The sequence below is a fragment of the Tetrao urogallus genome (assembly GCF_951394365.1).
Source record: "Tetrao urogallus genome assembly, chromosome: 8".
Classification (NCBI taxonomy): Eukaryota; Metazoa; Chordata; class Aves; order Galliformes; family Phasianidae; genus Tetrao; species Tetrao urogallus.
This window is the reverse complement of record NC_136821.1, coordinates 17250104-17362396: the sequence shown is the minus strand read 5'-3', so window position 1 is coordinate 17362396 and position 112293 is coordinate 17250104. Positions and strand designations below refer to the sequence as shown.

General features: G+C 36.5%; 1 protein-coding gene across 8 annotated transcripts; it reads right to left on the bottom strand.

The window, feature by feature from the left end:
• Positions 1 to 16097: 16097 nt before the first annotated feature.
• LOC306949436 (sodium channel protein type 2 subunit alpha) lies at positions 16098 to 69871 on the bottom strand (the record flags this gene model as incomplete). Of its 8 annotated transcripts, none has more annotated exons than XM_079539310.1 (26): positions 16098 to 17293; positions 17384 to 17654; positions 18697 to 18821; positions 19886 to 20027; positions 21164 to 21217; positions 22602 to 22883; positions 28925 to 29047; positions 31172 to 31345; positions 32345 to 32499; positions 32847 to 32967; positions 42763 to 43242; positions 44860 to 45216; positions 46784 to 46957; positions 47871 to 48109; positions 48680 to 48812; positions 49725 to 50105; positions 53175 to 53462; positions 55570 to 55776; positions 56553 to 56694; positions 57240 to 57303; positions 59647 to 59919; positions 60985 to 61076; positions 61588 to 61716; positions 63307 to 63387; positions 65959 to 66107; positions 69597 to 69863. In XM_079539310.1, the coding sequence occupies 26 exons, from the start codon at positions 69861 to 69863 to the stop codon at positions 16098 to 16100; spliced, it is 6099 nt and encodes a 2032-aa protein (XP_079395436.1). The 8 variants fall into 8 exon arrangements, with proteins under 8 accessions (XP_079395436.1, XP_079395438.1, XP_079395440.1 ...); XM_079539312.1 differs by having other exon boundaries at positions 49758 to 50105; XM_079539314.1 differs by having other exon boundaries at positions 49809 to 50105.
• Between the last annotated feature and the right edge of the window lie 42422 nt (positions 69872 to 112293).

The following is a 112293-nucleotide window of genomic DNA, read 5'->3' as shown; positions in this document are numbered from 1 at the left end:
GCTCTGTCCTTCCTTAGGAATTTTGTTTTTTGCAGTCAGATCATTAAAAATGAACATACATACATAATAACATCCCTCCTTCCCCCCTTCCTTCCCTCCCCCCCCCCCCCCCCCCCAAAAAAAAAAAAAAAAAAAAAAATCCAAACCAAATCAAAACACACCACTCCAGGAAAAATGCATCTGCTGCTATGAACTGATAGTAGCAGGGTTAGGAGAGGCTCCTGAAAACAGTGTGTGTGTGCTGCCACTCTGGGAGATGCAGTCAAGTAATTTGAACAGCAGTGCTGAAAGATCTGTCAGCAGAACGGCAAAGGGCATCACGTCTAGAGGAAGCTAAGAAAGCCCAGCACAGAGCATTCCTTTGGTGTCGCAGATGATGCAGTCAAGGACAGACAACCACTGTCAGTGCCTGGATGAAAAATATGCTGTGAAACTGAAGTCCAAAATGACCAACAGTAAAAAATGCCTACAGTAAAAAATGGCTCACATGGCTGTGAACCAGGAGTTGTACCAATGGCCTACATGGTTTAGAACAGAAAAAGGTCCAACCTCTCAAAAGATAGAGGACAAAAAAATAAAAACAAACAACAACCTTGTAAAAAGGTCTGCTCTCTTTTTCAACTCCCTTGTGCAATAAACACTAGATTTGAGAAGGGGGAAAAGAGAGACAGTCATTACCATCCAGTTGACGTACATCTGAGAAGCTGTGGGGGTGGAAAGGAAGGTGCATCTGGTATTTCCTCTTTCTTATAGACAGGGATCAGCTGTTGCTGAATCCACATTATTACTACAGAAAGCCATATTCAGCTTATCCAGGATGCTTCACAAACCAACCAATTTCCTTCCTACCAGGCAAAACATTTTCTGCTGACACCTCTGAATTAGAATTTCTGGATTCCAAGTTCTGACTTCTTTAAATCCAGAACAGATTGCCAACTCCCCTTTCTTTTTGCAAAATAATCATTCTAGAAAAGTAGCTATTACAATGAGCAAAGAGCGCCTCTGTAGCTCCCAGGAACATCTGAAATCTAAGCAGACACTTGCAGGCAAACCCTTGAAAAAAGATGGGCTAAGCACTGCAAGGCAGTAACACAACTATCAGAATTTCACAGCCACTGTTGATTCCCTGCAGCAACTCAGAACCCACCATCAATAAGGAATGTCCCAGTATGGTCCCAAGAAGAGTGAACACCAACATAAGAAAAACAAGAAAGTGAAGTGTGCACTACATCTGACTCATCAGTGTGCACTCAGTGCTTGCTGCCTGGAAAAATTCTGCTTGGTCAAAAGAACTGGAACCCAATTATGTTCTGCTATAGAATGCAGGCCACATTGCTCACATTTCCCTAAATTGAAACTGCATCCACTGCAAGGAAATTGCTCGTGATTTATGACTGACAGCAAATGGAGAATTGAGGTTTCTTTCTCAAAATTGGTGGACAGATGCCATCATCTACTAGCTTTAGAAATCACCAAGGCAAGTAGGATTCAGCAATCCAAGTTTTAAATAGTGAGAGGCTACCACGTAGAACATGTGCGAACCTCTGAACAAACTAGAACTCTGAAATCAGAAATATCACCATATGAAAACGCAGCAGACATACAAGTTACATTGGCTTAAATGCCCTACTGTCTGCACTTACCAAAGCCTGAAGGGATGACTGCTCAGGCTGGAGAAGCAACCAGATAATTACTGGCGATGCACAGCAAAAACACATTGCCCTGTAGTTCAAGAATCTGCACAGCTTCAAGAAATAACAGGATTATTTTACATTCAGGCAATTTTTCTTTTTAATAGAACCTAGAAGACCATGCCATCCCCAGAGCAGCTCTGCCTAACAGCATTTGTTCCAGTTTAAAAGAGTAAGAAACCAAGCCTGTTTTAGATGAGGATGCTAAAGAGTGGCCACACGGGTCAGCGGATCTGACACTTGACAACATATTACTTAAGGTGGAATTTTAAAAGGGCTGTAAAAACTATTCTAAGATGGTGAGAACAAAAAAAAAAAAAAAAAAAAAAGAAGGAATACACTGCTTGCTGGTCAGTGCAGCTGAAACGTGATGTAGTCCTTTCCTCCATTTTAAGAGAAACAGTACCGCAGACTCTGTTACAAAAAGCAAACTCAAAACAAATTCTCCTTTGCTCTTAAAAAATAAAGCCTGTGTAAGAAGTCCAGAAAGCTCCATGAAAATAGTGCCAAGCGAGAACAAATCTCATGGCAAAATTGACAAATACATCTAAGGCAGACTAGGTTTCACCTTACAGAAACACAAGCTGCATTAACTTCAACTTCTCAGACTCCCACCCACTTACCAATATCTATCCTTCCATCAACCTAGCAGTGCAGTCATCTGCCTTCAGAGAAATCCAAAGTGGTACAGAAAAACAACATAACAGAGAAAAAAGGTAAGTAAAGAACTTTTGCACAAGAGCATGCATGGATTCCCACTAATTCATCTGCAACTATCTTATAAAGCAGCTTTCTAGCACAGAAATTATTTCCAGTCCCAACCATTCATATACCAACAACTAAGACAGGTAAATTCTCCCCAGATTCAGAAATCTACTCCTCAGAACAAGTAACAGCAAACAAGCCAACCCTGAAACATTAACTTTTAAAAGCAAGTTTATTTTAAACCATAATCTAGACTTCATGGCTGAAAGATAAAATTAAGCACTCCTCAACAAGTTTATCATTTTGTTTGTTTTAAACTAATCTACATTTTACTCTAGAAAAAAAAAGAAAAACTAACACTTTTCAGATATAGCAGCTCTGCTGATAAGCATGGCACTAGCAGAGCATGGAAGACAAAAGCTGAGGTACTATCCTTTTTGGAAGGAGCACAGACAGACTGATAATAAGGTCACCAACAGCTAGGTCAGAGAGGGATACCACTGTTTTATCTTTTTTTTTTGGCTGTGACAGATGCACTGTGACATCTGACTTAGTCACCACTACTGCGTATCTGAAAGATTACCTTATTTTATGGTTTACTCTGATTTCTTCTTCTATTTATATATCTCTACTAGTGCACCAACTTGACGAAACCTTTAAGCTCATTCTGAGTCAAGCCAGTTGTGACCTTGCTGGCAATTATGCAAATACATGCTCAAAAAAAAAAAAAAAGATGGAAATGCTTGCATGTGCCTCCAGCTGCCAGGAAATGTTCCATCTTTTATTAATAATTACTTCAATACATTCCAAAGACCACCTGTACTTGTAAAATGTAAGATCCTTCACCTCCTCTTAGGACCACAGATCAGGTATTTTATAGACAAAAGTACAATATCAGTGTAATATCTCTATTTCTGTCACAGGATCAAATACCCTATCCACACCAAAGTTTATCCAGCAAGGAAAATTGCACCTCCGATAGATTTGCAAAAGAGTTCTAGAAGAGGACGAAGGAGGATTCTAGTCTGTTTCCAAAATGTTATATCAGCCCTGCAAACAACAAAGCCTGCTCAGCTATCCCTTCGTGCAGCTGAATGACTCAATAACTAGGTTTGAGTGCTATGCCCCTTTTTGTCTGGTTTCACCTAGGAGAAACTGCCTTCTCCAAATTATTTCGTATTATGGCACACTTCTGGAAAATGCAGGTATAGACCTGAGCATTTTCAGACTGAGGAAAGAACAGTAACCAAGTCTCGCTTCCTTAGGAAGGGTTCTCCATTACAATAAATGCATCTTCTTTGTAAAAGAGAAAACCCCATCACACTAAAAGTCTACCCACAGAAAGATGGATCAGAGCTGTGGATTCTCATTGTACCTGCTGCCCATACACAAGAAATTCAGTCATATTACTTCGCTAGTATGCCCATTTTAGCCATGTAGAAGACACAACGTAATACAGGATGAGTGAGCTTTAAATATTACTTTAAAGGTTAGAGCAGTACAGAACCATCAAACTGGTTTCCTGAGCTGCAAGTGCCTTATCAGCCACCTCCAGGGCAGCACCTGCCCTTCCAGAAAGGCTTTCCTCAACCACAAACTTCACAGGAAACATACCAAGAAAACATCACAGCTGGCAATGAAAAGCAGGACAGCAGAAAGCAAGCATCGGTTATTCTAACCAAATTACTCAAGATGCATCAAACAAGGGACAATAAAACATCACTAAGCACGCACACCTATTTTCAGACTGATAAACTTCTGAAAAGGCCCAGAAGAATCCCAAAGCTGTCATCAGAAACTAAAAAATCAGTAATTCTCATGCACAAATTCTTAAGCCTTAACTAGGAATAATTATTAAGACAGCGACAGAATCTGCTCTATTCTGCATCCTTGTGAATTGGCAATAATTCTGGTGAAGTTAATGAGCAATTGATGGTGGAGAATGGGCTTTTGTTCAGCGTTCGGAGACACAAAGTAGAAGAATCATATGCAGTGACAAGTCACTCGGAGTCTCCCATACTTAGAGCTCAGATGCATTTATATTCAGTATGTCTGTATAAGGGAGAAGCATATGTTAGACAAATGTCTATTTTAATCTCCACAAACTTACCAGTGTGCCTGTTACGGGCCTCCTTGTACAAGCCAAACCAGAGTTTGTCTCAAAAATCAGGCTAGGAAGATAGCTGGCCCAGCAGAAAGGGATGTAGCACACAACTCTCATTATACAAGATAACCAGAGGGCAGCTGCCATGGGAAAAATATGCCTTTGTGTCCCACAATCAGATAGAAAGTATCTGAGAGTTAAGTGCCATGCTGTCACTGAGTCAACATAGATGACACCAACGATACTTCTCATTTACAGCTACAACAAGAGGGAAAATGCTGAAGGTCAGCCCAGGAACGCTCACATCGTGCTCCTGTTACACACTGATACAGCAGCAACAGAGTGTTAAGCACTAATGAAAAATGTGTTTATAAGCAAACAAACTGCAATTTGTCAGTAACTTCCCCAGGTACCAGAGAACAGTGCTAAAGAAGGCCTCCCCTCTAAACAGATTACATAGAAGAGGGCAATGGATTAAAATTTAATAGAATTTGAGTATGAACCAGAAGATACTGCAAAGTCATTTCAAATTTCTGCCAAATGAATATCAGTGATATTTCAACCTACTAATACATAGTTCTAACTGAATGCTTCCACATACAAGATGAAAACAAAACATTTTACAGCAAGGTAAAGTTTTAGATGAACACTTGTTACTCATGCAGCTTAAAAAATAAAAATAGAAAATCTCTAATCGTGCGTCACTACAACAAGGCTAAGAACAAGGTTAAATATTCTGAACTGTAATCTGTTTAAAAATCAATCTAATACCGAGGTGCAAGTAATGCAATCATTAAAAGATACTTTAATAAACACAGTATTTCACTCTAGTCATAGAGTATGGCAAGAGAGTAAGTTCATTTTCTTACATAAAACCAAGCAATTTTAGCTATGTTTGTGGCATTTTTCTTCCACTTTCATCAACATTTGCAGACTTGATCTTCTACAGCCCTTTAGGGAAAGAGAGTTTTGAAAATAAGTGAATGTGTTCAAGCTGCAGATCACACATGCATCCTTGTGAAAATGGTGATTTTCCCATACCTTCTCAGGGACTTTAGTCAGAAGCAGAAGCTGAAATGGTATTGAGTTGAGTGTTTCATCAGTAATATTCCAGATACTGGCAAGAAAGCTAGATGGATCAGTCAACACATACGCTACTGAAAGCCTTTAAATTACCTTTATTTAGCACAAAGTATGATTTTGTTTTAAATAAGCATTTTTATCGGACTGCTTCTAAAAGAGGATTTAATTAATTCCTTTTGACGTGTAGCTGTTGCTAAAATGTAAGCCACGCTACATTCTAAGGGCACAAGTAGTAATTCCCTTCAGAAGCACTCTTCACAAGGGAAGTGCCATCAGCAAGCTTCTCAGCGAAGCCATCAGCTCGGTGCGATCATGCAGTGACACCTAGCGAGTACTTGCAGTTAGGGAAAGCTGCTCCTCCTTGTCTAATTGCCCGAGCAGGACAAATGTCACCAATATATTTATGCCGACAAGATGCTTCACGTACTATGTTTTCCTTCTAATTAGAGACCTTAAGATGTGTGGTATTTATTGTACAAGAGCATGAAAGCGCACATACAGTACAGAAAAATGTTTCCATCCCCATAAAGCGGACACTACCTCATTGCTTCCCGCCCACCAGGACAGCCTGGTGAGGAGTACACAGCACAGTAACAAAGCCAAGGCACACGCTCTCACTGATGGCACACGTCTGGAAATCTCCTTCACTGCTCAGGGCTCCGCGGTGACTCCCCACAGCAAATGGTTTTGTTTCCATTACGCAGCAGATGGTGACAGAGATGATCTGAAAAGCCCGTAAATGTGAACAGCAGAGATGGCAGCTGGAGGATTTATAGCCAAGAACGACCCAGGGTGTCACTGCCCTGCCTCCAGTGTGCCTCAGGAGAGGCAGCTGCTGGCTGCATGGCCTCCGCACCCAGGGCTCCACAGTCACCGGCCACACAGCCTCAACATGTACAGCGGAAAAGATCTGAGACCACAACTCACAGCTCCTCTTATTTGTTAACTGCATTGAAGGGATGCTCTCTCCCAGACTTCAAGCATTTCTCAAGCCTAATGCCCAAGCAATCACCTTCTCTTGCAAAAGTCCACAAATTGTGAAGGACTCCAATGCCTGGTATGACAAGCAAAACCAGGCAGACAGATCTCACAATAAGCCTTCACATTCACACAAATGAGCTGAGGTGGGGAGCAGTGGCAGAGATGGTATGCAATGCACTGCCAGATGCTACCTGTCACCACGCACAGCTGCACACTCACTGCCATAATTTGTACATTTCAGATCTGTCTGAAACCCCAGATGTGAAGATTCCCATACACCAAGCAAAGAATCCTGAACGATACACTTCTGCAGGCTAGGAACTGTTGTTCAACATCAGTGCTCTGCTGATTTAAAAGTTTTTCTTTGTGAGAAAGATAGCACAGAGAGCCAAGCTACATGCCTCTACCTCATTTAATCTACCTCCTAGAAGGGAAAAAGAAGAAAAACTCAGCACTTTTGGGGCAGCTCAAGCTTCACTTGTAAAACCTGGGATCATCTCACGCTTCAATGCACCCGTGTAGCACCAGCAAGAGGCTTTCTACAGATGGATGTTTGGGTGAAGTTATTGCCCAAACACTGGGTTGCTGTTCTCCTTACAACAAAACAAAAACCACACACAGCTGGACAAGCAGCTTTGGCTGCAAAGTTCAAAGCAGCACAGCTCCATTGCCATGGTTCCATAAAAACCCTGCATGCCTGGTGATGGAGGCAAGGAGAGACTGTGGACTCCCAGCACAGACCATGTAAAAAACAGCTGGTCTCTGGGAACACGCTTTGCTGCTAATGCATTCTGAGACTGCCTTTCAGACTCACAAAGACCTGTAGTATTCAGAGGATTTTACAACACAATTACCTAGTTTGGACACGCACTAGTTTGCACACTCTGCTTCCTTCAATAACCACATCATTCCTATTTTCTTCTTCATCACTTACCAAAAGGGGAGGGGAAAGGATCACAAGAGATGTATGGGGAGCCCAGTAAGTTAGAAATGGATCCTTTTTTGGAACAGGTTCTCAAAAAAAGAAGTGGGAAACAACCCCAATTGTGAGGGAAGATGTAACTGTGAGCAAGTCACCAAAGAATTTATCAGACACCTTGACAGACTCTATCACTGTGAAACCCTGGGAGTGTGGAGTGTAAGACAGAGAGCAAATGGTATCTGTTTGTGTCTAGGGGTAAAAAGGAGGTTCTGTTTGTAGGCACTGTTAATCTTATCACACTTAAGAAACCTTTCATCCTTTACCACTGTTGTTTGGGAGAAGCTAGGCCCAATTAACCAAATAGAGGGACAGGAAATCTTAGTAAGTGAACAGTATATAAGATGTATGTTGAACACAATAAATTAGAACTATTCTGAGAACTATTCTGAGGCTACAAGAAACTGTGAGAGCTCTCTAACTTGACTGAGTGTCAACACCCGACATCCCATGTAACCAGGAGCAGCTGTGGACGCTCCAACTTCCATCACTGCACCGGCACTGCTGGGAGGGCAGCTCCACATGAGATGGGCTCAGTAGGTCCAACGCTCTGATCGCAACCCCGGGCCCCACCCCACCTTCATCAGTTCTTCCGGGCAAAATCATTAACACTTTCATTTGAATAGGCCAGTAGTCAGCACGCACATGAAAAAACACATTACTGCAACTGTTACAAGTTTCTGTGCATGGGTTAGAATGTTGATATTCTTGTGTTAAAATGTGTAAGCCCATTTTAACATGTGTTGGAAATTATGTCCAGCACGTCAAAGCAAAATGTGCAGCAGCCAATGCAAATCCTGAGCAACTCTACTCACAGTGTTTTACATGTATACATGTAAATGTTTACATTGTTTACAGCTGAGGCCCTTTCTGCCCACCTGGAAGCAGCAGGTTTCTCACATAATTACAGTGAGCCTTAACCAATTTTCTACCATACTATGTCAAAAATTAAAGCTAGCCCAGCCAAAGAAAAATTTGCTTTTCCATGTCTTACAAACAAGATGCAGATTATTAAAAGGGGGACGAGGCCAGGACACGAGGGAGATTGCCCAGCTCCTCTCACATATCAAAATAGCATCTGCAATAAAGGGAATGTACAGCTCCTCAAACCGTATACAGTGTTCTGTTTTGCAGATCAAAAATCCCTGTTGCCATGGGAACTGCAGAACGAGTCCATCACGGCACAGCCAGGCAGGAAAAGGAACCTCTGCCAGGCTACCACCGCCCCTGGGCTTCTCTGCACAAGCGCTCACATGTGCTCATCCTGAAAGCAAAAGGCTCCCTCAAATCTCATTCGCAAACCTCCTCCCACAGATACCTGGCAAATCTTCAGGATAAATAAGTGACATATATCTGTCGTTTATACGGAGTAAGGCAAGCAAAGAAGAGTTTAAAACAGAGGTATTACAAGCAATACAGGAACATCAACTTGTGTATGCCTCCCAGATACACTTGGTACAAAACATGCACCAACAGCTTATACTGTGCCCATAGATGCACGTGCCAATAAACAGATCTTAAATAAAAGACTAAAGTGCTTGAGACATATAGCAAAAAAGAGCACTGCATAAGACAGATTATGTAAAACAAGACTTAAAATGCAATTGTTTAAAGCAGCATTTGAGGATTAGTTATACACACAGCCTGCCCTCTGTGCCTCTGTTCTCACCCAGTAACAAAAGAGGAGCCACCCCTTTGGGACAGCTGCTAGCACTGCAGACCGAGGTTAGGGACCAGCACCAGGCCGCAACACACCGCACCACACGATCCCCAGCTGAGCACAAGCTGCTCCCACAGGTGTGAGTAACAAGCAGCAAAACAAATGCCAATCAAAAGATCCCCGCAACAGCACAGAATCACCACACAACTAAACACACCTGTTGCAGCACTCCACTGCCTTCAGAGTCCACTCCACTAGTCCTTCAGAGAAGCTAGACTTATTTTTCTGTTAAATACGTACAATGGCATCAAATGTCTGAAGAATGCAGAAATCAGTTCGTTAATCTTCCCAAACACCGCTTGCTTATCAGACAGCGCGCGCCCCTGCCCGAAGCGGTGACTGCGGCTCGCTCTCCGCACCACCCACCCCACGTGCGGCTCAGGGCAGCTGCCGCAGCTCGACTGCGCCGCTCCTCCGTGCCGAGGCCGCCCCGCGCCGCTGCCGGGAGCCGCTCCGGCAAAGCGCCCGACAACAGCTGGGCGGGTCGGAGTAAAAGAAACAGCGACGGCCAGTTTGCAAAAACTACAAATATATTTAAGCTGTGCTGGAGGTCAAGCGATTTACAGCAACGGAGTGATGGAGTTTTGTGTGCAACGCTTCAAAGGGTGACGTTTTATAAACGTAATGGTGTGTTCATTTAATCATTTTTCAGAATTAGCAAAAATAGAAGCGTCTCTGCCCCAGGTGTGACAGTGAGCAATAGGGCTGCTCAGTAAGAGAGCACCTCACGTAATGCCACAAATCATACCACAAACTGTAAAAACAGAACCAAACCAAAGCAGGAAAATATTTACTCTTTCATATCATCTTACCTGCACCTATCAGTCCTTCACATGAAGCTCATTTCTCAGATTCACACAAGCACCAGCAGACGTTAGACCAGCAGACACCAGGGCCACCAGCTGTCCTTCTCTCAGGCCCGTTATCCCAAATTTAGTCACTACTGACCACCTGTAAAGACTCCCCTACTTACATTTCACTATTAAAAAAGGAGGAAAGAGGCCAGGGCAAAGCATAGCCCCGCTCTGTCCCTCTCCATCCAGAGCGCACACACACACACGGTGACTGCAGGTCCGCATGTCCTTGCAGGACGGAGGCTGCTGCTGTGCCATCAGTGCCACCCGTACCAACTCATGCTGTGCCCTCTCTACAAGGCATCTTGGTTTTCAATTGCAGCAATTAACAGTAGCGGATGTGTTACAACAACACATCTACGATCTCTCACAGTTGTTGCTTATTTCTGAAATTGCTATGCAACGAGAAAGGCAAGAAATAATTTAGCAGAGCCCCGGGCAGATCGTGCTCACGTGCCTCACGCCCGGGAGGTGCGCCGTGGCTGGGAGCCCCAAACCCACTGCACACAGACCGCCCCCTCCAGCCAGGGAAGCTCCGCTCTTAGCAGAAAGCCGTGTTCTTTTCAGGTCAAAAGAGTACACACGTTCAACCAGCTGAATTTGAGACACCCATAAATAAGGGTTTGCGTAGTTACAAAGATAAATAGAAGCCACCTCTGCAGGCTCTGATTTTCTTGCTTCGCAGTGTACTCCCTATTCTAAACAAGTAGGGGTCAACGTGTTTGGTGACTTATCCTCAACTAGCAAAGCGTGCTGCCGGGCCGACCCGAACCACGATTGGTACCAAACGAAGACACGGCCACAAACAAAGGAGCAGCGGAGCAGCCGCGCGGCCATCGGTCAGCACGGCAGGGCCGCGCAGCGCCATGGAGCTGCGGCTCACGGGGTGCGCTGGACGCGAACACCTTCATTCCCGTGCATTTATTTCCTCCCCGGAGTAGCAGCAATAACACCCATCAGCTTTACAGCTAGTTTTCCTCGTACGCCCTGATTTAAAATCCCACTCTCCCGTCGGCACACCGAGAAAAAAAGAGGCTCGCCGCTCTCACCTGGCGGCCATTTGCGGCGGCCGGCTGCAGACGCCTCTGCCCGATGCCCCGCACTGCCGAAGGGACGCGCACGCAGAGTCCCCGCACCGCGGCTGGCGCAGCTCCGCGCCGCGAGGCAGCGAACGCGGCGCCCGGCGCCCCGCGCCCCGCGGCCACCCACGCGCCCTCCCCGAGCAGCCGAGGCCTCCAAAGGCGCTCCGGTGAAGAGCTCCGCGCGGCTCCGCGCGTAGAGCTACAGCTACAGCCGCCCCCGAGCGCTCCGAGCACCGAACGGCGGCCACCCCCAGAGCCGCTCGGGAGCTCCTGGCGGAGCGCGACTCGCCCCGCTTTCACACCAGGAAGCGTTCGCCGCATCTCTGGCCGTCGCCTCCTGCGTGAACGCGCGACACATCCGCAGGTCCTCACCGAATCCACCAGCCTCGCGCCGCTGTTACGTCCCACGCAGCCACGCCGAACGGCTCCCGCAGGCCGCCGCCTGCGCCAGGCGGCCGTTGGGCTCGAGCCGCCGCTCTGAGGCCGCCCGCGGGCGCGTGCGGCGCCCGCCTCCTCCGCCCGAGCTCGCGGCCGCCTTCCGCCGCGCGCCGCTCACCTGGCCCTACGGCCGCTGGCTTCTGCTACCTGCCCGCCGCGTGCCGCTCTGAGCGCCGCGCTCCGTGCGCGATGGGGCGGCGCGACTGCAGCGCGGGGAGCGGCCGCGGGACGGCGCCGTGGTGCGGGGCGGGTGGCGACGGAGCCCTGCCGCGACCCCGGGAGGAGCGCGCGAGGTGCCTCGGTGCGATGGCGGTGTGGCTGCAGCGAGGGTGCGGGTGCACAGGCAAGGCGGGGGTCCTCGAGCGAAAGCGAGCCTACTTGTATTTTTATTGGTCCTAGGCTTCTACTAAAGAGCCCAGGTTGTTTCTAAATGCGGTAACTCATAGGACACGTGCCTTTTTTGTCATACCTCTCCTGCCACAAAACAAACCAGCCAGAACTTTAAGGTGTTGCCCATATTTCCCAGCTTTTAACGTGCTTAAGGCAGCACTTCACAGTTACAGCAAAGCACATTTCTTTTCAGGAACAGCACTCGAGTGCAATCACTACCTCAAAATTTGGCTCTTCGGCTTTTGCTATTGCAAAAAAACACTTTTTTCAGAACCACAGAGGACTTCGCAAGGATGTACACTAACACTCATTTTAATGCACTCAGAGAATGGTCATACCTTGCAGTCAGAATAAAGCCTCAACGACAGTATCTGGTTCCTCCACTGTACAGAAAACAGCTCTGTTTCTGTGCAGGCTCCACGGGTAGTCTGGTTATAAAGACCTTGATCCAAGGCACATATTCTTAAAACAAGAGCAATTGCAAATAAATGACCAAGCACTTAGGAATTGTCAGGTAACTGTTATTTTTTTCCTTATAAATGTGTCACTAGTGTTTTAATGCCAAATTTGAACTTTTCTTTGGATTGTAAGAATTGACATCTTGGGACTGGCTGCAAACAACTGCAATTAGTTTCCAAAACCAGTTCAAACTCCGAAAGCTTTTTCTGGTGAGTAACTTTATGAGACCTTGAGCAATTTAATTATCCCATGCCTTGCTTCTCCATTAAAGAAAAAAAGCAATCAAATACCTTATTGTTAGTTATCCCACAGTTGCGCTCTTAGTGATAAAAAGAACAAAGTATGTGCGACACCGCCAGCTGGAGAGGACCTGCCTAATCATTTGGAAAATTATTTTCCAAAACTGTTAGTAACAAAAAAAAAGTTATAATGGCAAATGGAAATTAAGAAAATTTAAGTCTCATATGAACTTCACATTTCTGTTTATGTCTAAGTAACAGCAGTAGGTGGATGGGAAAGTACTATTTCTTCTGATATCCTATCACTTGAACTTATAAAAAAGTCCCTCAGATAGGAAAAGTTTAAACAAGCTAGCATTATTTTCGTATACACAAAGCAGTTAAAAGCCATTTATTCCTCTTCTCATCTTGATGGATCCAATCTCTTGATGGATTCCATAAAGCTGAGACACAATGAGGAAATCTGCATGACAAGACTGATGCCATCAATGCACTTTTTTTTCCTCAATTCCATTGCCACCCCATCTGTTTAATACCTGCCTCCTACATCCCCATACCAGTGCTCCCACAAGCACGTGCTCAACACCCAGTATGTACGCCAGCTCCTTGGCAGCACCATGTATAAATTCACCATAGAAACATAACATTATAGTATTTTTATTCATTCTAATTCCATTCAGCACCCTAAGATTTAAAAAAAAGGTTATGAATTTTGTCCTTCACCAGAAGTTCAAGCGAAGCTTCTGCTGGCTTCCACCCTAACCTGCCTTGAAGTGAAAGAACAAACTATAACTATTTACAAAACAAGATCTTCCTTATAATGCAAAGATACTTACTGACTTCAAATGTAAAATATCACTGAAATACATGGAATATCACTGAAATGATACATACTGTTCTGTAGTGTTGGTCGCTGGTTCCTTTAACATCTGTTTTCCTAGTTCTCTCAGAACACCTGACATAAAAAAGGGTTTAACATATCAGGCACATAATGTCATCCTATCCTAGAACAGATTTGAAAGGATTAATAAGCCAGTGAGTCAAAGCGCAAATCATATTAGAGATCTTTCTGAAAGCATACAGCTTCAACCTTTTACTTTCCACAGCGTTGTTATTAAAATAGTTTTAATCAGTATTTCTGACTTCTAACTTTTACATATTCATATCTTATTGTCACAGCACCTCTTGATAGCCATAGTTGGTAGTGATGAAAACAAAGACAGAACAATTGAGTACAATAAAAAATGAAATCTTTATTCTTTTGGCTCAACTGTAATGTGGTTTACTGGTCTTTATGGTATAGCATTTTCCTGCATGCAGTTCACTGACACACAAGTCAATAATTTTTTGTAAAAGGAGGAGTCAACATCGAATTTTTGCTTGTGTAAGAAACACAAAATGTCCTGATGTGATCAGTTATACAAGTTTGCTATTCAATTCCTGTGGAAAAAAGAAACATATTGTGGATCCCATATTATATTTAGAACAGTTCTAGTGCAGCATGAATCAACAAGAATAAGAATAGTCTATGTAAACAAACACTGGTAAAGATTTCATGAATAAAAAGACTACCTTGAAACTTCTGATGCAGGCAGTGCTAGAATTTTAAACAAACCTTCCCCACCACATTTCAATTACAAGTTATACCTATTTGGAAGCAAGTGCATTTTGGACTCAGTTTGAAACTTCACATTAAAATATGTGCAAAAATACAGTACTAATAAAAAAGCAGAAACCTAAAGCTACCCCATCCTCTCCTTTGTTTCTTATTTTGTGAAGTTCTTCAATTAAAAAGTGCTATGGATAGAAAGTAACAAAAGTGACGGTGACATCAACCTGAAGATAATTATAATTTCTTATTATATATACAAAACACTGAAAAAAAAAATAAAATGATATTTTTACAATATTTATATTTTCTTAGAAAATTCTATCCATGTATTTCATCAGATTCAGCAGTTTGCAACAAATCCTGTACAGTCCGACTATACACCGTACAGTACTCACTTAACATTTTAGAATGCAAAGCAAGAAGCTCTTGAGTAGCTGCAAACTATTGCTTGATGTCATGAAGGAATGATGTCTGACTGAACAATTTGTTTCACTTAACCACTGAGATATGGCTTCCCATATTCAACTTTTAACAGTGGAAGGAATAAAATTACAGCAGCAAAGGCAAGATAAACATGCATCAGTGATAGCTTCCAAACTATCTATTATGGTATAGAATATTTCATCTTAGTTCTTGAAAGCTTGCAAACTACACTTATTGTGGTACATATTTGATGCAATAAATATTGTGCATGGGTCATTATTTGTTTGCTCAAACATGCACCACAGGATAAAATAACTATTTACATAGACGGTACTTTTTTAATCAATACATACAATGTCAACCTTGCTGAGAGCAGAAGATGGCTAAACGATACTGCAGGGTGAGGCAGAACAACTTCATAATCCTTAAGTTTTGTGGGGTTTGGTAAATCCAATTTCCCAAGTTCAGGTAAAATGTTTTTTTACAGAAGAATACTTAAAAATGGACTCCAAGTCTCTCACTAAATTTTGTATGCAGAGTTCATTCAACTACACTTAAGTGACTTATGAAAAAATAAAACATCTGTTCTATTCTTGTAGACTATGGGAATTTACAGGCACATTAAGATCTGTCTGGATGAGATACTGGATGTATACTGTTTTTAAGCACCTCAAAATATAGAGCCATCCTGAAACATGGAAGTAGTCAGACTCTGCTGCTTTGTGCGACGTCATGTTTTTCCATGCATGAACTACAAGTGCAGCATGCCTTCATGCAGATCACTTCTGTCTGTACATATAGAGAATCCGAGAGTAGAACACCTGGTTCTCGTACCCCCTTCCCCAACATAAAACCCATTTACAAAAATAGTCACATATAATAGTAAACAACCTGTGAATTAAAAAATGATAAGTTCACCAACACTGATTTTTGTAAAAATATGGCAGATGTGGCTGTTGAAATGCAAACAGTGGATACAATTTTTGTACTGAGTGTTTTACGTTAAACACAGAGATTCCTAGGTCCGCACCTTTTTTAAAACCAGTCCCTACAGTCTGATTGGCCATTTTATCTTCTCTTCAGCAGTGTCAGCTGGTAATAAAAACAACAACCTCCTGTCAAGATGTTACCCTGTTTTACAGAGTTGCAGTTTGATGACGAGGGGTCACTGTCTTGTTATAGGCACTGACCTTCTTTATATATATATATATGTAATTATATATATATTTATATATGTAAAAACTGTCAGTTTGGCATGTACCTCCTACAGGAGTCCTGTGGACACAAATACATATTTTCTTAGGCTGTAAACAGTTTATCGCAAACAGAATTATGTGTTACTTTTTACTTTCCCTGCTGTCTTTACCTTTATCTTCTTTTTCTGATTTGTCTTTTTCATATTTATCCTTGTCTGGCTTTGTTACACTATCATAGGATGGTGGGGAGGTTGTGGATGGGGTCATATCTGTTTTCTCTGGAGTGGAGTTCTCATTTAATTTATCCATAATCATATCTTCTTTCATGGGCAGATCATCCTCATCTTTACCTTTATCCTGATTAAATATACATGAAACTTTTTTGACTTTCTGCCTTAAAAGGTGACGCCTGAAAGCACGTTGAATAACAACAGCAGATACCTCCTCCTGTTTCCGTTTTAATGTGGTTGTGATTGGTTCATAGGAGACTTTGGAAGGATTGGCTGCCATAAATCGGTCTTCCATCTGTATTCTGAGGGCATCCATCTCCCCACTTTCCCCTAACACACGCTTTGTGAAAGCAAACAAGATGTCGAGGCAGTGAATTCTGTCACCGCTTACCATGGGCAGATCCATTGCAATCAGCTGGACCTTGTTTGGTTTTGCTATGAGAAGAGGAGGATCTAACGAAGCTGCAAAATCTGATAGTTTACTGAACTCTATGAATTGTGTTGCATCTGGATCAAACTTCTCCCAGACTTCATAGAACATCTCAAAGTCATCCTCGCTCAAGGGCTCAGCACTTTCTTCAGTTGCAACACTGAAGTTCTCCAGAATGACAGCAATGTACATGTTCACCACCACCAGAAAGGATATGATGATGTAGCTGACAAAGAAGAAAATCCCAACCGAAGGGTTGCCACAGTCGCCTTTAACAGAGCTCCCCGGATGATCTTTATGAGGGTCACAGTCCGGCTCCCCACTGTTAAGAATTGGGGCTAACAAGCCATCCCAGCCAGCAGATGTGGTAATTTGAAATAGGCAGATCATGCTGTTGCCAAATGTTTCAAAGTTGAACATGTCATCAATTCCAACTTCCCTCTTAACGTAGGCAAAGTTGGACATGCCAAATATGGCATAGATAAACATGACCAAGAAGAGCAGCAGGCCAATGTTGAACAAAGCGGGAAGAGACATCATCAGAGCAAAAAGCAGAGTGCGGATTCCCTTTGCGCCTTTAATGAGACGCAGGATGCGACCTATTCTGGCAAGTCGGATGACTCGGAACAAAGTAGGGGACACAAAATATTTCTCAATCATCTCAGCTAAAAACATTCCTGTTGAAAAACAAGTCATATTAGTCAATGATACTATTATATTTCAGTTTCCCCAGAATTAGCCATTTCATGAAAATGAGTTGTTCTTACCTACTATGGAAAGAATGACAACTACAAAATCAAAAATATTCCAGCCAATGGTGAAGTAGTAATGGCGAAGTGAAATCAATTTCAAGACAAATTCTCCAGTGAAAAGTACAATAAACACAAGGTTAATCCAATATAAAATGTTTTCCATGTCTTCACTCTGGTCATCTGTTTCTACCATCATTGTGACCATGTTAAGGCAGATAAGTATCATGATACTGATATCAAATGCTTGTTTTGTTACAAAGTCAAAGACCATGCCTTGGAATTTGTTCTGGGAAGGAAAAAAAAAAAAAAACAAAGTTGCGTTACATTATGCATGGGGTAAAATTTCTTTCTTTTTTTTCCAAATTGCTACAAATTAATTAAATCTAGCATGTAAGGGGATTTCATGTCTTCCATAAAGTCTTCCATTTGTATGAATTTTCCAGTTTGCACATGTAAACACAAACCAATCAGAAATGCAAATACTATGTCTATAAGCATTAACAGTTAGATTTCAAAATACTCATGGTAGTTTTTAAAGTTGCAAAGGTCAATTTTCTATCTCAAACAAGTTCACTGTAAGATTTTGTGTCACAATATTAAATGAAGTCTTAACCTGGCAAAAGTTGGGGAAAAAAAAAAAAAGAAGTGTAAAGAGGCTGAGAGTTAACAGCACTTCATTTGTCCTAAATCTTAAGGAAACACAGAAAAATTTAAGCCCAAGTTCAGTGTTCTTCATGTTACCAAAATAACCTTTACTACACCTTGCATTTTCAGCTATAGAGAATTTACTGATGGCTGAGTGGGCATCTCAGCTGGTTCCACAGTCCAAAGTAGAACTGCAGAGCTGGAAATACTGCACCATCTAAACTTTGCTCTGAAGTGCCACGGGAGAGCTGGAGGAAAAAAAAATTGTATGGATTGTGCAGCAGGAATGAATGTGAGAGGTAAAAGGATGTTCTTTTTCAGGCAATAATATTGTAACTTGCTTCCAGTCTTCCTTGATGACTGAAAAGGCCTATGCCCTAAAACTTTCACATATTTTGACAAATATATTGTCAGAGTTCATTGTTTTAGTCTTTTTCTTTGTTTTGAAAAAATGTCACATATAATGTCACTGCCATCTGTAAAGAGAAAATGAAGGGGAAAAAAGGAAAGGTTAAGAGTGCTTCATTTTGAGGCTACAAAAGATAAATATTCTGTATTTCAGATGAATAAGGCTTTTTTTATATCTTTTTGTTTGTTTGTTTCAGGTTACAACTTAATTCAGTCTAAGACATACCCAAAATAGTTTTTAAATAAATGTAAAAAGAGAAGGTTTTTATTCTTACTGCTGGTCGTGGTATAGGCTTCTGTGGTTTCTTTGAACCCAACTTTTTCATTGCATTGTAGTATTTCTTCTGTTCTTCTGTCATAAAAATATCTTGACCTCCAAAGTAAAGCGAAGAGACAAAAACTGGTTAAAATCACATATTTATATTGATTACTTATAAACAGGAATACATATTAATAATAATCACTCTCATTCTAATCTGTGGGAAAATTAGAATAGACATCTAAGTTCCCGTTTATCTTGATTATTAGTATATGAGTAACAAAAAAATTGCTTTATAAATGTCACTTTCAAAGTTTAGGATATTTTTTGAAAGATTCTTGAACTTTAAATGATAGATTTCTTGTTTTCATTTGGGTGATACAGGTAATAAGAACCTTCAGGAAGGAGAAGTGCTTTTTCTTTGTTCTGCTGAAGTTCTTATGGAGACAAAAATGAACAAAACATTCCAATCCTGTGCTCTTGTTTTTCCTTTTGAGTAAATTTTGGCAAAATATTAGAATTGACTTCTATGATACCAAAGGAAGATGAGAAGTTAGTCATGCGATTAAATCTCACAACTTTTATTTTCTAACCACAAATGCAGGACTTGGAGCAGAAGATCCTGGAACTATTACATGGATAGAGAAGGAAAAAAAAGCCAATTTCTCTCCATCTCAACAAATTTCAATATATAACTCCAGCAGCATTTCCACCAGTTCATTGTCCTTCCAGATAATTTAATTCAGTTTTGTTGCTGAAACACTGCCTTTTGAGGCAGTGTTGACAAAATAAGATGACTAAAGGGGGGACAAATAAATTTATTAAAATACTTACTATTACAGCTCAGAAATCTAGGCTGCTGAGCTCAGAGATTTGACAATAACACAACTAAGAGGTTTTATAGCTGCATTTAAGTATTTCAGTGATTATTTTTTTTAATAATCTTGTTAAAGATTCCAATCTGAAATCCACATCTTTACATTAGCATTGAATATTTCACTAACCATGGAAAGACTTCTGGTGTCACCTGTCTGTCAAACAACATTTATCAAGACAAACTGTACTGCTTTATATCAACTTTATGTATTTAATATGCAGAGTGGGTTAACTTATCTTAAAATGAAGCCTGAAAAGAAAATAAAGTTATTGTTTGTGGACCAAAAGGATCAACTGTTAGCTTTCTTTTCTGAGTAACGATGAAATACTTATCTTTTTTTTCTGTTGGTTGAAATTGTCTATGATGACACCAATGAAAAGGTTCAAGGTAAAGAACGATCCAAAGATTATAAAGATGACAAAGTAAAGATACATGTATAGGTTATCTTCGTACTTAGGCTGATCCAAAACCTGCAGAAAGGCATAGACACTAAGCCTTAGTTTAAATGTGGACACAGAGCTGAAAGCTGCTGAGTATTTATAAAGTAATATTCTTGACAAAAGACTTTGCTATTGAACTTGATACTTCATTTTCCAAAACTCTTACTCACTACATTATGTAGAGTAAATATTGAAGTCACAATTTTTTCTAAACTAAGATTACCATCCATCTGAATCTGTACACAACCAGAAACATCAACTTTTAAAGCTGTGAAGATCTTAGTGTATCTTGTGAGAAGCCACCAGTGTAGGCTTGTAGAGCTTCACTACTACAGGCACTAAGTAAGCTTCCCTGGATTTTAGTATTTGTTACATATTAATTTTGTACAACTTCTTTTCTTACTGTTTTACATCTCACTGCAATCTACCCTAAATTTAACCTGAGTTTTAACTCAAAAACCTGACCAATGCAGGTTACAGCACATGTTCTTTGCAGTGGCCTCGGTAGGCTAAAGAAAGGCATCCAAACAATGTTTAGAGTGAGCATGTTTTTTTGGTACAGCTGTGCACATTTATTATATTACAACAGATCTCCTGCTGTGAGTGTAGCTTACAAAAAACTTGGAGTTTCACCACTATAGTTTATTTAGTTGTTTACTTAGAATTAGAGCACAATTTGCACCAAGGAAGGGGAAGACAAAACAGTATGAAAATTCGCAGGCCAAGTTAAGAATAGAAACTGTGTCCTGAAGAAAAATCAGGCTGTTTGCAGAAGATAGTGAAAATCTCACCTTTAAAAAAAGCTTAGTGGTACAAACCATCATCTCTAAGCTGTGTATCTATGCCTGTTTCCAAATGTAATTAAAACCTCAATACACACAATGAGAGGAGGAAAAGGCATTTCATGGCAACAGTTCAGTCTGCTGCGGAATTAAGGAATTTTGGTCCAACTGCACCGCAGAGAATTTGGACCTTTTAGGACTGCCCCTCTGTTTTTTTCGTCTCTTGTATTTCTCCTATGGCTTCAATTTTCTCTAACTATAAAACTGCAATAACTCCTTGTTCTCTCACTTTTACTGTTATTTCTAAAAGATGGTGTTAAAGTTATGTTCTTAAGTCTTACAGCTCATACAGTCAAACTGATGGAATTGAGGGAGTATACTTACATTACGAGAATCCACAGCAGCATACATGATATCCATCCATCCTTTAAATGTAGCCTATAAACAGAACACTGGTGTTTACCTCACGCTTTTTCTGGGAAACGGCTTGTCAGAAACATTTAAGAGCTAAAGACTAACCATGTTTAAAAATTTAATCCAAAACACCAGCTCAGTATAATATTAATAGGCAATAAAACATTGTACGTTTTATTCATATATGGGAATCACAAGCAAATTGTAATGTTTGACTATAAAGGACACAACCTATATTAAATTAAGAACTTTCATATATAACGAGTAACACACGATACAAATTATTTTCTGTGTATGAGCAAAGTAGGTATACTCAATATAGATTCAACACATCCTGGGTAAATTTAATTGCTTGTTTTTCTTATGTTAGTCACTACAGCTTCTACATTGGTATTATTTATGTAGTGTCACAGACTTATCCACACATAAGAGTTATCCCCAGTTCTTGGCTCTAATGGATGACTCTTATAAACTGTTGAGGTGATATACCACAGAATTTTTGAGCAAGAATTCAAATTTATTTGACTTTATAGCTCACAGAAATGAATACCTCTCTGGATCAGGAATAACTATTTATCCTGTGTACATGACAACAAATTTGTCATGATTAATTAACACTAATTAGAAATAATACAGCCAGGAAGAAATAGCTTGTATTTATGATGAAGGACCTCCCTAAAATGCTTTGCATTGTATAAGCATGGGTGATCCCAAATCTAAAGAACATATTTAAATGCTAATAATCAGAAAGATAAGAGAAATATATTTAATTTGGAACATATGAATTCACAGGATTCTTAAAATTGCTGACAAAGTATCTTGGGAAGCATGTTTTCTACAGTAGTTTTAAGTTAGAACCTTGTAAAATATAGTGAGAATTTTAATTATATGTAAATACAATTTTAGAGAGACTTTACAAACAGGAATATATCATTAAAAGTTAATGATCTTTATCTCTGCTGTGAGAATTCCGAAAGCACCAAACTTTCACATATGCCCCTGCAAGTTCATCTCTTTTAAAACCAAGCTCAACGTCCAACAAGTAGAAGCATACTATATACGTAATCAAACAGAAAAGCAAGGCTGATCTCTAATCGGAAGAACCGAGATGCAAGGCTGATATATATTTGAAGAAAGGTTAAAAAAAAAACAACTCTATATATGTTAAAAATCCATTTCTGCTTACAGTTTTCCACACAGACGCATGTATATGCACACATATATATGTATATATTTTTAAAACACATACTCCACAATTTACTTAAGGATTTTTATAGGCATAATGCCAAACAAAGAAGCAAGGAAAAGTATTTCTGCCTGAAAGAAGTGAATAGAAATAACTTTTTCTGTTAGAAGTAAACCACAGAGATATAAAAAGAGAAACAGACATTCAGGAGTGGTGACTTACCACTTGAAGTAAAGAAAGGTAACCAAGGCCTACATTATCAAAGTTAACTTTCACATTCTTCCATCTGGCAGTTTCATTGTTTTTAATGAGCTCCTCACATTGGCTGTAATTGTTGATTTGGCTGATATCAAATCTCTCATCAGTTGTAGTGTTAACACAGTAGTAAAATTTTCCAGCAAATAGATTTACGCCCATGATACTGAAGATCAGCCAGAATATAAGGCAAACAAGAAGCACATTCATAATGGATGGAATTGCTCCCAAGAGGGCATTTACAACCACCTGGTGTACAAATGAAACCAGATACAGTGTAAGAACACAAACACTACTATCTTCATTAGACTGACTTAAATGTACCTCTTTGTTTCAATTCAGTATTAATCTGTATTATACTTTTGGATTATAATACTATACAAATTTTGAAGAAAGATAAAGTATCAGCATAATTAGAAGGAAAACCATACAAACAGAAGCAAATGGAAGCTTTAAGTAATGGGAAAAAAAAGAAGAAAATATAAAATGAACTTTAAAAACAAAGAGCATTAATCAATAATTTTAAAAATATGTACTTAATATATGTCTACAAAATTGTATCTGTAATATTTCTAATGACTGATTGCATCAAGCACAAAAAAATTTTTCTCTATTACATTTTTATTGGATAAACAATCCTAATCAATGTTTTTATTGGATAAACAGTCCTAATCAATGTTATTGAGCACATTTTTACTTGCAAGTAATTTTAAGACTTCTTTTAAATAAAACTGGGAGATGTATCCATGTTCATTTGGATGGCTATATATAAAAGCAGAAAAACAGCCATGTTCAAACAGCAGGCTATCTGAACACAAAAATGCTGGTAGTGAAAGCAGCAGATAGGACTTAAAGCAGACTTAATTTATTTAATGCTGAAATTGATGAACTCCTAAATCAGGTAGCTTTGGTCTTAAGTTTTTTTGTAATAACTATGGAACAACTCTGCCCACTTTTCCAAAAAAAAAAACTGAATCAGTTCCATAGAATCTAACACAGATTTTGTTTTTAAAAAATGCAGGATATCAGGTATTACATAGATGTGATTATAGATGACTGACTCAGGTTATATGACATAGGTACTACAACAGATCTGATAGTACATTAGTCTGTTTCTAATTGTAAAAAATGCTGGCCTTATGTTTATGTTTCATGGGTTTCACAGAATTCATTACTTGCAAAATTAGTCATCTAAGCAAATCAACTTTCATTCATATCTATTTTATATGACTGAAAATAAAACCTTCAAATGTTACAGTAGGTGAAGATCTACCATCCTGTACAACATATAGTAGACATGGCCTGAAGAAAAGAAGAAATACCTCTTTGACTTTCAGAGCTCCTTTTATGTCAAAATAATACCTCTTTGAGGTAATCCACACTTTGGACAACATTATAAATTTTCTATGACATCAATTAAACTCACGTTATGTTAAATTTAGATGCTGGAACAAATTAGGATTAACATAAGCTATTCTCTGATTCCATTAAGGCACAGAACATTGGATGAACTCTCCCATGCTTCTTGAACATTTGATTATTTTTTTTTTGCCACAAACTTTAAATCACGTATTGCAATAAATATTTATCTCTAACAGGGACATTTTAATAATAAATAATTAATAATTCAAAATAATCTGTTAAACATAATAAAATATGCTTAGCAATATTTATTATAAATCAATAAGCAACAACAATACAGCATTTTATCACTCATGAGCAGGGAAGAGATCAATGATTAATCTATTCTCACTATTTCAGCAGTGCTCTCTTATGCTGACTTGTATCCACAGATTTGCCAATGATGTGCCCTTGCAGGGCTGTGAGAAGCAGGCCAACATAAAGAAACTATTACCTTAATAATAATGTTGAATTAATTTGAATTGGAGATCTAGGAAGTTATTGATTAAAACGGGAAGTCTAACTGGAATAATGAACGGCTACAGATTTTTTTTCCAATTCTGTAACATTTTCCAAAAATCTGTTAGCTAAGAAAATATTATTTTTATTTAAGGTTATCTCAATTATTCCTAAAAAATACAATTAAAAATATAATTAGAATCTTTAGCTGTAGAAGTATTGTTTAGTAAAAATAAATATTGAAATATAAAGAGATAGATAATGAAGATATTTGTTTTCTAGTTTTCAGTCTCATTACACCTGAGAATGCTGTTCCTCGTTCTACTATAGCTGCAGGTCAAGTCATGTTATTCTTTCTATTACTGCTAAATTTCACAAGCGACATACTTTCTCTGGTATTGTCAGAGTCCTGAAGCTATAGCAGAATCAGGTTAAAATATGTACCATTTGAAGACACTCAAAGTATAATTTTGAGTATTATGAGAAAAGCTTCTAGATACCTCCAGGCTCGCATTGAAAGTAGGGGCACAAGAAAGGAGGACAAGTGAAAAGAAAAAAAAAGAAATAATTAAAAAGAGATTTAAGAGCATCCTTTGCTTATTTAAATAATAATAATAAAAAAAAAAGTAGTATGGGCCTAGCACTATATAGCAGTGAGTGACAGCACTCAGGACAGAACACAGACAGATCATGTCTCACTGTAATTCTCAACTCCCACAGTCCAGTTTCCTGAAGCTTCACATGCAAATTAAAACTTATTTCCATTATCAAGAGTGATGGGAAGATGCAGTGGAAACATCACATGCTTACCATTAATTAGAAATAGAGGAAGATTTTCTATTAATTATTAATTTGGGTAGGCACAACAAACCATGATCCTAGAGAATACTACAGTGGATTAAAACTTTTAGATGTGTAGAAAAGAATTTCTTGTATCTATATAAGAACTACAGTCATAGAATAAAATCATAGAATGGCCTAGGTTGGAAGAACCTCAAAGATCATCTACTTCTAAGCCCTCTGCCGCAGGCAGGGTTCCCAATAACTAAATCAAGCACCAGATCATGTTGTTCAGGGCCATATCCAACCTGGCCTTGAACTCCTCCAGGGATGGAACATCCACAGCTTATTCTAGCATCTCACCACCATATGAGTGAAAAATTTCCCCCTGATATCTAATCTAAATTTTTCGTCTCTTAATATAGAACTGTTCCCTCTTGTCCTGTCACTTTCTGTATAAAAAGAAGTTGATTTCCTTCCTGCTTACAAGCTCCCTGTAAGTATTTTGAAAGCCAGTATCTGGTCTACCCTGGGCCTTTTCTCAAAGTTCAACTGTCTCAGCCTGCCTTTGTAGGAGAGGTGCTTTAGTCCTCAGATCATCTCTGTACCCGTTCCAGAAGCTCCACATCTTGTGCTCAGTGGAAGTAATTTTAAGTGCCCATGAAAATATGTACACCATACTATAGCGTTATATTTTCAGTTCAAAGAAATTAATATATTATGAAGAGATATCTTGAATTTCCAGGTATCAGATCTTAAAATCATTTTGTAATTAATTCCTTTGCCAACTTGAGCTACTTAGCTTTAAAACCTTAAGACTGAGGATTTTTTAAATAATCCAAAATTCTTTATATCCATAAAAATGTTATTCCAATAGTTAATTGCTTAAATAAAAACATGTCTATTTTTATTCTAAAGTTAACTTCATGCACTACTTATTATTATATCTATTCCTAAAGTCATAGATCTCCTTCTTATTCAGATGATTTACTAAGAGACACAGTCAGCAGATCCAGATCAAATCAGTAGGCAAAGCATCAACATGAAATTTACGAGATGGAAAATAACTCCCAAATCTTTACAAAATGCACTACTTTTTTTTTTCTTTCCACACTAAATTTCCACTTCATGAATTTGCTACACAAAGTTGTGTTCTCAATTTTTTTGCTAATCGTTCTGATTAAAACGCAACAATTAATGTGTTTTTTAGAAAGATATTTTACACAGGCCCTTTCTCTGATAAAACATCCCAAATGTTGACATTTTTCTCAGCATAGTTCTGAAGGATTTTTTTTTTTAACTGAAAATCCTGAATCGTGCCTATTTTAACCTAAACACAGAAGATAAAGAACTATGAAAACTTTACTTTCTTTGCAATTTTCAAAACAAATATTTTTTTTTCAGTTCAGAAGAGAGAATACAGCGGCTGTTCTGAAAGTAATGCCTCTTATTTTATTATGCTGTCCCACAACATCAGGGGCAGATGTTGGGTTTATGGCAGCATAGGCTGAACCTTCCCACTAATATTCCAATACATGTAGTTGCCGTATGACAGATGGCAGCAGAGGGGCAGTTTGACAGAATGATGTGAAGTGTCATGTGGAAGTGTGGATGAAGCAAACGGGTGTCACTGTATTCCTGTGTAAGGAAAACACTGCAGCCACTGACATTCATTAATGCTTCTTGAATGTTTGTGGAGACCAAACAGCAGATGTTAGACAAGCCATGTTCCAGATGGCCATGCAGATTTCTACAAGTGCGGCATGCAGGCTCTTGTTCATCAATGGCAAAAATGCATAGCCAATCTTAGTGACTACGCTGATAAACAGTGTTTGTAGCTGAGAATATGCTCTATCAAATAGAGTTATTGCACTATTTGTATCTCTTGTAGTTTACATGGAAATAAATAGGAGGTATTACTTTCAGAGCGACCTACGCACAGGTAGCTACTTAGAACACAGGCATTCTAACTTGTTCAAAAATGCTATAGGAAAAAAAAAAACATATTACGCTGAGGAAATCTATGAGAATTCATATTCTGATGCAGGGCTCTCTCAAAATGGTAGTATTGTGCAGACTAAATTTCAGGAAAAAAAAAGAAAAATTAAACTTAATTACTAAGCAGGGTAGAAATCTACATTTACTAAGAATAAGGCAAAATACTTTTTAAAGCATGGCAAAAATTTTGTGTGAAAAGTTTTTTTATGTAATTTTAACAGGCCTTTCCTGTAACTTATCACTGTGGAATTTTTAAGAACAGATGTGGTAGAGTACCAAAGCAAATGTAGAGTGGCTAGACAGCCCACCAAGAAAGCATCTGTGAGATTCAGAAATTTGTTGGAGGCAAGTGCATGGTATTTTCCATTTGAATATCAAAACCTATTTCCTTTTTAGTTGGAAGTCTTTTGATTTCCATCACATTTTCTCTAGAAAATCAAGAAGCTGTAGTTGACTTAAAAATTTACTAATAAGCTTTTAACCCAAGGTTTCAAAGATCAGTGATCACAGCAGGTAGATCACACAAGGACCCTTCTTAATTCATCAATAAGTTTTCAACTCAGGTACATTTGCTGATTAGACTTATAGCTATGTGTTCCAGTTAGACATATAGACCCTGAATGAATATGTCAGGCATCTTGTGGCTGGAACTGAAATGCCTTTTATCTCCAGATGTTGACTACTGCCTATAAGAGAAACCTTTCTAGAGTTTTCATGTCATAGCAGAATATGTAAGGTCTTTGTCCAGACCTTTGTTCCAGTATACTGAAGAAATGATTTGAACTAATCACTAATCTGACTTCGCACTAAAATAGACTGAGAGCCAATTAGGGCAAATCAGGGTCTCAGCTTTGGTAACTGTTACAGCAATAACTACTGTAGATAGTAACTTCTCAAACTTATCCAGCTCTGCCAGCAAAAATGTCTTCCCATATGTTTTCAGCCTTCTTAGTGCTCTGCAGATTACAATCAACATTTTAAAGTCAATACAGAAAGCAGTAAGCAATCAGTTTAAGTCAGAAATCATAAAAGAAAACATCAGCTCCATCTTCAGTGTGCTACAAATGCTGTTTCAAGTAGAATGCAATAGTCATCTACTCTGAAGGAGTGAAGGCATTTTATCACTGCCAATTTTCTTACATATGGATTCATAACAAAGCTTTTAATTTGTAACAGAAATTGCCAATTAATATTTTCATAATAGTATGTTAAAAAATTTTTGATGGACTATGGATATGACATTCTATACTTGTAGGAAAACACATGTATGCATATATATGTATATGTGCTCATACTTTTATGAGGAAACGTTGATTTTTTAAACTATTTCAGCTGTAAGAGGATTTAATCACATAGGATAAATTCAGTCATGTAGTAAAATTCCAGAGATCCATGCAGTTGATAAACCCTTGGGCCTTCAGGAAAACATGAAATTTGCTGAAAGGCCAGCAAACTTAAATAAATGTTACAATGTGTGCAATAACACATGAATTCATATAAGCAGATGAAGTCTTTTGCTTATATGTTAGTGATAAATGTAAAATATATAAGATGATGGTGCAGCATTTTTGCATGGATTTGTCACTGATTATTCTGCATGCATTGCTTCTGTGTATGCATGCATTATTTCAAATTCTTTCATTTTTTCTTACCCTCATCCCTTCAAATCGCGACAAGGCTCTCAGAGGTCTCAAAGCTCTTAGTGTCCTAAGGGATTTAATCGCACCAAGTTCTGAGTAGCCCAAGGCATTAGCTGTTAAGCTAACCAAAGAGACCTACACAAAAACAGAAAGGCAATAGTGCTCATTCATCTTGTATATCCTTTGATACATATGGTGGGATGACATGTGCCCTGAACTTCAAAGAAGATTCAAGGGTAGACCTCTTTCTCTAGGAATCCTTCTGTAATGCAGAAAGTTTTTAAGTCAGACAAAACAGAATAAAAGTATATCCTAGGTACCTGTTGATGAAATCATCTTTGTAGAATGGTATACAAATGTCTTCTAAATTCACATAAACCAGCCAATATTTGGTGGTATTTAATGAAAAATGAAGTCGCATGCAAAAAGAAAATTTGCAGAAGTTGGGTGAATTGGAATGCTCAATTTAGGACAAGACTTTCCATGTTATCTTCAGAACTTGAGAATGTAAAAGCTCTCAAAAACTACATTCAGACCTGGCCTTTGGTCAAATGTAAATTTCTAGCGTCCAGAAAATCTTATACAACAGCCGTAGCTACCAGTGCTGCTCAGATTTAGCAAGACTAATCAAAACTGATAACCAACTGTTTGTTAGATAATGGTAGGGAACTTCACTGTTAGCCATATCCACACTTCATTACATTCCCTGTGAATCCTTTAACAACTTCATCAATTTTGACTTGTGTAACGCTGGTCTGGTCTGCAGACAGATGATTAAATAAAACAGAATAGCTGTAAAATAAATAATACAATTACCTTTCATCAGTAATCCTTAAAAATGTATTTATAGTAGACCATTTGGAAGGAATGGTCCCAGTAAAGAAAATTTTTAACATCTACTGCAATTTAATGCCTCTTTTGGCCTTCCTGTTCTCTCATTTCTGTCATTTCCACATTAACCTCTTTGCTTAGTTATTTCACTCCTCCAACGTAACACTTGAAAAAAATACTCTGGAAATTGTTGTGGTTTTGGTTTTGTTCTTTTTTTTTTTTTTTTTTTTTCCATGCAAACAATTGCTATAGAGAAAGATTCCCATGAAAATCTCAGAAAGATATTCATAAAGTTCACTGCAGTAACTAAACCAGAGATTATCAAATAAGAATTGAATAATTTTGACAAATACAGTGAACATAGAGAGACAATGTAAAGTACGAAGCCTCTGTAGAACACTACTGATTGATGATTTACATAATCTTATGCCATTAAATATTTCACAGGGGTTTACTCAACCACAGCATTCTAACATGGCACCTAGACATATTTTAGCATAGGATCTCTAGGGATGATATGGATATAAAATTAGAATGTTTGCCAAGCTCTGTGTAATAAACACTTCTTGGTCTATCATACTTTAATACTAGGGAGGTATGCAGTGGTTTCTACAGAATTCTGCTGCTGATCAGAACAAGTGAACAAGAGAGTCAAGACACGCTCTTACCTTGCATTCTATGGGAATTTCACATGCAGAACTGAGTGATGCCCTTTTAGCACAGACAGATGTAGTCAGGATATTGAGGATGGAAGGGAAATGGATGTCTGCTACATGGCTAAAGATCTGTAGTCTTCCATTTTTTGCTACCCAGTAATATGCATACACTGTTTGGCAGTTAAGACTTGAAATTACAATACTCTGTGCACTAGGTCCTTCAGAAAATGTGATCTGCTTGGTGGTGCAGCATTTTGAAAATCTCTGGAGTACCCATTTCAAGGGAGCTCAGCTATAGCTCTCTAAGTGACTGTTTAAGGTTGCATGTGTGATACAGTTAAAAGCACAAAAGTACTGAGTAGTACTGAGAGTTCCTAGCAGTATTTTTCTTTCATCACACTAAGAGATAGGATACACACTAAAGCAGTAGAAAGTTAGAAACTTTCAAATCAATTGCTTTCAAATACTCAAATTCCACATAGAGTTAAAACTCATGAAGATCAGCAACATCCATTCCACACAGCAAAATTACCAAAAAAGCATACTTTCAATAAAGCTCAATAACTTCATAAAACTACAGAATATCAGAAAAAAAATATCTAGAATAAGAAGTACATCTGTATAATTTTTCTTTTCCAAACAGAATTATAAAGCAAATCACAACAGCAATTTTAAAACAGAACTTCCTTTGGCTCGAGCAGTATGTTTATCTAAACACATAATCCTCTGATTTTTAGAGCTTGTGGTACATGATATGGAAAAGAATACATACATCAACAATCAGGAAGTCCAGCCAGCACCATGCATTAGTGAAATAGGTTTGAAAGCCATAAGCCACCCATTTTAAAAGCATTTCCAGAATGAAGATGTAAGTAAAAACTTTGTCAGCATATTCCAGCATGGTCTTGATAGTTTTACGTTGTTCTATGTATATATCTTCAAATGCCTGTGAAAAAGATTTTTGAGGATATAATTAAATGACTTCCTAATTTGCAATGCAGGATATAGTACCCAACAGAGTATTTGAGTTGAAAAGATATACGTGATGATTAGCCACATATTCTTACCAAAATTCTTACCAAAATCCTTTCACTTAATACCATAGTCTTCATAACATTGTAGTACTCATCTTTCAGCTGAGCTGGACAATGATTCATGAAACTTACTGTAATACTATTCTCCAAATCACATTTTCATTCGTTTCCATGAATAGCAATAGCTTATTGGCATAAGGATTTCCCTTTGACAGTTCCAACTTTGTATCAAAACTTTATATCAAAATTATTCATATTACATTAGAAATTTAATAATACCTTGTGATATATAATTTTGAGAAATGAGTAATTGAACCCAAACTATACGCACAACCCACAAAGCAATTCTAAACAGAAATTTCAAAAGGAAAGATCTACATCAACAGTGAATCAATGCAACCTGAAATGCAAGTGTAGCAAGTGCACTGTATTTTGCTCCTGCTATGAGAGACTAATTGCTCCTGTACTTACTCAGTGTACCTGATTTAAGGTCAATTTGGCAAAAAAAAACTGATTGAATCATTATCATACCTTACATCTCATTTTGCAATTCAAGTTGCTGTTCATATCTTCCTAGCTCTGCAATCAAATCATACTCTATGCATCTCTTCTGAGAAAAAAGAGTTACTAGTATATAAAAAGAATATGGAGATGTGAGCACCAGACTGATGTAGCTGATTTCTTATTTTCATGAACAGTAGCTACATTTTTAACTCATCTAACAATTTCTTTCATAGCCTGAGAGAAAACTTACAAGTTCACCACAATATATGCCAAATATTTGTTCATATACATAGGCATTAGAACATCACTGAATTGGATATTAAATTCTGATGTTTACTGTAGCTATAAAATGAATTGTAACTCCAAATGCTTGCTAAAATAGACACAGTTGTTCCATCTTAACTTACCAGTGCACCACTGCTGAGGAGAATCATGAAGACAATGAAGGTCTCAAACCAGTTGTGTTCAACAATCTTATAGCATGTTTTCCTAAGATTCCACCAGATTTTCCCTTTCCCATCCTCTACACTGACTTGACAACACTTGAATCTTCGCACACAGCCTAAGTGTGATAATTAATTGAGATGTCAAAAAAAGGCTAATAGGAATTACAGATGAACAAAAGCAATTCGGCTCATTTCAGAATTACTGCAATATATGGCTGTAAATAAGTATCTTTCTGAATATTTGAGGGCCTAACTTTCAATATTTGAAATAGAAGTTCTGTAACTTTTATAATATCTATCAAGGAGAAAGTGAGCACCACAACAGCACCTACGAAGGAGATACTCATATAAAAAAAATATAATTGTAATCACAAGTCAGCTTATTGATTTCAACTGAGAATAGAACCCAGCCCACACCAACAAAATTAGGCCTTATCATGTGAATATATTTTGCTTTTCCTACCTTCTGTAAAACAAGCCTCAGGCTCCAGAGATTCTTCAGGTTCTACTTCTGGCTGCTCTCCTTCTGGAGGTAGTCCAATATCAACTGTGCTACCTTCTGATGAACTGGAGGCATTTAATTTCTGTGAATTAAAACCCACATATACCATTATTTTTTCAAATTTAAATTATTTTGAATAGACGTTAATGTTTGAAATGCATATCAAAATATTTTGCATGTATTTCATGCTCTGAAATTAAAATAATAATTTTGATATACAATATATAATGCCAAATTGCTCTACTACAGGTGAGGTCACAAGATTAGAAAAATTGTATTACGTATTCCCCCTCAATGAAATATTTTCATGTTTTCATATAAGGAATTGCTGAAATACTTAGACTACTATTCTGAGCCACATACAAGAAATCTTAAAAAAAATTCCTATAAGTTAGGAATGGGTGCCTTCCACAGTTTGTACTGCTTTATTATTCCAATCATGTGGCTGCATTTTAGATCACACTTCATATAGTTTGTGTTAATACAAATAACTTTTCCAAAGTCATGACCAAACCAAGAACAAGCTGTATAGATGTATTTTCATGTCCCAAGTAAATGTTATTCTATCAAAACTGTATAATCTAAAAAGTTGGAATATTAACTTTTAATTATCATTGACATGAAAACACATATTATGAATTGTACAGGATAAATTTCTATTTCTAAAAGAGCATCACATTAATTTAAGAGCAGTAGCTGTTATTTTGCATTCTCTGTTGCCAATGCATTTTCTGATTTTATTGTGCACTTTGAAACTACTTATTACTTTGTTACAGCACACATACATGTCCAGTAACTATAAGACAAAAAAAAAAAAACTTTTGGAGGATTCAAGTGAAAACAAATGCTTTAAAAACAATACTGTTATAATACAATACTGAACCAATTAATCATACTGATAATATAATCCAAATCTTCTCTTTCACACCACGATATTGTGTTGGCAACAGACAAATATGAGTACTATAATAAGTAAAAGTAGTTTGATCATGGCATTCTATGACTCTTCTAATGTTATCACTATGTGAAGTATAACATCAGTAAAATGGCTGCACTGATAAGTAGCTAATTTTTTAAAGGGAATGATGTAAGCAGAGTTAAAATACATTCTGTGGGGAAATAATATTAGACAGAGGTAAGATCCATGGAAATGTTAAAGACATGTTTGCTGACAGTTAAAACTTAAGTTAGAGGCATTATTCCTTTAAAACATGTTCAAGAAGCTCTAACTTCTAAAGGTTTTGTAAAGGAAATGTATACAGTAATAGTATGTGAATACAGAATGTAAAACTTTAAGGTAATTTTATGCTGCCACCCAGATTCAGTACGTTCTTTAAGCAAAGAAAAAATTGTTTCTTACTCATTCTGAATTTATCAAAAGACATTTGACAATATATCATGATTTTGACACAGGCTTAACTATGATTTCCGTGTACCATGGTACACTCATAGACCACATTTTAGAGAAGGAAGACAAAGCAAACCAAAACATTTATTGTATGGTATATTATGCAGGTAATTGCAGCGATATCCACACCCTTTTCATTTCTTTGAAACGTTTACATATTCATGTCTTAAGTCTGTGCATAAGCATATAGCATCTGTGAGTTTATTTCCAATGTACACGCATGGATGCACACTTTTTTTGCAGATTAGCATTTAAAAGTCTCCAATTGCAATCTAATTCAAACCTGCAGGCAACACATGGCAGTTTGGTCATATGGAATACTGCCTCTACAATGGTGAAGATGGAAAGTATGGGATAAATACTTATTCTGTAATTAAGGACCACAGCATATAAAAATACGTGGAAGTCAATCATCAGTTTGAGAAAAGGGCAAAAACACTGTAAACTCAAGGTACATTCCAAATAAATGTACATATGCTATCAAAATTAATGCTTATCAATACTATACAATAAATCACTTTTAAACTGAGAAGTGACTATCTGCTTGTAAACTTTTCTTAAAATATTGCTTGCATCATTCCAGTCTGGACAGCATTTTTAGCAGAATGCTGCAGTAGTAGCAGAGCAAACAAAAATCATGATCTGGTTAAAATATAAATTTGAAGGACCTACTGTCCTGTCCATTCTTTTACAGGAAAAAGGAAGAATTTAGTAACTCAGATATTACGCAGTAAGCTTAATCAACATGTTAATTTTAAGTAGGAATAATGAATTCCTATTATTGAAAATGCTCAAGACTAATAGATAACTCAATATGAAAAATTAGGAGGGATCAAAATGATCAGGAAGAAAAGCTAGAAAATGAGACAGTAGAACAGTCAATTATCAGGTACATCAGAAAGCCATCTTTATTTCTGTGGGGCAGTATCTACGGTGAATTTTATCTTACAAGCCTCTTCTCATTGAAAATCTGGTATGCTTCTTGTAAAGAGCTGCAATAATAATCACAGAAGTTAAGCTAAACAGAAAAATGCTAAATTAAATCAGCAGCTGATATTTGAAACACAACAATAAAATGCCTTTTCCCACCAACAATTCTGTTAAATCTTCCATTGTTGCTGTAACAGTATTTCTTTAGCATGCTGTTCTTGTACACCTGAATTTAACTCCACACAGATCAATAGATGAATGAGTAGACTACAAACATTATTCAATAAATTCAGTAATAATTAAGTATCACGTAGGGAAGAAAAACAGTTATTTTTTTCAACATAAACGGTTATTTTTCTGTTTTTGTTTTAAAACTAAATTCATTATGCAGCATTTTGTATAATTATAAAAAATTGTATGCATTATAAACAGCTCTGAAGGTTCTATGATATTATATCTTAAGATCTCACCAAATCAATTGAGGTCAGTGTGCCTAGAAGAGTTGTCAGTAATAATCATATATTTCCACAGCCAATTTCTCTTCTGTTATAGAGCAACTTACCAAGGGACATTGCACTGATTTCTATGTATTTAATAAAGACTCACCTGGGAATAAGTCATGTTATTGTTGATTATGTCTTGTCCATATGCTTTAGCACATAAAAAGACTTTTTATTTCACTGAACTGGAATTTCAGTGTCCACACAGTAAAAAAAATCAGCTGTCCTCAGTGGCAGACCCTGATATGTTGGGTATCTAGCATATGCCCCAGCTCTTCACCAGAACATATCTAAAAGTTACCTTTGCACCCAGTAAACTCTTTTCTTTGCTCAGCAGCATTACAAAGACTGGATTTTGGCAATGCTATACACCACATATGTATACAGCTTTTCAAAAGAATGAACCTGTAACAACAAGATAATCATCAATACCAAAGTTTACCTTTGATAATGCTAGCAAGTCCTTTCTGAGCCTTTTTTGATACCATGCCTCTAGATTTCAAAAGTATTTAGTCACCCAGACTATAGGATATTTATCAACTATTAGACACTCTTCAAGTACTATGATTCTAGATTATTGAAAAAAAAAAAAAAAAAAAAAGGTTTTCTGAAGAGCATGATAAGGAAATTATTCTCAGAGGAATCTACTTTTCAAAAACTCAGAATGTACTTTGTGTCTTCACAGAAGACAGTAACACATGGTTCAAAAGCAGCGATATACTGATTATCATAGCTACACATATCTTTTATGTCACGCTTACCAACAGCACTGCCAGTCATGCTTTCATCAGCAATACAGTACAGGATGAGAGAGAGTTTTTAGTTTAGCTTTCAAGATAGAAACTAAAAGTGGAAAGCAGCTTGCCTAACAGAGAAGCATTGCAAAAAGCAGCAGCCAAGTTTAGGTCAGGAAGTTTTTGAAATAAATTACTTTCTGAACCTTCACAACATCCCATAGCGTCATACAATTCTGCTTCACTTACAGCCAGGCCACTTTGAGCTTCTAATATCTCTTTCTTTATTTCCATAATAATTATCACAGAGAAGTTAAACAGCTCTTAGATAAACTCTTTTAATGAAGCCTGAAATTTCATGATTGGCCAGGATGCAACTAATAGCTGTTAAAATCAAAATTTAAGTGACAGAAGGAGCAAAGAGCAGAATAGAAAGAAGCAGTAAGATGGCATTAAGGGAAACCACTATTTTTGCTTTGCATTAATTTCCATTCCTCCCAAACCTGTGAAAATGTTAAATAATGGGAAATACATGTTTTTCTTGCTATTTGTACTATTTGTATGTCACTATAAAGATGAGATGATCTCTGTCTTGTATAGTAATATGATGTTCAAACGTACACAGTCTGTTTCCCGTACAGCTACATAACCTACAAAAATGACCAGGTGGCTAAATATCATTGTAGTTCCACTGGTATAGCTAAGTAGAATTTGGATGTCACTGTTTCTAATGCTTATACAGTAAGGCATAATAACTCCATCAGTTCAAGAAAACCCAGAACATTGTGAATCAAGGCTTAATGATTATATGCTGATTTTGCAAATACTGCAGAAAAGCATGATCCTTAAAATACAGTCCTCTCTGAATTGCAGTGATATTCATATTTACTTTATCCTACTCATTCATGAGCATTGATAAATGAAGATATTTGCAAGGGTGTTCAATGAAGGCAAAAGCATCATAAGTAGCAGTGCAAATATTTGCAAAAGCAGACTTGTTGTTCCACAAATAGTGGAAGGATATTTCTGAAACAGCATGGGACTGCTGTCTATAAAGATTAATTAAGCTAACTACAAGGTGAAACAATATCTCACAATTTAATGTCATTCCCTATGACACATAATATGACAGTGGGATGTGATCAGTTCATAAACAAACCAAAGACTTAATTTTTCAGAGTAGGAAAGAATTTTGAATAATTGAATATTTGTAAATCAAAGTATGACTAATCATGTAAATTATCATTACAAAAGAGAAGATAAAAAGCTATTTATTTATTAATAAGTGCATTTTAACTCTACTTTTTTTTTTTTTTACCAAACTGAAAGCAACGTTATATTGCACCATGGTGTTATAAATGTTAGGATCACATTTAATATGTGAGATACAAATCATACTGAAACTGAAGACCTTTTGGTCCAAACACTGCAACTTACTCACTGGACTGCTGAACTGTATTTGTTACCCATAAGGTAAGAATAACCTTAAGTTTCTCGGGGCAGACAATTTTAGATGTCTGGGGAGGTAGTCTTTTGTAAGCATAAATTAAAGAGCTATGGAAAGACTGAATTGGGTCAGATTTTTGTCATCAGTTTTCTCTTTGCACCTCTACACTTGTAAGTGTGGGTGTAAGTAAGAGCAGAACTGATCTCTGAATGTTTGACCAGCCAAACACCCATTTAGTATAAGCTTTTTTTTTTTTTTTTTTTTAAACAAATGATGGTCACATGCTTTGACTGTGGAAATTAAATGATTTCATGCTTAATGGTGCTTCAAATACTGTATATTAACCTCCAAACTAAATAAATGCTTACATGACTACTAAAAAAAAGCATTTCTAAGGAAACTTGTAAAAAAATAATGACGGCTATCATGAGCTTGCAAGTTACCAATGTTACAATCTAGAATACAATATTATGAAAGTTTTCCAAACCAATTAACAGCCCTTCATTATCAACACAATTTACAAATGGTCTTATTAAGATTCTTAAGAGAAAGTTGGTGAATTATATACCCTGTCTTCCTATGAAAGGAAAGAAAACCCTTCAAAACTAGAATCCTGAAAATTTTACCAACAAGATTGGCAAAGGTACATAGCATGCACTGCCAAATACAGTTAGAATATAATGAAAAGTATGGCATCTAAACCATAGAAATGTTGGGGCTGCCAATCTCGCCTGACCATGCTGTGATGCAAGTCCTGTGGCTCAGCAGAGAGCAGCTGTGCATGTTTGTACTTTATTGCAATGAATGGGACAGGTTAGCTGAAAAACATGCAGGCCAGTCAATATCCATTAAAAAGTGATTATATAACATATATATGTATAATTTGCTTAGGTAACCTGTGTAAAATTGGTGACACGATGCTCTGCCTCGACTAAAAGTACCAGAGCTGCACTCTTGACTGATCCAGCTTGGTTCTACTCCTGTGAGAAGTAAGAATGGTAGGAAATGAAGTTCAGGACACAGCACCTCTGTGGGTTTTTTTTGCGCTGGAAATTCTTATACAATTATATTGGCTGAGTAAAGATCCAATACATTTACTTTTCAGTAGTTCAGAATAATATGAATATATGTGAGAATACAAGACAGTAAGTATCTTTTAGATTACTGAATGCTGCCTAAAGTAAAATATACACTATTGTGATGTCTGCAACAGAACTAGGAGATATCACATTCTTTAAGGCATTTAAAAATACCTTGTAATTCTGCACGCCATAGTTGTGAGCCTGAAAGTTATACTAAGAATAAAAATCTAATTATTACACAGAATACATGCACTTCAAAATTTTCTACATATACCATCCCCATAGTACTTAAAAAGCTAAAAATGAAAACATATATTTACAGCTTTCATGCTGGAAAGCAGCAGGGTGTCTCAAGTCTACATGAGCAGGATAACAGTCTCAGCATAATGCCCCATATATGCTAATGAGCCTACTTTTATGGTAACGGTTTATTTAGGGTGTGTTCATTATTGCAATGTATTCAACCAGTAAAGTTCCTATGGACACAATGTTTTCATAATTATTTCTTTTTAGGTTTCAAATACAATCTTCTAGAAAATTCTGGTCAGCTTTTCATAACGTAAATTCATACCTACTGGCATGTGCAATATTGTATGTATTGTTTCTAGAAGGGTATAAGCAAGTTTTTATTTTCATCAGAATACTAGAAAAGATGTATGTTATAACAATGATTCACCAAACATTAATCTGCTTAATTAAAACTTGCTAATAAATTATAATTATCTGTAGAAATTCATCTTATTGCCCTACATCACAAGGAATACATGTATTCATGTTTATATACAGACATGCATAAAAGCAAACAGACACTCTCTCTCATCAGGATCTGGCCAGATGACCTTGCAGCCTTTCGTTTGGTATTCTGCTAACTGAAGGTGGTTTGGTGCCAATTTCTATCTTGAGCACCTCTAATTTGCATATGTAAGCAATAAGGTGTCTGCAGATCAACAGTCAGCAACAGCAGATTCACATAAATGGGAACACATGAGAGGGCATGTTAGGGCACATAAAGGCACATCATGGCATGACAAAAAACATGAAGTCTTGAACAAAAAGTCATTTGCTGTCACTTTTTAATTAAAAAAAAAAAAAAAAGTCATCTTTTGCTAATTTCATGACCAGAGCTTTAGTTGTGTAATTAATACGCCTCTATTCTTCTCATCACCAAAAAACATAGTTGATAAGAATCATCTAGTGAAGAGTAGGAATTAGAATTGAGATAAAAAACTGCAGTAAGAGTATTTTATCTACTATTTGATGTTAAAATTTTAAAAACAGAATTTATAGCAGAGAAAGATTTCTCAAAACAGATGTCAGTGTTTACTGGCACTGCCATAAGTCATGTTCCTTCTTGCTCAGTGAATCACAGATCATTTTCTGTGCAATAGTTGCAGATTCAACATGGAGAGTACTTCCCTACATTTTCAAAAGTAGATTTCAGATTCAGATTTCATCAAAATAATTTAATAATCACTAATGAAAATGTTTAAAGTACTTCTTCCTGTTATTGGAATGACAGAGAGTATTTAATTCGTGCAATTCAACTACATTTCCAAATTACTTTTCACAGAGAAGTAGTCAATTAAAAATTATCAGAGCTATAATTCATTTTGATAATATTTCAGCTACTATGTACATAGCTTCAGAACTTTAAAAAGAACAAGTGCAGGGAAAGCATTACAGCACACCTTAAATCATGGTTTACTAACACGGGGATGTGGACGGGAGAGCAAAGAAGTGAGGAGAGGGGAGTTTAGACTAATGTTTTCCTGAGTGCAAGCTTCTGATCCTATCAGGACTTAGCAGTTAACATCTCAATACTACACCTGTCAGAAAATTTTCTTTCAGTGCCATCATGCAATAATATCATCTGAAGCGTCACTGTCAGTTACAATATATCTGCAAAATAAACTAACAATATCTTCTTCATACTTTCCAACTGCAATATTTAGAATATTCTATCAATAACGTCTTAGTCTGCCATCACTGTTGAAATGGATTGAAATACTACACTAACTTTACAAACCACTGCAGAATACAGGCTAATATTTGTTACTCCACTAAGATAGCAATAAATATTTCTTCTTGTGATGAAGAAATCCAAAGTATTACATTTCCTAGTACTGAAATTTAACTTACGGCCCTTTATTCCCAAACTTTCAGTACATCCTCTGGATATCACTAGTTGTTAAGCAATGAAAAGACTGAAAATCATAGATCTACTTGAAGATGATAAGAAAGAAAACAAAAAAAAAAAAAGAACAAACCCAAGAAGGTATAGGCCTGTGCCAAGAAACTACATGATTTACAAGAGAGAAAAATAACCTGTGCCATTATTATGACATGCAAACATAATAGGAAATCTCACTGTCAGGCAGAATTTAATTACATTAGAAGTGGAATTTGCTGTTCCTTAGTTAGCAGTAAAGTTTGAAATGCTAACAATGGAGAAAGGAATGACAGAACAATATGCTAGCCCTATTTCTCATAAGGTGCCTGAAAAAAGATTCTGTTTCTCATCCTAAACAGGATAGAATGGAATCTTTGATACTAGACTGAAGACCAAGAACTTTTTCCATAATCAACCTCTTTATTACACAAAATAACTGAAGGCCAAACTAAAAGAACTGTTCTGTTGTACATGCAATGCATGGTTATGAAAAGTAAGATAGACAGTAATGCAGACAATCTGTAAAAAAATATTTTTGAAAAGAACAATAAAGAATAGTCTGAAGAGAGACAAAAAAATATGACTAAATGTGTGATGCAGACAGTGCAAGAATCTTGGAGTAAGAACTAATAGAATCTTATCCATATTCATACCCTTGGATTCAAGTGTGAAGAAATCCGTTATGAACATCTTTCTGTTTGTTTGTGTCTATATCACAGCATGCAGTACTGTTCAAAAATGCCCATGCTAATCCTGAATGAACTAGCATTAGTACTGAGCATAGCACAGACTAATTACAGTTGACATGGTGTGCCTCCACCATACACAATTGCACAGAGCACTGGGTTAAAACAGTAATGAAAGCTTTGACATCCTCTGCTACTCACTAAATGTTAGCTTGGAGACATCCACTGGGCACCATGTTGTGCCACAGGTGCCTTTTATTATTTTCACAGTAGATAACAGATGCAAACATGTTAAAGTTTAAAAAATGACAGTGAGTAGATATATGAAAGGATACCGTACTGAGAAATAAAGCTTTATAACTTTTCAATGCAAGGACATCACTTCTTCAGCAGTTCAGCTACTATCAGATGGTTATTAGTGATACATATGAAATTATCTAATGATGTCAGTCCAGAGCAGCAATATGATGTATCCAAACGGTTGTGATTTTTTTTTAATTGTATCAAAAAGGTTAAAAGCATCAGAATAAACTATTAATTTGATAGGAAGCTCTCCAGAAAGCAGGAAGAAGCAAATAACTATACTGATTAAGTAAATATGGAGAAACTTGCACAACTCTTTCCAACATTTTGTCAAGGCTATTAAATTGGTCCTTTTTCTTCTTAGTGAATAAATACAATAAAATAGGGGGGAAAAGAAAATATTATTGAAAATATATATATCTTAGCTTGATTTTTAAGCGAAGTACAATACTGTACTATCATTCAAAATTTGCAATCTTAACATCAGTTTATCTCAAATACATTTACAAGTGTTCATACTCTTATGTACAGTAATTAAGTATAGATTTTTATTCAACACTAGTAATTTCAGGAAACTAACATGAATCAGAGAATTTTTAAGATAGAAGTAGTCTTACCTCTTTGCTTTCTTCCAGGTCTGACTCGCTGCTAAACTCCTCTGTATTTAAATTTTCAAAATCAGATTCCCCAACAGCAATTGGTACTGTCACAGTGAGACTTGGGTTGTTTATGAAGGACATGTAATCACTTTCATCAACAACATATTTTTCCACACTGCTGCCTATGCCACTGGTAGTTCCATTCCCTTCTTTAAGGTAGGCAAGGTTTTTTCCTATTTCTACTATCGTGTGGTTGGAAATACAGCTGTCTTTTTTGTTGTTCAGGTCTTCAAGAGGTTTGATTTCATCTAAAACTTTCTGCTTTCTAACAAAGGCTTTTTGGATGAATTCACGCACTTTTCTCTTCACAAAATCTATACCCTTCTGAATCCTTGCCACAGCAATCTGTAGATTGTTCATCTCATTATCATCATCTGTAGCTGCAAGGTTGTCTGAACTAAAGGAGCTCAGGAGCAAGGCCAGAAACAGGTTGAGTACCTGAAAGACAGTAACGATATAATATTTTGAATCTCTTATTTTTAAGTCACAAAATAATTTGACTAAGCGTTATTTGATATGACAATTTATATATCACAACAAGAACTTTATCCAACCCACATTCTTGCTACTCTTATCTCTGGTACTTTTTTATAACTTGCTGAAAATATTTTTAAATTACATATCTTGATCAATATAGGTGAAAATTTAACCCTCGAATTTCTCCTTTCTACTCCACACTGGAAGACTTGCACATATGCTCTCTAAAATGCCATAAGGAAAAAGGATATAACATGATATAGTATGCAAGAGATGCAAGTTATTTCTTCAGCAGTGTTCACAGACAAGGGGTATGTAGGCAGACTCCAGTCTTCTACAGTTCAGAAGACCATAATTTCAGTTTGCTAAATTCAGGATACAACAAAATATACAATTGTCCTGAATACTTGTACCATATCATTTTTGTTTTGTGCCAGAAAACTGCCTACAAGGTAAAGAATCCTAAGATATACCTTGGTCTTAGGAAGCTTTTTCATACTGTCATTACACAATACAAACACAGCAGACGAATTTGGGCTATATGTAATTATGTTAGCATAAGTGAAAACTACACTAAAAACGATAGTTACAAATATTTATCAATTATTTCTGTTCAGTTTTGCTGTATGTTTAGAAGGTATGCCATAGGAGTCTCAAATTAGTCTGGTTAAACTCGGTATTTTGATATCTCTGTGAAAAAGCATATTTATAAAATTTAATACATATTTATAAATTTTTTTGCATGGTATCAAAGAGAGAAGTGATGGTACTACTCAATAAGAAAATACTACAATTAGGAATAACTAGGGCAAGCTGCTTTTTACTCAAAACCAGTATGTCATTTAATGACATACATTAAATATTGGAAATGTTGGTAGGAAATGTTGGGTAGGAAAAATAAAACATAAGTATATACAGAAGGGTTAAAAGCTAGCAAGGCAGAAGTGCTGCAGAAATAAACATATAGAGTGCATCAGGAAAACAATACCAGTACTGAAATGTCATTTGGGGATATATAATGAGGAATGTTGTGTGTAAGACACGGAGTGGAACTATTCCATACTATTTAATACTTGTGTCTCTAGAATGCTATTTGGGAGTAATTAAAAGGCCAGCAGTGAAAGAAATAATTGATGACTTCTAAACTACTTATGAGAAAAAATTGAACAGCCACGTTATTTTGATTCAGAAACAAGACTGAAATTGGAAGAAGCCATCCAGAAATATAAATATTATCATGACCAACTATTTCTCATAACTATTTGAGACTAGGCAGTTTAACTGGCTGCAACAATGGTCTAACTTGGATTTTTTTAAAGGCCTTTTAATGGAAATATTAAAATAATTCAGCTATGATCTTACTAAAGAGGTTACAAAATCACTAAAGATTTAAAAGAAGTAAAAAAAAAAAAAAAAAACTACCCACTTTTCATAGCTTATCAAGGTATACTTGAACCTGGCTTTCAGAAAGGGCAAATGAATCACTTGATTTCTTAGAGTCTTCATTTCTGATTTCTAAACTGCGAAAAGCAGGAAATACATTCTTACATGTTTTAAAAATTCCCACTGATTACATACCACTAAGTTTCCAATCACCATGACCATCATGAAGACAGTAAGGCACATAGTTTGGCCTGCAACCTCCATGCAGTCCCACATCGTTTCTATCCATTCTCCACACAGCACTCGGAATACAATCAAGAAAGAGTGGAAAAAGTCATGCATGTGCCAGCGTGGAAGTTCGCAGTCGCTAGAGATCTTGCAGACACATTCCTTGTAGCTTTTCCCAAACAGCTGCATCCCAACCACAGCAAAAATGAACACAATGATGGCCAGCACCAGGGTCAAATTGCCCAAAGCTCCCACTGAGTTGCCAATAATCTTAATCAGCATATTTAGAGTTGGCCAAGATTTTGCCAACTTGAAAACTCGAAGCTGCAAAACAGAAGAGCAGTATACAATTGTTCACATCATTAACTGTAATTAATCATTGCTATACATCTCATATTCTAATTATGATGTGTTTAGAGCATGTCTCATGCTATTTCTATAAACTTTAGTTACAAAATTTATCTTACCAGTTCTTTGTATAGTACTAAACACTGGTAAGTCCTGATTCAACTCATGAGAAACCAAAAATACCGTCTCTATGCTCATTTCACTTCTGTTAATTCTGTGGAAATATTACTAAAAATAAATCAATGCACGTGAGTTGTGATCAGTTCTACAAGATTATAACTGCTTAGGCATTCCCAGGTATCTTTCTTCTTAATTGTCAGAGAGCTGGAAGAAGTGGTTTTTCTAGAAAGATAAACAAGCTAGAGTTGTTAATGACAGGCTCAGAAGTTCCTTGCAAGAGTCTCTCACAACTTTTCTGTCATGGAAAATAAACACCACGTGTCAAAGTTTGTCAAACAACATTGAAAAAAAGTGGACAAAACTAAATGTTATATCTAAGTGCAACTTGAAATAGAAAAAAAAAGGAATGCAATTGGAAAGAAATAGCATATATTCAGACAATCAAAGGAATCTAAATGTAAATCCTATTTAATAGAATAAGACATAAGTAATACACATAGATTCAAAGCAAAATACAGAACTCCATTACTGAGTGAGAAGTCAATCAATATAGATACTGAATTCTAGGAAAATACAACATAATGATTACAGAGAACCAGAAAGGGGATGAATTTAAGCCTCGTGCTTTTTAAAGGGAATTTACTTAAAAATTTTCAGGCTTGCTTTATGTAAGGCAGGAGGTGATGACTAGGAACTTTAGTTTCATTTCTCTTACTGTGCATGTCTTTTTAAAAGAGCATTTGAACATTAAATTGTCTGCTAGCCTAGTCTTCAGCAAGACCAAGGCTTTTCAAGTTCCCATTCATGACAGAGCTATTTAATAACTGACAGAGATAATGGAGAAAGATAGAGGCTTTGGAACAGAAAATGTGTTACACAGTAGATACCTGGGGAGAAGATGATAAAGAAGAGGGAAGAAAGGTTACTACTGATGAAAAGTCCCTATCCAAGAAAAATCTTAACACTACTTTCTTCTAACCATGCAAGCGAGCTGGTAATGGAAGTTTATCAGCTAAAACTGTCAATAAACTTTTATTAATTAATCAGTTATTTAGTAAGTGTTTTACTTATCTTCAGTCACAGGTACTGAGGGTCTGTGCCTCTTGCATTCTTTATTCCCTCACCTATATTTTAAAAAAAGACTCTAAAAGACTATTTTAAAAGGTAATTCTTAAAGCACGCTCACTGCAAACAGAATTTTTACAATGTCTTAAAGAAGAAACAGACATTATTAAAGTAATATATAAAACTTGACATGATAGATACTTGCCATCTAGTGGGTATGCAATTTAGTATTTTATAAGTTCTTGTACAGGGAACTTCTAATTCAGCCAAATATACAATATACTGCTGAAAAATGAAAGACATAACTGCATAAATATAAAAATATAACATAGAAATAGATATTAATTAGAGTATTTACCAATCGGAATGATCGAAGGACAGATAATCCTTCTACATTTGCAAGGCCAAGTTCCATTAAACTAAGACTCACAATAAAACCATCAAAAATATTCCAGCCCTCTTGGAAATAATAGTAAGGATCCATGGCAATTATCTTGAGAAACATTTCTGCTGTGAAAATTCCAGTAAATACCTGCAAGGAAAATACAGTTTCTTACTCCATTTTAATAAGAAATTATTATTATTATTTTTAAATGTAACAGCATCAACTTTTTTAAAAGTTATATCCTCAGTAAGCAATCCATGGTGGATCTGAATACCTTCTCTATATTTTCATACATTAGGTTAGGAATTAAATTCAAATTTAAGCTCACATATGCAGTTCCTGTTTACCTCACAAGGAAGAGATAAATAGAATGCTTCCTATCTATGTGTGTGCTAATATGCACACATAAATAGAGATATATTGTATCACTTCTGATTTTAGTACTCCAATTTCCTCCTCAGATCTCATCTTTGCTCTTAGGACAGCTTTTTTCTTCTAGGGATAAAAATAAGCTTATAAGAAGGAAAAAAAAAGTTAAGAAAAAAGCAACATTGAGCAGAACTATTCTTCTTCAGGATAGCCTGCAAATAGCACTGTCACACATTTTCACTATCTCCTGTTATGTCACAATAAATATTCTGTGCTCACTGGATCTTTCCTCTCTACATCCCCTTGAACATCTTGGACACCAGGAGGAACAAATAAGGTGCATAACAGGTGTGGGAAGGTTCCTTCCATTTATAAGTATTAATTCAAGAGAAAACATTAGATTAATTTCTATAACTATCTTCCATGAGGGAACCTGAAGGATTTAAAAATGAAAATACATTTTGACTTAATAAATCTTCTGCAAAGGAGAATTAATCTCCACACAACACGAATGGAAAAATACACAAATGTCAACAGAAAGGCATTCAGCATAGCTTAAATATAAATTCAACCATTCCAAGCCTTTTAAATATTTAGTCAGCATTTTCTTTTAAACATATGTACATAGGTAACACGAGTATCATTTAAGAAAAATGTATTTGACATACATGGTACATCACAGAAGACTTACAAGGTTTCCCACTGAAAGGACACCACTAAACTGTTCTGTCATTGGATAGTGCTCCATGGCCATGAACAGTGTGTTTAGAACAATGCAGATAGTAATGGCCAGATCAACAAAGGGGTCCATCACAATCAAATTTACAATATGTTTGACTTTCAGCCAGGGAGTGCAGCAGTCCCAAATCAAGCAAGTGTTAGCAAATTTATACCAGCATGGTGGGCATTTCTGTCTTGATTCCTCAAGTTCTAGAGAGAAAAAGGTAAATAACACTTTAATATATTTCTCATAAAATTTGTCTATTCTATTAGTAAAACTTGGGTATTTCCATTTGGCCTCTGCTATTTCCAAGTTATTTTTGAAACACTGTATTGATGTAACAGTCAAGGCTAATGTCCAGTCAAAAAAACCCAGCATTTATCAATTACAATAATCTGTCCCACTATATTTTACACAGAGTAGAGAAAGAAAGAATACTAAATATTCACTATATAGAATGACCATTCACAATCAAATGCTTCGCATACGATGTAAAGTAGACATATGTCTTAGGAATCCAGTTATATAGAATAAAATATTTCAAATTTTGCTTCTAAAGGATAAACACTTAAAAAGAACCGAAATTTAGGATTGCTTTTCCAAATATATCAGTCATACAGGAAAAAAAAAAAAAAAAAAAAAAGACAATCTCCAGGCACAAATCTCACCTTGTCTGTAACATTAGGCCCACTGAAGCTCCATTAAAAAAAAAAAACACTACTAATTAGTGTATTTTGAATTTACTAGCACTTGCATTACAAAAATTCTATTTCACATACCTTCCATTGTGTTTGTGAGCATGCTGGCTATACTCATTGCTCGCTGCCTTGCACTAGGATCTGTTAGGTAGTCCATAGGAACATGGTAAGAACTAGACCTTCTTTTCCTTAAGTCAGTTTCTGTAGTAGTGCCCTGAAAATAAAACACTGATAAAATAGACTACCAAATGTTCATTTCATAAGAATAACACTGTAAATCATTATAAAGATATAATGGTTTTAAACACTCTGGTGATCTGCCTGATGCTCCATTTATGTTATGATTTTGCAAGAGAATGATGTGTACCTAACTCACTAAATAGCTAGATATGTCAGTAGGACTGCTCTTTTGCAAAGGTGTTTGTAAGTATTTTGCTGAATTGGGAATGAAACATTAGAAGAGATTCAAGAAGTCTGTGAACTACAAAAAGTTTCATAATGCTTGTCAATGAGCTCAACCATAAATACCTTTCTTATTAGGCAATAAAATAGTCCACACAGATAGCTATAAAAGCACAAAGAATAAGTGTATTTTCTTAGGATAACTCACATTATTTTCTAATGCGTATTTTCAAACAAAATAAGAGAAAAATATTCATTAATGTTGTCAACACAAAAAATCACTAAAAAATTAACTGTTTGATAGGAATTCTAGCTCATGTAAGTTGTCTTATCATATAGTATTATATCAAAAATATAACGTACGGTCAGCAGGAGATTAAATACTCATTTAATATATTCCATTAAGTAATTTCTTTATAATTATTTTTTCATTTTGATATATTGGTTGATATACAAATACAGAACTTCTTCAGTTACCATAGTGAACCAAGTTATTTAATGGCCTACTGCTATCTTGTTAATTCCCAGTGACCTAACATACATTTACACATATCTAATTAATGAGAGCTAGACAGCTTCAGTTTCTGCTTCAACTTTGAACTGGAATATATGAAAGGAGCATGGACAAAGTGGGAATTATTTCCAAGTTACTAGGCTTTGTAGAAACAGTAGTTGATTATACAGGGAGAGGACATCATGCCTGAGCTATTGCAGACTTTCTTACATTGCTAGCAGTGGTTGCTTTATCAATCATCACCTCTGGCAAAAGCTGTCCAGTAGGTGACGTCAGAGCTGGAGGCCCACCGACTAAAGAAACTACTCCATTACAATCCACAGTGCTGTGCATCTTCCCGTTCACTGGAAGAGGAGGTACTGTCCTGGATGACCTACTGGCCTGACTAATGTTACTGTTGCGCCGTTCACCATGTCTATGAGGAACAAAGAGAGAATCTCTTCTGCTCTCATTGTCTTCAAAAGTGCTGTGCTCATCATCAGCAAAGTCATTTTCAGATCCTACATCCTTTGCTCGACCTCTGAAGCTGAAAAGACTTGTTCTGCTGTTGCGCCTTGGGGAAAACAAGGAGCCACGAATGCTCAGCAAAGACTGTAGGCAAATAAAAACAGCGATTATCAGATGAAAATTCTTTTAGACGTAATGACTTCTTACAGGGAAAAACACAGTGCTAATATGTCTTAAAGGGTAAGATAATCTACAAAGAAATGAACTAGTACAACACCCCCTTAACACACTTCCTTTTGGGTATTAAACAAAGAGCACATAAGTGACAGACATAGACCGTTATTTTACTACATTATTTATATGATATTGACTGGTTTAATTTGATTAAAAGAAACTGCTCAACAGAATTGCTTCCTCTGCCATTCTGCCTGTTTTATTATCAACTGTTCATAAATTGTATAAGCACATCTAGCTACTATTTATCCCTAGCTGGGACAAGTCCGACAGGTTGAATAAAATTTTCTGTAAATTTCCATTGAGTCAGTCTGCACACAGACATAGCTCCCAAATACTGCCCAGTTTACAACAACGTACATATTTTTGCAAGCACTCGTCAAGTAGTTCACTATATGGTTTTCATTTCTTTTTGAAAGTGTTAGCTATCCTGAATATGCAAAGGTGTACATGTAATTTTGCATGAGTATCCTCACTAGTCTTCATCATTTTACTCCTGTGAGTAAATGTTCTGCTACGGGTAGATCTTCTCAGGATCAGTCATAATAAAGTTCTAATCTTGCAATTATGTTATGTGCTTAACTTTAATTCACGTCAGTGATTCTCCTGACTTGAAAGATTTGATTTTATCATCTGACTTCACCCTCTATGAACAGCAGAGCTGGTACATAACAAAGCGATGTCTTTGTTTCTTTTTCGCAACTTATTTTTATGGATCCAAGCCCATTATTCCAGGCATTGCAAAATGCAGAACAAAAAGGCACTCTGCTATCTAAGTATAACACAACAGATGGATACAAAAAGAGAGGGAATATGAGTAGGCAAAATTGATGAGTATGATAAACAGTGGTCTTAGCTCACCTGAAGTCACTTCCCTGTCAAGCTTTCTGTAGGCAGCATGGTAAAAGAGAGTTTTAAAGAGGAATTTGAGGAAAGTAATGAAGTGTTCTGTGGAAACTCACGGGAACATCTTCCAAGCATGAGGGGCAGCATACCAGAAAGAGTTCAAAGAAACTCACTTGAAAAATTAACAGGAGGTTATGGATGCTGTCATGGGTCAGTTAAAGTTGGGACTTGATTTGCTTACTGAAAGTCAAAGTAGGTTGGGAAGAGCTTTAAGCACAGTATGTTTTACAGTATTGAAAACGTCTATAGGTCGATATGTTAACTGGAAGATTAGGTAATAACAATGAGATACCTTTGTGCTCTTTGCAACAATATTCTTGATGAATGCAGCATTAATAGAGACATGGAAATAAGTCTAAGTTAAAAATAGTTTGCAGTTGTGGTCTAGAGTAGAATTGGGGAAAAAAAGGAGACAGAGAAAAAGAAGGAACTTGCAACAGGGCCTTGTGGAAATCCCTTAGGAAACTGTCAAAGCAGTAAAAAGATCTTCTAAAGCACAGCTAAACCAGAACTGAGAGGGGACAAAACAATGTTAGGAAGACTAAGTTTTCAAGAAAACATAATGGTCAGTCACACTGAAGGAAAGTGAAATGTCAAGGAAGATGTTAAAGATACAATATAAACCTGCATTTTGTCTAGGAAAAGGTTATTAAAAACTGTAGTGAGTTGAATTTCTGTTGAGTGTGGTAGCTAAAACTCAGAGTGGAAAGGAGCTAGGATTGGAAAACCAGAGAGGAGGGGATCACTAGACTATCATACTACATAGCTGTATATGAATTTTGAAATGAAAAAAGGCAGAGAAGGAAATTGGATGAGATATGCTCCATTTCTTAACAGATGGATGAACTGAACTGCAGCTGAATAAGGCTGCAGTTTGAATGAAGGCATGCGTAAGAATATGCACCTAAGGGATCAGATGAGACTCCAACATGAAGTAGAAATCAATAGATATAAATGTGAAATTTTGCATATGGAACAGAATGAATCATGAATTAAATTCAGCAATGAAATCTTGACAGTGGTTAGTCAGACAATTAACAGCATAAAACAGTGGCAGACCAAGAAAAAAAAAAGTGGAGGCAGTGCTATGAAAAAAGTATGTTAGGAAGGAAGAGGAAGGACAGTTAACTTGGTAGAAATGACAGTCTAGAAACATTACACTCCCACCACAGTCTGATCAAAAGAGGAAAGTCCTTAATAAGAGTATAACAGATGAAGAGGCTTGAGCTTCTCTGAGAGTGGGAGCTGGAGAAAATGATACATGCAAAGGACATGAATGCGTGTGACTTTTTAAAGAGATGAAATAGGCTTTCCAGAGATAGAAATAGAAGAGGATAAAAAATGAAGGAAGGAATTTAGTAATAGTGGCTAAAAAGGATAGCAATTCATAAAGATCAGGGAGAATCAAGAAGGTGGGGATAAAAGGAAGAGTTGAGGCATAAGTTACACAAAGGGGAAGAGAAAAGACAGAACGGATGGGAGAATGAGATCTGAGTTGCTGAGAAGACAGTCTGAGGCAGGCAAATGAAGAGAAGCTCCTGAAAAGTTTAGAAAGTATGACATGATAAAGCTATAAAATGAAATAAATATCTGGATGGGAGATGCAGATGGTACTCTTCTTGTGTCACTGGTGTATAAATGTAGGAGAACAAATGCGAGGACACAGTGCCACATATATTTCCACCTTTAAGATTACACAATTAAAGGTCTCAATTAACTTGCCATATTTCAGGTAAACGTTTATGTTAATTCCAAAGCCTTTACACCCTAAATGTAGCACAAGTCCAACTGAAAACATGAAATTCCTTTTTTGAAGCCACTGTTCATGCTATCTTGATGAGCTCATTTTCATTAACAAAATTAGCAAATACAACTCATTCTAATTAATACATCTTATTTTGATTTTTCACAGATAAATTCAAGAAAATCTCTCTAATTCAGTTTCATCTTTGATTGCGTGTATTAACCTGGTCAGATTTTTAAGATTAAATGAATCACCTTGCAAGAACTGACCAAACTACACTATAGGCATTTGTTTCTATGATGACTAGACATTTAATAATACTATGGTACCTGGTGTGGGGAAGAGAATCTCTTTTCATATGTCAGTCTATTCCCCTCAATGGAAAATCGGAAGCCTTTTCTTTTGATGCTGTCCTCCGATTCGGATTTCCGAAATTCTTCCTCATCCTTCTCACCTTCAGCTTGTTCTTTTTGCTTTTTTTTCTTTCTTCTATTCCTTCTCTCTTTAGCACTCTTCGAGCTCAGTTTGGATGCCTCAGAAGAACTTTCAGAGAATCCACCTATTCCACCTACTCCGCTATAATCTCTCGAGTCAGCTGCTGCAGCTGCTGCTGCTGCCTGTATGTACAAATAAGCACGTATGCAATTTACAACATTTATATAAGTACACATACTCACTATTTGATTGCTATTTATTGATATTCCTAAAAAAAATAATGAATTTTAAGTAAAAGCACCGATCCCATTTCACTGAAACTAGTTTATCAGGAACTATACAGGAACTATAATTTTCCCCTATCTCCGTTTTCAAAATCACAGAATGGCTGAGGTTGGAAAGGACTTCTTGAGGTCATCTTGTCAAACTCTGCAGCACAGACAGAGTCACCTGAAGCAGGCTACCCAGGATCATGTGCAGACAGCTTTTGTTTATCTTCAAGTTATCTCCAAGTAAGCAGATTCCACAATATCTCCAGGCAACTTGTTGTTCAATCATTTGTTCACTCTCACACTAAATCAATTTCTATCTCCAATTTGAAATTTTACCTTAACGGTTCTTTTTCGTCACTAGTTATCATAGAATGATAGAATCATAGAATCCTTAAGAGTTAGAAGGCATCTCTGAAGGCCACCTAGTCCAACTTCTCTGCAGTGAACAGGGACACCAAAGCTACATCAGCTACCCAGGGCCTTATCCAGCCTCCAGGGCAACCTGTTCCATTGCCTCACCACCCTCACTGTAAAAGATTTTTTCCTTATATCTAACCTGTATCTACCCTCTTTGAGCTTGAAACCATTTCCCCTTTTCATGTCACCACAGACGCAGCTGAAGAGTCTGTCCCTTTCTTTCCTGTATCTCCTCCAGTATCCTTAGATACTGAAAGGCTTCTATCAGGTCACCTCAGAGCCTTCTCCAGGCTAATGAGCCCCAGCTCTCAGCTTATCTTCATAGGAAAGGTATTCCATTCTGTGGATCATTTTTGTAGCCCTTCTCTGGATGTGCTCCAACAGGCTAACACCTCTCCTGTACTAAGGACTCCATATTTGGACACAGTACTCCAGGTGAGGTCTCACCAGCACGGAGTAGAAGAACAGGATCACTTCTCTTGCCCTGGTGGCTATGCTTCTTTTGATGCAGCCTAGGATACAGTTGGCTTTCTGGGCTGAGAGGGTACATTGCTGGCTCATGTCTGGCTTCCCATCCATCAGTGCCCCCAGGTCTTTTTCAGCAGAGGTGCACTCAGTCCTTTCATCCCCAAGCTTCTACTGGTACTGGGGGTTGCCTCAACCCAGGTGCAGGATCTTGCATTTGAATTTGTTGACTCTCATGAGACACACCTGGGCCCACTGCTCAAGCTTGTACAGGCCCCTCAGGATAGCATCCCATCCCTCTTGTGTGTCATCTGCATCCCACAGCTTGGTGGTGTCTGAGGGCTGCATGGAGAGCAGTTATCAGAAAAGACCAAGGCATAAAAGTTGTGAAGTACCTCAGCCTTCTCCTTGTCTGTTGTTACCAGATTGCCTGTATCACTCACTAGGGGCATATGCCCTCCAGACCTTTCCTTTTCTGGTTGAGGTACCTGTAGAAGCCTTTCTTGTTCTATCTGGCATCCTTTGCCAAGTTCAGTCCAAGCTGGGCCTTGGCATTCCTCACACCATCCTTACACAACCTCACAGCTTCCTTAATTCTTCCCAACGGTACTTGTCCCTTTTTCCATTGCCTGTGCATTTTCTTCTTGCTCTTCAGATTGACTAGCAGGTCCCAGTTCAGCCATGTCAGTCTCTTGCCTTCCTTTCTTGACTTGCTTCACCTGTGGATGGAGAGCTCTTGTACCCTGAGGAAAGCCTCCTTGAAGATCTGTGAGCTCTGCTTCGCCCCTTGCCCATGACAACAATGATGTTTTTCCCAAAATGTTTTGTTGACTAATGCCCTGAAGAGCTGGAATTTTGCTTTTCTGAAGTTTAGCTTTCCAATTTTATTTTTTGCCTGTTTCATGTCACTCCAGAGCAGGAACTCAACTACAGCATGGTCACTGCAGCCCAGGAGTTCAAGTTTACTCAAGACCACAGAAGAAGTGCTACCTAAAATTTTAAAAATCTTTTGGAAAATGAGAGAATATATCAGATAGGTGGTAATATTTGGGAGTGGGTGACTGAAACTATTCCCATATGTGAACATCCAATTGCAATCATGAGTGGAAAAGGCAGTTTTACTTTATAAGGATACCTGAGCTTCTTCCTGTTGCTTTTTCAGTTGTTCCAGCATTTGCTGAAATTCTGCTTCTTTCTGTTCTGCTTCTTCCATGGTTGCTTGATTTTGTTCTTCATAGGCCATGGCAACCACAGCCAGGATCAAATTAATCAGGTAGAAAGAGCCCAGGAAAATGACCAAAACAAAAAATATCATGTATGTTTTCCCAGCAGCACGTAGTGTCTGGGAAAAAAGAGATAAAGATTTTAGAAGACTTTTACACACTGTTACATAATCTGGTAGCATCTATTGTATAGATAGAAATACATTGTAAAATTTCTGTTTTATCACAAGAAGATTATGTTAATTTTTCCACATACAACTAGTTAATATTACATCGTAGCTATATGTGCAAAAATCCAAGTTTTGTGTCTGCCATGGCACAGCTGACTATGATTCAGTAATTTAAATAGTTCAGAACTTCTACTAATGAAAATCTCTTATAGGAGTTGCTGCCTCCATTATAACTTTTTATTATAGCCTTTAAACCATTAAACTACTTTAATAGTAATGGGGCTGCTAGTCAGTATCTTACCTTCTTGTCTTATCAGACCCAAACTACAGTGCCACAAAAACAATGCAGCATACAATATGACATCCTGCACAACATCACACTCCTTCGGCTTAAGGATGTATGTATTTCAGGGAAAATATATTTCTACTAGACTGCAAATCAATTTAGCTAGCATCTATCTGCAGCATGTTTGGGCAAGAAGCATTAACAAGTTCATTTACTCATTTGTGAAAAGGAAACAGTAATTCTTAACAATTATTTCTTATTATGTATTGAGAAGCACACAGAAATCTAAGGCCCCTATTGTTTTAGATAACTTACATATATGAAATAAAAGATGATTTGTGTCCCAAATATCTCAGGTACATGTGAATGAAAAGAACTATGCAAATACTATGTAGTAATGGTATTGGTGATGGTGCTGTTTATTTTAATAAGTCCTCACCAGCTGGTAAAGATTCTCCCAAAAGTCCTGAGTCATCAATCGAAACAGTGACAAGAATGCCCAACTGAATGTATCAAAACTTGTGTAGCCATAGTTGGGGTTTCTACCAGCTTTCACACATATATATCCTTCTGGACATTGACTACAAAAGAAGAGGAAATGCTATTTTTAACAACTACTCTAGATTACGATATACTGTAAAAATCACAAAATTGTTCAGGAGTACTAGCTGCAAAATTTTGAACAAGTAAAACTTTATTCTACATACCTAAGAAAAAAAATCCTAGTGGTTTTCAATTTTTAATTCCATTTCCTACTAATATTTCATTGTTATAATAATATAGCTAATAGTAATCTATCCTTCCCCGCAATTTTTCTTATCAACACATCTCCATCAGCACAAGAGAAGATTGCCATCTAGCACAGCTAATAGTAAATTGTCAGCTGGCTGGCAGTAACTTTTATGCACACAGTATTCATGAGATTACCTTACAAAATTAGTCTAAGGTGCTGAAGAAATTGCCTGTGTAAACTCAAATCACATAGATGGTTACACTTAGGTATAGTTTCATATCCTACAATGTTGATAAATTGGAACTCTATGGTACAGCTGATACTTTAGTTAGCCACCTGAGCAATTCTAAGTAGCTTTCTTTCTTCACACACTATGAAAAATGATTTTCTTACCCTGCATCTGAGCTATTGCCACACAGCAGAGCATCATTTTGTCCTTCCAAGAAGTAGAAATGATCTGTTTTTTTTTAAAAAAGGAAAAAGATTATGAAAAAGACCTAAGGAATTTGAGCTATGATTAAAACTTTTACACTTTAAAGAAATAAGCAGAGCTAACAGTTTAATTGTGATATATGATGATCAGAAAAGAAAAAAAAGAAGAAAAAAAAAAAGAGAAGTACTGATTTGACAGGAAAATGATGTTTTGTAGAGTCTTAAAGTTGGTCCTTCTTTAGAGAATAGGAAGGCAGTTGTACATGTAATTCTCAGTAACCTATACAAATGAATAAGATACAGCTATTGGGTTAATAAATTGTATATGTCAGCAAATGAATAAACAAATACCAGGAAAGCAAGAAAAACAATGAAGTCAATATCCTGACTTTGTTCATGTAATTTTATATATATATATATATATCACTTAGAGTTACTTCTTATAATTATTAATTACACACTTGAATATTACTTGAAAAATCATGCAAGTGTTTGCAGCATGAAAGCACTGCACGTAACAACATGCACAATAAATTGTTAACTAGATCTTGACTTGAGATCAAGACAGTGGAGGAGAAATCAAGCTTTCATTGTACATGAAAAATAATCAATGTAATCCTGTTACAGAAGACTGCACTTGAAAAATCTACATTCTGTTAAACTAACAGAATTACTGAACAGAACACTGCTAACTATTATAACAGGGTTCAAAATTAATTCAGTGAGATGGAAGACTAAAAAATCCTTGGAACATCCTTTCTTTCTCTCTCTCCTCCTTCTCCTGCTCCTGCTGTTCTGCTTTCCGACCCTCTCCCACCCCTTCTCTTTTCTGCTGTGATGTAAAAACGAAAAATCAGTTTGTCATCAATTGCTTGTTCGAGATTTATAAGGCAAAAAAAATGGGAATCTCTAGTGGAAATTTTGGGTCGGGTGACATATTAAACTGAAGTTGCCAAAATTAGGTATGCTCTGGCTGTTCCCCGGAAAGCAGATGGTTCCTTGAGATTCACCGCCAGCTGGCATGGATTAGGTTAGCTGGCATGAACTATCCCAGGGCTAACACTAAAGAGACAAGCAAGGAATTGCAACCAGTTCATAAGGACTTTTTCTACTCTACACTACCAGTATATGATGGAGATAGCAAAAAATGTGCCTATTTTAAAGAGAGAGAATGTGCACATCACTTCTACATCTGCAGTCTATTCCCTGACATCAGTTAAGAGACAATGGGTTTGCAGGTATTTAGGTGCTCATATAGTTATTCCCTGTGAGAGATTTACTTGCACTCATCATGAGTGTAAAAATGCAGACAGGCACCGAGATGGATTTTAAAAATTATGTGTGTGTGTAATTCACATTCCTATGTGCCACAGCTCATAAGCAAAGGATCCAGATAAACTATTAAATCAGCTCAGCTCAACTGTCAGCCCAGTATTTTAGAAAAAATATATACATGTATATACATATATATCAATTTTTAAATAACAGGATAATGATAAAGTAATAGTCAATACAAATTTATCAAATATATGGCATACATAAAACCATTCCTCTCTTCTCCTTTGCCAACTTACTAACAGGATAATAGCCCCAGAGACAAGTTACACATGACACCTTCTGAAGCAAATAAAGACCCTTTTTTAAAGATCCTTAAAGAATCTGTTTTATAGCAAATTTCATTAACAACTCAAGCCATGAAATAATACAAAAAAATACATCAAGTATTCTGAAGATATCAAGCTAGGAGAGAAGATGATCAAAATTTAGAATGACCTTTACAACTGACAAGCTGGTCTGAAAGCACTTGGATTTATGTCAACAGAGAGGAAAGGAAAGCAGAGGAAAAGAAAGGAGGGGAAAGGATCTTTTCCAGAGATTTTTAAGGATGGGTTATCATCCAAAATCTTTTTCAAGCCTGGATTTCTAAGATACTACTAGCATGCTGAGATGATAAGTATATTAAAAGATTATAAGACAGTTTATGATGCTTTAATCCAAAAGCATTTAGGTGTTAAACTGAGGCTTCCTAACCTTCAGGGATACAAGCATCAGATTCAATATTCATATTCTTCAAAGCTTTAGGATTTTCTCCAAATATCATAATGAGTAGAAGGTTAAATATATATATATATATACATAGGTATCCAGTACAATATTATGTTAAACTACAGTATGATGGTTGCTTTATTTACTACGCAAGGTGTGTTTTTTTAATGAATCTGAGCTGCTAAAACTATGAGTGCTTTTATGCCTTTTGGGTAGGTTACACCATTTTATATGAAAATATATTCATATGTTTTTGTATCTGTCACAAAATTTTTTCAGAAAAAAAAAAAACAATGAAGTAGTAGATATAATGGATTCTTACTTTTATCTTCTATGTATTCATCCCAGTTAAATATTGTCATTGTTGTATTAATAAATGTACCATTTTCACCTAAAGAGCTATTAAAGTAGGTAATAACAGTTGTTTCAAAAGTAGAATTGTCTGGAGGCCACTGTAGGCATTTATTCCTCAAGTTGCCCATGAACAGCTGCAGCCCTATTAGTGCAAATACACTCAGACAAAACACAGTCAGGATCATAACATCCGAGAGCTTCTTCACAGACTGAATTAGGGCTCCCACGATAGTCTTCAAGCCTGCAAAGAGGAAGGATCTTTATTATGATACTAAGCAGATACTAAACACATACAAACTCATGTGAATTTTTCTGATAAAGATTTCATGCAAAATGATAACTAAATGAGTCTAATGTTTGTGATACAACAGTATCTGTTAAAATATTGATTACTTGTGAAGATGAATGAAAAGCTGTAAGTTTATGCTTGTTTTAGAGTGTACAGAAATAAAAGTAGATCTTACCAAACATATTCTTTATGCCAAAACAAGTGATTTTATTATTCATGCTATACCTCCACCCTACATAGGAAAGTTTGCTTTTGCTGATGCTTCTTGCCCAAACCTTTCTTACATGAACCATTTAAAATTGTTCTGCATTTATAAACCTGTTATAAAGTTGTAATGAATTCATATTTTAAAGATAACTTCTGATGATATGAGAGGGATGATGGTTTGGAGAAGAAAGACATCTTTAAAGTAATTCCCCATGCAAGGCCCATGCTATCCTTTAGAATTTAATTTTTTATACATGACATTTGAAACTCAGTTAAAGTTGTATATCGAGTGCCTGCAATAAATGAGAAAATTTGCATCAATATGAAAGCTTAAAATTAACTTACAGTTAAAACATATAAAGAAAAGCTTGATGTCATAAGATGCAAATCACATAGGCTGTTTACTGCAAATATCTCATGCAAGTGTTTGTTAAACTCAAAGGCTGACTTTTAAAAAGAAAATGCAGCTAATTAAAAAAAGCAAAAATCAATTTAAATGAAGTCTTGATTCCTGCTTTTTTATTTTATTAAAAATGTGTAGCAAACAAGGCTTATGCTTCAAAAATGTGAGTATAGCCTCTGTGGAACAACAGTCAGCCTCAGTGTTTAACCTAGCTCTCACCTGGAATGACTGATATTGTTTTCAAAGCTCGGAGAACTCTGAATGTTCTCAACGCTGAGACATTGCCCAGGTCCACAAACTCTGTCACATATCTGTAATAGGGGAGTTCACACACAAACACAATGACAGCACACAAGTAACAGTTGGAGAAACGAGGGGCCTAACACCTCACACCAACTACGTCTTACCTGGGATTACAGAAATAGTTTTCAAAGCTCTCAATACTCTGAAAGTTCGAAGAGCTGAAACATTGCCTAGGTTTACAAATTCTGTTACATACCTGTAGGATTAAATCACAGTTACTCAGAATTGAGGCAGATTTTATCCTTATTGCTTGGGTCTTTGATAAAGACCTTTTCACCGTTCACTGTATTTTGCCTGTGTTATAAATGTCCTTCTGATTGTAAAATTAAATTAATTTATCAAAATAAGCCACACTGACTTGTTTTTGAAACCTAATTTTGTCAGCTTCTAGTAGAAAGTCAAAATGATTCCTTTAATTCTGATATGCAGAAAGAAGACAGGATATGAACAGTTCAGGCTGATGGCATTCACAATCCTAATGGGCTGACACACCACGTTGGCCTCTGCAGCACAGTTAGAAATACTAAAATGTGTAAAAGAGGTAGAAGAAACATATTGAAACTGCAGGAAGTCCAGGCTCCAAATGTTCTGGTTGACAAAATATCAGGCAATTTTTAGTCACTAAGTTCATCCTGTCTGAAAGATTTAAAAAAAAAAACCAACAAAAAACCAACAAAAATACAAACCAAAATAAACAGAAGACTTACGCAAATGTAATGACAGTGAAATCTAGCCAGTTCCACGGGTCTCGAAGAAATGTAAAATCTTCTAAGCAGAAGCCCCTTGCAAGAATTTTAATAAGTGATTCAAAGGTATAAATTCCAGTAAATGTGTATCTGAGGAAAATATGCAAGATAGAGTTTATAGAAACATACTCATGTCATCCCTATTCAGTATGCTCTTTAGTCCCATTTTCTACTCTTTGAGAAGCATAAGAATTTAATAGATATAACCAGCTTTAAACATCCATAGAATTTCTTCCTTAAAGAAGAAGAATCAAACTTTGATTAAAAGACTACATAACAATCCATAAATTGAGTTTCAAATGCTATAACCTATGCTAATGAGTCAGCTGCAAAATTCCCTGTACTTCATTGGTACATATTTATGTCCAACTAATTCTACGTTACAGGAAAAAACTTATAAAGTCATGATTTCAGAAGTTGCTTCCAGTCTTAATATTAATTTCTTCAGTATTATTTTTATGCTGAAATGTTATAGAGTACCATGATCTGGCAATGTGTCAAATCACATCAGCCCTCATTCACTTTGTTAGAGTAGCTGTAGCCAGTAGTTCACCCTTAGCTAGACAAGCATAGTACTGGAACAAAATCAATGTTTTCAGATGCAAAATCCTGTGCAAGACCAATCAAAACTTTTTACAGATTCCAATGAAATTTAGTGCTTTTTTTGACTAAATAAAGTTTGCTGAAATACAAACAGTATAAATGCTTAATTTTGGCATTCTGAGTAATTTCTATCTCCAAATGACACCTTTTTAAAATTTAGTTTCATTTATATTTTTAATGGAAAAGAAGGTAAAACAGACTGTTTCAAGTTAAACTGCTTAAAAGGCTCACACTGGTTTTTAGACACAATTAACCTGAAACCAATTTTCCTGTATGATATTTTTCAGTTCAGTCACTAAGAAAAAGCAAAAAACTTCTTCCCACACAACAGGGCACAATATGACATGAATAAATATTCAATCCAGCTATATTTATTTGTGAATACTATATGCTACATATCTTGAATACACATATGTTCATACGTAATTCAAAATGAGAATGCCTACACTGACTTTAATTGTCCTATGATTTCGTTGTTGATTACTGAAAATTAAACATGTACTTATCATCCAAATCAGACTGAAGTTGCATCAGAAGCATAAGATGTTACTACATGAAGCATCATAAAGAGCATTATTTTGCACTGCCTTGGAACAATCACAAAATATGCATTTTGTGCATATTGATGACTGGGGTTGATGTCAGATTGGAACTTTTCTCTTTCTAGCTGCTATTTCCCATGGGAGGACTAGCCAGTCAGTGAAACACTTTTGAAAAAGCTTATTTTTCATTAAAAAAGAAAACATTCAATAACAGATTGTCTTTACTGCACCCTTCATCTATGCCAGTTCCTGCAATGCATCCACCCTTTTTACATACTTGTAAGACTAGAGTCCTGCTCCTACACTACCTACCTAAGATCGCAGAGAACGCAAACTGAACTTTCCTTTATGAAGGAAGCATTGTAAAATATATTGATTCAATATTACACAGAAGAAGTTAGCATTTGAATGGCTGTTCAAAACATGTTACAAAGTAGCTGCTGTCAGTAGATGTTATCCTTATTAGTGTAACATCATTAACAGCAGTTTATTTCAGATGACTGAATATAATTCAAAGAAAATCCATTTCACTTACTCTACATTCTTTGTCCAGTCAGGAGGGTTACTCATGGTCATAAATACACAGTTGGTCAAAATAGTGCACATGATAAGCATGCTGAATAATGTGGGTTAAGAGTTAAGGAATGTAAGCCAGAAAATCTCATTAAAAGAACATCAAACAAGATCCCGGTCTGGCAGACATCCAGTATCAGGAGATATTTATCCCTCCACTGCAATGCTGACACTCAGAGAAAAGCACTGAGCATAGTGCTTTCATAGTCACTTCTTTAAAGCTATGACAATCACACACTAAAAATTAGAAAAACTGAAATATATAGAAAATATAGAAAAAAAATAACAATACCATGGATGTTTTTTCTCTTTTTAAATAATAACGTGAACGTTGAATGTAGTGGCTTCTAATTTAGTGGAATAACACCAAAAAAGTGTTTTTATTGGATGATCTAGACAAATACCATCTAGTTCTTGCATATAAAACAATGAAAGGTACATTTTCTTCATTTCTTTCCTTTAATTTTCACCATAAAATTTGGCACATATCAAAAATTTGTTATAATATATATATATATAGAAAACTAGTTGGCACATTTTAATAGAGAGAATAGATAAATTTGTGAGAAAATTATTTTATCTGCATTTGCTTTTTTTAGCTACATTTTTTGTAATATAAAAAAGTGGTAGTGAACAAGTCACATTTTATTCTAAAAAACAAAAAACCCTAAGGAAAAATCTTAGAACAATTCCATGCTATAAACACTTTCACTTATTTTGACAGAACTGCTCTGTAGTTACAAACCTTCAGTTTCAGGGCTAATACATTACAGATGAAAACAGGAACACAAAAATGAAAACCAATCACACAGATGAAGCATACAGTGTCCACATGATGGCACCATCACCAAAAATTAGAAAGATAGCAAAGCCTATTCTTAGAAAAGCTTTAATTTCTCTAAGTAAAATGCAGGTTTCCATCCTGCTACAATCTAGAAATCTGAGTATTATGGTGTGGTAAGTATTGTGATGTTCCCCTCACGTCTCCTCTGTATGTCTACATTAATCAAAAATAAAGTAAAAACTTCAAGCAACAGTAAATACCTCTGACTTCTGAACTGTTAAATTATGGCATTACAGCCAGCAGATCTCTGGATCTTTCACATCTGTGAAAGTATCTCAAATCTTTTAATCAGAAGGTAGCCTCTTGCTACACAATTCATATTGAAAAGAGCACAAGAGAAAAGACACTATTTTAAAACATAGCACATAATGAGTACTTACAAGTCTATGTTTACATCAGCATTCAAAGTCCTTTATGATGAAATATCCTCTCAAAATCCTCACTACTCTTTCATCAGGGAGAAATAACTGGACTATACCTTCCCAAAATATTAAAGTTTTTTAGTATTTTGACTTTGGTCACTCCAACTATTCACCACCATCTCAGTTCTACAATCTTCCATTACTCCATCTAATTGCTTGTTACAAGCTATGGAGTGTCACATAACTGTCAAATAATTATTTGTAGTGACACCACTAACAAGTGAATACCGACTACATAGTGTTGCCTTTTGAATGACTTGAAGTCATCTGCAGGCTAGCCACTGATAACGTTATCCAGCATTTATTAGACAATCACATTTATCAAACTTCTACACCAGAAGTATAATAGAATCCTTCCAAGGGTTATTCTACAGGATCCTAGGACCCCTCTATGTAATGCCACCAAGAAAATAAAAAACCCCACAACCAAAAAAAGCACTCAAAAACAAACTGATTTCAATGTGTTTATGTTAGACTTTTGTGAAATATCAGGGTGCAAACATTTGTATATGCTTCCTAAGTAATCAGATTTACTGAAGTCAAAGCCCTCAAGGACCCTCTATCAGTATCTGGGATCAGACCACAATAATGATAACTTAAAGATCTCCAGCACCAAATTTAGATTTTTATCACAGTGGAACTGGGAAATCCCAACAACTGTGAGGATGCCTATTTTATTCAAATATCAAAACACTGAGAAAGACAAAGTGACAGGTTTGTCATTATGACTACTTAGCTTTAGAAATTTCTACCTATAATGTGGAAAATCCAACCTACTTAGACAGAAGTAAAAGTTTATAAGGTTACAAGTGCATAAAGCAATAATAACGAAGGAATAGACAGCTACATAGGGCTGAGAATGCAAATAAGAAACCTAAGCTGTTCTATCAAACTAGCTTTGGATCTGAATCAAAAAATGAAAAGGAATAACGAAACAAGATTTTCACTAAAAGTTCAAGCAAGTACATAGCTGGGATCAAAGATTTCATTTTAACATATGGTGTTGGTGATGAACTGACAGTATTTAGAGGAATATACCTGCAGTTTGTGAAAAATGTGGTGGAAGTGAAAAGATGAAAAAAAGCTTGAGGATTGCATGGAAAATGAGAGGAAAGGAAGAAAAAAAAGGAGGTGGAAGAAGAAGGACAGAGGAAGAAATTGTAAACAAAGATAACTGGTTGTCTCCTGATGTTGCTGTATTATGATCCAGCAATAACAAACAAAAAAGGGGAAAAGAAAAAGAATAGAGAAACAATAGAAAGAAGAGAGACAAAGCACTACAGATCACATCAACCATGCACACGTGCCAGTGAATGATTTAAGTACTAAGCAACATCTCATTGACTACAGTTTTAGACTGACCACTTGAAAAGGATATGAATGTACCAAAATCTTAATAGCTATTTTTCTAAGAGGATTGAAAGGAGTTAACATGTACAGGGCAGAGGTGGCACTGAATCGGAATATTGCCTTCCCTTTATTCAATACTACGAAGGTCTGGAAAAAGAAACACAGAATTAAAAATTACATTTAAAAGACACCAACAAGTTACAGTGTACAAGGTCAAACTTTGAATCATTTCCATTCCATCATTAATCATATATGGTCAAACTCTTCTATTTGCACTTCCCACTTTGCCAATCTCAGAATCAGAATCCCCTTGTCTAGTTCACATACAGCAGATTCTAGACAATTTACTATCAATAGAATTGCATTAAAATGTTTTAAGAATGTATTTAGAAATCATAAGCAATCCTGCTATTGCTAGCTAGAAAATAAAGACAGGTACATTGAGGCACTAAAATACATTCTATAGCTTATGATATATCTACCAGTGCATGTAATATTAAAAAAAAAAAAAAAAAAAGACTCATGAAACCATCAGTATTTCCTTAATCAAATAACCAGAATTAATTATCATACTATAGAAGTACTAAGACAATAGTACCATGGAGTGATGTGGTTTTCAAAAGTGAAATAGTGTAAAGGAAATGGCAAGTGTTCAATAACCAGTTTTTGGTCATAACATAAATATGTGGATAGTTTTCACTGTAATTCAAGAAATAATAAACATATTGCTTCTCCCTGTAACTATTTCATGTGAGAGTTTTATACCTGCAACTCTGTCTACTTTTCTTACACCACACTTATACAGAATTCAATAATCTACATATTTTCACTATCTCTCCATGGTTTAGCAATGATTTGTGTATACTGCCAGCATTATATATGCATATATATATAAAATATTTATTTTTATAAATGCATATATATATATATATATAAATGCAACAGTATTCTTAAAGCCTGAGAAAGAAATATAAAGAGTTTATTTAACATGCAGTGCTTTTAAAAATTATTTAGATATCCACGCATTTGGGTAAATTCCTATCTATTTCTATTTTCTTTCCAAACATGGGTGAAAGTTCACTCTCACTGAAGATATGAGGATCTACTTACCATTGTGACAGCTGTAAAAAGCCTGAAGGGACATAACCTATAAAAAAGCTGGAGCACTGCCAAGAGCTATCACCTATGGTCAGGCCGCACCTCGAGTACTGTGTCCAGTTTTGGGCCCCTCACTGCAAGAAAGATATTGAGGCCCTGGAGCGTGTTCAAAGAACGGCAGCGAAGCTGGTGAGGGGTCTGGAGCACAGGCCATATGAGGAGAGGCTGAAGGAGCTGGGAATGTTCAGCCTGGAGAAGAGGAGGCTCAGGGGAGACCTTATTGCTCTCTATAACTTCCTGAAGGGAGGTTGTAGTGAGCTGGGGGTCGGCCTCTTCTCTCGTGTCATTAGTGATAGGACCAGGGGGAATGGTTTCAAGCTACGCCAGGGGAAATTCAGGCTGGACATGAGGAAGTATTACTTTTCAGAAAGGGTGGTCAGGCACTGGAATGGACTGCCCAGGGAGGTGGTGGAATCACCGACCCTGGGGGTGTTCAAGGAAAGACTGGATGTTGCGTTGAGGGACATGGTTTAGTAGGAGCTATTGGGAATAGGTGAACGGTTGGACTGGGTGATCTTTTAGGTCTTTTCCAACCTTAGTGATTCTATGATTCTATGATTCTATCTCAGCTGGAATCAGAGGGCAGTGTTTTCAAAGACTCTACTTTCTGAGAAGGTGTGCCAAATGCAGCAGATGAAATCCAGGAAACACAAGTCCTCCCCATGCTTGGAATCATAAACTTTAGCTCTTCCAAATGAAACATATGTTCAGATACACAGACACATGTTGATTCTCAGACCATACTTAGGTTCTTAACTGTACAGGAGAAAGAATTCATATCTAAAGTGGAATCTTTTCTACCACTGCTTTTCAACTCTCTTAATATTCTCCCTTGAGTTTAGAAACTCTGTTCCAAAATCAGTTTTTCATGTCTTCCGTTTCCTTTGCTCTGACACAACATTTGATGATACATCATTTGAGCAATGCTGGCTTACCAAGACAAATTGAAAAATTAAAATGCAATCTGAGCTAAATACACAAGTAGGAATGTTCAAAAATATACAAAGAGCACCAAGAAAAATACCAGAAGAAATTATGATTGCAAAACATGTAATTTGGGGTCTCATGTCTTGAGCTAGAAACCTAGAAACTATGCTTTTGCAAAAGAACAAGACAACTGCTATATATGCCTAATTCAGGGGCAAGAAATTCAGGACTGTACTTCATTTGCACAGAGAATTCCAGAAGTACTTTTCTGGTTTCCAAATCATGATAATGATAACTTAAAGATCTCCAGCACCAAATTTAGATTTTTACTACTGTGGAACTGGGAAAGGAGGAAGGAAAGGAATCAACATTTGGACCTAAATTTCTTCTGCCTTACTTCTGGTCTTCCACAGGATTACCCACTCAAGTAAACTAGGTAGAAAGAAATATTTAGTTGGAAACCTAATTTTCAAATTTAAGTCACAATTGTCCATAAATCAATTGAGTTTTGGAAATTCTGCAATGAACACTTAAGGTAGAGATGATTTATTTTAAAGCTGTTGTCTCTGTTTAGCATATCCTTAATTCTTGCAGTAAAAATATTTAAATTATTTTTTGCTTAATTCAGTTTTTCTTTTTCCTAAAAATTCTTCCATGTTTACCGATAGTACAAAAATAATACAAAAAATATTATGCCAAAAGCTGAAGGAATGAAATTCTGGAGGAAACCCATGGCCAGATGGGTAACAGTCTACAGTTTAGCACTATTGTGTTTGGCCACACAGTTGTTGCTGGGTTTTACCGTGCGTGTTCTTATTTTTTGTATTCTTACTTTTTCCTCTTTTTTTTTTTTTTTTTTAAATGAACATGTCTATAAAGTATATTTAAAATTACATAAAACTTTCTGGACACTACAAGAGGAATTTCTACCTTCTCTTCATTTATTTGCCTCTGTCAAACACTTCCTTTGTTGGTGGTTCAATCAACGAGGAACATAAACGCGGATATGAAAAAATTCTCACCCAGAGTATCTAAGTTCCAAGTTCTCTACTGAATGGACTGAATGAAAATGAAACACCTTCAACATATCCTGAGAAATTACTTTTCCATACTTTCGTATCCTTTATGCATATCCAAGAGAATGCAGCCTAAGCCTTCCATGTGACAATGAAGAAAGTCAGGGAGAAGGTGTCTAGCTGCCTTTGAGATGGACTCCAAAATGATCTGCTACTTACATGTCTTATAGATCAATTGATGAAAAAATAGCATGCTGAAGATAGCCCTTGTGCTACTTTTTCAATAGTTTTCCTGTGAATAAAACACTGAAAGCTACAAATTTTAACGAAATGCCAAATATATTTAAATAAACCTGAATCCACTTCTACCCACAGACTGGATTCCACCAACTTGAATTTCTAACTTCTGTTCTTACAATTGAGATTTCTGCCAAACAAAGACTTGATCCCTAACAGTGGAAATGCTAAGCCTGCCAAGAGAGTCTGCTGTACTTTAGTCTCCTTTCAGTCTCACAGAAAGATACAATACACTCACTTTTTTATTGATGTAATATGGGTCCAGGTCTTCCAAGGGCTCAGATACCATTCCTGGAGGTATATCGCCGTAAATAAATGGCAGGGTCTTCCCTGCCTCCAAGTCACTGTTTGGCTTTGGGCCATCTTCATCATCATCATCTTTGCGTTCTTGTTTGGATTTTTTAGCTTTTTCTTCATTGATACGTTGTTCAATAGCTGCAAGTGATTCTCTTGTGAAATAGCGGAAGCTGTCAGGTCCTGGTGGTACCAGCACTGACTGTGCCATCTTTTCATCCTGCACCTCTTAATTACTGTTTAGCCTCCCTCATAAAAAAAGCGCTAAAAATATAAACACACACACACACAAAATTAGGGCAACATAAATAGTCACATACAATGCAAAAGAATATACCTGCACAGAAACTTCTGTGGGACATCTTCCTTAAATACAGTAATTATCAACCAACAGGAAGTTGCTTTTTTTCATTTGCTTTTATTTCAGAATAAACCATTTTCCTTTGCAGCTTGCCTGTTGGTGGTAACATTTAATTTAAAATTTTATTAATACTTTTCAAGGTAGTTTGGCAAAAACAAAACAAAACAAAAAATGTATAAAAATGCCACATGTAATACAATAACATCTTTTCTTTTTCAAGGGTAATGAATAAAATAGGAGATATTTTTCCAGCACATTCACTGCGAGGCATCAGCAGTTCTGAACTGTTTACAGATCAGTGTTGAGGACTTAGAATGCAGTCAGTTCGCATCTTTATTATCCTGCTTAAGCTGCACCTTGAACCAACCATCCCTCTAGCTAAAAGGACCAAAAATGACTCTTAGAATCCACTACTGGCGCTTAGGGCCAGAGGGCTCAGTTGAAAGCAACATGAGATGCTCCTTCTGTTCAGGTACAAATATGCTGCCTTTGCAGAGCTGCCAGCTCAGGAAACAAGGAATCAGGCACAAGCACCTGTATTCCGATCCCCTGCCTGGCAACACATTGTGCACTGGAAGAATTGCTGAATTAAACAAAAATTGTATTCAATCATTAGATAACGTACTTTTAGGACTGATACCATACAAAATGTACAGTAACATTTTTAACTTTTCACTAACAAGGGCAGAACATTTTTTCTTAATAGCTCCAGACAGCTCAGTTAAGAACAAATGAAAAATATTCCTAATGCAAATACTTCAATCTGAAATCATAAACACTACCTCGGCTGTAGCCTTCAATTATTTTTCTCAAGTCCTTATCCTGAGTAAGCACATTAAAAATCCAGCAAATGCAATAAAAAAGTAACTTCTCTGTAAGTCAATATATCCAAGAAATGATTATCAAATTAAAATAATGCAACAGTTAAAATACAATCTGAATAATCCTATTTTACTCTTTTCCTAAATATACACATTCCTGCACAGCAGCAACAAATTTGGATTTTGGAAGCCTGCTAAATAAACCACAGCACAATGCTTTCCCCTCCTTTTCATCCATATGCATATGGCTCTTTACACCTACACAGACATCCACACACATCCCAACTTCTCCCTACAAACAACCCCTTCCATTTCAGGCAAAAGCACCTGGGGCATTCTGTCATGGATGGTCTGTAGCAAATTGCTGCAAGAACAACACACAGACTGGCAGCAGCACAAGGGTTAATTAGGAAAATGCAAGTGGTCCTGCTGCAGAATCCTGCCAGATTTTATTGTTAATCACAAGCATTTTTAAAAGGCATAATTCTGTCTTAATACTGCTGGAAACAATTAAAAATTCATTACCAGTGTAGAATCTTGCACTTACTGGGTTTGGAATGGCAGCCAGGAACACTGCAGCTGAATTCCATCATGTCTTTTCCTTCTTTTTTTTTTTTTTTTTTCTTTCTTTCCTTCTTCTTCTTTTTTTTTTTTTTTTTTTTTTTTTTTTTTTTTTTTTTTTTTTTTTTAAGTCTCCTACAGACCACACCTAACTTCCTGCTGAAGGATCTTGGTTATTGAAGTCAACCCCGGCATTTCCTGGGAGCCTACTCGGTGTTGTAACTCTTTCTGCCACTAGATGGTAGTGATGTACATCCAGAAATTCGTGTCAGAAATGGAAAAGAATTTTTTGCACACTCAAGCACTTGCTTAAACTGAGACTCCGCGACTAAAATACATGACTTTATATAACCAGCCAGGTCTCAGGATACTCACAAATTCTTTTGAATATAAAGCAGCTACTGCTGTTGAGATGATAGCTGTTAAAACTGAAAGGTGACACCGAAAAGAAAGTAGGAGGGATAGCAAAAAGAGAAATAGGAAAATGGAGGCTGCACAGTGTACAACAAAGGCAGTTGCTGAGTCTCTCTGCAGTCTGGCTTATTTTAAATTAAAGCTTTTATTTTTTAAAACACATTTATACAATATGTTTAATGTTTAATCTAGGAAACTCAGCAATGCAAGGGAAGGACTGAAGTTTTTAATGCTCACTGCAGTAGTGAATTCCTGTACAGCAACTGCCATCCATTAGCAGGAAGCAAGCCGCAGTCACCAAGGAGCAAGGAGCACTCCCAGATGGCAAACCAAGGAGATACCATTCCTGGCCCTGCAGCCCCTAAATGCCATTTTGCTTCTTGCCTCTCTCACCCTTTCTCTGTATTTTCTACATTTACAGATTTTCAATCTTCTTTCTCCTGCTGCAGTAATCTCACTTTTTTTATCCTCTCTTTCTTAGCACCAGAAATACTCTGCCCTTCCCTCCTACTCCCAGCCATATCCAAATCTCTTTCAAACTTCTTGAGCAACACATTCCTGTAGCTATAGATTCAGACCTGCAAGCAGCCAGTTACTTCTGTCCCTCAGCCACCTCCTTTCCTTGCGCTGTGAAAAGGATTAAGGAAGCTGAGGAAAGTAATAAAAAGCAAAGGGTCACTATGAAGTGAGAAAGGAAAATACAGAAGGTTAAAAGAGGCCGTTTCTGTGGCTTTTAAGAGAGGACAAGAAAGAGAAGGACAAATACCAATATGATTCTTTGGCAATTGTGGCGAGAGAAAAAAACAGTCTGACTGGACCAAAAGGGAGTTTTCAAAAGTTTGAAGCAATTAAGAACAAATACACCAAACAAGAAATATATTTTAGTTGCATGAGAACTATTGATTTGGTTTTGAATCATTTAGACATTACAGAATATTTAAAGATAATATTAAAAGTGATTTTTAAATGAAAATTATTCTGATGGAGTTTTGTAATTTCATAAACGATTCCATGAAATCAATAGAAATTTTGCAAACATTTCTTTGTAACCAATTTTTTTTTTTTTTTTTGGCTGAAAAGCTTTGCATGAAAACTTCTGGCTGGTTTTAATTAGTATTGTGGTTTACTTGAAGCAGCTCTGCAGTCTCAAAATAAAAGAATTAAGAGACAGCACAGATTAACAGGAGTAAAAGATCTAACTACAAAAGGATGCTTATTATTTACAGATGTAATTTGTACATACGTTTGTACAGCTGCTTAAGAAAATAAACCAAGTACCTGAAAAGTGTGGCTAATTCACACAATATAGGAAAGGAACTTCGCTCTGTTGTGACTGTTACTCCATGCTAAATTTTCTTATTAGCCTGATCGTATGTTTCTTATTGCATGGACCAGAAATTACATGAGACATTGATTTGATTTCCACAAGTGCTATACTATCTAGATAAACAGAATTAGGAAAAACGGTGAACAGTAAAGACAAAAAGAAAATAGGCAGTGGGACACTATCCCAGTACTTTGCCTGTCTGTGGTCTTGCTAGAGTGAAAGGTGAAAAGAACAAGAATTTCAGAGACACAGATACAATACTGTCTTTGCCATCTTTGCAAAAATATATGTACTTCTAAAGAGGACAGTGCAGTTGTACATCTAGAGAAGTTAGTAACAATCATTAAAATAGTCATCAGATGCTATGTAGCTATATTGTGATAGATAAAATTAATAGAGATAGGAAGAGATAATGATCAAATCAAATCGTAAGTATCAATAAAATATAACTTACATTTAAAAATTCTTGTTCAAGCACATCAAAAACTACCTCAAATATAAACATGGAACAATGACTGTTCTGATAACAGGTAGCTTCTGACTGCAGTGTCGCTTCCAGCCTGCAGCCATGAATGTACCTTAGGATTAATTCTGACACCAGTGGTATCCATGTTCCCACTTTTATGGCATGTAGGAAAGCATGAAGTGGTCTGTGTCCTCTCTTCTACTCATTCAGGAAAGCACTGATGGCCCATATAAAGGGCAGAGTTGAAGAAATGTTGCGTGTCCCATGTAAACAAATTTCACATGAAGGTCAATTATATTTGACAGCACAAAGCTGAGAAACTTCTGAGTCTTTTTCTGGATGTCTAGGAGCCATTCATCTACAGACAATCTTGATTAATAAAATAAAATGGAAAACAATAACCAGCCTCTCCTCAGAAAAATTAATTGTGTTTGTTCAGTGTAAAGGCTGAGCATTAAAATGCACAAGTGGCAACTTGCCATCATTCTGTGGCTCTGTTATTTTTACTCTCTGTTACTTTTACTCTCAGTTCTTTCCAGCTGTGTGTTCCTGTAGTCTCATAAATTGTCCTTAAGTGCATGCCTTTTCATTTAAAGATCTGAATTTCATCTCGTCCCAGTAATGCCAGTCATCAAGCTCATCTTGTCTTTTCTGCTTAACAGCTTGATCCTTCTTTAACAATGCCTTGTAACTTTGTGACTGGAACAAATTACATTGGCATATCTCCACTTTCTTTGATGAAACAATTAATAGAAAGATTAAATAGAATTTTTGCCAAAAATGTATTGGTAACCAGCAACTTTAACCAAAGCGTAGTTTACTATGGTATTTGCTGTAGCGTTCAAAATAGATTCTAAGAACATTAATCTTGCAAAGAGAGCCAAAGAGGGACATTGGGAAGAGGTATTGTTTTTCTTGTAAATACTACACATTTAATCACGTGCACTGCACCTAAAGAAATTCCTGGCACTTCTTCCCTCATGCTACTTAAAATATTTCTTCTCTTTTTATCTGGCATATAGGTAAAGAGGTGGTGGGGTTGAAGTGAAGCAAGAGAGATTTGTTAGGAAAACCTTTTACCAGTGCCAACAGACAAAGGGAGCAGACTTGCCTCAATCATTCAAGGGCTTTGAGAAAGGTCAAGTCTTGTAAAAAGACTATAAGAAAGATCAGCAATGAGTGTGAGATTTATAGCAAATTCATCGGATGAGAATCTGGAAACTTGTAACAAACCCTTAATGTTTAAGGATTGTGTTTAAATGCTGTTTTTTAATGTTTTGTGCTACTCCTGGCCTCAAGGAAGCAAAAGCTTGTTATTTACATACTGGAGATGCAGAAAAGAATGGGGTTTTGACTGCACTCATTGAGAGTTTTTCAAGAGTAAATGGGATGCAGGGCAGAAGAAAGTCCCATCGTGTGCAGGAAAACTACAAAGGAATTCTTTAAAGAGGAAGATTAGTTCCTTGGGAAGCATTCATGAGGAATAAGAGAGATCTGCCACCAGATTTAATTTAGTCACCTTTTTCTCCGGCTAGTTTTCTTCCTTTTCTCCTAAACTGATGAGAAGAAATTAAGACAAACAAGTTTAAGAGAGCCATTCCATAGTCCAGGCTCTTGTTTGCACCTTGCACCACTGCTATTCCTAGATATGAGCAAAATAAATTCTGGAAAATGTTGTTGCATCTCAAAGGGCTACAGCACTTTTGGATGCTGCAGCACTCCACGACACAGCATGAAGGATTGTATAATATTTGACTGCCCTGTCTGAAGTGGGAAGGTTTACAGCTAGTGTAGTATCTCAGTTGAGATTCATGGTCACGCTGCTTCACTGCTGAAATTAGCATACAACATATAAAATCAATTTTCCTGTTCTTGAGGTCTGTGTGTTTCATACTGTGGTGCTCTGAATGTTCAGTAATCAGAGCTCTGACAGAGGTCTCTTCGTAGAGTATGTGTGTACTGAATGGTAAGATACAAACAGTTTGTGTTTCTACATAACAGTTTCTTCCAAATGGCTTTTAGAAGAGTTATATAAAAATACAGCTTCCTACACATTGTCCAACATTTTAAATGGACATGCAATTAGCAAATCACCTGTGAAATGCAGTTTCAGAAATAAACTTAAGCCAGTGTGAGATGGTGCAGTCAGTAGGGACAGCTCCATTCTCCATCCACTCTTATTCTGGTCATTTCGCACTGTGCTGGCTTTGATACTTCTACAGCTATGCATTTGAGTCAGATCAGACCCATTTGACCGAAAACTATGAGTGATCAGTTTTCAGCCAGATCAAAGAGCTGACTCATTATACTATGGGAAAGAAGTTAAGAGGCTCACTTTTGGAGTACAAAAGACTAGCTGATTGTCTACAACATCGTCCAAATTTTAGTGCTTTTCCTAACTATGAAGCACAACATGGCTTAAGGTTCCACAGTACAAACAGGTCTTCACTGCTTGAGCTCTAAACAGAGCTCTAACAATTCTACAGTCCGCAAATATAAACACAGATCCCACACTTGGTTTAGAACCCTGTGTAGGCAGGAGAGGAAAGCAAAAAGGTTCATTGGAATGCCCAAATGCTAGAGATCACATCAGGCTAGTGTACTGTTACAACAGCTCCAGGACTGCTCTTCCGAGATCCTCTGCCCCTCAGTGTAGACCATATGTTAGGACAACACTTTATGCAAAATGTGTGGCAAGGAATCTAATATGAAAACAGATATACAAAGATCTCTATTGGGAAACTTTGGAGGTTCCTTCAAATCAATTTTTCTCACAGTTTTTAAAAAGGTTAAAGGTTTAAAGAGTTATCTCAGGGTACTGCTCACAGGACTAAAGCAAGATGCACTTCAAGGAGATATAAAAAATATATTGGTTAAAGTAAATTCATCAGTATCTTACTGCTTTTGACTATTTATTGTGAGTCAATAACTGACAGTAACTATTCATCCGCAGCAAACAGCAATGTGGGAGAAAAGTACTGCGAGAAGAACATTCACCAAATCCCTGGTGAGGCTGATGGAGTGACTAAGGCCACTCAGCCATCCAGCTGAGCTGGGCCTTTAATCAGATCAATCTTTGTCCCAATATCTGTTGGGAGAAACTTGTTCCCACAAGAATATTCTTGTGTAAGTGTCAGGCTACAGATATATCCATTTTTAGTGTGTTTGTGTGGGGAGAGTGACTACACAATTCAGAGATGCAGTGATAACAGAAGGCCCAGATGTATGGGATGAGCTAGAGATTTCCAGATGCCTGAATAGGAGAGTGCTGATGCTGTTAATAAAACATGCTGTGATTTTGATTCTGACTACAACTCTTCGTTTAACGTTCCCAGTATGGGCATTATGTAAAGATGCTTAGAACGAGATCCTCATTAATCTTAACTTACAGTGTGGATACAGAAAATGCAATCATATATAATGTATGTGCGTTAGCACAGAACACACCAGTTTTACCGACTTCAGCACCCCCATAACAACCACCTGGCAATCCCGGACAAGCAACAGAAGTCGTGCTTCTGTCAGCGCGGGCCGAGGGTGGCGGGCTCAGCACCCTCCATCTCAGTGACCGGCTGCCAACACCGAGTGGCAAAGCGGCGCGGGCAGGCGGGAGGCTCTCACAGGACGCAGCCCCGCAATGGCGGCAATGTTGGGCCGGGAGCGGGGGCCGCCGCACGGCGCGGCGCGAAGGGAGCGAGAGGAGGGGTTGCCTAGCAACCAGCTGGCGGCTGCGGCACCGCGATGCGGCCTGGCAGGCGGCGCTGCGCTGCGCTGCACTGCGCCCGGGTGCGGCGGCGCCGCCCGAACGCGGGGGCTGCGGGGGCTGCAGTGCTGCAGGCAGGGCCGGTCCACGCGGGCCGGGCCCGACAGGCGCCCTCGCTCCACGAAGCTCGTTCTGCTGCGCATTGCGGGGGGTGCGGCTTGCAGCGGTGCTGCGTGCAGAGCCGTCCGCCAGTGCCTCTCGTCCGCATGGGTGTGTTTTAGGGAGGAAATGGAGGCTGCGAAACCATAGAAACGGGCTTAGGGAGTTGAGGGCGGGGAAGCTGTTACGTGATCTCCGCATTTAAAAGAAGTTATCCTTGTTTCGAGCTGCCGGTTTGTCTGGACTAAAAAAAATCACCTCCACCGATCCAGCCCGAGCTTAGGTTTTGTGTACATGAGGGAGCATCGGGCAGCACACTCAGCTGAAACTTCTCAACATGAACAGGAGGATCCGATCCGATATGGTGCATTCTGTAAACAGACCCGCAGCTGCAAAGCGAGGTTGCTAACAACAAGCACAACGGCCTCTCGAAGAGCTTGTTTCCAAAACCAAATCTCGATCGACACCAGAAGCCCCACCCAGGGGCCCCAGCAGTTCCGTGGATTACACAGGAGTCTTCCCTGAGGGGCCGTGCGGGCGCTGCCGGCCTCCTGCATCCCTCCGGCAGCGCTGAGGGCTCCCGCAGGAGTGACGCAGCCTGAGGGCAGCGCAGCTCCCCGCCCATGCCTGCACACAGCAGGCTGCCGCGGGGCGCGTTGCAGCAGCGCTGCTCACCGCTCCCCTGCGTGCCCTGTGCGAAGCGTCCCTGAAGCAAGCAAAGCAGGAAAAAAAGGACAAATCCCATTGTCCTCACTAGATTCCATTTGCCACTGATAGCTGACTTTGTGTCAGGGATGTGCTGGTTCAAGTGAGCCAGGACCAAAACGAGCTTCTGTGATTCTGGAAAACAAGTCCTAGGCAAGGTCCTGTATTTATGTATTTATGTATTTAGCCTTACAGTGGCTTATGGGTTAGCAGTTGGCACTTTATCCTTAGGGATATGGAGCAGATGGGCCCAGACCATCTACTAGTTATGGGCTAAGATGGTTCATGGTAATTACACGCAGAACTGGCAGTACTGTGTACAGAAGAAGTGCCTGACCAGTCCCGTTTGCCTTTTTCTCCCTCTCCTACCAACTGTTTGATTATGCCAAATTCACATTAGACATCTAGCTTAAGGTGAGGCAAGTTGTGCCCCAGAAGAGTCTGTTTCTTCATACTGACTGTAAAGGGTGGGAGATTAGATGAATCCTCAGTACTGTGATATGATGGCAATTCACTCAAATCACACTTTTCATCGCAGGTGGCTGCAAACTGTAACTCCAATTTCCTCAATGTAAAGACTGCTTCTAGTCAGTGTCCTACAGCTTCGCTTTGCCACTAACATTTTTTTTCACCTGATTTTTTAAATACGGAGTATTTAGAACAATCCTTGTATTTCCACACCTCTTAATTAAACAACACACACTTATTCTTCATCTTTTAACATTATTTTCACTATAAAGAATCACTTGTGATTTGGGAAGCAGAATGATGTATAAAAACATAAAGAATTTGCCTACTGATACACAATAACAGAGGCAAGGTGAGAGCTGAATATTCCTGTTGTAGTACTTAAAATACATACTGATTGCAATAATTATAAAGTTATGATTTATTACAGCTCTGCTAGCTGTCCAAAACATCTCTACAGATGAATGTTTTTTAAATGAAGATGTCAGCAGTCTGAGGCACGTAATGGTGGATGTAAACTCAAAATCTGGCAACCAAAAGGGAAAAAAATACACCAAAAAGCATAAAATGAGATTCCATGATGAATATTATGGTTGGCAACATGTATAGAACAGAGCTGCATTGTCATATAGCATTTGCCAGACCATCATACAGGAACCAGCAGAAAACCTTACAGCTGTAACTTCATTCCCTACCACCTCTCATGCAAAGGAAGAGAGAAGGCATTATCGCTACTCCCTTGTGACCTGACCAGCATGTTTGTTTCTCTGGGTAATGAAAAGCTCAGTCAGATATATAACATTAGGAAGCATTAAACAACTCTCTATTAAATTTAGAGGGTTTTTTTTTTAATCTGAAAGGAAACTGAGTGGTTAATTGGCCCACAATTAAATAGAAATGCCATTAAAAAAAAACTGAAACAGCTTGCCAGGCTCACTTTCTTCTTGCCTCTTATACTTTCATGATAATCTAACAATGATATCAAGATATTAATTGAGAATATTATGAACATTTAAAAAATATCTTTACAGATCAAGCTATCCTGAAGGACAAAGTGCATATGGCAGATATATGCACAGAAGTAAGAGCAAAAAGGTGATACTGCTGTTCCACCAAGGAACTTGAAAGGCCTGGGAGAACAACACAGATGTATAGATGTGAGATCAGAGGGGATAATGAGGAGTGTTTATTCTGACATTCTGCATAGTATGGCTAATAGCAGTCCCTTGGTTTAATGTCAACAGTGGCTGGAAAATAAGTTTTTAGAATACCAAATTCATGAGATTTTTTTTTGTAAGTTACCTAACAGCAAAACATTGCAGTAAAACACACACATTATTTCAAATCTTGCTTTTTCTGTGCATATCTGAAACAATTTGAGGACACATTTTAATATTGCTTTGGATTGCTTGCTAACTTACTTTTACATTTTTTGCAGGCTTTTATGCATTATGTAAAAAAAAAAAAAAAAAAAAAAAAAAAAAAAAAAAAAAAGAAGGAAAAAAAGAAGAAAAAAAAAAACCAAAATAAAACCACAAATACATATTTAGATATCAATACCCAGGAAAGTGAATTTAAAAGTTCTCCTTAAGAATGGAAGAAATGGAAAACAGTTTTATTATGTATCTGCCCAAAATTAATCTATTCTGGCTCCAGACTTTTTTTTCATGAGAGGGAAAAACCTCATTGGGAAAAAAAAAAAAAAAAAAAAAAAAAAAAAAAAAAAAAAAAAAAAAGAGATTCAACATCTGTAACATCCAACATCTAGTTATTCTCTGATAAAAACTGATTTCAAGGCAGCTAAAAAAGAAAAGAGGAGGGCTCGCTCATTATGATCTGACTTTATGAGGAAAAGAAGGACTGCCTAGGACAATCTACAAAACTCGTAGACTAAAATACAGCTGTCCATTTACTCCAGAATCATTTCTTAACTGTAAATTTTTTTTTGATCTTGTTGTTGTTATCTTTGAATAAAGCAAGGGAGCAGATGTTGAAAATCTCCTCATGAGAGTTTTTCATTTGTCACTATGCTTAAGCCAGGAAAGCAGGTTCCAATTAGAGGCAACACAAGAGATCCCCAAAGAGTTCTCACACATGCTCCTTCCTCACAGCATCACCTGCTACCTGGAGGTATACCTCTGCCAAGAGATCTTCCCACTGGAGCCATGCACATTGCACTGCTCATCACCATATAGGGAAAATGAATACACATCTCAGTATTTGCTTTACAATGTTTTTTTCCTCCTCATGTACTAAATTTCTGTTCCTTCCGTATTTATTTTTCTTTATACCACATCTCTGATCTCTACAATCAATTGCTTTCACAACTAACAATCTCTTTTCTCATCTTTTCCATGGATTCCCACAGGATATTTCCTTTTCTTATCTTGGTATCAGAAGTGATCACCCATTTTCACAATATTTACTCAAGCTCACTCAATTGGATCATTTCTACCATCTTTTTCACTAAGTGCACATGATTTTGAGAATGTGTGAATCCTTTAACTAATTCGGAAGTGAGATCAATAGTGAGAAAAATCAGTGTAGTTCCTTTTCCAGTGGTGGAGAATGCTTCTAGGTTACCAGCCTCTGCCACTCTACAGGGCAAGATATCAGCATGAGTAATAGCATCTAAGCGTTCTATATAGTATTAGCGGTCACTATCTTCAAACCCGTAGACCTACACTCATTTTTAATTTTTTTTTCCTTAGGGATGCTGGTGGAGTAGAGTAACATTCAGTCTGTATGAAGGCTAACATGCCTTCAGTTTGGCTTAGAGGGCAAAAGCTTTGCTTCACATCAAAGATCATTTAATTCCTAAGAACTAGAGCTGGCAAAAGCACAAATATCTTTTTACAGTCACAAATGTTGTAAAAGCCTGTAGAGTGCTTTAAATGTTAACTCTACCCAAAAATACAGTATTGTAAAAGCAAAATTATCTGAAACGATAACTTTTGAAAATGTTCTGTGATGGTTGCATATGTTCATTCCACAAAAATACAAAAGCAAACTGGTTGCAAGATGTAAAATATTATTCTGCTGAAAAGTGACTCTCAGAAACGTGGCCCAGAAACATACAGTCTATTGCTTCATAATAAAATTGATTTCCCTAATAACTCTAAGATTTCCATCTTACCATTGCTGCTGATAGTGAAATTGGGAACTTTCCATTTTGTCCATTACTATTAGAAATTCCACAAGCCAAATCAAAGTAAAATGGCAGATCTTTCTGCGTCCCAGTATTTTCTGAGTATATTCTCCTTATTTCATTTGGGTAGTTTTTTTTTGTAGCAGTACTGCAGTACCTAGGAGGCACTTCTAGGTAATGATCATTCTACAAAATGGACACCTACTCCTACACTGCAAAGTCGAACTTGTGCACATACATTTGCTGTTAAGATGTCTGTGCAGGCATCACCTCAATCTGGAAACAATCATGTAGTATTTGTCCCATGGCTACTTTCAGGTTAACACATCTACAGATGGAAGATTTTTTCATCCTGCCTGGTACCACTACTTATCTTTTAGTTTCCATGGTTTCATTATTGACTCTCAGTGAATAGAAAACATATGGCATACTCCACAGATACACCTGTTAAGCTCTTGTAATACTGTAGCATAGTCCCTGTTATAACACCCTCTCCAGAAAGCTCTGGTAGAGAAAACTGATCTCACAGAGCTTTCTTTGTGTCCCGACAGTAGGATTTTCCACTGTTTTGCATTAGGTACAAATATCTATACCTGAAGAACATACCATAAGTATACTAAACAATTTTCTTTCTGTTGGAGACAGGCCATTAAATTTCAAATATCCTGGGCAGAGTTCTCTTTTCTTAATATTTGTGGTTGTAGAGAAATTTGTCATAAACTTCCCTGTAAGCACATAGTCTGTTCAGATATTTAGGCACTACTTCAGCCTTCTTTTTGTTGGTGCCTGTTTATGGAATTCATCTTCAAACAGAAAATTCAGACCACAGTGTCTATTGAAAGGATTGTTCACACTTCTTCCTGACCTTGTTCTATTTGTATGCATTTCATGACATATTAAACTCCAACCACTTTTTTTCCTCAAGATCAAAGACTGTCAATTTTGTCTCTGCATAAATCTGACACCATTTTGTATACATATGTGAAATCAGTGATTGAACCAAAACGAATGAGTCTAGAACACAGTGTATTGCTTTAGAGAACTTGAGTCAGACTCATTTCAGAGTGAGTCACTTGCATTTATCATCAAACAAAACCACATTGGGGTCAAAGTCTGCTGAGGATTTTGCAGTTACATTGAGGAAAGTGAGAAGTGGTTGGAACATTATAGAGAAGTATACATTAATAACATCCATTCAAATATGAAAACTGAGTTTCTGTTCCACTCTAAAAGCCTGCTGATAATAATTTAAATAAAGCCAAATTTGCACTGCTGTCTGAAGAATGACAAGTAGATATGGAAATATTGTAGCTTTAATTAACTCAGCACCACTAAAATGAAAGGTATGGAGTGAAAGGCTAGGAGGCCAACTAAGTAAGCAAAACAATAAGCAGGTTTGCATAGTTCCATAAAACACATGCACTGCCTTCGAAACCACAGCACTGCCTCATGTAAATCTACACCTACTTCAGTCATGCTTTTTACTTCATGGTTGAGGTGTATCCAGTGTTTTTTTGGCTGGAATAGTCCATTTGACATCTAAAAATACTCAAAGACTGTACCATGCAACTCTATTTAAAACCAGACGAAGAGCACTGTATGACAGAAAAGCAAGGCATTTTATATCACATGAGAGGACTGTGTTAAACCTTGCTATATGTTCAAAACTTGAACATCCATCATCCTGAAATGTTACAGGTTTGTCCAAATAGGGTAGCTTTATGATGCATGGAAGAACCATAATCTTTTTGAACACTACCCGGTTTCTTGATAGGGGAAGTCTGTGTTTTCACCAAACAATGGGAAGGACCTGTGAGGATCTCCAGCAACCAGTAAGAATTAGCTAGCATTAGCAAGTCAAAAGAACAATTTACCTGGCCAAAATCTGTTTCCACCCATGCTGAAGGGAAGCTAAGCAAAGAATTAAGAAGCAAGTGTGACGTACACAAAACCTCAAAAAAGATCATATACAAAAAAATTGCTAGAATTAAGACAGAGAAGATTATAGAAATGTTATTGCTGATTTTTTTTTTTCATATATACTATGAGCAGAATTGATTAGAGATCTATTTGTTTAGTATTTTCCATTATGAGAATATCTTTCTAGTGCCTTCAGCTTTGCCAGAATTTAGTTGTTCAGGCTGGATTTGATTATGCGGTTGGCCTCATCCTAATTTCTTTCTTTAATGATACTATAAATGGTGAAATACTTTCAATGAAGTTGGAAAGAAAAACTAAGCTTGACAGTGCAAATCCATGTAACATCATGATCTTTCTTAAGTCAGCTCACAGGTTTATGACAACAAAAGCTCCAACATCCAATAGAAAAAATATATTCGAGGATAGATAGCTTATATCGTTAAAAGTTTGAAAGCATTATTTCACTAATCTATGAGTTTAAAAAAATCAAAAGGCAAGAGAAGTAAATCTATGGTATTTTTCTGTTTGTTTTAAATAGAAAAATTAAAACATTTTAATGATCATTTGCTCGGTATTGCTGGTAATACTGCAGTATTAGAATATTTTTCAAGAGAATTACTGAGCATTTTTGCTACAATCTCTTTACTCCGAATTTTTTCAAGCAGGCTGTTTCAGGGAGTATAAAAGTTTTCTTTTGTTGCTCCTGTTTAAATTTATTGAAATCTGGCCATTCAGCACTTCTCTAAAATAATTTATAGACGCTCAGAAAAAGCTTCTTAGCGGCTTGAAATAATACTTACAGAGCTTCCATGTGTTGGCTGTGTTTCTGCCTAGCATTAGCAGCCCCTTCAGAGCAACTGATGATCATAGCTGCTGAGGCATCAAATGCTGAAACTTAAGAGCAGAAGCAAAGCCCTTCTGCTGGGACCATGCCAGTAAAGAGCAGAAAGAGGAAGAAGCCTAACTGAAATAGGAGAGGATGAAAAGGAATAAGAAACTCAGAAGCAGAAATAAAAGAGGTAAAGTTGTGAGCTGGGAAACAATATGAATTTGAACTGAACAATATGAATATAGTTATAGAACATTTCTTTAAGTTGTCCACTTTGAGTATTTTGGTCCTAAACTTTTACTGCATATCTCCCCCAAAATGCAGTGATTACAGAATTACTAATTTCCTCTTTTTTTTTTTTTCCTCTTTCTTCTTTTCAGCCATTTTTATCTTTATGATAATCAGTGGTTCTCAACCTTATTTAACTGCAACATTAACAGCTCTTTGAAATCAGGTACATTATCATCTTTGCTAGACAAATGACAGAACAGGAGATTCAGGTCACCACTGACAGAGTTGCCTTTTAGCCAGTATTTCTCATGCTGGTAGTAGGCAGTGAGAGGAGGGAGTTTATCAAGAAATGGATTCTTGCAAGTGGCTTCAGGAAAGCTCTACAATGAAGGCCTCCAGGATCGCTGATGCCTGCGCAGCAAACTGGCCCAACGGCTGGGTGGGCTTCAGTGGACGAAAGGCTGATCCCACTCCAGGGCAGCACAGGGCCAGGGCCTGCTACTGCAAACTCAGAGAAGGATCCACACTATGCTGTGGAGAGGTTGATATGAGAGTGTGGGAGGTCTTAGAACAATGCAAGTAGCACAATAAAAATCTTGTTTGTGATTTTCAGGCTTCAGCTGAGAGCTACATGCGCAAGAAAGGATTGCAGCTGCAGTCCTTGCTGTCCAGCTTAATTCACTGCTTAATTTCGTATCTTCTCTGTTCCCTTAAGATGGGTTTCAGAGCCCTCTCAGAACTGGAGCAGGCATGGACAGATTTGTGAACCAGTGCCTGCTGCAGTGTGACTGAGCAAGCCAGGGCGTCACTTCTGCTAGGGCTGCAGCATGGGACTGGACTGTTGGGGAGGTTTGATGTTTGTATGGTACAGAAAACACCATGGTTAGAATGAGATGAAAAAAATCTAGCTGATATTTAAGCCTTTCTGTTGCATAAATTTCATAGGAGGTAAGTAGGGCCAACTTTCTCTTGAGTCCACATTTGAAACATCTGACTTCAGCCTTTGCTTCTGGAGGGTATCAGGATCATACTTGGATACAATATGCCCACGTGTTCGCACTTTCCAAAGACTAATGTTCACAGTTATTATGCTCAAAATCTGTAAGAATTCACCTTCAGTATTTTCCTCTAAGGCTTTTATCAACTCACTGGTTTTTAAAATATTTTTGAAATCTTTATCTGTAGCTCATCTTTGAGAATACATGCTAGTTTGGCCTAGTAACTGAATCTTATGAACACTGTAAAATTTCTGTGATAAAGGAAGTTATTATCTCCTTGGTGATTGTTATAATTAAAAAAAAAAAAAAAAAAAAAAACAAAAAAAAACCAACAGAACAGACCCAGGTACTTATCCACTTCCTAATATTAAGGCCATAAGCCTTCCCATTGACGTGCATGTTTGTTGTTGAATTGGGGCCTATATATATATATATAAGAGAATATCACTTATTTAGTGCATTTGTCACTGGCAGAAATTGCAGATGTGACTGTCTTTACTCAAGATCTATTCAAGATTGTATGATCATTTACCACCTAATGAAGGTATCTTCAGACACTGTGGCTGAGCCATACTCATATACATAATGTAAACACTGATCAGAAAAATGCAACTAAGCAGGCAATATGCATTGATTGCAAGAACACATGAACCCTCTTAACATTTCACATAAACCTAAAGAATCATCTAAAGCTGAGGCAGCACCTAACATTCAAACCCCAAGAGGCACATTTTTGTTGCTTTACTTGTCACTTAAGAAATGCTTATCTTTATACAGGTGAATAAGTGGTTTTGCATAAGTATTTTCCTATTTACCTTTAGACAGGTGAATAAGTGGTTTTATATAAGTGCTTTCCTATTCACCTCCAAACAATAGAAAGAGTAATGCATTTATTTTGATCACACAATTTTTTTCGCTCACATGCTAGCTACCAAGCCCTTTTTTAAATCTCTGACAGTGTAAATCAGTGCAGTTCTATGTTGTCTATTTTTCCCGAATAAATGAATTATTGCTGCAATTAAGCGATTTTAAGAAAAAAATGGAGGTTTCAAAGAAAAATCAGGGGGTGCTGCATAAGCTTCCCACCTCCTGAGTCATTCTGCTGTCTCTCCTGGTGTGTATCATGCATCTTAAAAATAATGGATGAAAAATATTTCCTTTCCCATGCAATATGAAATGAAGCTATTTCATTAACAATTCATTCTTATGCACAAAACATTTTACAAAACAGAAACGTGTCTCATATGTTATTTACAGCAGTGCTAAACCATATTTAGTCACAGACAAGTCCTCCATTCTGTCTTCCATCAGGGAGAGGCTGTTTTGGGAGACGAGGGAGGGGAGAATCCCGCAAATCTCCTATACCCCACAGAAACAAAATGATGAATTTAGGAAGTCTAGAAAGCCTCTGCCTGAAGATGGTATAAAGAAGCAACAGCACATTTCTGCATTAAATCAGGATAGTTTTAAAATTGAGCAATCCTAGGGATGGATTAATGTGCTTTAGAATACCACTCCAATTTGTATCTTGGATACAGCATGAATATAACATCCAGTAGAAAAAGAAAACACTTGTAGATAATCACATCAAAACAACAAATTACCACAGTAGGGATGAAAAATAATGATTCAGAAATAATTCTAATTTTAAGTATAAAATCTCAATAAAATATAGGACTGACCAGAGAACTCCAGAGAACAACACAATGTTTCATTTCTGTGGTGAGACCTAAATAAATTCTGTGAAATATCCATGCAATTTCAAAGATGGCTATTGTTGCCTCTCCTCTTGCTGTATTAATATTAATTGAAAACTAGGTGTGGCACCACGAGAGAAAAATCTTGGTGCAAAACAACTGGAATGTATTGTCTAATAAATAAATTTTAAATTAAAATATCAAATTTTCTTACCTGATTAAGAGTGAATTACAAATCATGGCATAAGGAATATCTGTACACTTGTAGATGATAAGGCTCTTTATACTGCAGGTTCAGTTTCCTTGGCACAGAAGCTTGTAAACTCTTAATTTCACTGAAATGAAAAGGGAAAGAAATGAAGAAAGAACCTCCCCATCAAAACAACAAAGCAGCCTCTGCAGTATTCTGTAGTCTCTCCTCCTGCTTCCTGTTCTGAGATTCACTCTGTGAATCCCAACATCGATCAGAAAATTGGTGTGGAGAAAAAAAAGGAGGGGGGGTTAAGGGGGAGAAAAAAAGGAGGCAGCATATTACGTGCTAGCTCCACCTACTGGCAAGGAAATGAGCTCAGCTGAATTTTTTACACCCTATCAAAACGACAGCATTTCAGTTTTAAATGGCATATTAGCCCTTGATTGCACAAGTTTAAAATGAAGTAACTAGGTCAGGACTAATAAATGCTTACACATTTTTTAAGAAATCATTTACGGTTTAGGCTGCAAAAGTTTTTATATTAGTAGAGTATGTATCTTTGCATCCGTATGTAAAGAATTGCAGAGAACTCGAGATTCTGCAAGGTATCAGTGCTTTATGATTTATTTATATATGGGACGTTTGGAAATAAAAAAAAAAAATTATTCTTCATTTGGAACCCCTGCATAATAACAGAAGATGATTTCCTGCTTTTTTTTTCTTCCTGTTGATTGTTAATTGTGCAAAATAAAAATTACATTTATATCTTTATTGAAAACCAGAGAAGAAAAATTGTTTTTTCTTCTCAGAGAAGAAAAATTGTAAGACAAAATGAAGGGCTGCTCAGATTTAGCCTGGGATTATATATTATTGCTCAGTAAAGAGTTAATATAGAGATCAGTTTTACTAATTTTGGTTCAAGGCTCTCTTCTATATTTTATAGCAGCCTGAATATGCTCTGTAATATTCTTGATATTATCAGTCTAATATGCAAATTGGCTTCTCCGCTCCAGTTGTCTCTAACCATGTTCTTCATGACAGCAAAGTTGGATTTACTATTACTGAAGTGCTGGGATGCTCTGTAGCTGTGTGTGTCTACTCTTCTAGTAATACAAATAAACAAACTGTCAGTTTGTCTACAATACCAAATTATTGTGTCATCCTATTTTATCACTATTGCCTTCAAAGTTTTCTATCATTTTGAGTTGCTCTAATACATCAAACGACTACCAGACATCTGCATGCAGAGCTGGCACGACGATTCTCAGTTTTGGAGGAAAATGGAAAATCTCATCCAAATGTGAGATACAGGAGAAGAAAAGAGTGCAGGAAGAGTTAATTAGGAATAGAGGATCTAGATGGAAAACCAACAAACAAAAAATAATTAGAATCCATGATTTAATTAATCACAAAAATCACTAACATGAACACAGGGAAGTTGCTGGAGAGACTGTCCCTTTCAGTAGCAACAGGTTAAACCATTTATCACAGTTCCCAAAAATCCTTGGAATACCAGTTCTTCAGGGAAGAGATCAGTTTCTATGCTTGTTCAATCCCTACAATAGAATCCAGGACTATCACAGAATCTGAAGTACCAAAATAGTTGGAGTAATGATTGTATGTCATAGCGCCAATGTGTGAGAATGGACTGAGAATTTGACCGAGATTGTTAACTAAGCTCTATTCTGACCTTACAATAAAGAAAAACTACTTTAAAGTACTGTATCGTATATCAGATACTTTTCATAGCTTTAAAAAGGTCAGGATTTCACTGAAAAGTACAGCTGTTATTCTTGTAGTTGCACTTGAAGAAGTGGAGGGCTGAGTGCTGTCCTTGGTGCTGAGCTGCAGCTTTGCTTCGAAGTCCAGGACCCAAAACACACCTAACGTTATTTACTTTTGAATATACTTTGACAGCTTTTTATAGTTATGGAAATACTTATGAAGTTATTATGTGTTTATTCAGGCCTATTGCTAGCCTAAATTGGTTAAGTTGATGTTCTAAAGCCTATTTTGTGTCTTACTGAATGTACTTTTCATTGGAGTATGTAACATTAAAATTTCAGGTACTAATTGAATTTACTAATTTAACTTCATAAGCGATAAAATATTTTTTCATTTCCAAAAAAATGAAAAATTTTAATTAAATATAAGAAATGAGATGAAGATTTTCCAAGAGATTTGGAGATTGTAGTCTTTATTAGTTATAGCAATGTTAATATATAATTATTAACTGAAGTGTAACCATTCAGCAAAATGATTTATGGGTAGACAAATGCATTTCAGCACCCTTATAAATGCTATTTCTCTCTCCCGAACTCACTGAAACTTTTTTTCAAACAAACAAACAAACTGTAATTGTTATCCTTCTACAGATCACTTCTTTAATATGTAGATATATCACAATTACATCTTAATGGTAAAGCTCATTGACAAAACTAGCTTTGCTTTTCCGTGTTGTCTATGAAACGCACAACAAAAATGAGTTATGAAAATATCTCACATATACCACAATAAAATGTTACTGTAAGTCAAAGATAAAAAAGTAAATAATAATAATAATAATAATAAATGAAAAAGTAATTTCTGAATTTAACAGTTGTTTTTTTTTTAAGTTTACACTTGTGTGCAAAAACTGCAGTTGTTAGTGGCATAAATTTGCCCTTACACTTGTGTGAAAAAAATAAAGTCTCTTCTACGAAAAATTCAGAAGAGTACTCTGAAAATCAATAAATGACATTAACTCTCTGAACTGATTCTAAATCTACTAACAGTCTCCAAAAACACCTATAAACATGGTTTAGTAATGTTTTAATTAATTACACTAATAGTAATTAGATGGGAATTAAAACCTATATCGATTGAACAAATCTCATTTTCTGACATTTTTAAACTAGTCTTAAAAGTGGAATAGCTAGAAGAATCTTTCTGCTTACTCAACCATGCTGATAAAGTTGGTTTCTACCAGAAATTTCTTTGCCTCTCAGAGCATGGCTAACAGCCATATGCATAAAAAATACTCATTTTATTAAACCACGCAAAAACATTTACCCAGAAGAGATGGAGCAAAAGGTCAAACTCCAGTTTCCAAAGTACATAGGAATTAAGCCTCTGGTGCACTGCCAGTAGTTGTTCTGGCCAATAGACATTTATCATGTATTTTCACATATTTAGAACCCTTAAATTTCCATTTTGTAATCTTTATCCATAAATCTCTTAAACTCTAAACTCTAGGCCTATTCAGTAAATCGCTAAGGTAGAAAGCAGGTCTGCAGAGTGAGGAGGTTCATGGTTTCTTTATCTGCCATCTTCTTAAAAGACATAAAATTAACTTCAATCAAAAGTTATCAGCCTTTGTTATCTAGTTCTGATTAAATCTCAAGTCTATCATTCCTGTCCTTAAAATTTGAGGGTCACTTTTTCAAATTACTTATGGAAGTGAAACTGAAATTTGGGACAATTCTAAGTATGAAGCATAATTTTATTACATTTTTTTCAGACATGAAATATTGGCATTTGAGGCATATTAGTGCATGGTACCATTTCATCTCCACCTAAGAAGAAACTAAGATTAGCTTTGGAAATTAAATTTTTCCTGAATATTTTCTGTGTAATGAAAACTATTTGATCTTCATGATTACTTTTGAAGAAGGCAATATTTTAGATCAGATTTGTAATATTTTCAAAAAGCCAGTCATTTCTTAGCTGCCTGAGGCTAGCATTGAATCACTTTTAGTGACCAATTGAGAACACAGATTTGAAAGGGAATGTATGCAACAGTTTTAAAAAATACATACCACTTCCACCTTTCGTGTCTGTGACATTCGTATGCCTATGGTGAGAAGCACTAAGGCATTAGCCTGTGCTGTCTTCACAGTTCAATGCACCAAGCATTCTGTATCTTCATCACTCTTGGATGAAAGCAGATCATGGTAAAATTATTATCCTTTAACTTGTTGGAGTTTTGGTTGTTTGTTTTTTTTTTTCTTTTTTTTTTCTTTTTTTTTTAATTATGTATCTCAGTGTAGTATGCTTTCCTAATTGAACTGTAAAGGTATTATCTTCAGTACCTTTCAGTACCTACTATTTTCAGATAATTACTAGGCATACTGTAAAATGCAGATAAACTTTCTAATGCAAAATCAACTTGGCAAGTGCATGTTATTTAACATATTTAACATTTAACAGAGCAATTCTTCTAAGCATTCCAGCTTTAAAAGTCTAGGAAATAAATAAATCATAACTTGAGGTTTGCTTAACAAAAGCTCCCCTCTCTTCAAGTGATGATTACCTTTCATCTGACCAATTAAACCACATGACTCAGTAGCAATAAATGGAATGAAAACAGATGAATGCAATCTCTCTGTTTATAGGTGTCCTGGGAGAGCATTATTAGATTTTGTTACTAGCTCTGAGAGCACTACTGCACTTGTTGCTGAGGTATCATTTAATTCATTTGTCTATCTGAAATTCTATTTGTTTGCTTTGAAATTGCTCACCTGCATTTCATCTTTGTACATTTGTCTCATCATATAAATATATATGGAATTCTTTAGAAGATGGTCTATAACCTGTGAGTATATAGTGCCTAAAATAACTTCCCAGACGTGGCTTATTTTGTTAGATATTACAAGGAATATTAAAATACTTGAGACTCGTTCTCTACATTAGGGCTAGCTAACATAATTATTTTGTCCTAAGCCCTTTCTAAAGCCAGAAAATATTATCTCTGTTCCTAAAGTGATTTATTACTCACATACATACATGGTGTTTTTCATAATTTTTCATAATAATTTTTCATAATTTGGCCTATCTGTGAGTTTTACAAGTATATTATATATCAATTAAAAGAGGGGAATTTTTAATGAATTTGTTATCATTTGTGACTCTACTGTGTTGAGCCAACATAGACAACAGATAATATAGCTAATATTGTGTTCAGTTAACAGTGTTTTTATTACTGTGATTTTAACAAGAGCACAGTATTCTGGAAGCACTTAGGCACATCTGGAAGGTGGCTGGAGTGGTTATTCTGTTATTATTATTGTCATTACTATGTTATTCTAGTTATGCTTTGAGACTTTCTTTAGTTATTTTTTACTAAAACAGTGGAATTACTGGGATTGCATCGATTGAGGTCATTTGAGTATAGCCTTTTGTTACTTTTCTACAAGAATAGGAGGACTCTGTTATATAGTGACACTAATGTTGAAATGCTTTTATGTTATTGTTAAAGGCTACAATCATTACATAGTGCACTGCTGATCACATACCTTTATTATGATATTATTATGAACAACTTAAAGCAGATCATTTTTCAGGTAATGTGCTCTGTGATCTGTTGTCAAAAGCTTCACTTTAATAGTCAAAGGCTTAATTTACTATGAAGTCCTTCTACTGTTAAGTGATTCTACAGATGGAATCTTGTTATTGGTGATACAGAGAAGACCTTGTTGAAGCATATCTTCAGCCTCCTCTTTATCCAAAGATCTGCAGTTCTACTCTATAGCATTCAATTGGCTTTTGTACTCTTTCCCAGTTTTGAAATTCCATGGGTGCAATCCACAAGGTCTTGAAGAAAAAGAAACAGTAAAAACTTGTCTATAAGCCTATCACTATTATCCTTAAATTTTAGAGATTTTTCCACTGCAGTTAAGTATATTACCTTCTCTAAATTTTAGTTACTACCCTCAGTGGGAAGCAGATGTATACACAGATTCTTGAAAAATGCAAATTATTAGCTCTAAAGTGACTACTATCAGGTCCAAGGCTTGAAAACATGTATTAGTTATCTAACAAATTTTATTAAAATCAATCATTCTGATTTTCACTCTAGTGAAAATAAAGAAGTGGAAGGTTGAAAGATACACTATTATATCGACCAGTGTTTAACTTAATATCACTTAGCCATATACTGCAGTTTAGTTCATTTTCAAAGGCAGGTATGTAGTTAAAGGAACAGATAGCTGGACAAACACATTGTGCCTTTAAGTGTGTTAATTTGACAGATGATGAATGTCACGATGTATAGTTCATAAAAGTGCCTGAGAACTACCAATTAGAATTATTGCCCAAAAATAATATTATTAATTAAATAAAATATTACTGAGAAGTTATGTGTGATCTATATGCAAGGCTTGCCCTTATAGGAGGTTTCATGAAGGGTCACAGGGACTGTACTCATTCATGTTTAACACACTAAAGTTATTTTTCGCTTTGCAGCTAACATTCTCAACATTTCTGTTTCAGCTGTTTAATTAAAAGTGACTGAATAGCTTTGCAGTTTATTCAGTCATTTCTGAGAGCAGAACTGCACCTGGGGTAGGATTCTCAAACAAATTATTTAGAAATGTCCAGGCTCCAAGTTATAATTTTAAATATAATTTCTGCAATGAACTTTCAGTGATGATTCATCAACATTGTACTAATAATTTAAATTCAACAAGTGCCACACTGGCACAGGTATAAATTACTTTTGTCAAAGCAGTTTATTCATTGCTGTCTTTTAAATAACCATATTGCATTTTCAGATCTAGCAGTCTAGTTTAGACTGCTGTAATTTTGAGTGGGATCTTGGGGGTGAGAGAGAGAAAAGGAGGGAAAGATTTTGTATACATAAAGTTTTGTATACATATGCCTTTTATATATGAAGTATGTGTGGCATATATGCATTTTATACAGGTTTGTGGTGAATGAGCTTTTTTTAAATTGAATGTTAATATTTAAAATTCTGGTGTAGTTGAGTTGTTGGTTTTTTTCTACAGATAGATGATTTGATGTCTTTATTCTGTAAATGCATATAGCATAATTATTTGTTTCTGCCCTGTTGTTCCACAACTCCACTACTCAAAAAAGCGTTAAGGAATTCTTCAGATCATGATTCAGACTCTGTTTCATAAGTCACAGTGTTGGAGTGGTTTCTGTGAATATGAATCAAGCAATATACAGGTAATCCTGTACATTGATTCAAGAAGAATATGAGCCATCTAGGAGCCATACTCATAAATTAATACTTCCTGTGTCTTTTTGTGCATCATAATATTGATTAAAAAAAACTTTTTTTTTTTTCCTGGATATTATTTTAATGATGAAGGTTGATCGTTGAACTTTTTAAGTCAGTGACACAACACATCTCTAACATCAGACCTATACCTAAAAGAAGGTCCTATTAAAAAAAGTAGGACCAAGGGGTCTTTGACAATATGACATCAGTCTACCCATCTTTTGGAATACTAGCACATCAAAATTAGTTATTTCAAGATATGCTGTTATAAAGCTTCCAATAGAAATCAAATTTCTGAACCACCCTATAATCAAAATTGCTTTTTATACACCTTTTTCTATTGCTGCCAGAATTAAGGATGGTTTCGTACTTTTAATAAGGTTAAAATAGTTTATTATGTAGACTAGAATTTCTTAATTTTTCCACGTCGGATTCAATATGTATAACCCTCTCCTTACTATGATGGGACTAAATGATTGCATTTTGGCTATGACATTGAGACTTTCTAAAGACCTTCAGAGAAAAGAAAAATGTCTGTGATTAAAAATAACAAATAAAAGTTATGCAGCACGTATGTAAAGTCAAGCCCTATCCAAGGAGCAGTTTGCTTTTGAAAACAAAATACAGTTACAAAACAATGTTCCCAATGAGCTTAAAATCAAGACACGAGCTTCTGTACATTCATGAATTCACTAAAATGACATAATTCTATGAGAGCAAAAGCACTGCTTGAGTGACAAGAAATAATAATTTTTTTTGGTGAAAATATATTTCTTCTTAACTTCTGAAAGTTTGAACGTGTAAATATTAAAGGGAGATTTTTTTTTTTAAATAAAACTCTGGTGTATGTTCAGACCCTCGTAGTATATTTGAAATAAAGGGAGGGTTTGCCTGAGCACTGTGATCAGGACTGTACTCAAGTTTTACAAAAACAAACAAGAAAAGAAATGCACCTGCATTTGCAAGCTAGGGGCACATTCACATTCTCTTTCACTTATTATGCAGAAATTATTGTGGCCATTTTAGGATTACTGTCTGAATATACATTTCTTTTTGCTTTTGTAAGTCAAATTCAGGAATTTACAGTCCATACCTGTCAAGCACGCACAAAATTGAACTGAAATAAAAAGGACTATTCACAAGTTGACACAAATGCTTAAGGATTGTGGTTTAAGTATGCTAACTGACAAAGGGATTTATAGATAATAGTATAGATAAAGTACAGCAGTTGCAGGCAGCTGTTGCTGCGGCTGCTGCTCCATGCAGTCGTGGCTCCATAGCAGCCACTGTGCTGAATGCATGCTGGCAGCCCAGCAGTCACTCTTTTCCACAACCTGTGAATGACCACTACAACAGAGAACTGCACCATCTCTATCCATTGCTGAAAACGTGCTTAAAGAAAATAGAGGGGGCAAAATAGTAATTGTTTCTTATGTTGTTTTTTTGTTGTTTTGTGGGAGGATAACATTTGTTCATTAAATCCCACCATTGAACAAAGCTGGTAGTTTGATACTGGATCAGTTGGGAACAGTAGTGGTCTCTAACAACGTTGCCTGGAGCACAATATTCGCTCAGCACTATTGCACACAGACCAAGAGATTTTGGAGCCCCTGCCCTAATAAATCTTCCCAGCATGGCCAGAGAAGTCCTAGGTAAGAATACGTAAATCCCAGGAATCCTGTATAAGGGAAAGACTTTGAGACTTTTATATAAGCATGGCACATTTTAGACACAGAATAATAAAAATTAAAAAAGTGATGCCAAAGATGCATGGTAGTTTGCAACAAATAGGACAGCATCTAGATACACACCAAATTCAGCACAGAGCAGTGAAGGGAACGGTCAGTATCTGAGCCATCTATACATTCCTCTCTTCATAGATTTTTATAAGAAACAACAGTTTTACCGCTAAAGACCCTGCTAAATGTATTCAGACAACTGTTTTTAAACTAAAATATTAAAATATTAAGAAAAAAGTCTTTAGAAGAGTTATTCAATAATTGGAGTGACTCTGTTGGTCTGCTCTGCTTCTTGCCTGGAGGTACTTACTACACAGCATCGGTGCGAAGTGTAGTGTTGATGCTTTGTACGTGTTCGTTATCTTTACCAGTAGGTGGAGCTGCCACGTTAGGTGCCGCTTTTTTTCATTTCTTCTCCCCCTCCGCTCCCCCACCCTTCACCCTCCCTCTTCCTAATAAGCTGTTTTCTGATATATGTTGGGTACCATAGAGTGAGAGGGAACAGGAAGCGGAGGCAGAATCAGAGAGGATTCTGGAAAGGTCTCTGTGTTTTCTTTTCCACTGAGAATACAGAAATTATGATTAATTAGTAAAGCTTTGTGGATGGAAATCTGTACAATTTCAGGAGGGGATACATATTACCACGTTATTTTTGGATGCTGGGCTTTTCAGTGATTTGTCATTCTTCCTCAATCAGGTAAGCTGGCAAAACATTAAATTGTACCCGTAATAAATCTTAGCAATATGATCTTTTCCATATTTTGGAATGAGACTGTACCCTCTGGTTTGCTGTTAAGGTAGAGCTAAAGATGGAATGGGGAATTCAAAGCCATTTTGTACTGACTGATTGTGATGATGGTGTGATTTTTTTTTATTTTAACCTAGTTAAATCTGATATCTGGCCTCTTAATGTGATAGTGTAATGCAGTAGACTTGCTTGCAAAATCAGATCTTTTTATCATCAAGGTGTACTACATTAATTCTTGGCATTTTATAGAAATGACCTTGTTTCCTAAGAAGACAAATGTGGTGATATCCAGGCTCAGGAACAGCAGGTCTTGTAAGACTCCGAGCATCTCAGATTCTGATGATCCAGGAATAAAATCCATGTGGTTTGTTAATGCCATTTTCAATATGCACACACACACACACGCAATATATATATTATATTTTATATATGATGTGTGTGTCTGTTCTTTGTCAAAATCTCCTTATTGGTTAGATTTTTCTAAAAGGCATATAAGGAAATATTTTCTTTCTGTGCCATTTCTTTTTCCCCATAGAATACAGATTGTGTGTCAGTGCGTATGAGAGAATGGACTCACCAACTGTGAATTAACCAGAGGGCCACACTGACAATACTGCTCACATTTTGTCCATAACATCACTGCCTAGCTTAATATATCCTTCTTGATAGGACAATTTGGATAAATAAGCAGAATAATTATTGTATTTCTTCATGTTCTTTTCCATTTATCTATTGTCTTATTCACTGTTTTTAGTAGTAATTACAGCATTCAGTTATTATTAAAGGTAAAAGATGTAAATAAAGCTCATTTTGATAGATTAATTCTTTTTTTCAGTAGTGGTTCCACAGATGTAGATTCACATGGTATTCAATATATATAGTACTGTAGTATTAATTAAGAAATAATTTTCATGAGGAAAAAAAAAGTAGAAATAAAAAGATGCCAAAAAACATACAACACCATTGAGGAGCTCACTGTTTACAAAACACTGTCTCAGTCTGTATAAGAAAAAGATGCAGGATTGACTCTCAGTTGTTGCTCAGTGCAGCAAGTGAGGCCTATACATGAAGCAGTGATAGGAAAGGATGAAGTTAACAATTCATATTTTTTATGTTGCCAAATCAATACGTCTGTGACTTCCTTGTGTAAGTAACTTCAGCATAAGTAAATAATAACAATGATGCTTGTTTAAAAACATACTACTTTTGTGCTTTCATAATGGATTTTTCAAGAAAACAGTTTTCAATGAAGACTTTTTAAGTCTAATTAATCTTAATTTACTCTCACACATCTCCATTTTGGGAGAAAAGACTGTGTTAAAGACTAGATTGCAAGCTGCTGTGGTAATTTGAAGCTCCATAGCACCTGTCAAACAGATATGTTATTTATTAGGCCTTGGTATTTATAGAAAATATGCTTGTATTGTTAGCTCATGATCTTTTCCTCTAAAGAGCAAAAGTTAAGACCTCACACGGATTTTCTCAGCTGTGCTAATTAAACTGCATTTTAAAGTTGTGTTGAGGTAATAAAAGATGCTAGCAGAGGTGGGGGCTGCCACTGCTTCACTGAGGAACAACTCCCTTATACACTCCTAACTTTTGTCACCAATGTAATTTGGTCATTTCCCTTCATTATCAGTATTTGGGGGTGGGGAATGTCAAGGGAAAGGAAAAAATATGTGAAGTGTGCCTTCCAAATAAATTTGTTGATGATACATTGTGTTTTCACCTCTTTTTCTTCATCAGATAGCACTAAATGAGTTAGTTTGTAGTTTTTTTTCCACACCTCCAGTAGACAAAGAATTTTAGAAGCAATAATGAAGGTGGGATGTGAAACAGAACTTGTGACTGACGGCATCCTGCTGCTGCTTGCATTCTTGGCCCCATATGTGTTAAATATATGCTATGTATTACGTTGCTGAAGTCCCACAACTTTTGATGTATCAGATAACAGCAGATGCTGAGACTTCTTCAAAGTAGGCAAAGTTATGACCTGAATCCCTAAAATGAAAATCCTGGCAGTTTTTACTAATATACCATTCGTGATGTAAGGTGACAAACAAAAACTGTTCAAACTTGAGTTAAATCTAATGGAAAATAAGTACAAGTTTCTGATATTTGGTAATTCTGTTTGTTTAGATTACCTTTTTGTTGGCCTCTGAAAACAACTGCTGAAAGTAAGATCCAGGATTTACTCTTTTTTTTTTAAAATCAGATAATTCTAGATAAATTTAGAAACTTAACTTTGAGTCTAATCAGTTTATTTGCCACTCAGTGTACTCCTCTACTCTATTTTTTTTTAGCTTGCAGCTGTTAATCAGTAATGTATGCTGATTAACATATATTGCAGCAAATATCACTTCATCAGTGTCACATTGAATTCATAAAACACTTAAAGTATCATAATGAAATTGACACACATTCAGACTGCTTGCAGGACAGATGTATACACTGAACTGAGGCTTCCTAGGAATAATAGCTGAGGTCCCAGCTACTATTCCTGATTAAAAGCTCTGAAGCACTTTGCCAACAGCACTGCCCTGTAATCTATGAAGGCTGCTCCAAAAGTAATGCCTCCGATATTATTATGTTGGCCCATAACCTCAGATGCCATTGTTGGTGAAAGAGAATTAGAGGTTGAACCTTCCTGCCAATATTCCTTTAAATTTTGTTGCCTTTTTTTTGTTGTTGTTGTTGTTGTTTTTTTAATTTTTATTCATTTGTTTCATGAGCCTGACATATAGGTTTTTTTTTTCATTGCTGGTGAAAAGGCATAGCTAATGGCAGTGACTATGTTGAAAAGTAGAGCAAATTCGCAGCAATATAACACTATTGTGTTATTGTGCTCTTTATATTTCTTGTAGTTTCTGTAGAAATAAACAGGAGGCATTACTTTCAGAACAACCTAAGTAATTGTCTACCTCAGGAAGGAACTCAGAGCTGGTATCTTACATCAAAGTTCACCTGCTTGCACCAAAGTTTTCTTATGGTTATCTGAAGTCCCCAGTATTATTCTTAGAATCATAGAACCTCAAGGTTGGAAACGACCTACAAGATCATGTAGTCCAACCGTCTCCTCATCACCATTGCCACCACAAGCTACTAAACCATATCACGCAGCATGTCATCCAGATGCCTCTTGAACACTGCCAGGGACAGCAACTCCACCAGCTCTCTGGGCAGCCATTCCAATGCCTGACCATTCTCTGAGAGAAAAAGTTCTTCCTTATGTCTAAATAATAGTACTGTTCTTCTAGTACTTCTTATAGTACTATTGCTTGATTTTTCTTGTCCTGTAACTAGGTAAAGAGCAGATTAAGTGTAGCTCAAGCAGAGGCTGCATTACTTCAAAATGTAAATACGAAGTAGGAGCACAACACGCTTTTGAAAAACCGCAGTGTGTATAAGTGCCACCACTGTAATCCTAAACAGGAGTATGCAAATTAAATTATAGGTCACAAGAGTATCTGGTTTTTCATTTGCAAAATGATTCCCACAAAAAAGAAAAAAAACCAACTAAAAGCCCCTCAAAAAACAAGAGCAGCAGCCAGCCCAACCCAAAACTGTCATTTCAAATTCTCAAAAAATTTCAAAGTGGTCACAAATAGACACAAAAAGTCTTTCTAAAGCCTTCCTACAAAAAAAAAAAAAAAAAAAAAGAAAAAAGACTGTTCATTTATTCTACCAACTAAAATAGAACAGAATGTGTTTTATAAACCATTTAAATAATTGTAACATTTTAATTGTATTTTTAATTGTAAAAAGTTAATGTTGAATTAAAGAGCTTAAGCATTTGTGAGCTCTTTCACATGTAAAAATCATAAAGATTATTTTTGCTCAGATTAGTTGTTCACTGCTTGTACATAGATGACTCCAAAAGTAATGCCTCCTATTAATTCCTGTAGAAAATACAACTCATATAAAAAGCACAAAAACAGCACACTAACATTTGATAGAGAAAATTCTCAGCTACAAAACACAATTTTTCAGCGTAGTCACCACCATTAGCTGTGCATTTTCACAGCAATTAACAAGAGCCTTTGTGTTGCACTCAAACATCTCCACCAACAGTGGACACTGTTGCCACTGCTGAAACACACCACCCACCACCTCACTGCATTCACATCCACTGTTGGGTCTCCATCACCAACCAGCAAGCATCAGTGAATGTCAGTATGCTGTTTCTTCCTGCATGGAGGAATTCAACCATTCATCCACCCCGTTGCTTCACAGGCACTTCCATGCTAGACACCATTTTTTCTGACTGCTCCTCTGCTGCTTTCCGTCACATGGCAACACATTACTGAATATCGGTGGAAAGGTTCAACCTCTACTGCCATACCACCAACAGCTGCTTCTGATGTCATGGGCCAACATAATTAAATAGGAGGCAGTGACCAGGCTCTGAAAAACATGATGAGCTGTAGGTGCTCCTGTTCTTTGCAGGGGAGTTGGACTACATGACCTTTAAAGGTCTTTTTCAACTCAAATGATTCTATCATTCTCTAACTTTCAGAGCACTGCTTGTAGTTACCAATCTTTCCTTATTGAGAAGTCCTACTTCGGCAAATGTAAATCATAGGGCTATCATATGCACAGGTCCTTCTTTCAACCTGGAATTGTTTTCCCTGGTGCTTCTCTGAGGTCATGGCTCAAGCTGTCATATCACCAGATCAATAAGACTATGTTTCCCCTGACTGCATTGCACATACTGATGTGTGGCACATACCAGATATATCAATTGCATATATGCTGTAATGTTGAGCTACCTGCACAGTTAAACTGATGTCTGTCATGTGTTGAAGGACTGCAGTGTATACGGACCAGCCAAACAGTGCATGCATAACATATAGCTGACTCCCTATCTTGGCACTGTGACAGGCACAGGCTCATACTTCTTTGCAAAGTTCCTGACTGAAAGCATGATGGCCACTAATAAATCTGACATGATTTCACAGGTGCCAGTATGGGAAAAAAAAAAAAAAAAAAAAAAAACACAACAGTATCAGTATTATTCACTCTGTGTTCCCAGTATAACTACTCAACGAGATCCCTATCAGAGCTGCATAGCAGACACTTCCATTTATAGATTTATGCTTAAATTAGATATTGTTTATTTAAAATTAGGACCTCCCTTAGGATTAAAATCTTCATATTTTTTCATATGACTTAAATTATGAATAAAAACAGTACAAATACATTTCAACCTGTGTTAGAAAAGAATTTCTACCTATTTAGTGAACCTGTAGCTGGGTATTGAGTTTTTAATACTACTAGTTTGAGTTACCTGCCTTACATTTTCTATGTATCAGATTGTTATAATTCTATATAACTGTTATAATTCTAATGCCTAGAAAGAATGCTAGAATTCTATTAGCAATCCCACAATGTTACCTAGGACCACAGGCCTCTATTAGTACAATATTGGGCTGATAAAGTATAAGAAAAGATGTCTTCTAAATAAGTGGGATAACTTGCTTTACTACATTGTAGTTCTGACTAGATCAAAATGGTACTTCCATAATCCATAATTCTTTCCATTAAGAAAACATTCCAAACCTAGGGATTAATTTAGCTTTATTAAGCAGTTGCATGCAAATGGAACTTGAAGAAATCCATGTGTATTTTTCGTTGATCATGTTAAGCCACAGATACAAAATATTCTATTCTCACTTTGAATTTCCATGCTTGTACCTCACACAGCAAAGACCACATACAGCTCAGAATTCTATATAAGCCTCTCAGCAAGAAGTTACACTTTTTTCCTTTCAGTTCCCTAGACAACTGTCAAAGTCTAAATACAGTCTATTAATCTTGTGATATACAAATTTTATTTTCATTTTTTTTGTATTGATTAGTTTCTGGAGCTTAGCAATACTAGAAAACGAGCATCCCAGCTATGTGGTTCTTAGTGATTCTGTTCATTTTCTGAGTTTATATTGTTATGTTGTGTTAGTTTTACAAGCAACGTTTTGTGTTGTAAATGCATTTTCATTAGTTTCTCTAGAGAAATTTAGAAGAGTATTACTTTTTGAAACACCTTTTGTTTTAATTTTTAAAGCAAGAGTAATATTGTGATGTATTTAGACATTGCTAAGTGATGTTTCACTGGGAATTATTTAAAACCATAAAAGTAAATAGTGGTAAGTAGTGGTAAGTGTTCACAAATACTAGGAATTAGTTGGATATAAGGTATGGGGAACACACAACAAATAATTCTGAATCTCGACAATTATATCTGTGGATAACTGTTTCTTGTTAATTCAAAATCAGATTAACATTTCTGTAATCACTTAACACTTCAAATACCCTAGACTTCCACTCATTGCATTTGCCTCTAACTTGTGATTCCACTTGCAGAAGCCATCACTGGCATATTGTAAAAAAACAAACAAACAAACAAAAAACAAACAAACAAAAAAAAGAAAACAAAACACCAACAACAATCTTTGTAGGAGTATCTAATTTTGAATAAACCCATTCCTTTCCCAAATCGAATTTCAGAGGCATCAACACAGTCTTCCACAAGACAACATAACAGTAGGTAGCTATCTTTTTCAGCTCAGCGAGATCAAGTGCATGAAGAGACTACTTGAAATATTTTTAAAATATATCTCACAACACGAAGGATGTTCCACCTCATCTTAAAAGAAATCCTGATGCTGACAAGGCAGAGGAATTCAGGAAAGAGTTCTGCACTTAGAAAAGAGTATACTGTGTAGTTTGCTAATCAGCAATCACTTCTGATGAATGCCTGAGGTTTTACCTGTGATTCACTCCTGGAAGTTGAAGCAGGATAACCTGCTCCAAATAAAACCAATTTGGTCAACATATCTTCCAAAATAATCCTCTATAGCTGCTTTTTGCTACAGCAAAAATTTATAATTTAAAACTGCTTATGCAAGTTTATAGTCCTGAGGTGAGAACCAATTACAGCAGATTAAAAGCCTACAAAACATTAAGGCAAAACATTAAGAAAACATAATGAAGTGTTGATTTGTTATGTTGGTGTTTTTTTTTTTGTTGTTGTTGCAATACATTACAAGTACCCACCTTATAGAAAAAGATGTTTAAAACTACATGAGATGAGAAATTGAAGTTTTGTAATTAATTTACCAGAGTATAGATTCAGGACAAAGCTCTAACAGTTTCACCAACCTCCTTCCTTTAGTTTTCGCAGTGACACTGCTATGAGGTACAGCATTAGTAGATATACAGCTGCATCCCTCATCCATTGGAAATACAGTCAGTAAGAACAGATATGAGATGTAATAAATAGGGATAAGAAGGTTAGTGTTACTGGTGAAAAAATATTGCTATGACTGCCTTGTGCTCTCATTCAGCATAATGATTTATTAACATCACCTGCATTGTTAGTGTTGTCAAACTCATTCATGCCAAAGATGGATACATCTACCGTTTGCGCACAGCAATGATTTTTAACAACAGACCAAAAGTTACAAGACCTCTTTTGAAAATAAGTATCATATGAATATTTAGTATTTATGATGTTTCTTTCATTGGGAAGCTATAATATCTATTTCATATTTTTAAGGCCTGCAAGCAACAGAAGTTAACAGTTTTTGCTTATTTGCCCTGTCTCTGACCATGAGATTAGATTTCAGCCACAATGCTACTTCAGAGCCAGAACGCAGATGCACCCAATAGGCAAAGGGATGGGTAATCCCTCTGCGCACCCCCAGGGAATTGCTACATTCACTGGAAAATTTGCATTGCTGGATAAGTATCATTGGTGGCAGTATCAGAGTCATGATCCCTTGAGGGTAGTAGTTGAGATGAAGCTTTCAGATGTCTTCAGTGGAGCCTCTTGTAGTGACTCACCACAGCAAGATGTGCTGAATCAGTGCCTCATTCAAAATGACCAGGACTTTGCTGTGAGCGATCCTCTGAATGACTTTGTTATACTATTAAACAAGTAAAAGCTACAATTGAGGCATCACTTATCGTATCTTTGAGAAAGAAAGTTATTCTAGATTAGTAGTGACTAGAACTCATATTTTGAACATATTTTCTGTCAGAATACTTTGAAATCAGTCTTTATAAGAGAAGCTGTGGTCAAGTGGAGAGCTTTGTCTGTTTTCCCACCTGTATTCTTTGAACAGATCTCTGTCAAACAGATTTTATCCACAGACTTTTCAATGGCTGCTCATTCACAAAGCATCTGAAGAAAAGTACTATAAAGGATGTTTTAGCAGCAGCTAGGACTTACAGGGATGTCTCATTTTTTCTTTTCTTCTATAGGAATAAGAAACAAAATAATGACAATGTAAAATAAATTTTAAAAGAGCCAGAAATACAGTTCAAATGGGAATATATTCTCCAAGATACCTCATCCCAATCTCAGTGGCCGAAGACTAAAGTTCCCAAGATGTAAGTAGACTATTTAAATTTAATAAAATATATGCTCTGAATATTGAAGTTTTAAGGGCTGAGGAAGCAGCAGCTTACTTTTAGTCAACACTTGATGCAATCTGAAGAATGTGGAGAAAAAACTGGCCTTTGCATTGCTTGAGATGAAAGAAAACTTTGTTATGCAAAAAATCTACTGATACTAACTTCCTTAAGATAAATAACATAAGGAAATACCCATGTTTTCCTCCTGGTTGACTATAAATCCAGGGGGGAGTAATGATAATCTTTGCAGTTTCCTAAGCAACAGTTGAGAACCTTTCTGTTAGCCTGGGCACAGTTGTATTACTGAAGAATGAACTAGTCAGACAGTAATCTCAGCAGACATTTTTCTCCTTTCATTTAGAAAATGCAGTTAAAAGAATAAATGGAATTTTTGAAATTCACATGACTTAAAAGATACTCTGAAGCGTACTTTCAGTCTGTGCTAGGTTTTGTGGGCTAATCCATGTTCCACCCTGCTTTTACTAAGTCTTTTCCTTAGGTTGGAAAAATGTATGGATATGTAAATTTATCTTTGCTTACTGCAATTGATTTTGAGAAGCTCTGGACACAGGACTAAAAAAAAAAAAAAAATTATCAGAGAGCTCTGAGAAACTTCAGTCTCAAAGAAGCTTCAGCTCCCAAAGAGAAATTTCTCTTAACAATTCCATTTTCTGCTAGAAATGCAGCTTTTTTTTTTTTTGTTTTCATGATAGCAAAAGATCCAGTGGCTAAATTCTGAAATCTGCTTTATCTTTGAGTAGCAAAGGTAAGACTATCTTTTCTTCTCAGCCAGATGTTATGTTTTGATTTATATGATGTGCATTTAATATATATAAATATATAGCACCATATATCTTTAAAATGTAAGCTGGAAACTGAAATGAGTATCATTAAGTTTCTGGTCTTTGACCTTGTAACATGTAACGTTTAATGTAGTTACTTTTCAGTAGAATTTAAGGATCTCTGCAAGATATTTGCAAAAAAAGTATTATGTTCCACTTACACTGGTAGGCTAAGAAACAGACTCTTCTTTAGCTGAATGCATCTGACTTCTTAAGATTTCTTCTCAAATACTTCAGGCATTCATGTATGATCACTTTCCACACCTTCTCAAAAGAAACTAATTCTTTTAAAAATATATAATAGCTGAATTTAAAGAATTATTAAAGGTTTGGGTCTATTTTTTGAGTAAAATGTCAAAGTATTTATATTTGTGGTCCTATAATTTGCAGGCACATATCTGAGAAACGCAGATTTCCCTAGAAAACTTTTTTTTTTTTTTTTTTTTTTAAAACATGACCAACCTTACTAGATAAAGCATACTGTCATGGATATAAGAATCATATGGCACTATTTGCCATATGTCCCAGTTAAGAGGAAGCACAATATACAAACAAAAGAATTAAAAAAAAAAAATAATCAAATGTCGCAGTGAAACAGACAGTAAAGAGATGAGCGTGGGATGCCAATGGGTTCAAAGATAACAAGACAAGAGAACAGTGTCTGAAGATGCCCCAAAAACCAGCTTCTGGATCTTTCAGACAGATTTGAGCTGCTTTCCGGCTTCTGATCTAATCTGTTTTGAAGGTTTGCTCATCTGACAAATCTTTTGTTGGTCAGATTTAACCTCATATTTTACACTCTGAGCAGATTTTCAGACTCAGAAAGCTTTTTTTTGTTAAAGTGGGAGTCCTTCAAATGTAGTTACCATGCTTTCACACCTTTTTGAACACCTTTTAATGAGAGCGTTAAATAAAATCATGTGTAAGACCTCTTAAGGACAGTATTATTTATTAGTATTTCCTGTATTTACTGATCATTGGTCAGGCTTCAGCTACAAATTCACATTCAGATAATTAAGACTATCCCATTCTAAGCACTTTCAAATTAAGCTTTTATTACACAAATATTATTGCCATTGCATTCCCTTATTAGTTATTTTGTATCCTGATAGTAGTAATTACTTTGATATTGTTATTTATTACCACTATTTATTTTATTAATAAATACCTTGTGGTGACTTCATTATTTTTATTTTGAATAGTTGTGCAATACTAGTGCCTACAGGCTGCTAAGGTCTACCTTACAAATCGATACAAAATAATTACAATTTATCTCTAGCAATGACTATAGTCCAAGGAAAATGACAGACTAGATGGATGATAAATATTGGAAGGAATGGAAAAAGAGGAAAACAAATCCTACATATTAGTCAGTTAGGAACTGCAAACACAAGTTATCATAGTGTAAGTTAGTAGATTACAGTGTAAAGAAGAGGCAGGTTCAGAGCACATGGTAAACAGTGAAGGCTGTTTTCAGGTTACAGGAAGTCAATCTTCTTGAAAATACCTGCTTTCCCGTAACAAACAGTCATGGGCTCCCAGAGCAACTTGACTTAGGATTGACAGTTGACTGGATGGCTCTTCATATATCTCAATCAGCTCTCCATCGCAATGAATAGATTGCACTGCACTTTTAATTAAAGATGACCCAAGTTCTTAATGCTTTCTTTAATTCTATTTTCAAATCAATTTTTAAAGCATTAAAAGAGGCTCAAAGATGCCATGAAAAAAATATGGCAATGATGTATAACCATAAAAAAAAAAACAACTTTGAAGCTTTTCAGCAGACAAGGGGATAGGTTTTTCTTTATCAAATAAACCTCTGCTTGTGTGTTATTACAGTAGAAGTATTTCTTAGTGGAAAATCTTTGTAGTAAATTAACATTTACCCATCCTTTCTTCTTTTATTGCATTCAGTTGACCTTTACATTGGAATCGGTAGTAAGAGGGAGCTGTGATGACACACTCCTTTAGATACTGTCTGTAGTCTCCCTATACTCCGTTTCTCATTAAGATAACAGTGGTGTGAATTGAAGTAACTTTCTGATGACATCAGCAAACACCTATACTTTTTACTTTTACAGTAGCAGACAATAATCTCCAGCCAATGCTAAAGTGATACCACAAACCCTGTTGTATATGTCTGTCCTGAAGTGGGAGCTCCACCTTTTCAATTTGGACAACGTCTTTACTGCCCTACCACTAGCCAATGAACATCATGAACATCTGTCATTTAGAACAGATTTTTTTTTTAAGCCTAATTTTTATGCAATTATGTTTGTTTTTTAACAAAAACCATCTGAGGCTACTTCTGTACTTGATACATCAGAAGATATTCCCAAATTACAATCTCTCAAATTAATGATTAGATTAAGACAATCACATTACATGATCACTGTACAGATTCTGTTTGCTAGTCTTGCACTTTTGCCATTGCATGTTTGTGTGCCAGTATTTTGTTTTAATGGAATGAAAATCTCTGTTAGCTTTCCCAAGGGAAAAAAAAAAAAAAAAAAAAAAAAAAAAAAAAAAAAAAGAAAAAAGAAAAAGGAGAAAGCAGGAAAATTCAAATGCCCATCTTCTGAGAGAGGAAAAAAAAAAAGCAGCTTGAAAGAAACACTACAGGATTTGCTACTTTTGTAAATTGAAAGTTTTGAAGAGTAGACATGACTTGTTTCACACAGACTACAAGTAATTGTTCAATATCTTAGTGATTTTAATAAATAATCATGGTATCCACTTCACTTTTACAGTGCCACTTTCAATGTTACCGTTTGCCTGATTTAAGATACATTAAAAATAGATACCTTCGGGCCACTTCCTTTGGATGTTTCAGAGAAAAAATTAATTTGACATCATTAGCACAGATACTTTGCCTACATTCTAAGTCATTTTCTATGTAAATGATGAGATGATAATTACATTCAAAAATAAAATGTAGCAACTTATCCCTAGGACTAATAAAATTAACTGAAATACGCATAACATTAAGAACATACATGGATAATGTGTATTAATCTTTAAAGGAAGGGATTGAAAGAAAACTAGAAGAGGGTTTGTGGAATGAAATTCACAAAAACCACTAGATTAATTTATTTGGTATAAAAATTCAATAGTAACGTGGAGTTCATCGTTTCTTACCAAACCTATTAAATTGTAGGCTGAGCAGCATCAGCTACTGGGGGGCCCCCAAGAGAGCTAAAGTTTTAGGGCAGTGTTTTATTAATTTCCTGGGCTGCTCAGATCTTAACTGTATTTTTGAAAAATATTCTTTAGAAGATACCTCTTCAATAAAAGCTACTCTGAAGTGATTAGATAGACAATTTTTTCTTTGTCTGGTATTGCTTATGGCCTGGCAGTTTATTCACTGGACATAAGCATTTATAAAATCAGTAAAGGAAGAAGAGGGAAGCTGCCACTGGTTTATACTTTAAGGACCACTAAGAACTTGCTCAGGGCTCCACATAGGGAACATAATCGCTTTTGTTTCATTGTTCTATTAAACTACTGTAAGTATAGCAAAAGGTAATCTTAAATATTTGTGATTTTGTTTATACTAAGCAGGTGCAATGATGTAACACAACAGAAAGCTCAGCAATGAGAGCAGAGTAGAAAAGTCCTAGGGTGCAATATGTGAGGACTTGCTCAAATGCAACATCCTCAGGGACAGAGGGGGGGAAGGAGGGGAGAAAAAAAACAGAGAAACAAAAAAAAAAACTGCTTACCTTCAGGAGGTCTTAGGCACATAGGGACATCCAGCAAGATACCCTTACTACCACTGCTGCTAACCCTTAAATGAGGTTTGGGAAGGGGTGGATTCTGACTCTGCCCTTTTGGCCACTCAGGTACATTGCACGCACCTGAGCTCCCCTGGGTTGTTTCTGCCTTCCTACCAAGTGCTTAATCACTCTTTCAAGCTGTGACTTAGCATTTCTGCTATAGCAGTGTAATGTCTAAATAAAAACAGTTTGGGCATATTTAGAATAGAAAGACACTTGTGTAATTTAATAGATATCAGCGAAGAAGGAATGGCTTTAAGTTGCAATAGAGAAACTCAGGTTGGATATTTGGAAAAATTTATTCATAGAGAGCAGTGTGAGGCACTGGAACAGGCTGCTTGGGGAAGTGGTAAAGTCATCATCCCTAGAGGTGTTCAAGAAGGGGGTACGTGCAGCACTGAGGGGCATGGTTTGGTAGACAACATGGTGGTAGGTGGATTGTTGGACTAAGTGATCTTAGAGGTCTCTTCCAGCCCTGGCGATGCTGTACTGAAACTCAGAATCATAGAAGCATGTGATAAGGATGTTTGCTGGAGGCACTGGCTCATTTAAAAATTTATTTTTCAATTTATACTTTCAGCCCCTCCTGGATTTACATATTACATTAACACAAGATTCTCCAGGCTTTTTACTTGAGAAAAGCTTTCTCCATGTCTACATCACAATATATTTAATTTATGAATTTATGGTCACCTCCATTCTGGTATTGTGTTACTCAGGCAATAATGTGCCAGTTACATAATTTCAGTGATTTCAATGCACATCATACACACTGATGCCATGCTGTGAACGCACTCCATAAATTAAGACTTGAAGTGGCACAGAGGCAAGTTTACCCATGATGTCATTTGCTTGGTAATTTGGATTTAGGAATAAGTAGTCTCATTTCTTCTTCCATTTTTCCACTGTAAATTCTTCAAACATTTTTTAACATACTCTTCCTCCCTTTAGGATTTGGATTTGGAAAGGTCATCTGAAAGGAAATAATTATTTTAAAAGATCATTACTGTAGCATTTTGTGGTAGATTGTGTGCGTGCATGCATGCCATTTCTACAAGCTGCTCCAGACAGGTGAGGACTTTAGGAGGAAGACTGCTGAAGGAATATAAATGAGTATAATATTATAGAATCATAGAATCAAAGAATCACCAAGGTTGGAAAAGACCTAAAAGATCATCCAGTCCAACTGTTCACCTATTACCAATAGCTCCCACTAAACCATGTCCCTCAACACAACATCCAGCCTTTCCTTGAACACCCCCAGGGTCGGTGACTCCACCACCTCCCTGGGCAGTCCATTCCAGTGCCTGACCACCCTTTCTGAAAAGTAATACTTATGTCTCACATCTAGACTTAACAACTGCAGTATACAGTTGTACGTTCACAAGGTAAAGTAGGGAAGGCTGAATGGCTTAGTTATGCATAAAACATGACTCTACCAACTCATTTCAGGCACCGAAACTCACTAACCCTAAAAAAATCAGTTTTCATAATTTTTAAATTATAAAAGCAATTATTACAGTATGTCCTTGCAAAGTATGCAGCAAATAATGCTCTTCTGTTATCGGCACCGCTGCTTAACAAGATTTGCCATTCCCCTTTCCAGCCACCTTCCTCTCACCATTGTGCTGCAGACTGCATCAGTCTGAGCAACAGGTCCCACAGCAGGACTCGGAAAAAAGAAAAGCACATTACTTTCAGCTGATGCACTGCATGACTACATAAAGAGACCTGTGTTGCAATGGGGAGTTTGGTGTAGAAAACAGGAAAAAACAGCAGAAAACACAGCAGCCAGCATTGGCACCAAAGACATTCATAGGGAACCTCAATTTTTGGTTCCTATTTAGTTTTAGACTGAAACGATGTTATGATACTTCTGCAAGGAATTAGGACAGTGCTCATTTCCCATATGGCCTTGATCATGTCCTCGCTTTTTTTAAAAGACTTGTGCTTTTGATTCACATCTCACAGTCAGTAAGTGGACACTAACCTGCCTTTGTTCCTAAACTTTCAGTACAATAAACTGCCAGTAAGAAGGAATTACGCTTGTTCATTCCATCACTCAGTTTTCATTTAAACAGCATTAATCAAATTATTTAATTTCTGGAGTTAGA